General features: G+C 40.9%; 6 protein-coding genes and 1 pseudogene across 6 annotated transcripts; 5 read left to right on the top strand and 2 right to left on the bottom strand.

Annotated features, from left to right (window-relative positions):
• Positions 1 to 4,144: 4,144 nt before the first annotated feature.
• LOC107130823 (uncharacterized) lies at positions 4,145 to 35,664 on the bottom strand. The gene is made up of 4 exons (XM_074028485.1): positions 35,625 to 35,664; positions 19,304 to 19,949; positions 8,198 to 8,374; positions 4,145 to 6,862 (listed from the first exon to the last, which is right to left on the bottom strand). The coding sequence occupies exons 1-3, from the start codon at positions 35,662 to 35,664 to the stop codon at positions 8,350 to 8,352; spliced, it is 711 nt and encodes a 236-aa protein (XP_073884586.1). The 3' UTR covers positions 4,145 to 6,862; positions 8,198 to 8,349.
• Positions 35,665 to 38,878: 3,214 nt separating this feature from the next.
• On the bottom strand, positions 38,879 to 44,704 carry LOC102118011 (olfactory receptor 2Z1-like). The gene is given in 2 exon segments (XM_045390370.2): positions 38,879 to 39,845; positions 44,676 to 44,704. Coding segments are annotated over 2 exon segments (996 nt in total).
• Positions 44,705 to 58,453: 13,749 nt separating this feature from the next.
• Positions 58,454 to 59,430, top strand: LOC102125132 (olfactory receptor 2T1). Its single transcript, XM_005539537.5, has one exon. It carries the CDS (start codon positions 58,469 to 58,471, stop codon positions 59,423 to 59,425), a length of 957 nt encoding a protein of 318 aa, XP_005539594.3. The 5' UTR covers positions 58,454 to 58,468; the 3' UTR covers positions 59,426 to 59,430.
• An 11,076-nt stretch (positions 59,431 to 70,506) lies between these two features.
• Positions 70,507 to 75,352, top strand: LOC102122043 (olfactory receptor 2T27). The gene has a single exon (XM_074025803.1). It carries the CDS (start codon positions 73,002 to 73,004, stop codon positions 73,953 to 73,955), a length of 954 nt encoding a protein of 317 aa, XP_073881904.1. The 5' UTR covers positions 70,507 to 73,001; the 3' UTR covers positions 73,956 to 75,352.
• Positions 75,353 to 82,318: 6,966 nt separating this feature from the next.
• On the top strand, positions 82,319 to 85,147 carry LOC102121016 (olfactory receptor 2T2). The gene has a single exon (XM_045390447.3). The coding sequence runs from the start codon at positions 83,414 to 83,416 to the stop codon at positions 84,386 to 84,388; it is 975 nt and encodes a 324-aa protein (XP_045246382.2). The 5' UTR covers positions 82,319 to 83,413; the 3' UTR covers positions 84,389 to 85,147.
• Positions 85,148 to 93,630: 8,483 nt separating this feature from the next.
• Positions 93,631 to 95,292, top strand: LOC102122443 (olfactory receptor 2T11-like; annotated as a pseudogene).
• A 33,496-nt stretch (positions 95,293 to 128,788) lies between these two features.
• Positions 128,789 to 129,755, top strand: LOC135968453 (olfactory receptor 2T10-like). Its single transcript, XM_065535259.1, has one exon. The coding sequence runs from the start codon at positions 128,817 to 128,819 to the stop codon at positions 129,753 to 129,755; it is 939 nt and encodes a 312-aa protein (XP_065391331.1). The 5' UTR covers positions 128,789 to 128,816.
• The last annotated feature ends 796 nt before the right edge of the window (positions 129,756 to 130,551 follow it).

The raw sequence follows: 130,551 nt of genomic DNA on the forward strand, positions 1-130,551 counted from the left end.
AAAAGCATGGTGCTCTCCCAACCTCAGGCCTGCCCCCTTTCAAATTTGTGTAGATGACCCACCCAACACTCAGCCCCAAAGGTCCTTTGGTATCTGTGCCTCTTGCCTCCACTCTAGCAAATCCATGTCCAACATCCATGTCCAGCTTTGACATGGGAACTGTGAAAGGAAAATAAATCTCAGGACTCCAGGCTCTAAACAAAAGTGAAACGTCAAGCTGGGAACCACATCAGGCAGATCTGTTTCCCATTTTGTTCCTAAATACGACAGCCTCAAAGATCAAAAAAAAAAAAAAAAAAAAAAAAAAAAAACAAAAACAAAAAAGCTACATACCTCCTTCACAATTTGTACATTAGGAAATTCCTTCACCCTAAAATAGTTCTGCAGAATTTCACCCTGACCATGTAAATTGACAGCATATCTTCACAGGTATGGGACAAAGGGCAGAGTTCAAAGTCATTTCTCTGCTCACCTGAGACAAATGCCTATCAGATTTCTTCCTCTGTGTTGGGAAAAGCTGAGTGTTGGGAGACGCTGAGGCAGGGCTTGCATATCTGGCATAACATAAAAGAGCCTTGGAACATGTCCGGGATCCAGGATCTAAAACCCCTTGAGGTCTTTGGAACACCAAGCTCTGTGCTAAAGGGTGGAAGGCTGCCCTGATGCACCATAATCTAAGCCCAGGGCATAAAATCCCTCACGGCTTGGATAGAATCCAGGGCTCATGGCTCTGGAATGCATCTAGACTTGCTGGCTCCTTGCTCCTTACTCTCCCAGGATCGATTGTATCTTGAGTTAAAAGAACCTGCTCTCCATTATCTCAAGTAGCAGAGCACATGCTAAACCATCACAGCCGTGAATCATGTGCTTGATGCAACACGCCCTTTCGACCTCCACATTCTCACCACCTGTTTCTTTGTTGGATTACCAATAAACAGCGTGCGCTCCTGGAGCCTGGGGCCTTCACAGCCTCCACAATCTTTGTTGGATTACCAATAAACAGCGTGGGCTCCTGGAGCCCGGGGCCTTCACAGCCTCCACAATCTTTGTTGGATTACCAATAAACAGCGTGTGCTCCTGGAGCTCGGGCCTTCACAGCCCCCACAATCTTTGTTGGATTACCAATAAACAGCGTGGCCTCCTGGAGCTTGGGGCCTTCACAGCCTCCACAATCTTTGTTGGATTACCAATAAACAGCGTGCGCTCCTGGAGCTTGGGGCCTTCACAGCCTCCACAACCGCGATGGCCCCCTGGTCCCACTTTACTTCTCAAACTGTCTTTTTCTCAATCTGTTGACTCGACCAGAGTTTGTCACCCCCATGACCTGGTGTTGGGTCTGATCCCCCCAACATTCTGCCTTATGTTTATTTTATATTATATAAAAATGCAGATTGAGTCAGATGAATGCATAAGTGACTATTCCTCTACCTACTTCTCACATGTGAAGGGTTTATCAAAGACTCAGAAGCATGCCACTGCCTGCCTCCTATTGACCCACACTTTAAAAATTTTTTTCCACTTTCCCCAGTGTCTGTCTTTTCCCCTTTAAATATTGAAGCCGTCACAATCATCTTTGGAGAAAAGTACAGACCTGTCTCCTGGACGCATCCTTAACCTGGGCAAAATAAATTTAAGTGCTAACTTTTATTTTGTATTGCCAAATGCAGACTACATGGACAGAGAAAGAATATGATATAACCAAGTCTACAAGAAATGACGCAAAATAAAAAAGGGAAGAAAAGACACACACATGCCCCAGACAGATATGAACAGATAGAGGGAAACTGAGGTAAACTGAGGTAAACAAGACACACAAATACAGGCGGGAAGAGGCAGATAAACAACAAAACGGAGGGATAAGATTTTATTAATGAATGTCTCCATCTTGTGGTCATTCATTCATGATGTAGCTACTAATTAAGTCAAGTTTTTGTTTCCATTGTTTATTCATCCATCCACCTTTTCATGCATTCATCCATCAATGCAACCAATATTCTTGAGCTCATGCTATATGGCGGGTCCTATTCTAGTGCTGGGGATAAGACAGTGAGCAAAGCAGAAGAACATCCCTGTCTTTGCACAGCTTTCATTCCAGTTGGGCAGATGGGTGGTAAATTAGATAAGTATAATGTTAGGTTGTGTGATGCTAAGAAGAAAACATAAAGTAGGGAAGGAAATATGAAAGCCTGTTGGAAGATGGAGTTAATATTTTCAGTAGAGTGATCATGGAAGGTCTCACTGAAAGGGTGACTTTTTAGTGAATGCCTGAAGAAGGGGTAGGAGAGAGAAAAGGAAGAAATCTCATGGATATGTAGGGGAAGAGCGATTCAGGAAGAGGAACAAGTCGGTACAAAGCCTTTGAGTGGGAGTGTGGCTGCTCAAGGAATGACAAAAAGATCAACTGGGGCTAGAATGTAGTGAGCAAGGAGGACAGCTGGGAGGCGAGTAAGGAAAAGAGCAAAGAGAGTAAGCAAGGAGGAGAGCATGGAGGACAGCAAGAAGAAGAGGATGAAGGTGAGCAAGGAGGAGAGAAAGAAGAGTGAGCAAAAGAGTAAGGAGACAAGCAAGGAGGTGAGTAAGGAGGAGAACAAGGAGGTGAAAATGGAAGGTGAGCAAGGAAAAGAACAGTGAGTTAGGCAAGGAGGTGATCCAGAAGAACACGCAAGGAGGTAAGCAATAAGAGTGAGCAAGGAGGTGTGCAAGGAAAGTAAGGAGGTAAGCAAGGAGATAAGTAAGGAGAGTAAGGGAGTAAGCAAGGAGGTGAGCAAGGAGGAAAATAAGGTGAGAAAGGAGGGTAAGCAAGAACAGAAAGCATGCAGAACAGCAAGGAGGTGAGCAAGAAGAAGAACAAGAAGATGAGTAGGAGGATAACCAAGAAGGTGAGCAAGCAGCAGAACACTAGGAAACGAACAGCAGGCCCACATTGTTCTGGCTTTGGCATTTTCTCTGAGTGAGGTGGGTGACACTGGAGGATTTTGAGCAGAGGCAAGTACGTCATATGACATGACTCTGGTTGTATTTTGAGCAGAGGCAAGTACATTACATGACATGACCCTGGTTGCTGAGATGAGAGTAGGCTCTAGGGGACTAAGGCTGGAAGCTGGGAGAACAGAAGGGCTATGGCAATACTACAGTGAGAGATGAGGCTTGGATCGAGGTGGTGGCAGTGGGAAAGGCAAAAAAAAAAAAGTAGAATTCTAAAGATACTCTGAAAGTAGATACAACAGGATTTTTTAATGGGCTTGATGTGGAATGTGAGAAAAAAGGGACAATAAATAAAGATAGAATTTCTTCTTAATTACCAGTGAGAGAGCACTTGTGTAGACTGTAGTCCCTTTGTTTTGGCCAATTTCTCCCTTTTGGAGTGAGAGTTTTTAGCTAATGCCTGTACCCCATTGTATCTTGGAAGTAACTAATTGTTTTTGGATATTACAGGCTCATAGGTGGAAGGAAATTTCTTGTCTCAGATAAGACTTTGGATTGTGGACTTTTGAGTTAATCCTGAAATGAGTTAAGACTTGGGGGACTGTTGAGAAAGGATGATTGTATTTTTCAGTATGAGGAGGGGCCTGGTGTGAGGTGACTGGATTGTAGGGGTGGATTTCTCCCTTGTTGTTGTTCTCATGATAGTGGCTGAGTTCTCATGAGATCTGTTTGTTTAAAAATGTGTAGCACCTTCCCATTTGCTCTCCTCCTCCTGCTCCAGTCATGAAAGACATGCCTGCTTCCCCTTCACCTTCCACCATGATTGAAAGTTTCCTGAGGCCCCCCAGCCATGCTTCCTGTACAGCCTGTAGGACCATGAGCCGATTAAACTTCTTTTTTATAAATTAGTCTCAGGTAGTTCTTTATAGCAATGCAAGAACAGACTAACACAGGGTCTTTGAGACCTGTCAGTGCCATTTTGATTTGTGGATACCTATTTTTTGGGCGGTGCAGGGCAGCAAGGGGAATGAAGGCTGGTATGTCCTACTCTGTCATCTTGGTGATATCACTCTCCTGATTTCATGGAAAGTGAACTCTCACTTCATATCAATTTCAAAACTAAATTCATCCAAATTAAGTAACTTCATTAACTCTGTGTCCACTCAGTATTACGAACATAATAAAACAGTTATCACAAAAATTGAAAATCAACTCTAAATTTATAAACACCAACAGAATGTTTTATTGTTTTTATAGTTTTTACAGCCACTTTACATAACAATGTTGATGACAATCAAAATCTTCTGCCTATTAGAATGTTAAAAAACTAAAAGAGTGTGCGGTGGCTCACGCCTGTAATCCCAGCCCTCGGGGAGACTGAGGTGGGTGGATCACTTGAGGTCAGGAGTTCAAGACCAGCATGGCCAAAACGGTGAAACCCTGTCTCTACTAAAAAAATACAAAAATTAGCCGGATGTGGTGGCAGGCACCTATAATCCCAGCTACTTGGGAGGCTGAGGCAGGAGAATTGCTAGAACTCATGAGGCAGAGGTTGCAGTGAGCTGAGATGGTGCCACTGAACTCTAGCCTGGATGATAGAGAGAGACTCTGTCTCAAAAAAAAAAAAAAAAAGTTAAAAGTGTGTGAAATCATTATTGTTTGTCTTGTAAAAAGTTTCCATTTCAATATAATTGTCATATCTTTTTACCAAGTTTACAAATAAGCTTTTCCTTTGACTGGAGGCTAAATTTCAGCTCATGTGTGAAATGTAACATCAATGAAAAAACATAAATTACATCGCCTATTGTGGTCTTTGATTATTAAATGTTTGGCAAGTATTCCTTCTGTTTGAAGAAAATCGTGAATTGGAATTAATAGTATAGTAAATCTTTGTAAAACTTTTCCATGATTCATCCAACGAGCATTGGCAAAGAACACACGTTCATTAAATTCATTGTCTTCTAATTATTCCACAAACTGGTGGCGATTTAAGGCACTGACACATATAAACTCAAGGATTTTAAAAAACTCTATCCATGACACTTTTCATAGAGTCTGTTTGAGAAAACTGAGAGTAAAAATTTTCAGGAGAACAAAGCTATGAATAAAAGCATTTGCCTCTTGTTTTAAAATTCCAATAAATCCTGATATTTGACTTCATATATCTGGAGTACAAGTTGTCATGAGAGAAACAAATATAATCACATTTAGCTGAAATTTTTTCTTTGAGAGATATAAAAGATTAAAATGTACTTATGCCATGAGTTTGATTTTTGGGGTCATGATGACATTTCTCCATAAATTAGGAAGTCCTTTGAGAACAAAAGCCATTAATTTGGTTAGTGTTCTTGTATTACACAACTAATCTAAAGTTAAAGAAGAGTACTTGCAATTTTTCAAACTTTATATCAACTGACATTTGATATCATTTAAACAATCTTCTGTTTTACATGCTATAGTCGGTTGGCTTTAACTGGAGGTCTTTCACTTTGGGTAAAATAAATTATGGCCTTTTACTCATACTTCAGTTATTTAAAAAAATAGTAAAAAAAAAAAAAAAAAAAGTAGCTGAAAATTAAAATCACCCTGGTTAGGGGGCATTTAAAACAACACAAAGGACAAAAATGTGGGAGCAAGGCCAGGCTCACCCCAGATCAGCTGAATCTGAATTTCTGGCAGTGGGCCTGGGATGAGCACTCTCATTTAAAGCTCCTGGATGATTCTGTAATAAGTAGTCAGCCGTGGACCGGACGCGGCGGCTCACGCCTGTAATCCCAGCAATTTGGGAGGTCGAGGCGGGCGGATCACGAGGTCAGGAGATCAAGACCATCCTGGCTAACATGGTGAAACCCCATCTCTAATAAAAACACAAAAAATTAGCTGGGAGTGGTGGCATGTGCCTGTAGTTCCAGCTACTTGGGAGGCTGAAGCAGGAGAATCGCTTGACCTGGGAGGCAGAGCTTGCGGTGAGCCGAGATTGCGCCACTGCACTCCAGCCTGGGCGACGGAGTGAGACTCCGTCTTAAAACAAACAAACAAACAAACAAACAAACAAACAAACAGTAGTCAGCAGTGAGAACCAGGGACCTTGGCTTTTGATCATCTCTCTGGTGGATTGAAGGGAACTGTTTTCCATCACAGAGCCGGCTTGTCCTCAGCTCAGTGAGTCCACCCTGTTCACCTAGGGCAGCACTTTCCATCCCTCACAGAAAGATGCTTCCAGCCAGGCCCATATATTTACTGACATTTTCCTCTCCCCCACTCCTCCTACCATTAATTTCAGCTACTGCATCTTAGCCTCCGCCCACCTCTCCGTGTCCATGTCTCCGTATTTCTGCTGCCACATAGTTAAGGTCTCCTCAAAGTCCATCTAAAATCCTAATCTTTCCTTAAACCCACAGTCTTCTACTTTTACCCAATGACCAAACCAATCCCTCAGGCTCCTTAAGCAGAGCGCTTCTGCTCTTTTATGTACTTCTTAAATTGCTTTCTAAGCATTTGAACTGCACATGTCCTCATTCTCTAAATGCTTTGGGACCTTAAAGGCAAGACCCAGAGCTGATTTGCTTCGACCCTGACCCACTTTATGCAAGGCTGGATACACAACAAGTAAACTCACTGAATGAGTAAATAAACCAACAACTAAATGTAACTATGGAGAAATTAACACTCATGAAAGAATACATAAACAAAAAAATGCAGGTTTAATTCATAAATGGAAGTGGCTAGGCCCTTGCCAGAACTCAATGAAGTACCCTCCCCAGGAAGAGAACAAAGAAGATGGGAGATGGGGGTCTGATTCTGGCCCCGTTTCTGATGGCTGATTTGCAATTTCTACTCTTGTTAGCAATTGGAAAACCCATATAAGAAGTTATCGTCTCTTTGCATAGGTCTGCTTGTATGCATCTCTTCATTTCAACGGCTACATCACGAATACCTGCAAGAAACCGTAAGTGAGATGTCCACTCTCTCCTCCTTCCTTATACTCAGCATTTTACCCATACAGACTGGGCTGGAGTAGGATATAAGTCAAGTCACACTCTGGTGTGATCCACCTGACAGGGCTCTCTGTAGCAGAGGCAATGAGCTGGAAATGTGTCCTCCAAACACAGGACTTCCAAATTCTTAAATCTTTTAAAAATCTACGTCAATCACATATTGGCATATTTTCTAAACTTTATATGAACTTTTCTCCAACTTATATTACCACTTGGGATAGCATACGCTTTTATAGACACTTTACGCCAACAGTAGTAAGAAGTCCTAATGACTTTGTTAGGAGTATTCTGTATGCTACTGATACTCAGGGTAGTTGGCGTGTCTGTGTTTCAGTTACATAGACTCTTTGTAAATTTAGGAACATAAATCTAATCTCTTATTCTTGGTCAGAGTTATCGTTTAAGAACTAGCTAGACATAAAAAAGCTATGACTGTGATTGTGTTCCCTGCCTTTCAAAGCACCTTCAGACACATTCTTTCACATGGCACATATTCTATGCTCTTGATGATTTCATCTTATTTCTTCCGGGGTGTCAACAGCAATCGAGAGATTGCTATTTTAAAGCAAATACATCCCTCTTTTGTTATGCAAATTACAGAAAGTAGAAACATAAGAATCCAAGAGGCCAACCAATATGGTTAGCCTCTGTAGTTGCCTCACTTAGATGAACTTCAGGAAGGGGGAGCTCCCTAGAGTCAGCAGGAGGATATGAGCAGGTAAAGAGGAATTATGGAAACAACCCAACCCTCATGGAACTCAGCCCACTGCATTTCGTGCTATTCCACACTATCACTCCTAATTCAATTCTCAGTTAAATGTCTTCAATTAATTTAGAATTTTGTATTGTATTTTCTTAAAGCAAGCATAGTAAAATATAATTTGCAATCTCTTCAAGGAAAGTTTAAGCTTGGTCATTGCTTCTCTCCAAAGCCTTTATTTTGAAAATTTAAACAACAACAACAACAACAACAACAGAGAGGAAAAAAGCACACATTGCCCCTGGGTTTTTTCTTTTTTTTTTAAACCTAAACAAAATTTGCAGAAGATGGCGATTCCTCCTCCAAGCTAGCAGAGAGCCTGTCAATGAATGCACATATCAATTCAAAAATGAGTGAATATGAGAAAGCCAGTTGGACATACTTAAGAGTCAGACCACTGCTGTGTCCTCATTTCTAAGAGATCTGGACAAAAGCTGATTTCTCCTCTACCTTACCCTTGGAACACAGACCCCATCGGCTTGGGAGAGAATATCAGTACATCCGAGAAAAGTACCTGTGTTGATGATGCCAGAGAATTCAATACACTTTGTTTTATCTGCCGCACACCATTTGAGTTCTGGATCACATTTCCTTCCCTGCACTGCAAAGCATGTCAGGCACTTAAAGCCACTGGAGCTGAATTCATCCACATCCTTCTCCTCTAGGTCACTCATCATAATCTCCCAGGAAACTGTTAAAAAAAGATAGAAAACAGGCTAGTTATTTGCCATTGATAAGTAAATGTACTCATTCTTATAGAACAGCCACTAGAACTAGATCCACCCACCCCATTCACCCTTCCCTAATCCTCACCCCTGCCTTCCTCATGTGACACTTTCAAATGCATCCAACAACACTAGAGTTATTATAAAAATCCCTGCCATTATGGAGCTCATTTTCAGATGGAGGACGCAGAAAAAAACAAATGAAGAAGAAAAAAATGTGATATGTCAGATGACGATAAATACTACGGAGAGAGACAAAACAGGACAGGATGTGCAGGGTAGGGATGTAATTTACGGGGCGGCCAGGAAAGGCCTCACAGAAAAAGGGACATTTTTGAGAGGAGGCCTGGAAAAGGTCTACTTCCAAACACTTACACAGAATAATGTGGTCTTACAAGTAAAGGTCACGGGTGGCAGCACGCACAGGATACTCAAAGAAGGAGCCCAAACTGACAAGAAAGAGCCTTGGCTTCTCCTGCACACTCTGCCTCTGGGGCTCCATAACAATGTCCTAGTGAACATAGGTCAACTGATTCCCTGCTTCCATTCCAGTGTTCCTGCTGCCACCTGCTGTCATGGGCAAACAGAGGGCTTGGCTGTTCCAGTGAAAGATGTCCTGGCACAGAGCAGAGAATGGAGGGGACTATGAATAAAGAGGTGGAAATCTGTGGAAAATTAAGAGCAAGGGGAAAAAAGGAGTAAAAGCCATAGTATTTACCTGAAGAATTCTTCTTAGGCTATCAAAAGGTGGTTTTGATTTGTTCACCTCCCCAAAACCAGGGCCTCCTCTGCCTCTGTTAACCCCTAAGGGATGAGTAGTATGTGACACCAAGGGGACATGCCCACCTGGGTCCTGTATGCCCTTTCCCCACCTTGCCTGGCTACCAAGAATCCTGGGATTTCTTGTTCAAACAGACTGAGGTCTAACCAAGCAGTTGTCAGAGGTGGTGGGAGTGGGGAGTTTAAAATTCAGCATTGGCGTGTCCACACACATGATCACGATGGCCTTCACAGTGAAGGGGAATGTGGAATGGGGAAAAGAGATGGGCTGGAGACCAGGATCCAGATTTCTCAGTGCTGCAATTCTCTGGCATGAAACTCTTGCGAACATTCCAAATCTTTTAGATCATTCTGAAGACATATTTTTACAAGTAAAAGGATGGAAACTATTTTATTTTAATTTTTAGCTTACTGTATTTCTTTTAAATATTGTGACATATTACCATGGGCCCTGCAGATGTGAGGGCAGCCGGCCCTCCACCCTGGGTAGGAGAAGGGGTTGGGAAGGCAGTGCTGAGACCTGGGAGCTAGTGCTGCCATGGAGAGAAGGAGAAGCAGAGACCAGATATGCCCAGATGCCTCTCCACCCACTACAACCATTAGATATCCAGGGCTAACCAGGCTTGCTTTCTCTGGAGAGTCTTGTTTGAGGAAACACAATCCAAATGTAATTTTAAAAACGCATAGATTCGGCTCGGCACAGTGGCTCACACCTGTAATTCCAGCATTTCGGGAGGCCAAGGCAGGTGGATTACGAGGTCAGGAGATCGAGACCATTATGGCTAACATGGTGAAACCCTGTCTCCACTAAAAATACAAAAAATTAGCTGGGTGTGGTGGTGGGCGCCTGTAGTCCCAGCTACTCGGGAGGCTGAGGCAGGAGAATGGTGTGAACCTGGGAGGCGGAGCTTGCAGTGAGCCGAGATTATGTCACTGTACACCAGCCTGGGTGACAGAGCAAGACTCTGTCTCAAGAAAAAAAAAAAGCATAGATTCAAAACTAATTAGTAAAAACTTATCACTTTAAAAAGTAATTTTAAAAATTAAAAAACAAAATAACAAAAATTCCAATCGTTAATAAAGAGACCTTCCAATTCATAATTTCTCAGCAATACGTCTCATATCCCCTTTTGACACTTTCCAAACTCTTTCATACCTTACTCTGCTCTGAAGCTACTCTGTCCAATGTATCTATTTAAAATTAATTAAAATAAAATATAATTATTCAGTTTCTTAGTCACACCAGTCTCATTTCAAATGCTGGATAGCCACACACGGCTCGTGGCCACTGTACCGGACAGCACAGGCATAGACATTTTGATAGTGCAGAAGGTAATGATGTATGCAAATTAAAATTGCAGTGAGGGGGTTGGTGCCCAAGATAGCTGAATAGGAACAGCTCCAGCCTCCAGCTCCCAGCGTGAGCGACACCGAAGACGGGTAATTTCTGCATTTTCAACTGAGGTACTGGGTTCATCTCACTGGGGCGTGTTGGACAGTTGATGCTGGTCCGCGGGTGCAGCTCGACCAACAAGAGCTGAAGCAGGGCGAGGCATCGCCTCACCTGGGAAGCGCAAGGGGGAAGGGAATTCCTTTTCCTAGCCAAGGGAAATTGAGACACACAACATCTGGAAAATCAGGTAACTCCCACCCTAATACTGCACTTTACCAAGGGTCTTAGCAAATGGCAGACCAGGAGATTATATCGCACACCTGGCCTGGAGGGTCCCACGCCCATGGAGCCTCCTTCATTGCTAGCACAGCAGTCGGAGATCTAACTGCAAGGCGGCAGCGAGGCTGGGGGAGGGACGCCAGCCATTGCTGAGGCTTAAGTAGGTAAACAAAGTCGCCGGGAAGCTCGAATTGGGTGGAGCCCATTGCAGCTCAAGGAGGCCTGCCTGCCTCTGTAGACTCCACCTCTGGGGACAGGGCATAGCTAAACAAAAAGCAGCAGAAACCTCTGCAGATGTAAAAGTCCCATCTGACAGCTTTGAAGAGAGCAGTGGATGTCCCAGCATGGAGGTTGAGATCTGAGAACAGACAGACTGCCTGCTCAAGTGGGTCCCTGACCCCTGAGTAGCCTAACTGGGAGACATCCCCCACTAGGTGCAGACCGACACATCACACCTCACACGGCAGGGTACACCCTGAGACGAAGCCTCCAGAGCAAGAATCAGACAGCAACATTCGCTGTTCAGCAATATTCTATCTTCTGCAACCTCCGCTGCTGATACCCAGGCAAATAGGGTCTGGAGTGGACCTCATGCAAACTCCAACAGACCTGCAGCTGAGGGTCCTGACTGTCAGAAGGAAAACTAACACACAGAAAGGACACCCACACCAAAACCCCATCAGTACGTCACCATCATCAAAGACCAAAGGCAGATAAAACCACAAAGATGGGGAAAAAGCAGTGCAGAAAAGCTGGAAATTCAAAAAATCAGAGCGCATCTCCCCTTCCAAAGGAACGTAGCTCATCGCCAGCAATGGAACAAAGCTGGAAGGAGAATGACTTTGACAAGTTGAGAGAAGAAGGCTTCAGTCGATCAAACTTCTCAGAGCTAAAGGAGGAATTACGTAACCAGCGCAAAGAAACTAGAAACCTTGAAAAAAGAATGGATGAATGGATAACTAGAATAATCAGTGCAGAGAAGACCTTAAAAGAACTGACAGAGATGAAAACCATGACATGAGAACTACGTGACAAATGTACAAGCTTCAGTAACCGACTCAATCAACTGGAAGAAAGATTATCAGTGATTGAAGATCAAATGAATAAAATGAAACGAGAAGGGAAATGTAGAGAAAAAAGAGTAAAAAGAAAAGAACAAAGCCTCCAAGAAATATGGGATTATGTGAAAAGACCAAATCCACGTCTGATTGGTGTGCCTGAAAGTGATGGGGAAAATGGAATCAAGCTGGAAAACACTCTGCAGGATATCATCCAGGAGAACTTCCCCAACCTAGTAAGGCAGGCCAACATTCAAATTCAGGAAATATAGAGAACGTCACAAAGATACTCCTCGAGAAGAGCAACTCCAAGACACATAATTGTCAGATTCACCAAAGTTGAAATGAAGGAAAAAATGTTAAGGGCAGCCAGAGAGAAAGGTCGGGTTACCCACAAAGGGAAGCCCATCAGAGTAACAGCAGATCTCTCGGCAGAAACTCTCCAAGCCAGAAGAGATTGGGGGCCAATATTCAACATTCTTAAAGAAAAGAATTTTAAACCCAGAATTTCATATCCCGCCAAACTAAGTTTCATAAGTGAAAGAGAAATGAAATCCTTTACAGACAAGCAAATGCTTAGAGATTTTGTCACCATCAGGCCTGCCCTACAAGAGATCCTGAAGGAAGCACTAAACATGGAAAGGAACAACAGGTACCAGCCATTGCAAAAACATGCCAAAAGGTAAAATCCATCGATGCTAGGAAGAAACTGCATCAACTAATGAGCAAAATAGCCAGCTAATATCATAATGACAGGATCCAGTTCATACATAATAATATTAATCTTAAATGTAAATGAAGTAAATGGTCCAATTAAAAGACACAGACTGGCAAATTGGATAAAGAGTCAAGATCCATCAGTTTACTGTATTCAGGAGACCCATCTCACATGCAGAGACACACATAGGCTCTAAATAAAGGGATGGAGGAAGATCTACCAAGCAAACGGAAAACAAAAAAAAGCAGGGGTTGCAATCCTAGTCTCTGATAAAACAGACTTTAAACCATCAAAGATCAAAAGAGACAAAGAAGGCCATTACATAATGGTAAAAGGATCAATGCATCAGGAAGAGCTAACTATCCTAAATATATATGCACCCAATACAGGAGCACCCAGATTCATAAAGCAAGTCCTCAGAGATTTACAAAGAGACTTACAGTCCCATACAATAATAACAGGAGACTTTAACACCCCATTGTCAACATTAGACAGATCAACGAGACAGAAAGTTAACAAGGATATCCAGGAATTGAACTCAGCTCTGCACCAAGCAGACCTAATAGACATCTATAGAACTCTCCACCCCAAATCAACAGAATATACATTCTTCTCAGCACCACATCGCACTTATTCCAAAATTGACCATATAGATGGAAGTAAAGCACTCCTCAGCAAATGTAAAAGAACAGAAATGTTAACAAACTGTCTCTCAGACCACAGTACAATCAAACTAGAACTCAGGACTGAGAAACTCAATTAAAACTGCTCAACTACATGGAAACTGAACAACCTGCTCCTGAATGACTACTGTGTACATAATGAAATGATGGCAGAAGAAAAGATGCTCTTTGAAACCAATGAGAACAAAGATATAACACACCAGAATCTCTGGGACACATCTAAAGCAGTGTGTAGAGGGAAATTTATAGCACTAAATGCCCACAAGAGAAAGCAGGAAAGATCTAAAATTGACACCCTAACATTACAATTAAAAGAACTAGAGAAGCAAGAGCAAACACATTCAAAAGCTAGCAGACGGCAAGAAATAACTAAGATCAGAGCAGAACTGAAGGAGATAGAGACACAAAAAACCCTCCAAAAAAGTAATGAATCCAGGAGCTGGTTTTTTGAAAAGATCAACAAAATTGATAGACCACTAGCAAGACTAAGAAAGAAGAAAAGAGAGAAGAATCAAATAGATGCAATAAAAAATGATAAAGGGGATATCACCACTGACCCCACAGAAATACAAACTACCATCAGAGAATACTATAAACACCTCTACGCAAATAAACTAGAAAACCTAGAAGAAATGGATAATTTCCTGGACACTCACACTCTCCCAAGACTAAACCAGGAAGAAGTTGAATCCCTGAATAGACCAATAGCAGGCTCTGAAATTGAGGCAATAATTAATAGCCTACCAACCAAAAAAGGTCCAGGACCAGACGGATTCACAGCCGAGTTCTACCAGAGGTACAAGGAGGAGCTGGTACCATTCCTTCTGAAACTATTCCAATCAATAGAAAAAGAAAGAATCCTCCCTAACTCATTTTATGAGGACAACATCAACCTGATACCGAAGCCTGGCAGAGACACAACAAAAAAAAAGAGAATTTTAGACCAATATCCCTGATGAACATCGATGTAAAAATCCTCAATAAAATACTGGCAAAACGAATCCAGCAGCACATCAAAAAGCTTATCCACCATGATCAAGTGGGCTTCATCCCTGGGATGCAAGGCTGGTTCAACATAGGCAAACCAATAAACCTAAACCAGCATATAAACAGAAGCAAAGACAAAAACTACATGATTATCTCAATAGATGCAGAAAAGGCCTTTGACAAAATTCAACAGCCCTTCATGCTAACAACTCTCAATAAATTCAGTATTGATGGAATGTATCTCAAATTAATAAAAGCTATTTATGACAAACCCACCGCCAATATCATACTGAATGGGCAAAAACTGGAAGCATTCCCTTTGAAAACTGGCACAAGACAGGGATGCCCTCTCTCACCACTCCTATTCAACATAGTGTTGGAAGTTCTGGCTAGGGCAATCAGGCAAGAGAAAGAAAGAAAGGGTATTCGGTTAGGAAAAGAAGAAGTCAAATTGTCCCTGTTTGCAGATGACATGATTGTATATTTAGAAAACCCCATTGTCTCAGCCCAAAATCTCCTTAAGCTGATAAGCAACTTCAGCAAAGTCTCAGGATACAAAATTAATGTGCAAAAATCACAAGCATTCTTATACACCAGTAACAGACAAACAGAGAGCCAAATCAGGAATGAACTTCCATTCACAATTGCTTCAAAGAGAATAAAATACCTAGGAATCCAACTTACAAGGGATGTAAAGGACCTCTTCAAGGAGAACTACAAACCAGTGCTCAGTGAAATAAAAGAGGACACAAACAAATGGAAGAACATACCATGCTCATGGATAGGAAGAATCAATATTGTGAAAATGGCCATACTGCCCAAGGTAATTTATAGATTCAATGCCACCCCCATTAAGCTACTAATGACTTTCTTCAGAGAATTGGATAAAACTGCTTTAAAGTTCATATGGAACCAAAAAAGACCCCACATTGCCAAGACAATCTTAAGCCAAAAGAAGAACGCTGGAAGCATCACACTACCTGACTTCAAACTATACTACAAGGCTACAGTAACCAAAACAGCATGGTACTGGTACCAAAACAGAAATATAGACCAATGGAACAGAACACAGCCCTCAGAAATAATACCACACATCTACAGCCATCGGATCTTTGACAAACCTGACAAAAACAAGAAATGGGGAAAGGATTCCCTATTTAATAAATGGTGCTGGGAAAATTGGCTAGCCATAAGTAGAAAGCTGAAACTGGATCCTATCCTTACTCCTTATACGAAAATTAATTCAAGATGGATTAGAGACTTAAATGTTAGACCTAATACCATAAAAATCCTAGAGGAAAACCTAGGTAGTACCATTCAGGACATAGGCATGGGCAAAGACTTCATGTCTAAAACACCAAAAGCAATGGCAACAAAAGCTAAAATTGACAAATGGAATCTAATTAAACTAAAGAGCTTCTGCACAGCAAAAGAAACTACCATCAGAGTGAATAGGCAACCTACAGAATGGGAGAATATTTTTGCAATCTACTCATCCGACAAAGGGCTAATATCCAGAACCTACAAAGAACTCAAACAAATTTACAAGAAAAAAGCAAACAACCCCATCAAAAAGTGGGCAAGGGATATGAACAGACACTTCTCAAAAGAAGACATTCATACCCAACAGAAACATGAGAAAATGCTCGTCATCACTCACCATCAGAGAAATACAAATCAAAACCACAATGAGATACCATCTCACACCAGTTAGAATGGCAATCACTAAAAAATCAGGAAGCAACAGGTGCTGGAGAGGATGTGGAGAAATAGGAACACTTTTACACTGTTGGTGGGACTGTCAACTAGTTCAACCATTGTGGAAAACAGTGTGGTGATTCCTCAAGGATCTAGAACTAGAAATACCATATGACCCAGCCATCCCATTACTGGGGATATACCCAAAGGATTATAAATCATGCTGCTATAAAGACACATGCACACGTATGTTTACTGTGGCACTATTCACAATAGCAAAGACTTGGAATCAACCCAAATGTCTATGAGTGACAGAATGGATTAAGAAAATGTGGCACATATACACCATGGAATACTATGCAGCCATTAAAAAAGGATGAGTTCGTGTCCTTTGTAGGGACATGGATGCAGCTGGAGACCATCATTGTCAGCAAACTATCGCAAGAACAGAAAACCAAACACCGTATGTTCTCACTCATAGGTGGGAATTGAACAATGAGATCACTTGGACACAGGAAGGGGAACATCACACACCGGGACCTATGGTGGGGAGGGGGAGGGGGCAGGGATAGCATTAGGAGATATACCTAATGCAAACGACGAGTTAATGGGTGCAGCACACCAACATGGCACATGTATACATATGTAACAAACCTGTATGTTGTGCACATGTACCCTGGAACTTAAAGTATAATAATAAAAGAAAATTAAAAAACAAAACAATAAAAAAAACAAGAAATGTTTTTCAAGCAAAACAATGAAAAATAAATTTAAAAAATTGCAATGAGGGGCAACAGGTATTCTCATCTATTTCTGGTGGGTAAATTAGTAATCCTTTTTTTGAGAAAAATTTGCACAAGCTCTTTTATCCAGCAATGCCTAGGTATTTTCCCACATGCATTTGTACAAGGTCATTCATTGTAGCATCCTCTGTGATAAGATGTGATCAGAGGTGATTGAAATTCTCATGGTTAGATGGATTCTGTCATATCCATGAAACAGAGATGAATACTACCATAGACAGAATATGGCCATATTCGGATGAAATGAAAAGTTCTTCAAGATGTACTTTTAAGGGAAAAAAACAAGATGTAGAGCATTTGGTATAAAATGCTGCCAATGGAAAGAAAAGATGCATTTGGGTATATTTGTAAATAACAGACCACTTCTGGAAAGGTAAACAAGAAAGGAATAACGGTGGCTGCTTCATAGGAGTTGTGTTGGGGGCTGAAGAGGGTAGGATAATATATGGCATAGGCATGTATTACTTATTTTTACAGTTATACAATTAAAAACAAATATAAGTAAATTTAAAAATGGGACAATACATGAAAAAGTTTTAAAATTTGTTTTTCCTCCTGAAAAAAAATGGCTTGCTACAGAAAATATTATATTCAAACAAACTTCACTACAAACCACTACAAACCACTAAGCAATCTCTGATCAGCAGAGCAAAGGAGGGCACTTTTGAGGAAACAAGTGGTCACCTGGTTAAGTATGAGATTAAGTATCACTTTCTCCCACTCCCCTCAAAGTTGCCCTCATGCCTCCCTCTGCCCCTTGGGGCTGCCTGGCTGGGGTCCTAATTTCCCAAGGCAATGGCATGTGAACTTGAGGAAAATTATTAGAGTGTGTGCCATATGCAGACTGATAGGTCTTCCTGCCCTCTCAACCAAATGCACAAACACTCTTAAGCCCGATATTCCAGTAAATGGGTTTTTTTTTTTTTTTTTTTTTTAAGTTTTGGACTTTGATTTCTGTTAAAATGCAGAGCATCCCAGGCAAGTTAATAGCGCTGTTCTTAGCTATTCATAGTGAGAGGAACGATGATTTTACCATCCTTTTTTTGAAAAATGAGCTTTGATTGAGAAAAATCAGTGGAGCTGGCTTTGGGCTCTAGAGGAGGTAAGACAGGATAGAGTGGAGAAGACAGAGGATGGGGAAAGGAGAAGAGAACTTGAAGATTGGAAGCTCCAAGATAAACTTCCACATTTTACCTAAGGCCTGTTCTCAAAATAAATAAAACAAGACTTTCTGTAATGTTTTATTAGGTGTGGAAAGCAGAAGAGAAGAAAATACATCAAGAAAAAACTGTAATTTTACGTAAAATTATGCTGAACTTTTTTTATCTTATCAAAAGTCCTAAGTTGGCTCATAATGAATTCTTACTAAGTGATAGCTATTTTTACTGTGATGCTGGTCCACCAGTATGGGGCGGGGGAAAGGACAGGTGGGTGGTGGGTCTATTTTCAGTCTGCCCTCCTCTTTCTCATCAAAGGAAAGACGAGAACTTTGAGAGGCTGAGGCAACCAGGAAAGGTGCAAGGAGGTGGCCAGAACAGTCAGTGCTGCTGAACGCGAATTAGTCCACTACCCAGACGATGTGAAAAGCTGGCTTGGGAGGGGATGCAGGATGCCCTGGCAGCAATGGGAGAAATGTTAAAATGATTATGTGGCACTAACTGAATGACTCTTCCCAATAAGCAGACCCAGAACATCTTTCTTCTGTGAACAACCAGGGACAGTTAGAGGCTGTTCACACCCTATAACCTTCAGGGAAATCGGGGAAGTAGAACTACTTGGATGAGGGTTAATGATTCACGTTTCACTGGTGAATACTTTCTCTCCCCTCCATTCTCCCAACATGAAGTGGTCTCTGGAGAAAGACAGACATTAAAGCTCTCTTTAATGAGAGCTTATTAAATGCCAGGCATTGTGTCAGCCCTTTACTAGCTCACATATTCCTTACAACTCTAATAGGCAGGAACCAATATTCTTAGTGCTCTAATAAGGATAGCTAAGAACAGAGAAGCTCAGCTGCTTTCCTGAGGCCAGGCAGTCGGTAAGTGGCTGGTCAGGAGGCAACACTCAGGACTGTGTCCCCAGCACTGTTCTGTAGACTGTTAAGCACTGTGAGGGCAGGAACCGTGCCTGCTCTTTCCTTGTGCCGTGCTGAGTACACTGCCCAACCAAGAAAGGTGACTGGAGGTTTGCAGAATGCAAAGGGGAATGCGGCTGGGAATGCGAGAATGAAGGCAGAAATGCCGGAATAAAGGCCGGACTGGGGTAGAGAAAGCAGGCGGGGATTCAGAAACGCGGGTGGGAATTAGAGCAGGGATGTGGGAACGCGGAAACCCCGGTGGGAACGATGGGGAGAAAGTGGCGATGTTGGGGGATGCAGTTGGGAATGCAGGAATGAGGGTGGAAATGGGGGAATGCAGGCTGGAAAAGAGTGGAGAATACAGGAACGCAGAGAGGGATGCTGCGGGAATGCGGGAGGACCCCGAGCCACCCGCTCACCTGTGAAGAAGGGCAGGAAAGCGAGGCTGCAGGCCAAGAGGAGCCCGCCTGCGGCCGAGGGGCGCATGGCTGAGGCTGCGGCCGGCCCCGTCGCTCTCTCGGGAAGAGAGCAGCCAGTGAGCTCCGTTCCCCGCAGGGGGCACGCCCAGGCCGCGGGCCGCCTCCCGCCACGCCAGTGGCCTTTCCGCCGCCGCGTGCGAGCGCCCCTCACAGCGCCCCGGATGCTGGGTGGGCCGCGCTGGGAACTCGGCCTCTGGAGGCGCCTGGGACTCGGAAGCACGGCCTAGCCGAGACTTGTCGGCCCAGGGAGCCTCTGGCCTGTCCGCTCCTTTCCACAGGGGCTGGGGGCCGGCGGGAGGCGCTGCACCGGCAGCTGCGGCCTCGGGGCGGGGCGGCTTGGTGAACAGGTACCTGACGCCGGGCGGTCCGGATGGGCTAGGCCGGACGGCACTGCGCATGCGCCGGCCTCTGCAGTCGCTTTGGCCTGCTCCATTGGTCCTCACTTCCCGCTCTTCCCGCTCTTCCCGCCCTCTGGGAGCCTTGGCCAATGAGATCCCGGTGGCTCCCGGCTCACGTGACTGGAGAAAGCCTGGTGGGCTATTTCCACAGTTCCGACGATTGGGAGAACTTGGAGGAGCTGGAATGTCTGTTTTTCCAGTTCTTTGGTTCTCACCCCCCGAATTAAAGACATGCTATTGTGGCTGACCCTCTTCCCTACCTAGCCTAAGCGTTTTTGAGGAAAGGGTACCTATATATTTAATTCTCTGACCAGGAACATCCTACCCTACCAATACCCTCCAAGTCCTCAATGCATCTAGTGCAATTCTGGCACCTCTGAAGATTTTCTAACACACCCACACCTCCTTGAGACTGAACACTTTGAAAGGACAGGGACTGTGTATATATGCATGATCCGCATACTTCCAGTCCTTAGCACTGTGCCTGGGACATAAATGCATTGTTAGTGTGTGTTGAATGAACACACACATAGGTAGAAGATTCCCTTTTCCCTATAAGCAAAAGAGTGTTAGAATTCTTCCTGTTACCCAACTGCTGTTTTGATGGCTTGCTTTTCCGGCAGCTGCAGAAGCTCTAATTCTTTGTGGAAACAACCTAAATGTTCATCAATGGATGAATGGATAAAGAAAATGTGACATCTGCCTACGATGATGTGACACCTACCTTACTCAGCCTTAAAAAGGAGATCTTGTGACAAGCTACAACATGAAGGCATCTTGAGCACATTATGCTAAGTGAAATAAGCCAGTCACAAAAAGACAATTACTGCATGATTCCATTTACATAGGTATCTAAAGTAGTCAAACTCTTAAAAACAGAAAGTAGAATGGTGACTTCCAGGAGCTGGGGAAGGTGAAGGGCAGTTATTGTTCAGTGGGTGTAGAGGTTCAGTTTTGCAAGATGAAAAAGTTCTAGGGATCTGTAGCACAACAAGGTGCATGTAGTTGGTAGCACAGAACACTTAAAAATGATTAAGATGGTAAATGTTATGGAATGCGTTTTTTCCGCAATAAATAATAACAATAATTTAAAGGAAAAACCTACTCGTTTAACATTTACATCACAACCTTCATTCCTTGTGGCAGATTCACCAGCCACTAAGTTGCTTTGACCATTCATCCAGTGTTTTGACCCGTGATTGATAAACATCCCCTAAAGCACTTTGCAACAGAACTTGCTGCAATGATGAAAATGTTCTATATCTGTGCTAATACAGTAAGTACTGTGGTGGGTCGAATGGTGGCCCCACATATTTGTCCACATTCGAATCCCCAGAACTTGTGAATATTACTTTATATGGAAAAATGTGTGATTAAGTTAAGAATCTTGAGGGAGAACTTATCCTGGATTATATAGGTGGGACCCTAAATGCAATCACATTTATCTTTATAAGAGAAGCAGAGGAAGTGTTTTTGAGACAGAGGAGAAGACACAGAGAAGCAGAGGCCATGTGACCATGGAGACAGAGATTGGAGTGATGAGACCCACAAGCCAAGGAATACTGACAGACACTAGCAGTGGCAAGGAACGGAGTCTCCCCAAGTCTCTGGCAGAAGCGTGACCCTGCCAACAACTGATTTCGGAATTCTGGCTTCCATAACGTTGTGAAAATATATTTCTGTTTTTATCGGCCACTTAGTCTGTGGTAATTTGTTACATCGGCCCTAGAAAATTAATAGAAGTAACACATTTGGCTCTTGAGGTGACTGTACACTTGAAATGTGGCCAGTAAGGCTGAGAAATGGAATTTTAAATTCTATTTGATTTTAGTTAATTTAAACTATAAATCATCTTGAGTTGCTGTCTTCTGCCCTTTAGCCGCACTCCACTTCCACACAGTCACACAGTGAAATTTCTTTTCTTTTCTTTTTTTTTTTTTTATTATACTTTAAGTTCTAGGGTACATGTGCACAACGTGCAGGTTTGTTACTATTGTATACATGTGCCATGTTGGTGTGCTGCACCCATTAACTCATCATTTACATTAGGTATATCTCTTAATGCTATCCCTCCCCCCTCCCCCCTCCCCACAATAGGCCGCGGTGTGTGATGTTCCCCTTCCTGTGTCCAAGTGATCTCACTGTTCAATTCCCACCTGTGAGTGAGAACATGCGGTGTTTGATTTTCTGTTCTTGCGATAGTTTGCTGACAATGATGGTCTCCAGCTGCATCCATGTCCCTACAAAGGACACGAACTCATCCTTTTTTAATGGCTGCATAGTATTCCATGGTGTATATGTGCCACATTTTCTTAATCCAGTCTGTCACTGATGGACATTTGGGTTGATTCCAAGTCTTTACTATTGTGAATAGTGCTGCAATAAACATACGTGTGCATGTGTCTTTATAGCAGCATGACTTATAATCCTTTGGGTATATCCCCAGTAATGGGATGGCTGGGTCAAATGGTATTTCCAGTTCTAGATCCTTGAGGAATCGCCATACACACAGTGCAATTTCTAAATCTCTGAACACCTGTCCTGGAACTGAATATGACATTACTCAGGCTCTAACTCCCAATCCAGTTGTCTCCAACATTCCTAACCCCTACTCCCATGGCAGCCTATTATAGTCTATAGTGCCTCAACTGTTTTTCATCAATTCTCCCAGAGAAGTTTTTAAAATATATTCTTTTCCCAATTGACCTCTCCTCCATTAAATTGTAACACTGCTGATAAACTGTTTATTTGTTTGTACATTGTGATCTCTCAGAGGACCACAAACCATTGTAATACCTAAGATTTCTCCCTACCTCTCCCCCTTAAAAAACTCCAATTTTTGCCCTCTTAGGGATGATATTGTCCCCATTGAGAGTGCATGCCCTAACCCAGTGATTCTCAACAGGAAATGATATTGTACTCTGGGCTACATTTGGCAATATATTGAGGCATTTCTGGTTATCACACTGGAAGAGGAAGTGGTGTGCTACTGACGACTAGTGGGTAAAGGCCAGCAATGCCACTAAACATCTTATAATACAACCTTCCCCCAACCACAGCAAAGAATTATTTAGCATAAAATGTCAATAGTGCTGAGGCTGAGAAACCCTGTGTTAGCCTAGGCAACTAAAGGCCATCAAGGACAAATCTGTAGTTTGATATATCAAAATTTCTCATTTTGTGGAACTGTGGGGCATCACACCAAGGACTTATAGGATTTAGGGGAAGGGTAAATCATAGATTCTCCTACTCTTCTCAGGAGAAACTTAAATGAAACTCAAAGCAAAGCACAGATGTATGTAAATAAAACCATGTCGAGTCTGAACTGTCAGGTACAGTTTCCTAATGAAAAAGTTTAGACACAAATGTTCCTGGAAACTCCTTGTCTGTACCTCTGCTCCTGGGTTGGAAAGCAAGGCTGCTTTTCTGACAACATGTCTGATTCTCTAGGCAGGTTCACAGTGAGTAAGAAGGCAGTAGTCAAAGAAGGGGACCATTAAGACATTTTACAACTCAAGACTGCTCTTGGGAGAAACACTGTTTCTTGTTAACTCTGCAAGGAGAGTTATCTGGTGTCTGTTCTCCCAGCTTGACCAATGTCAGAAAAAATTAGAGCTCATATTTAAAGCCCCATCAATAACTCAACTTGTTTGAACCTTTTTATAACTTCCACTGAGTAGTCCTTTTTTTTTTTCTTTTTTTTTTTTTTGAGACGGAGTCTCTCTCTGTCGCCCAGGCTGGAGTGCAGTGGAACGATCTTGGCTCACTGCAAGCTCTGCCTCCCGGGTTCACACCATTCTCCTGCCTTAGCCTCCCGAGTAGCTGGGACTACAGGCGCCCACCACCATGCCAGGCTAATTTTTTTGTGGTTTTTTTTTTTTTGGTAGAAATGGGGTTTCACCGTGTTAGCCAGGATGGTCTCTATCTTGTGACCTCGTGATCCTCCCAAAGTGCTGGGATTACAGGCGTGAGCCACCGCACCTGGACTTTCACTGAGTAGTCCTTTTATTTTCTCCAATGATTGCTGATCTGGTCTAGACTCCAGTTACTATCCCGTGTACCCTTGCTGCTTTAGTGTTCTTCTCCTGTCAACTGACTTGAAAACATTTGACTCTGGAGCCATACAGACATTCAAACAGAATTGACAAAATAAAACAGACAAAAATCATGCAAGCAAGCAGGGAAAAAAATATCTCACCCGTGTAGCTACATGCTACAACAAATTTATGCTTGTTACCCGCATTTGAGCTCCAAGTTAGCTCAGCAATCTTTTTACTCCTCTTCCTCTATTCCCTTCTGAGAGACTTCTCTGCCCAAAAGGCACAGCCACCTGCTATGAGATGCACACACTCATTCACTTATTATATTCAGTCTCCAAGTATTTGTTAACGTCTTACTATGTGTCAAATCCTCTGGCAGTGTGCAGAAATGAAAAGCACACAGTTTCTGCCCTCGAACAGTCCAGTGCGAGAGAGAGATTTATTAGTAAACCAACAATTACTATATAGCAACACACATGTTTGTAAATGTCTGGGTGATCTAGGTGGCTCCTGGCTTCGATTACCAATGATAGAGTATGCATCAGGCAGGATGAGTCTGGGTTTGTTGTAGTAACAAACCTCATTCTCTCTGTCGCCAGAAGGTGACAGAAGCTCTGGTCCAATCAGAAACCAAGGCTGCTAGAAGCTGTAATCTCAACAAGAGCTTTCCTTGCCACCATATCAGGGAAGAGGATGTGGCAAATCATGTACTGGTGCTTCAGTGTTCCTCAGGTCACATTCCACTGAGTGGTTGAAACAGCTGTGCTGACTATGCCTAACTTCAAAGGGATGGGGCAGAGTGATCCTACCGTGTGCCTTGAAGGAGAAGAATATTTGTGTAGAGACCTAAAGACTAACACACACTAATATCTCGTAACATCAGTAATGATTTGAACACTGAGATCCCTTTGTTTCCTCCCTCTAGAAAGAAAGGAGAGCTTTAAACTTTGTTTAAAAAGAAAATAAAAATGAGGATAAATAAACTGATAAGCAAAAAAAAATAGTGTACCACTTTACAAGGAAGAAAATATAAAACATTTAAGGTAAATATCTTACTGGACTATCGATAATCTAGACCAGTGCTATTCAATAGAAATTCGATGTGAGCCAAATTTGTATTTTTTATTTCTTTGGCAGTCTCATTATGAAAAGTAAAAAGAAACAGGTGAAATTAACTTTCGTAATATATTTTATTTCACCCTATACACCCAAAGTATTACCATTTCAATATGTAATCAAATACAAAATATTAATGAAATAGTTTAGTTTTCTTGCTCTTTTTTTGTGCCAAGTCCTCAACATTGAGAATGTATTTTATTCTGCCTCAAAAACAACAAAAAAGAGAATATATTTTATACTTTTGGTACATCTTGATTTGGATATTAAGTTTTCATTGGAAATCCCAGATCTGTATTTTGATTTCACAAAATATATAGTTGAAAAAGGGGAATAACATGTCCAACTTGTTCCAAACATATTAAAAAGTCTTCCAATAACTGACTCAAGCATCGATTTTAAAAATTAAATTAATTAAAATAAAGTTAAATTAAAAGTCCAGCTCCTCAGTCGCACTAGCCACATGTGGCTAATAGTTGCCATATCGGGCAGCTCTGCTCTACGTTGGCAGTTTGTGGGTAGAAATTCCGTAGGTAATCAATAAAAAGTGGAAATACAAACATCACCTGGAGAGACTGGGATTAAATAATTTATGGAGACTAGAAGGCCACAGTTGGGGCAGTGGGGCCACAGTGTCACCCCAGCTTCCACATCCCTGCTGGATTCATCCCCATAGGAGGAGACCAGGGATCATGCCTTCATCCCAGCTTGAAGTCTGAGCATCACATTGACTCTGGTTGAAGAGTATGATGGTTGGCTCCATTTATCCCACTGGATGTGTCTTCTCTTGACCTGTGATTGTCCTTACTTCTTTCCAACTCCCCAGTAAATCTGAGATTAACCCTAAATAAGATTTTAGTGTCTATGTTCCCTATTCCTCACCATTTCATAGTCTCATAATCCTGGCTTTAACTGAGAAAACCCAGGTAATACACTGCACTCTGGGTACGGTTCTTCAAGACATAGGTGACGCTTGAACTCAAGCATCAGGATATTAGGGGGAAAATACGAATTGAAACGAAACCTACAGATTGTCAAAATGGACTGTGCTATGACTTGCAAAGCGGATACACTATACCAAAACATTACGTCCATCGGAGACTATCCAGGCCCAGTCTTTTAACATCACTTAGTTCAGACCCATATGTTTCAAGATAACATACCAGATAAACAGATTGAAGAGTCACTGTATTCAGATGTTCTAAACATATGACCATTTACTGTTTTAGCAATTCTCTGGTTTACAAGCTCTGACCAATCTCAGGCAGCACTATCCTATGACTAACTCCAGCCCTCAAACTATTAATACTCTGTCCTTAGTTCATCCTTTTCGAGACTTCCCATGGTTCCTTATGGCGGCTGTCTTCCTTGTTGCAGGAAGTAATAAATAAACGTATCTCTGTTGGCTCCCAATGTGTCCTGGTGATCTGTGGCCGACGGACATCAAATTAGCTTTCCAACTGCCATGTTCCTCCTGAAGTGCCCCACAGCCTCTGAGCACACTTCTGCTGGACCCTTTCTGATAATAACAAATGCCTTAAATATCGTAGTTCTATTCAAACCAAGAACAATCACATTGAATGATTCTCATTGTATTACAGGTAGCATGCACACTATTCCATCTGAGGATATTTAATTCGTTTAAAACAGGACCAAGAATGGTGAGTGAACATCTCTATTGGCAAGTCAGACAACTCATCAGGTGATCTATGGCCTTCTGAGAAGGGAGACTGTTCCCTGGTTTTCTTCATAGGTAGACAGGTAGTCCACTGTGAGTTCACCTCTCCAGCCCTCTTGCCCTTATTCTTTTTTGCTTTTTGTCCCATCTGAGATTCTCTTAGGCACTTAATTGAACAAGGTTAATCTTTTATTCAAAAAACATTGAGGACCTAAAAAATGTGCCCAACTTGGAAGCAACTTGCATCCCGTGGATCTTGGTAGTAGTAATTTCACTGGTCCAGTGCTGCCAATACTTAATTGTTGTGTGTTAAAAACTGCAAGCTAGTCGAAGAAGTAGAGGCTGTTAATGTAGGTAAACCGGTGCTTCTCAATCCGTTTATCTCGCTGAGAATGAAGTATGGATGAGAGGAGATACTGACCTTTCTCCTCACCTCAGTGCTGATTCTCAAACTTAAGTGTACATCAGAATCCCATGAAGGGCTTCTTAAACATGAATTATTGGGCCCTGCTCCCAGAGTTTTACTCAGTAGTTCTGGGTTGGGTCCACAGAGCCTGCATTTTTAACAAGTTTCCAGGTGACCCTGATGTTTCTGGTCCAGGGAACACACATTGAGAACCACTGCCATGGAGTGTGTGGAGCACCCAAACTAGTTGTCTGTATCTGTGAACAGCCCCAAACCTTATCTCAGTATATACCAAACAAATAAACTTTATACACGTTTCACGATGGGGAAGATGTTGACTCTATACTGCCGAAATTTAGGAATCTTGAAAAAAATGGGATTGAAGTAGTTTTGTGTTGAAGTGCAGAAAATGGTGTTATGTTTAAATATTTGTCTGAGAAAACCTATGAGAAGTATGGAAAGAAACATACCTTTTATTATAGCAGGAGTATGGGGTTAAGGGAGGAAAACCAAGAGACTGAAGTTGAAAGTTTAGTGAGAAAAAGTAAAAGAGATTCCTGTTTCTGTAGACTACATTCTGTAAAGCAGAAGGTATGTCTTCTGTTCTAGTTTTCTATTAATGTGTAAAAGTTGCCAAAAAATTATTGGCTTAAAGCAACACACGCTTATTATCTCATAATCTCCATGGGTTGGGATTTTAGCATGAGTTAACTGGGTCCTCTGCTCAGGGGCTCACCAGGGTAAAACACAGGTGTTGGCCAGGGCCTTAAACTCATCTGAGGCTCTAGGTTCTTTTCCAGGCTAATTCAGGTCGTTGTCAGAAATCAGTTTCTTGCTGGGTCTGAGGCCCATTTTCTTGCTGACTGATGGTTAGGGGTTGCTTTCGGCTCCTGGAGACCACGCTGATGTCCTACCTGTGTGGCCCTCTCAAAAATGGCAGCTACTTCTTCAGAGACAGCAGGAGAATCTCTTTTCTGCTATGATAAAGTCTTATAAAGTGTCACATAATCACCTTGCTCAAATAACAAAACCTAATCAAGGTATTGACTGCCACATCCAATTCAAAGGTGCCGTCTGCACTCAAGGGGAGGGTATTTGGCAGGGTGTATATACAGGGGTGTAGGAATCTCGGGACCATGTTTTACAGGGAGCTGGGAGATGGTGGAGTTGAAGGTTTAAGTAGGGTATCAATGAGTCAAAACAGCCCCCCTGTAGAATGGGAGAGAAAGCTAAGAAAATCCAGAAGCCCCATGAAGCAATGTTAGATTCCCATTTGAAGTTTCATGCTATGGCTATTTAATGCTCCAGTCCAGAAATCTGTGTGGCTTTTCTCCAGTGGAACCCAGCATTCAGGTGAAGTCAGTAGGAAGGTTAGCACGTTGTTTGATTCAGGGTTGCAGTTTTCCCGGATGTGTGTAACTTAAAGGCCACCAGTCAATGTTGTCTATGATATGACCTAGAGAACTAATGGAAGGATTGGCTTATGGGGTCTAAACTGAGTAGGTAAATACAAGAAGCAAGAACAGTGGGGAGGGAGAACGTTTCTGAAAACACCATGTCTTTGGACAGATAGGTGAGGTGTCTGAAGTAAAGATTTCATAAGGAAATAATTCTTGGTGATGACACAATTCTTAGCATGACCACAGAAGAGGACAGCTGAAATGAACTATAAAGATCATTTGGGATTAAATTGAGATGTTTGATGGGACATTTAAAAGGACCCTAAATCAGATTTCTAGAATCACTGTAGGACTTTGGGTGGAAAGGAAAAGCATAAGCAGGTGCTGTGGCTATCAGTAAATTAGGTCAATAACTGATATTGACAAGGGTTTGCAGAGGGTGGAAGAGTCAATCACTACAGTCTCAAAAAAAAAAAAATCACAATTTTACACAAGTGGAGGAAAGACGTTATGGTCTAGGAGTATCCCTGGGGAACATGTTGCAAGATGACCCACTCTCCTATCCAGGTGCTCAGAGCCTTCCCCAAAGCTAACCTCTTTTGATCTCTCCTCTCCACAGCAGGCTGGGTATAGGGGGGAGATATTATTCTCTTTTGTTCATTTTGACTACTTATCTTCAGTAAGTGCATCTATTTTCATAACTAGCCTCATGTGCAACATGCGGAAAAGTCACAGAAGTGCAAGTCACGTTCACTGAGTCTTGCCTTTTCTCCTCAACTAGACTGTGAACCTCTTAAGTTTCTTTGATATTCTCCCAAATTTAACCTACATGGCAGTATTTCTCAAATGCAAGGTCAAGACCCAGTAGATGGCTGAGAAATCTATTGAATGCATTGAGGTCAACATTTTTTTTCAGTAAAAGAGAAGAAGATAACAGAAGAGTATACATTTAAAGGGTAAAGATTGTTATGTAAAATTTTCATTTTTGCCATATATAAAATATACAAACACAAATATATGAAAACAAATATATAAGCACAAACATACACTATATATGTATACTATACAGACACGTATATATGTATATGTATATAAATGAAAGATACACTCATCTACATCGATGTGCTGGATTGCAAGGTAAAATATACTTACTGAGATTTGGTCAAAAAATTATGAAACACATTGCTCCTTGATATGGAACATATGCTAGGTGCTCACCACTGGCCAACTAGACATGTAAGATGAATGAACAATAGAATTGGACAATTTCAAGAACTTATGAACCAAAGATCGAAAGATACCCACATACACACACACAGAGTAAGAGAAAGAGAGTCTAGGTGGGTGACTCTGTGTTGGCCTCTGAATTTGAGACTGCGCTAAATCCTTTCATCGTGACTCTAAGAGAGCAACCCTGCGTGTCACAGGAAGCTTTGTTAAAACATTCTTTAACAGCACATCTCTTATAAGCAAGATTCAAAACATCCCTGCCTACAGAGAGGGAAGGAAATGAAAACATTTCTGAGAGTTTTCCTGTATAACAAGTCCCCTGCCCTGCAGCGAGGTCTTTATGAGAGTATAACTGGAGCTTCACAGGGGAAGAGTAGACCACATTTCCTTGGTAGAGAGAGGTCATGTGTGTAAAAGATTTGAGAATCCCTAAACCCTCTAGGTGGATCTAAAATCCTGCTGAAATCTATTTCTATTCTTTCTGGGCCTACTTGAGGGATCCTGAGTTTTAAGTTAAAAGCTACCTCTTTTAATAAGTAAGGAGAACTCCCAGGTTTAGCATCCTGGAATATGCTGAGTAACTCTGCAACCCTTATCACACATGCTCACATGCTTATGGGTCTGTGTTTTCTAGCTATCAGCGGCAGAAAAGGACCAGGCCTGAAAGATTTAGCCAGTAAAGAAACAGGCCTTTTAAAATTCAGTGTATGACCTACAGAGACAGCAAGAAGGTGAGCCAAAGGTGTTGGCTCCCTGTGGTCCTTCCAAGGGTGAAGAGGCAACAAGAAAAGCCAGAGAACCGCAACATGAATAACAGACACTCCTTTCTGCTGAGGAGTCAGCTCCATCCTGCAGACAAGCAGTTTTACAGCCTGCAGCCATGCTGTAAAGAGGGTAAGATAGAAAGCCTTAGGTCTCATCAGCACTCAGAAGGTGATAAGAAATTATCACCTTCCAGAAGAGACGAGGTGAGGTGAGGTGAGGTGAGGTGAGGTGAGGCCTCCAAGGAGAGACGAGGTGAGGCGAGGTGAGGTGAGGCCTCCAGGAGAGACGAGGTGAGGTGAGGTGAGGTGAGGTGAGGCCTCCAAGGAGAGATGAGGTGAGGTGAGGTGAGGTGAGGCGAAGTGAGGCCTCCAAGGAGAGACGAGGTGAGGCGAGGTGAGGCCTCCAGGAGAGACGAGGTGAGGTGAGGTGAGGTGAGGTGAGGTGAGGCCTCCAAGGAGAGACGAGGTGAGGTGAGGTGAGGCGAGGTGAGGTGAGGTGAGGTGAGGTGAGGCCTCCAAGAAGCTCCCTGTAGGTCTTTCATGCTTTCATGTCCCAGGACGATGAAAAGGAATTCAGTCGAAACTCAGCTCCAGGATGTTATGTGGCCTATGTGGATACAGGCAAGGTGGCCAGGACATCATGGCAGAGCCACACCCTACACACACGAGGTGTCATCTCAGTACTCCCCATGCTACTGCTCTCCCTGGTCTCCTTGAAATATAACCACCATCTGCCATGGCCCACGGTCCCTCTTCTTACCTCACTGGAAATACAAACCAAATTCAAACACCGCCTGCTATGGTTTGGGTAGGGTTTGCTTGACTCCTCCAAACCTCCTGTTGAAATATGATTCTCGGTGTTGGAGGGGTGGCCTCATGGGAGGTGTGTGGGTCACACGAGTGGATCCCTCATGAATGGCTTGGTGCCATCCTCATGGTAATGAGTTTTCACTCTATTAGTTCCCATGAGAGCTGATTGTTAAAAGGAGCCCAGCACCTCTCCGTTCTCTTTCTCTTGCTTCCTTCCTTGCCATGTGATCTCTGCACAGCTGGCTCTCCTTTGCCTTCCTCCATGAGTGGAAGCATCATGAAGCCCTCACCAGAAGCAGGTGCTGGCACCATGCTTTTTGTGCAGCCTACAGAACTGTGAGCTAAATAAACCTCTGTTCTCAATAAATTACCCAGCCTCAACTATTCCTTTACAGCAACACTGAACAGACTGAGACACCGCCCTAGCCCTCTTTACAATTCTCCTCTTAAATGTAACCTATGGATCGGAAACAGAAACCTTTATTTCTTTTTAAATTTGTAATAGCATTTATCCTATCCAAACTATTATTGTTAATTATATAAGTAAATATACACTTTTTTTTTAATGCTTCCACTAGACACAAGGCTCTAAACCATGAGGGAAAATGCTGGGTTTGTGTCCATCTTTCTCTGTCCCTGAAAACAGTTTGGTGCTGCTGGATGCACAAGCATGGTGCTGGCATCTGGCAAGGCCCCAGGGAGCTTTACTGATTGCAGAACGTGAAGCAGGAGCAGGCACATCACAGAGCCAGAGCAGGAGAAGAAAAGCTTTCTCAATAACAGAAGCTTCCTCCTAATAGAGGAAAACACCATATCTGAATGTTCTGGAAGTGAAGAATCCCTGTTAGAATGTACAGCATTCTCACATTCCCTACAGGTAAGAAACATCCTAGTGTGATGAAACACCTCAGGACTGAGCCTCAAGAGAAATACATTTTCACCCAAGTATTGCTGCCTACTTAATGGGTGGCACTAGAAGGCAATGACTGTTTTAAGCCTGTTTCCATAACTGTAAATGGAAGTACAAAGCTGTCTTTAACATGTGTGATACCCTATTATTATGAACTTTCCCTGACAACAATCATGAATAAGGCTGATTCCAAGAAGGGAGAATGAGACAAAGGGATACCTAGGGATGATTTCTGAAGCATTATTTCCTGCAGATAAAAACCTAAATTTCAGATTAAAATAATGCAATTGCTATCAAAATCCCTATGGTAACTTTTTTTTTTTGCAGAAATATAAAAACCTAATCTAAAATCCATATGGAATTTCAAATGACCCCGAGGAGTCAAAACAATCTTGAAAAAGGACTAAGTTGGAGATCTCTCATTTCCTGATGTCAAAACTTACTAAAAAACTGCAATAATCAGTGTGTGGCACTGCCATAATGACAGATATATAGACCAATGGAATAGAATAGAGAGCCTGGTACAATTGTGTACATGGTCAATTGATTTTTGACAAGAATATAAAGAGTATTCAATGGGAAAGGAATAGTCTTTACGACAAATGGCATGGAGAAAACTGGATATCCATCTCAAAGGAATGAAGTTGAACCTTTACTTTACCTCATGTACAAAAATTGACTCAACATGGATCAATGACCTAAACATAAGAGCTAAAATGATAAATCTTTTAGAAGAAAACATAGAGAGGCTGGGCGCGGTGGCTCACACCTGTAATCCCAGCACTTTGAGAGGCTGAGGTGGGTGGATCATGAGGTCAAGAGATCGAGACCATCCTGGCTAACACGGCGAAACCCCGTTTCTACTAAAAATACAAAAACTAGCCGGGCGAGGTGGCGGGCGCCTGTAGTCCCAGCTACTCGGGAGGCTGAGGCAGGAGAACTGCTTGAACCTGGGAGGTGGAGGTTGCAGTGAGCCGAGATCGTGCCACTGCACTCCAGCCTGGGCGACAGAGTGAGACTCCATCTCAAAATAAAACAAACAAACAAAAAAACCAACAAAACAAACAAACAAACAAACACATAGGGAGAAATGTTCATAACATTAGCTTTGGCAATGAGTTCTTGCACATGACACCAAATATACAGACAACAAAAGAAAAAATAGATAAATTGGACTTCATCAAAATTGAAAACATTTGTGCATCAGAAAACATTATTGTCAGAGTAAAAAGAAAACCCATGGAATAGGAGAAAGTATTTGCCTGTAATATATCAGGATTAATATCTATAATATGTAAATAAGTTCAACTCAGCAACCACAACAATAAAACAACCTAATTAAAAATGGGTGAAGGACCTGAATAGATATTTCTGCAAAGAAGATGTGTAAGAATAAATACACGAAGAGATGCTCATCATTAATCATCAGGGAAATGCAAATCAAAACCACAATGAGATACTACTCATTGGATGACTCTTCAAAAAAATAGAAAATAACAAATGTTGTCAAGGATGTGGAGAAATTGGAACCTTTGTGCATTGCTAGTGGAAAAGTGAAATGGTACACCTACTGTAGAAAACAGTTAGCCAGCTCCTCAAACAGTTAACATAGAATTACCATATCATGTAGCAATTCCACTTTTGGCTATATATCCCAAGGAACTGAAAGCAGGGATTCAAACACATATGTGTATGCTAATGTTCACAGTAGCATTACTCACAATAGCTAAAAGGTTGAAACAACCCAAATGTCCATCCATGGATGAAAGGATAAATGAAATGTGGTATATACATACAATGACATATTATTTTGCCTTAAGAGTGAAATGCTAGTATATGCCACAACATGAATGAACCTTGAAAACTTTATGCTAAGTGAACTAAACCAGACACAAAAGGACAAATATTATAGAATTCCATTTATATCAACAATCTAGAGTACTGACAAATTCACAGAGATAAAAAGTCGAACGGTGGTTGCCAGGGGCTAGGGAGTGAGGGAATCAGGAATTATTGTTTAAGGGGTGGAGATTCTATTTGAACGATGAAGTAGTTCTGGAAATGGATAGTGGTGATAGTTACAACATTTTTGAATATACTTAATGCCACTAAATTGTGCTTGCAATGGTTAAAAGGGTAAATCTTATATATATTTCACCACGATTTAAAAAAACCTTTTAAATATGTGACAGAGGAGTTTTGAGATAATGTGATAAAGACAGCTCTGTAATGTAGATATGCAAAAATCTATGAATATTAAAAAATTCTCACATAAAAGGCAAATGGTCTAAAAATTGGAGAGCAATGTAGATTTTCTACTTTGAAAAGTTCCCAACCCTTCTGAGAGAAGAGAGATCCACAGTTCCTGTTCCAACACTGGCCAAGAGCCTTCTGTGCATCTTAAGTGATCTAGAACTTAGCCCATATCAATTTGGCTCCCAACTGATGTTTGATTCACATCCACACAGAATGGAGAGGAGAAAGTCCTGAACCTATTCTCGTTGCGACTCACTGATTGAATAAGATAAAGGATCAGTTCTCTAAACTAAACTGAGAGGAATCTGGTATTCACTATTCGCAAAAAAAGAAATAAAAATAAGCTTCCAGGGTTGACTTGACCCATTGACTGGAGGACAGTAAACATCTAGACACCTCTTTCTTTAGAAAGTGTAAGGATATTTTTGCTCTTATCTGGTCACTGCCATCTCCACCCCAGAATGTTCATCTTCTGTTGTTCTCCTTGGAAAGCTCATCCAGTTGTAACTTTAGATTGTTCTATTCAATTGTACCTTTTAAGTAAAGTATAAAAAATACCCAATGTTATACTGCCAATGAAGAGTACATAGCACATATTATGTTTGGGTGGACAGTGGTTGAGTTTTTCTAGGCAGCTGTCTATTCCTAAGACTTTGCAGAAAAGGCATCATTTGCCATTGGACATTTCTTTGGGTACATCCACTTTGCCTTCAAATAAAGGGAAGGTAGATGATTGTGTTGTTATAATAAAATAAACAAGAATAAGATCCTGTGGTAAAACTGGTGCTTGGGTACGATCATGTGAGGAATTTGAGTCTATTCCTGTTGCTTTTGGGTTCTTGGTCATGTAGTCTTTGCTTAAGCCAATGGCTAGAAGGGTTTTTCCTATGTTATCATCTAGAATTTCATGGTTTCAGGTCTCAGATCAATTTAATCTCTATAAATTATACAAACGTATTAAATTGTCACATGTGCCCACCAAATATATATATCTATTATGTATTAATTTAAAAAATGTATACAGAAAACTTCTGATGAGGATAAAATTAAATAAAGAGCAAGTTTGTAATATGTTAGGGATAAGGTAATTTAATCTTGGGAAGTCTTCTGTAATTGTTCAAGAATTTGTCATTTTTTCCCAGTTTGTCACTATTCCTCCCTCATTTTCTCCTCAGGCAAAAGTATATTCCCTGAAGCTTGAGGTCTGTCCTTAAGTTTTTCCTGAAATTCAGCTTTGTGCTTCCACACTTTACCTTGAAATGTTCCACGTACAAGAGAGCTAGGCTTCGTCATGTCACCTGGCAAATATCACCTAATTACTTGGTTTTTACATCTTTCCATTTTCATGTTCTATTAAAAGACAAAAAGCAAATGGCCTACATTATAAATTGTACATAGTGGAAATACTATGACATATTCCTTAAGTGAAGGTCAGGTCTAATCAGGGCCGGCCACTTTTTCCATGTGGACATTAAATTCTCACAGCTACTGATTTTCTTACAGTCCCCACATTGCTTTCTGATGTGTGTTTTCTAGTGCGGTTCATCTACTTTTCAGCAAGGTTTTCCTGGCATTCTACCGCATGAATGATATAGTTATTCTTCCTGTGCCTTGAAAGGGGGTCTGCTCTCTATCCATCACTTCTTGGTGTGAAAGGATGTAGGTAAAATTAGGTTCACTGCAAATGCCCAGCAAGGCAAGTGGCTGTGATTTACTCCATGGTTTCAGAAGCTTCCTTTTATATTTGCTTCACATTCTCATTTCCTGGCTTCTGCCTCATGCTGCAAGATGTCTGCTGAAGCTCCAGCTGCCATGACTACACACCAGCCAGCAAGAAAGACGGGTGATGTCGAGAGGCATGTGATATTACCCTGGCTTCTGAGGAACTGCTGGAAAGCACAAACCTTTATACCTGTAGTCCACTTGCCAGAGCTTACCTAGCTGCGAGAGTAACTGGGACACCTGTTCTTGTTTTTCATTTTAACATTTAAATTTTACTTTATTTTAAAATGTATTTTTAATTGATATATAAAATTATATGTATTCATCATGTACAGCATGATGTTTTGAAGTATATTAAAATATACATACATTGTGGCATGATTAAATCAATCTGTTTAACAAATGCATTACCTCACATAGTTATCACTGTTATAATAAAAACACAATGTCTACTTTCTTAGCATTTTTCAAGAATACAATATATTGTCAGTAACGGAAATATATTCTTTACTCCAGGTAGTATCTGCTCAGATGAAATTGGAGTATAAAGAAGGTGAGGAATAGAAATTATTCTACCATACAGACACAAGCACGCATATGCTCATTGCAGCACTATTCACAATAGCAAAGACATGGAATCAACCTAAATGCCCATCAACGGTAGACTAAACAAAATACGATACACCATGGAATACTATGCAGCCATAAAAAAGAATAAGATCATATCCTTTGCAGCAACATGGATGGAGCTGGAGGCCATTATCCTAAGCAAACTAACACAGGAGCAGAAAACTAAATACTGCATGTTCTCACTTATAAGTAGAAGCTAACCTTTGAGTACATATGGACGCAAAGAAGGGAACACGAGTGTGGTGGCTGGGAGGAGCAAGCAGCATCTCAACTAGCAGAATAGCTCCAGAATGGGAAGCAGGAAGGTGCAGGAGTAGAGTATTAAGGAGGAGAGTGAAATGAGACAAAGAATGTTGGACTTTGCAGAACTTTGAAGGCAACGAAAAAGTTTGTTTTATCCAAAGAACTATTCAATAACAAATAGTTATTCAATATTTAATAAATGTCTACTATGTGCCAAGTGCAAGGACAAAAACATCTGCCCTCATGGAGCTTAATTTGTGGTAGGAGAAGACACATAGTAAGCAATGTAAGTTATTAAAATACATCACGTTAGATGGCTATATGTGTTAACAGCAATTAATGTGTGTAATGAGAACTGCTAAGGGGATTGCAGGGGACTTTCGGGAGTGGGGTTGCTATATGTAGTTAGATTTGTGTTTAGAGATCCCTTTGGCTACATCTTGGAACATAAGTTGTGAATGTATATGTGGGGGTGGGGCAAGAAAGGGGACAGGGAGGTCTGTTTGAAAATTCCTGCATCGTCCAGGTGAGAATAATTTAGGTATTTTTGGACCACAGTAGTGGTGGCAGTGGTGACCCACAGGCCATCTTGTGGAGAGGTGAGGCAGGAACTGGTGAGGGACTGGATATGGGTGGTGACAAAGACTCATTGTTCTCGTGTGACAACACTCAGTTACCAGCCCTGGAAGAAGCTCAGGCTTCAGGGTGAGATTATGACTTTGTTTCCTGACATGGTGAATTTGAGGTGCCTTTGAAACATCCAGTGGGAGTACTGAGGTGGCCTTGGGTATGTGGCGAGGAGCTTGGAAGAGACATCTGAGTGGCCTATAGTTATGTATCTCAGGCTTTGGTATCAAATGGTAACCGAAGCCAAGAATGGGAGTAACTAGGGAGTGTAGACTGAGAAGAGAAGTATCTAGCCGCACTGGGTTTTGAGGGCCTTCATCACTTAGTAGGAAAAAGTGCACCAGAAGCAGGAGGAAAACAAGGAACATGGTATTATTGCCCAGGGAAGGAAGATTTTCAAGAAGGAGGAACTAGAAAAGGGAACAACACTGTTGTGATTAGACAAGAAAATGTTCTTTGGATTTAATTGTTCATCCGAAAGTTATTTTTTGATTGACTCGATATGCCAGGAACTCTTCTTGGAGCTGAGAATACATTAAAGAGGAAATTCTGTGCTCTCCTGAACTACACATTCTAATACACAAATGGGATTAGAGCAAGATGGTGAGGGGGGGTGGGAATGCTATTTTGGAAAGGGTAATCAGTGCAGGTGTCTTTGATATGGTCACATGTGAATAATTCCTAAACGAAGGCAAGGAGAACTCCATGTAAAAATGTGAGGAAAGCCCCCAGGCATCGGGAACTCAGCATTGAAGGATGCTGAGGTGGGATTGTGCTTGGGAATTTTGAACAAGGGGGCCAGTGTGGCTGGAGCAGAGTGAAGAAAAAGAGGTATGTCAACACAGAAGATTGGAGAAATAGTCAGGTATCAAGGGCTTGGTGGGACCTTTGGCTTTTACTGGGTAAGAAGGGAAGCCCTAAGACATTCAGTGACACAGAGAGGGTGGTTTATCGCTGCACTGCCCAGGGGATGGCTGAAGAAAAAGCCTGACTAGAGTTTGTTGAGATGGACAGGGGGAATGATGAGTGGAATCAGATGTTCTGGAAACCTCTCTGAAAAAGTAGAAGTGTGGTGGCTTGAGGGGAATCATTTCACTTCCTTGCATGTGGATTTGGGACTCTTCCTCTCATCCCAGAAGGGAATCCTAGAACAGGATCCTGGAGCCATAAACACATCCCAGATATGGAAGGTCATATGCAATAGATGTCTGTCTATCTTCAGACTCAATGCCTATGAGTGAACTCAGATCTCATACGTGTGTCTCCTAGCCCTCTCTCCTGGGTCTCAAGCATTCCTACAGACACCACACTCTCCTATGACCTTCTTCATTGCCCCAGTCACTTCCTTGTTTCTGAGGCTGTAGATGACAGGGTTGAGCAAGGGTGTGAGAACAGTATAGAAGACAGATACGACATCATCCTGGCCAGGAGAGTGGTAGGATGCAGGTAACATGTAGGTGTAGACAAGGGGCCCATAGAAGAGGTTGACTACTGTCAAGTGGGAGGAACAGGTGGCCAGGGCCTTCTGACGCCCCTCCACAGAGCGCATCTGGAGCACAGCCACCAAAATGAAGGCGTAGGAGGTGGTGATGAAGGCAATGGGCACCAAGAGGACCACCACACCTGTCACAAAGAGCACCTGCTTATAGGCCTCTGTGTCTGCACAGGCCAGCATCAGCAGTGAAGGCACTTCGCAGAAGAAGTGGGTGACCTTTCATGAGCCACAGTAGGGGAACTGCAGGGTTAGCGAGGTCTGGATGGAGGCATTGAGGGACCCTCCCAGCCAGGAGCTCACAACCATGAGCAGGCAGACGCGACGGCTCATAAGCACTGGGTAACGCAGAGGGTTGCAGATGGCTACATAGCGGTCATAGGCCATGAGGGCCAGCAGGAGACACTCTGCAGCTCCCAGGAACATGAAGAAAAACATTTGTGCCCCACAGCCCCCAAAAGAGATGCTCGTCCAATCAAAGAGGAAGGCCACTATCATCTTGGGGACAGTGACTGAAGAAAAGAAGATGTCCAGGAAGGACAGCTGGCTGAGGAGGAAGTACATGGGCTTGTGGAGCTGGGCGTCGGCCCAGATCAGGAGGACCGTGGTGGCATTGCCAGCCATGGCGAGGATGTAGACCAGCACCACCATGCTGAAGAGGAACAGGTGCATCTGGCTGTCATTGAAAAGTCTAGTGAGGACAAAGCCAGTGGTGGAGGGGTGGTTCCAAGGCCCTCTGCCTGCCTCCTGCCGAGCCTCACTGTGGAGAGGAAAGCGAACCGGCTCACCAGGGGCTCAGATACATTCACTCAGAGACGGAAATGGGGCAAAGATGGCAAAAGGGCAACAACTAGGAAGGTCGGTGAAGAGGCAGCTGATGAGCTTTGCAGTGTCCTTATAAATTTTTTGTAGGGTCAACATTATTTCACAATGAAAAATTATTACAAAAAGCATGGTGTGCAGCCAAAGTAGTACTCAGAGGGAAACTCATAACTCAAAATACATGTGCTAGAAAAGAGAAAAGTGTAAAAACTAGTGATCTAATTTCTGTTTCAAAAAGGTAGGAAAAGAACAACAGCAGATTACAATGTCCCATGTTTTTGAAAAATGCATAGTTAACAATATTCTTAACACTTCAACAAACAAATATGTGCACAGGAAAACATTGAAAACAAAACCATTTATTCTTATGCCTAACTTGAGGACTAGACCTACCAATACGTGAATTACGTGGTTCAAAGTCCTTACTTGAGCATCCACGTGATATATTTCTTTGAGAAATAGGTTAGAGTCGCTGGGTACAGTGGCTCGCGCCTATAATCCCAGCACTTTGGGAGGCCGAGCCGGGTGGATCACCTGAGGTCGGCAGTTTGAGACTAGCCTGACCAACATGGAGAAACCCCATCTCTACTAAAAATACAAAATTAGCCGGGCGTGGTGGCACATGCCTGTAGTCCCAGCTACTCAGGAGGCTGAGGCAGGAGAATGGTGTGAACCCGGGAGGCGGAGCTTGCAGTGAGCCGAGATCGCCCCCCTGCACTACAGCCTGGGCAACAGAGTGAGACTTCGTCTCAAAAAAATCCAAAAAACAAAAACAAAAAAACCTAAAACAACAACAACAACAAAAGAAATAGGTCAGAGCCCGTGTCTGTTGCTGACGTGTTGCATTTTATTAACTAGTGGAGCTGTGCAGGCATCACAGTCTTTTGTTACCTTGGCCCTAAGGAATTCCAGACTTGGCACCTTTGCTCTTCTGGAATTTTGACACTGTGTTCTCATTCCCTTACTGTTGTTCTCTTATCTTGATTTCAATAGTTTCATGATAGCTGAGTCCCATTATGTTAATTAAGAAGATTTTTAAATAAACTTCTTGATAAAGATTGGGCCTCTTTTAAAATATAAATCTATGGAGTACGTGTTAGGAATACGTAAGCCAGGTCAGTAGTTTCCTTTGGGAGGGATCTGCACCCCTAAAGGGCTCCCTTCTGAAATTATATTTATTCAGGTAAAGTCAAATCTCAAGGAATTATGAGGTAAGCGATGATAGGAAATAAGTCACCCAAAGGCAGTTTTAGGAGCTGAGGATGAGGGACAAATTAGGATTAACGACGCTGCTCCAAGGATGAGGTTGTGCTAGACGTGGTGAAGACCCGTTACCTGGCAAGTTCCCTGAGCCAGGAAGCTCTGCGGAAACCCTGGTCCCAGACTCCTGAATCCTAGGGAATGCCTTCAATTTTAGCTTTTATTTCTGCGTATGTCTGATGGCAAATGGCTTAAATGGAGGGATTGAAGGGAAATAAAATGAACTTCCCAGTATGGTATTAAGGAGTCGAGAATATGAGAGAATAATGGAGCTGGGGGATACCACAGGGTCACCGGGACAGAGGGCGAGGGGCAGCAAGTGTCCCAGAGGGACAGCACATCAGAGAGGTGACAAGGCTGTACGATCTATGGATTTCTCCATGGGTGCCTGTGCTTTTCAAAGCTCGAGCTCCCACTGTTCTGAAGTGTGGTACAAGCTGACACTCACTGACTAGTCTACTGCCCACATCTCACCACTGTATGGTCAAAGGTCAAAGGATCTTAGAAACTGGAACTTGCCGAGAGAGCAGAGAGAGCTGTGCCAGGAAGTGGCTCTCTCGGTGCTTGTCCTGGTTCTTCTTGCTATGCCAAGGGGCCTCCCTCATCTATGGCCTTAAACTCCACCACTCTGAGGCTGCTCACAGCAGACACACAGATCCCTTCGATGTGAGTCAGACGTGTTCGCGGTGCGTAGCGGGGCCCACTCCAAAAGCCTGTCTCTGGAGCGGAGCACAGAAATTAACGAGGTTAAACTCAAACTTTTGAGACATGACTTTGAGTGGAGCTAAAATATACACTGCACCTATTTTCTGTATTGTATGATGCGTTGCCATCTTGAGGACTCGTGGACCTGGGGAGGGACTGCCCTTCCCAGGGTTAGCTAATTCCTAGAGATGGTGAATACCTTGCTTGTGAGCATGCCTTTGAGCAGCAAATCAACCAATTCCCGAGTCTACAGCCCCACCCGCCTCCTTTTATGAGGTTCCCACAGTCAGGGACACCTTCCTGTGCTCAGTTATGATTCACCAGGTCCAGCTCCGGGGCAGTTAGAGACCACCCATAGAGCCCAGAGCCCACCCAAATTATTCACACGTTCCAGTCCTGAGCCTGCTCAGCTGTTTACCCCGTTTCTTCCCAGGGAAGACACAGCGAAGGCTTGGTCTCTGCTTCCTGCTCACTCCCTCTGCCTTCCCCGTGTGGCCCTGCGTGGTGTGTGTGCTCCTCCCGGGGACGTGACGAGCCACCGTTTCAATGCCAATCACTTCCCGATCCACTGGCCTTGCCATACACGAATTAAAACGAAGCCTCGGGTACATTTAAAAGCTTTCCTCTAAAGATAGTTTTCTCACACGTCCCTGTTTCGGTGTCCTGTAAGCTCAGCTTGTCTTGTTTGGTGTCTCAAATGTCTCAGACCACCGTGTTTTACATCTGGAAGGAGCTTAGTCCAATATCTGTTATTGGTGAGAAGTGACAGCCTTGATCAAAAATCTCTTTTCTAAAGTTTACTTAATTATTTTGATGCTTATTTTTGGTTAACAAATACTTGATCTTCTAGGCCAGGTCCAAAATAACTCGTAACTGTTCTGAAGTGGTTTTTCTCAGCCTCGGCACGGTTGGTATTTTGGAACGGATACTTCCTTACTGTGGGGCACGGTTTTGTGCATTGCAGGACATTTAGCAGCATGCCTGTACCTGACCCTGCAGATGCCATGGCAACCCCCTTCAGTTGCAAAAACCAAACATATCTCCAGACATTGCCAGATGCAGGGACACAGTCACCCCCAACTGAGAACCCCTGCAGTAGAAACTTACCATCATTTACCGTTTTTCCCCTTCCCTCGCTCTCCACCAAGGCAAATGAAAAAGGACAAGAACCTACATGTTTAAAATCTGCGATAATTTGACTCTGACTTGGCTGAATGTTCTTGTCTGGTTTTATCCAGTATACGGCATGTGGTTGAGTACCTGGTCTCTGGAGCCAGGCTGCTTGGGTTCAAGCCCCAGCTCCACAGTTTCCCAGCTATGTAACTGCGACAGGCTACTCAGCCTCAGGTTCCTCATTTCAAAAATTATTGGGACTGTTTGGAGCATTAAGTGGTTTTAAATGTAGAGTGCTTAGAACAGAGTTGGCCCAAGGAATGTGACATTTTGAGTTCAGCTGCTACTAACATCAGCACTGTTACCACTTTTATAACCTCAGACCTCTGCTCCCCTCTGTAACTTAGGATTATCATGCCCACTTCCCAGGGTTATTGTGAGTGTGGAGTAAGGAAAATGGTGAGATCATGCCTTTTCCAGAGGAGGTATTCAGTGAATGTTAGCTGTCTTCTTCCTTCACTTAAGCAAATCAGTTTTGCAAAATCATCAGAGTTAACTCTGGTACTCACCGGCAGGAGCTCCTAGTCCCTCCCACTCAGAGGTTCCCCTTACATGTGCTTCGTATTGTGAAACCTTGCAGGCGGATGCATTTGTTGTAGTTAAGTGAACTCCTCTGTCACACTCCAGATCTCTCCACCTAGACTGAAAATTACCTGTGACCAGGGACTGTGCCCTTTCTGTTCTATTTCATGACGGATTGTGGTTCATGATGGCCCTTGGTCAATGCTGGTGGGCCAAAGGAACGTGTATAATGGATAGATGAAAGAAGCATATGCTTGCTCAAGAAAACACTGCTATCCCCACGCCACCTTCCATCACGGCCATCTGAAGTCGACATCCCTCCGGCTGGTGGGGCTGTGCATGAGTGCCTGCTCCCGGAATGCATCCTCGGTTGTCTGGGCACTGCTGATTTATCTTCTCAGGCAGTTTCTCAACATGGCAATGAATGCAGCACGTGCATGTGTGTATGTGTGTCTCAGAGTAATATTCAGGGAGATTTATTTCCTTTCGCCCTGTTTCCCAGGAGAAACAGATCTATTTTTCTATTCCGTCCACCATACCTAGATCATAAGTGGTACACAACAGGTCTTAAAGAACTACTAGAATGAATGAAAAACGAAATCCTGGATGCAACTGACACATTTTGTGTTGTGGGCTACATCTAGCCCAAGTTTTTGTTTTGTTGTGTTTTTATTCTCATTGGTTTTTTGGTACTGATGTGACTTTTTAACTTCCCCTACAGTTTTACAGATTTTTTTGTTTTTACACAGCCTTGGTTTTTGCCATCTAAGATAGGCAACTTATGGAGAAGGCCAGTGTTAATTCCAAAAGTATGAATGCTTATGTGCTTTGCTGGGGACTGTGTGTATGATAGTAAAACAATAAATTATATTATCTCATTTAAAATGAGAGTAAAAATAATAAATTATATTATCTCATTTTGTTTTAAAAAAGCAAAATTCTAGATCGTTGAAAATCTTAAATGTGGGAAAGTTTGACAGAGGAGAAGTTATGGAATTGTGTTTTTGTGACTTTTCATAATAAGCTTATTGTAATAAGCTAGCTGGGGCTGCATGGATGGGTGGAGGGTTTAAATTATTTCCTCTTATACTTCACATTGCATACTCACCTCGAATTGCCCTGATCCACAGTCTCCATGGGCGTCTCAGTCTCTTGTTGACTTTTTTCCTTCTTCCTTGTCCTTCCTGGGCTCCAGGCTGTGGCTCAGAGCCTGAAGCAGGTCCCTTTGGGTGTCTACATGAGGGGTCATGAAAGCTGAGGTGTAAAATTTGTCTCTTTTCACACAGGGCACTCCTAAAGGCTCCCCATTTTCCCATAGGGCCCCTTTTTCTAAAGTATACTTTATCCACCTTTACCGCAATGAGAGTGAATTGCTGCCTATTCTTGGTGCTCTTCCAACTTCAGAATGCTGCGATTGCAAAGCTTCTGTCATTGAATTTTGCCCCATATTCCTACCCGCAGAGACTCAGATTGCACAGTCCTGTGTAGCACTTAGGAATTAGTTGTGCTGTTGAGACTTATAGGACACGTATGCTGGGAGGACATAAATTGCTCAGCCCCAAGCCTTCAAATTACAGATGAGATAATGGCATTTAGAGCAAGGTCTCCAGATTTGCCTGCATACTGGAATGATCTGATGAGTTTCAAAAAAGACTAATGCCCGTGCCTCACCCCCGAAGTAGTGATTGAATTGATCTGGGATATAGCCTGGTCTTTGGAAGGTTTAAAAGATTCTCAAGTGATTCTACTCTGCAGAAAAATCTGGGAACCGACGACTTAGGGATTTCACAGACAGAGGAAAGACAGATATGCCAACTGCTCACACCCCCAGGGCTCCTTAGGCCAAAGGGTCGTCTCTGGATCGGCAACGCCAGCTACTTGTTCAATGTGCAAATTCTCAGGCTCCACTTTGGACCCATCAAATCAGAAACTCTTTGGAGGGCTCAGAAGTCTCTTCTGACAAACCCTCCGGGTGACCCGCTGTTCTCAGCCAACAGTGATTTTGCTTCCAAGGGGACATTTGTCAATGTCTGAAGATATTTTTGGTTGTCACAATGAGGAGGTGAAGGTAATAATGGTACCAAGTGGGAAGAGGCCAGGGATGCTGTTTAACATCCTACAGTGCACAGAACAGGCCCCCACAAAATAATTAACCAGAACAAAATATCCACAGTGCCAAGATCGGGAAAGCCTACTCTCAACATGCTTGTTTCCTGTGGTAAATCCGATTCTCCCAGACACGGCAGAGTGGTGGGTTCAAACTCATTCTCAGGCAAAGCTCATACTTATTTTGACAACATTTCAACTGTTCTCCAAAATCTCACATCTCCAAAATTAATGAATAATTAGTCACTAAGTCTAGTTAAAATAATTAAACACATTACAGTTAGTATACCTACTTCCATGCCACATAATTTATATGTGCTGCTCACATAAAACCTACATAGAAACCTCTAAAGAAACAGCATACATACTGACAAGCGAAAAACAGGTGTCTCTCTAGCCCCGCAGACCAAACCCTTGGACAAAGGTCCGTGGTTAACGAATGTAAAGTGAGACGGGTTTACTGGGACAAGAACATCCTGGCAGAGGCAGAGGGTGTTGTCTGTCTCTAAAAAACTGATTGAGGAAGAGCGTGGCTCTTTAGGATTCTTTACAGTTGGGAATGGGGTGGTCTATACTTGTGCAGACACCTGAGGCTCTGTACTTGTACACGATACATTTTCCAAAACTAAAAGTCAGTGATTCTCTACCTGCCAGCTCCTAAGTATTTTCCAGGTTTTCTGTGCAGGCAGTCAAGTGACTTCAGAAAGAAGACACAATCTAGATTTTAATGAATTCTATATAAGAGCAAGTGTCAAGGTCTGCGATAAAGCTTCTTGTTTCTGGAAAGCGGGGACTGCTCCAAAAATCACCTACATGCTTCCTCAGCTGTAATGCAGTGTATTCAGGGGCTCCAGGGCCCCCAGACTATTGTTCCAAACCATTATATACACAAGGTACTTAATTGTGGGGCAGGCTTGGGCATAGACAAATCAACACAGCGTCATCTTGGTGTCTGGGGAAACTTGGCAATTAGAGACATGGAGGTCCTTTCTTTCCTCCCTCCCTCTCTTCTTTCGTAACATCTATTAAAGTTGGTTTCACTTCTAGCTTTTTGTTTCGGTCCTATTGTTCTAATGAGCTTTTATTCCTTAATTTGAATGGAATCAGAATGAGAAGCAAATGAATATTTCTTATCTCCCATTTTATGTTAGACATGTATGATATTATCTCATCTTATCATGATAATATATAATTGATTATGATTTTACACATGAAGAAACAGAAGTTCAGAAGGTTAACCAGCTTAGTGCTCAAGGTCACCTGCCAAGCAGATGGCAGATCTGAGATGTGAGCCACGTCTGGGTCACTACAAAGCCTATGGGCTCCCTGGTCTACCATGTAGCCAGTGTGTACGACACCAGCCCTAGATTCATGCTTGGGAATTTAGGTCATGCCAACATGCACAGGTGCCCACAACGTGACTATTTGGTGGTTATATATACACAGGTCTAATAAACTGTTAGTTTGGATTGAGTCAAACAGTTAATTCAGTGAAAACTATGACCTATTTCTTAACAAGATATGCCTAATTGTTTTATAAATAATAAGTCACATCTTACATTTGAATGGTATAAAAAATTACAAAATGTGGCCTACTTTCAATATCTCATTACTTGATCAGTTCACTCATTCTTTAGGCAACTGTACATAAGACAGGCAAATTTTTATTGCTACTGGGTGAATACACCCAGATCACCAGGATAAGACTGTTGTGCTCTCAGAATTTATAATCTCAATTAACACTCACAGCAATGGTGTGAGGTGAATATTGTTATCTTATTTTGCAGAGGTGGAAATTGAGATTCCAAGAGGAAATAATTTTGTCCAGGAACACTAAATTTGGAACCACTAATGATTCCCACATCAGCCAAGTATATTCATTTTTTGAACAAATTTTAACATGTTTGGTTGCTGTAGAATTTTTATTCATTCATTCGTATTTGTACTCACTTGATGTTTATTTATTTTTGATACGTAATATTTTACATATTTACTGAGCATCTGTGATATTTTGTTGCTTGCATAGGTTTTATAGTGACCAAGTCAGGGTATGTGGGGTATCCATCATCCTGAGTATCATTTGTATGTGTTGGGAATATTTCAGATTCTCTTTTCCAGCTACTTTGAAATGTATAATACATTGTTGCTGACTATAGTCACCCTACTCTGCTATCAAACATTTGAACTTATATTTAGCTCCCACATATGAGTGAGACATGTGAAATTTGTTTCTGTGTCTGGCTTATTTCCTTTAACATAATGACCTTCAGTTTCATTCGTGTTGTGGCAAATGACATTATTTCATTCTTTTTTAGGGCTGAATAGTATTTCAATGTCAATACATATTTATTGACCACTGTCCTTATGCTGTGTGATGTTGAACTTCTGACTCTTAGAGCAGGAAGCTGCTTATGGAACTCTCTCCTTTTGATTCCATGCAATCTGTTAATAACCATCTTGTTTCTCTTCTCACATTCGTTTACAGAGATCCCTGTCTTGATTCCATGCAATCTGTTAATAACCATCTTGTTTCTCTTCTCACATTCGTTTACAGAGATCCCTGTCTTGATTCCATGCAATCTGTTAATAACCATCTTGTTTCTCTTCTCACATTCGTTTACAGAGATCCCTGTCTTGATTCCATGCAATCTGTTAATAACCATCTTGTTTCTCTTCTCACATTCGTTTACAGAGATCCCTGTCTTCTCCAAGGTTCCAGGTGCCCAAACAATCCTGGAAAATGTGTAAGCCGAAGGCCAGGGAGAAAGAACCTCTCCTCCTCACCGAGCATGGACTTGACCAGGGCTGCCTTCTGTAGTTCACTGACCACCATGGTACTGTTCTGTCGGAAAGAGTAAAACCAACTTGTGTTGCATCTGTGCACACCGATGTCATGAATTCAGAGTGATAAATGAAAGGAGTTTCTTTTTAAAATGTGTATTATGGCCTTCTGTTCAATCTATTTGTCAAAATTTCCTTTATATTTAAAATGCTATATATTTAAAGGTAAGACCAGTAAGTCTGATTTTTTAATTTCTTTTTTCTTTTCTATTTCCTCAATTTTCTTCTGATCCTCACTAGTTCTATATTCAGCTCTCAGCTATCTTCAGTCTCTGTCATCATTACCTAGTTTCAGATCCCAGGAACTGAGGTGACCAGCAGGGCTGCACAGACGCCCTGTGTTCAGGAGTGTGGCGTGTGCACCACAGTCAACCCCACTGAGTCGTCCACCTGCACTCGACTTATGTGTAGGGTGGCCTGCTGTGAAAGCGAGGGAGATCTCTAGTTGCTGCTTTGTACTTGATTGTCTGTGTTTCTTTGTTAATTATGTATGATCTCACTCTTTGTCCAGCCAACAATACATGCCATAAATATGAGACTGGAGAATGTCTTAGGGATTTATCAATGGGTTTACATTTACTAAACAAAATAGAAAAACATTCACACACCACCACCACCACCACCACCACCACCACCACCACCACCACCACCACCAGTGAAATAAATTTATTCAAACCACCAGGGAGGAACCTGGAGTTCTCAAGAACGATTCTTCTTGTATTTCGACTGCAGCTGGCTAGGTTAAGAACTAGCGTGGTCAGATCCAGCAAAGCCACTTGTGCCAGAGAGCTGAATGTGTTGGAAGTCCTGATTTTTCAAATAAGCCCACAGATAGCTTCCTTTTTAAGTACTGGTTTATTTTATTTTTTAAGAACATGAAACTACAAATTGTGCATACACAAATTTTGTGTCCACATTCAAACTTGTAGCTATATAAATTTAGACAACATTTAGAAAACATTTTGACCCTGGAGCTTAATTTTTGGAAATTTACGCTAAAGCAAGTGTTAACAAGGATAGTAAAGATGTACACACAAATATCTTCCATGCAGCTTGGAGGCTACATTAATACAAAGAGGGGAAAGAAACCAAATGTCTAGCTGTAGGGAAATAGGTTAAATTTTACTAGGTCCACCTGAAAGAGAATCGTTAATCCTTTGAAAATGATGCAAAATTAAAATATGTAGCAACATGGAGGAATGCATATGAAAATAATAAAACCATAAAGCAGAATATAAGACTATACCATGATTACAATAATAAAAAGTGTACATTTTATACATATGGAGAGTAAATGGAAGAATATTTGAAGCTTGAGATGGTGGATAAGGGGTGATTCTTTTACTTTTTATTTGTATTCTTAATTACCATAGTAATTCTTGAATAATATATATGATAATATTAAATTGATTATCTACAGTCAATAAACTGTTGACAAAATTCAAAATGTCAGACTGTTTAGTTGGACTTAACTAATGTTGTAATCTACCTAAAAACGTGTTTTGCTCTAACTCATTCTTAAGAAAATGAAGAAAACTTAAAGCTTGTTTCCATATTCCCACATTGGTGAGAGCAGAGGCAATTATTTTTGTTTATTTGTATGAAATCATTCTCCGCACTTTGAATTAATAGTAGGGAGGACCAAGTCCCAGAAGGGTGATGCAACTTTCCACAGATGGTTCAGACTATTTCTAGAGAGAACTGAGAACCCATCACTTTCGTCTGGTCTCTGCTGAACTGAGTGAAGGAAGATAAACCAAACTACGGACCACATAGACCTGTGGACATGTCCCACTTTTCTCAACCATGTGCTCTTGGGGGAAGTCGTGAGGTGACTTCAGGACTGTCTGCCCCGGACACTCCCTGCCAGAGCCACATTTGGTGGGCAGCCCTGAGCAACGGGAATGGTCCCGAGGCGCACAGCACCGCTTGGAGGTAGTCACCTCCAGTTGATAATCGTGCTGTTGGTGGGGTTGTTAGGGTGAGCCCTTGGGATCTGCCACCATCAGAGACTGTGGGGATCCCAATGCAGAACTCCAGGGCCCCCTGGGGTATCTGCGCAATTACAGAACTCGCTCCATGTCAGCACTTGCATATAGATAATTAAGTGATCTTTCTTAAAAAATAGTCCCTTAGATGGAACTAGAGGTCATTATATTAAGTGAAATAAACCAGGCACAGAAAGACAAATACTGCGTGTTCTCACTCATATGCGGCAACCAAAACATTGATCTCATAGAGGTAGAGAGTAGAATAATAGACACCAGAGGCCAAGAAGGGTGCGTAGGGGTTGGGAGGTGGGAGTGAAGTGATTTTGGTTAATGAGTACAAACATACAGTTAGACAGAAGGAGTAAGTTCTAGTTTGATAGCAGGGTAGGATGCTATAGTTCACAACATATTGTATATTTAACTAGAAAAGAAGACTTGAATGTTCCCAGTACGCAGGAATAATAAATAGTCAACGTGATGGGTATCTTAAATACCATGGCTTGATCACTGCACACTCAATCCATGTAACAAAACATCACTTGTGCCCCATAAATATGTACAGATATTATGTATCAATTAAAAACTGTTTAAAAACAAAAACAACAACAAAAAACCCAAACCAAAACAAACGTTCCTTAACTTGATTCTCACAGAGACACCCATTTTGCCTTTGGAGGTTTTCATTTTCAGGCTATCTCTGCCTTGGATGGAGTGGTGTAACTCATGGCTGGCCAGAGCATACCCAGGGATCTCAAAGCAGGACACCCAGAATAATTCCGCATTCTTTACTGGTCTGCTGCTTTCTTCCTGCATGTTTAGTTTTTCAGACCTGTTATCCCGCTTTACTTGCTAAATATTTCCCTGTAAAGACAAGAAACAGACAGTATTACATGTTTCTAGAAGACTAGAGAATTTATGCAATTTATCCTGGCAACGCAAATTGTTTCAAGGATTTCTAGGGTGGCATTTATTTGTTTGGCTTAATAACACTTCCTTCTGCAGAGTTTAATAAACTTGTTGCATGTCTCACTTTGTCCTAACTCCATCATGAGTTGCTAAGGATACCTTTAGCCATGCCAAGTTCATACATCGAGATTAGAAATCTACGCATACTGGATCTTCAGGGGTAACACGCTGACAGCACTTTGGCATCCCGATGGCCTCGGTGTTGAAGGTTTTCCTGTTGTGGATACCAATGCCTGTGAATTGCTTTGTGTGTTTTCTTCTTGGTATAAGCTAGATGAGAATTTAAGTCTACTAAATCTGATCATTTTTCCTTCTAGCAAAATATCACCTTCAACCTTCTAAAAAGTCTTAGTTCTTCATCGATTGTTTAGTTACATAAAGTTCTTGTAGTTTACCAGTAAGTTTTTGATTTACTAAATTATGTATAACCTTCTCTATCTACTACTCTGAATGGCTTTCCTGAGAGATTCAGCTCTCTGTGAGTGACAGATAATCATCTTTTGTTGGAATACAGTTTGGGATAAAATTAGATATTTGGATAATTTTTATGAAAATTACGTATATTATCTTCCTTGATTCCTACTCAGTGATGTGTGTGACGTGCTGTTCTGAGTGGGTGGCATTCAGATTGCGTGGATGAGAGGAGATATGAGAAATGTGAGATCATATAGAACACATGAATACATTACTTTATAAAGCATTTTGCAAATTAAATAATGGGATTTAATGCTTTAAGTTTTTGTCTAAATGATGCAAAATCCTTGAGTAAAATTAGGCAATTAATATGGATCATCTAGAAGCTACTGCTCTACTTAGACTCACTCTTTGTTTGTTCCACTCTTCCTATTCCCTTTAATGAAAATCCAGGTTTTTTGGAATTATGCAGGAATTTCACAGGTGACAAACCAAATGCTGATGAGCACCTAGACTGACTCCTCCTTATAGTAGCACCTTAAATACTTGGTACATATGCAAATGATTGGGTTTCCAGAACATTTCACTGTGGTCTGACTGAATTTACGTTCTTTATATGACATAAACAAGATTTACGTAAACTGAATCTAAGAAAGTTGAGGCAGAGTTGTCTGCAACTCCTGGGCTGGAAATCTCAGGTACACGTATAAAGAGGAATGACCGTCCCATTCCCTCCATGCCAAATGCAAGTGCATTGAGAAGAAGATTGCCTGTTTGATTTTCTGTGGGAATTACACGGAGTGAGTATTGTAAATCTCAGGTGTAAGGATGCTATTGAGTGTAACAGTCCAAAGAATCTTTTCTTAAATGGTTGCTGCTTGTTTTTTAAAAGATAATTTAAGCAAACCTTAGTCTTATGAATTAGATAGGATAAGGACAATACTGTTTGAAAGGCGCGAAGCCCTAAAGGAAAAACCTGTACTTACTCTTAGTTTCTAAAGTATAGATTACGAACCAGGATTCCTGGATCTCTGAGTGGTGCATTGTCTTTGTCATGCCTTCCTTTTACAGATGAGAACACTGATGACTGGAGAGTTGAAGGTGCTTGCATGAAAGACACAGAGCTGACGTAAGGCAGACTCCTACAGGCATTCAAATTTCAAGCATAGACTCGTTGCCTGATTGTCAAACGTGCAAGCATTTTAAAAATCCTTTCTTCCACAATGATTTCAAAGAATGTGCAGACACCTGGATTTCTCAGGTCCACTTTGCCAGTGATTCACAAGCAATATTTTAGTGTCCACCACACCAAGGCATAAAATAAACTCTCATCAGGGATAACAGGTCTCTCTAGTTGAGGGGTTTCTAGTGTGTAGTCTCTCTCCAGGTCTTGTCAGGAGGTGTGTGTGAGTTGAGGAATGTGGTTCTTACTCTAAAATTGTCAGAGTACATTAGTGCTTTATTGTCTAATAATTGTATGATTATTCTTTCAATATGAGTTCATTCTTAATGATTCCAACTTTTTGAGATACTAAACAGAATTTAGGAACACAGAGAAAAATTAGGAACATATATTTTTGTATTTAGTCTCAAAATTGCACAACGCTGTATTGACCTGTCTTGAGAACTTCTCATGTGAAAAGATAACTGTAAGTTTGAATGTGTATATAATGAGTCAAAGTGTCTGAGATAATAACAGAAAAGTAATGTTGCCAGTGTATTCTGTACAGGAAAAACTGCACCTAGAGTAATCTGTTAAAATTGAGGTATTATATTCTAAAATAGACCTTGCAAAGCTATCCCAGGTAAATACCTGGAAGTGGAGCACTTTGGAAAATTCATACATGAATGCATAAAATAACTGGAGAAGTGTGACTGGTACAGAGAAGGAGGAAAGACAAGCTTGCAGTCATATCCACATTATGAAACGTTGAATGTTGCCAAGAGAGAAAACTGGTTCCAAGCAGGTTCAGAGGGCAAGGAAGGAAGCCGCATGAAGCAGCTTTAATCGAAGCTGTGGCAGAGCTTCCTGACAACAGGCTGCTGCGTTGAAGGAGCCTGGAGCAAGCTCTTTTCTTTGGCAAAATCTTCACCAGTGGTCACATGGAAGCAGGCAAAGGCTGCAGCTTACAACTTAGGGATTACCTCGTCCCTCGATTTAAAGGATGGGCTGGGTGATCATCACAGTCCTGGGCAAGCGTTGTGTCCTATGTTCCAATTGTACTGATGTGGGAGGAAAATATTTGCAGCCATCCCTACTCAACCAACATGTACCCCTTATAAAATAGTAGAGAATATTTACAAATGTCAGGATAATATAAATGTGTTGATTTATCTCTTGGTGTATTGTATTGTATTATGCAATAAAAAATATTTTAAGTAAGCCTAGAAAATTTTATTCACTAAAATTATGTCTATTTTATCGATTAACTTTTTTTTCTAATTTTCTCAAAATTTGCAGGCCAAGCATACTCCTGCTCTTCAAAGGTGTTTAGATTTTCTGCAAGCTTAATTGCGATGCACACCTTTTTCTGAGAATTTCTACTAAGTAACGTTTCTTTCAAGTCAAAGGACATCTGGGGGAAAAGACAGACTTTAACTGCTGATGTAACTTCACTGGGAGCGCCTGGGTTTACAGACCTTTTCTGAAGATCAGGAGGTATTTGCAATTTAAATTCATAGATTTTAGTTGAATATGTATATTGCTTAAATGAGAGATTGAGAATTCGTACCAATAGTTTACCAATAGTTTTGAAATAATTTGCGGTATCTTACGTTTTGCTTTGTATTATATAAAATATTTTTACTTGTAACTATACATTTCTTATTTGATTCTTAAAGTAACCCTGAATGTTTCATTATCTCAATTAATACAAGCAGATACTGAGGCTCAGGGTGTTTAGGAAGAGAATCCAAGGTCACAGAATTAATTAATGTCCTGACCAGAGGAAAAACTCAATTCATTTAATTCTAAATTTTGTTTTACAGTATGTTGCCTTCATCATTTCAGAAACAAATGCCTATATAAAGTCACAGAATCATTCCAGACATTTTCTGATTATTTTTACGTGTACTAAACCATAGCAAAGCTGTGTGATCTATGCCCAGGAGAAATTCAACAAGTATAGTTACTGTGCTCACTCTAGTGAGAGAGCAGATAATAAATTTAACAAAACGTTTACTTAAAATCATAATGTACTTTGAGGAGGGCTTGTTCTCTGATAAATTAGAACTTTTGTTGTCAGATTGGAAAAGTAAGGCCAGTTGGTTGCAAAATGGAGTTGACTTAGAATTTCCCTTTGTATTGCTAGGTCTACAGGGCTAGCTGGCCATAGAAAAAGCTAGAACCACCGAAGAATTACATACATACATATTTAAATCTATAGGAGGAGATTATGAATATATATACTTATATATATATATAAAATGGATAAAAGATCATCCTTTATGTTCTTGAAGTTTGTTGTGGATTTTATTGTAACCTGAAATTGTGTAAAACAGTCACTCAGTTTTTCTTAATTACCAGAACTATGGAAAAATTCCAATTTCCAAAAATAATCGGTGAGTTATAGCTCAATATGTATGTCCCTGTGCTATTGCATATATGTGAGTGTGTGTATAAAATGGGAGTAAGCATGAACAGAGAGCAGAGACCACTATTACATATACGTGTGTGTGTAAAATGGGAGTGAGCGTGAACAGAGAGCAGAGACTGCTATTACATATACGTGTGTGTGTGTAACATGGGAGTGAGCGTGAACAGAGCAGAGGCTGCTATTACATATACGTGTGTGTGTAACATGGGAGTGAGCGTGAACAGAGAGCAGAGACCACTATTACATATACGTGTGTGTGTGTAACATGGGAGTGAGCGTGAACAGAGAGCAGAGACCACTATTACATATACGTGTGTGTGTGTAACATGGGAGTGAGCGTGAACAGAGAGCAGAGACCACTATTACCTATACGTTGTGTGTGTAAAATGGGAGTGAGCGTGAACAGAGAGCAGAGACTGCTATTACATATACGTGTGTGTGTGTAACATGGGAATGAGCGTGAACAGAGAGCAGAGGCTGCTATTACATATACGTGTGTGTGTGTAACATGGGAGTGAGCGTGAACAGAGAGCAGAGACCACTATTACATATACGTGTGTGTGTGTAACATGGGAGTGAGCGTGAACAGAGAGCAGAGACCACTATTACATATACATGTGTGTGTAACATGGGAGTGAGAGTGAACAGAGAGCAGAGACCACTATTACATATACATGTGTGTGTAACATGGGAGTGAGCGTGAACAGAGAGCAGAGACCACTATTACATATACATGTGTGTGTAACATGGGAGTGAGAGTGAACAGAGAGCAGAGACCACTATTACATATATGTGTGTGTGTGTAACATGGGAGTGAGCGTGAACAGAGAGCAGAGACCACTATTACATATACGTGTGTGTGTGTAACATGGGAGTGAGCGTGAACAGAGAGCAGAGACCACTATTACATATATGTGTGTGTGTGTAACATGGGAGTGAGCGTGAACAGAGAGCAGAGACCACTATTACATATACGTGTGTGTGTGTAACATGGGAGTGAGCGTGAACAGAGAGCAGAGACCACTATTACATATATGTGTGTGTGTGTAACATGGGAGTGAGCGTGAACAGAAAGCAGAGACCACTATTTGACTTTGCGAAGCAGCACGATTTTCCCTGTTTCTGTTGTCTTATCACATAATAAAAGTCAAACCCAAAATGCAAGAAGTGTGGAAGTAGCTGAAATACTGCTAATATTTAAGCTACAACATAAACTGGAGATCAGTTTCCCTTTAGAAATATATTTTAATAGGCTCCATTAATGAAACCTAAGAAAAGTAAAAGTAAAATGAGGGAGGTTGTAAATAATGCTGACATTGTACATAGTATCAGAAAAATGTATAAAACCTGACACCAAAGATTCTGAATTGGCAAAATATACCTATACATAATATATAATATGCATATGATGTATATATGTGTACATTTTTATATATGTGTGTATATCTGTGTACATAGTTTACACCCATAAAACAGCAATCCTGATTCTAATGATTTATGGATCTACTCTCAAGTATGACTGATTTTCAGTAGTCACATTAATCATCACACAGTGTTAATAATTTAGCAGGTTCCCATGGTTGGTACATTTTATTTGCTAATTACAGGAACTGTCCAGCTGCTGTTCCCATATAAAGCCTCCCATATACACAATGGATGTGTATGAACATATAATGAATCGAGAGTCTCTAGTCCAGACACTCGTCGCACGAACAGACCCCGTGACCACAACACATCACCCTCGATGCTGTCGCTGGTGAACGGGCTTTTACAGCTCCTCACTTCTTAGTTCTATCGTGAATATCAGGGAGTCAATAGAAACAAAGCACTTCTTAGCCTGACACTTGGCAAAAGTAAACTCCATGATGTCATCATCATTATTCTCAATAGTAACTTCGTTTTATGGGCAATGGACTAAAACGCTAATGTTTTTAGAATATTTAGAGGAGCATTAGACTAGTTTGACAAATTTTACTCCCAAATATGTTGGTAAAATGTCTGTCTTGGAACACGTTTAGCCTTAAAACACGTGAAACATCATCCTTTACTTTCCTGAAGTTTGTTGTGGACATTTGTTTTTTATTGTAACCTGAAATTGTATAACACGCACTCGGTTTTTCTTAATTATCAAGAACTATGAAAAATTCTAATTCCCAAAAATAATCAGTGAGTTATAGCTCAAGGTTTATGTCCCTGTGGTATTTCCTCTGAAAATGAATTGCTAATACTAGTTTCTAATCGTCATGCTAATCATAATCCTAATTCCTCATCATGTTAAAATTGAAAATAAATAAAATTCAGTAACACTGAATGCTTCTTGTATTGAGAATAATTTTTTGTGTCTAAATTTGCAAGAGTAGTTTCCATTGAGTTTCTGTTGCCCTTTTTATTTCATCCCTTATAATTTATCTGGGACATGGATAAATTAACACCAAGTATACTCTCATGACGTAGACAGTGACTTGTGATCCAAATGGTGGATAACCCATACTTGTAGCTAAATGGAAGACATGAGCTACTCACAGCCAGCACCAAAGATGTTTTGAAAGTGGTGGTGATGCCAACCACTGAAAGACGCATTAAATAATAATACAAATTTAAATGCATCTAAGGTAATACACACACACGCGCACACACACACACACTAGACCATGGTATGTTTAACTGCTGTGTAGCATGGTATGCACCCTTAGGCATTATTACGTATGTCATTGTAATACAGTATCATCTGCTGACATCATCTTCTCCAATGTATTTAAGCAATTATTGATTAATAATGACCAATTTTATTTAAAAACCCTTTGGAATAGATTAAATGCTAGATATCAGTCCCAGTGTGCCAAGAATACTATTTTTAAAATGTTTTCTTCCCAGTTTTAAAAGTTTGCTACCTAATAATTAATTCGAGTGTTGTTATTTTACTGCCCTGGGAATGCTGTCATCTTATTCAGAATATATTACCTCATATCAGCACGATTGTAGGATCAATGGAAGAGCACAACACATCCTCTACGGACTTCACTTTCATGGGGCTGTTCGACAGAAAGGAAACCTCAGGTCTTCTTTTTGCCATCATCGCTATCATCTTCGTCACCGCACTGATGGCCAATGGGGTTATGATCTTCCTGATCCAAACAGATTTGCGCCTTCACACACCCATGTACTTCCTCCTCAGCCACCTTTCCTTAATGGACATGATGCACATTTCCACCATTGTGCCTAAGATGCTGGTTGATTACCTGCTGGATCAAAGGACCATTTCCTTTGTGGGGTGCACAGCTCAACACTTCCTCTACCTTACCCTTGTGGGAGCTGAATTCTTCCTGTTGGGCCTCATGGCCTATGACTGCTATGTGGCCATCTGCAGCCCTCTGAGATACCCTGTCCTCATGAGCCGCCGGGTCTGTTGGATGATTATAGCAGGTTCCTGGTTTGGGGGCTCTTTGGATGGCTTCCTCCTAACCCCCATCACCATGAGCTTTCCCTTCTGCAATTCCCGGGAGATCAACCACTTCTTCTGTGAGGCTCCGGCAGTCCTGAAGTTGGCATGTGCAGACAAAGCCCTCTACGAGACAGTGATGTACGTGTGCTGTGTTTTGATGCTGCTGACTCCTTTCTCTGTAGTCCTTGCTTCCTATGCCCGAATCCTGACCACAGTTCACCGCATGAGCTCAGTGGAGGGCAGGAAGAAGGCCTTTGCCACTTGTTCATCCCACGTGACTGTGATGTCCTTGTTCTATGGGGCTGCCATGTACACCTACATGCTGCCACACTCCTACCACACGCCAGCCCAGGACAAAGTCCTCTCTGTGTTTTACACCATTCTCACACCCATGCTGAACCCCCTCATCTACAGCCTTAGAAACAAGGATGTGACTGGAGCTCTGAAGAGGGCCTTGGGGAGGTTCAAGGCTCCTCAAAGGGTGTCAAGAGGTGTCTTTTGATAGTCGATTCCTTCCCAGGCATATGGTAAAGGGGAGACTCTGTGGTCACTGTGGCTGTGCTTTCACCGGAAGATGAAGCAAAAGGGGAGGGAGTGATATGATTTCCATATTGATTTTTTGTCAAGGTTTCTGGTTCATAACTCCCTAGTTATGTTCCAATGTTGTGGTTCTTGAGGCCTCAGAAAACGGAATCTCTCTCTGTGATCTTTGCCTTCCCTCTTTTCACCTGCTTCTTTTTCTCCCCAAAGAAAACCTTAGAAACTAAAAATATAATCCAATCTTTGCCCACTTTTGGTCACAAAGAAATTATCTGACTACCTTGTCTGATTGCAGGTCACAAGACCTCTGTTTCAAAAGAGGCCCTCTCTCCTACCCTGGAGGAGGGAACGCTACACAGAGGGGCCAAGAAGAATCTGATCAGACAGGCCTTGATGGGTGTCCCCACTCACTCTATCAACACTAGGTCATACTCTGTGTCCAGTCATATTTCTGTGCAATTGCCCATGCTTCAATCATGACTATTCAATAAGGTCTCCACATAAAGGCCGAAAGGAGAGGACAGAAAGCTTCTGAACAGCTAAACTCATGCAGCTGAACAGGAGGGCGATAAGAACCCACCCACCTGCCTGGAGGGCGGCCATGCCCCAGCTCCACAGAGACAGAAGCTCTTCTGCTCTCCTAGACCTCACCCTGGTGTCTTTTCATCTGGTTGTTTCTATGTATCCTGTGTAATATCATTTGTAATAAATGGTAAACATAGGAAAGCATTTTCTTGAATTCTGTGAGCCTCTATAGCAAACTAACTGAACCCAAGGAAGGGCCGTGGGATCCTCAATTAACAATCACTTGGTCAAAAAGCACAGGACAACTTGGGGCTTGTGATTGGCACTGGAAATGGAAGGCAATATTAACAGACTGAGCCCTCACCCTGTGGGATCTGATACTATCTCCAGATAGATCGTGGCAGATGGTCGTGGGAGTTTAGCTTGGGCTAGAGCATTTGACTGTGGATAGTGGCAGAATGGAATTGATTTGGAGGACCCCCAAATGGTGTCCCTTACCTTAACTCGAGCGTTTTTTTCTACTGACTTCACGTCTTTAGCTTAACTCTTTCAACCAATTGCCAATCAGAAAAATCTTTGCATCCACCTGTGACTCATAAGCCTTCCACTTCATGTCCTGCTTTTTCAGGCTGAAACAATGTGTATTTTACATGTTTCGATTTATGACTCTGCATGTAAGTTCTTTCCCTAAGTTTTAGGGAGACAGAGGTTACCTTGGGCACACTTTCTCAGGATCTTCTGAGGCTTTTCCCCAGGCCATCATCACTCACATTGGCTCAGAATAAACCTCTTTAAATATTTTACAGTGTTCAGCTTTTTCATCAGATGCAAACTTGACCTACTAAATACGCTGAAGAAAATTGAGAAAATGGAAGAGGTAGAAAGGTAACTTTCTGATTTTTTCTGCCCTTCTCCCTTGAGAGCTGTCCACAAAAGAATTCTGAGACCTCTTCTGAAAGAAGGTAACAAACCCCTTATTCCAGAGGGGCCCTGACCAATGCCCAGAGGGGAAAAAAATGTCACATGGGGAGGCCACTAGAATCTGAACACACAAACCTTGCTAAGTTGTCCTCCTCAGTTTATTTCCATTACATCATATTTTTAAACGATCTAATCATACTTTTAAGGTTTGCATGCCTCATGAAACTTCTATTAAGTAAATTTCCTATACTTTTCTGTTACTAATCTGTCTTTTGTTGGAAGTTACCAGCCATGAACCTTTTGATGAGCAAGGAAAAGAAAGTCTTACTTTCTTCCCCTGCCCCCCCCCACCCCATACCACTAATTGTAAACTTTGCGAAGTTTTGATACTGTCTATCATCTTACCGTGTGACCCATCTTATTCACAGGGAAGTCACAACAAACCACATGTGGTCTATGCAGTCCATTTCTAGGGGGTTTTGCTTAAAGTTTCTATACTCCTAGATTCTTAGGCTTAGCATCATTACAGAGGGATAAAATGTGTGTCTGAACTGTATCAGTTCATTATATCAGGGATAGAAAGTGTCTGTGAACTGTATCAGTACATTATATCAGGGAGATAAGGTGTGCCTGAACCGTATCCATACATTATATCAGGGATAGAATGTGTGTGTGAAGTATATCAGTTCATTATATCAGGGATGTAAGGTGTGTCTGAACTGTATCCCTACATTATGTCAGGGATAGAATGTGTGTCTGAACTGTATCCCTACATTATATCAGGGATCAGCCATCTATTGAACTATTAAGACCCTTGGGATATATTTGTTTGCAAAATAGGTGCCTGTCCTCATGAAGGTGCCCATGTAGCCCAGAGGCAGTGAATAATAATAAACAGAATAAGTAAGTTAACTCTGTAGTCTGTGAATGTCAAATGGTAGAGAAAGAGAAAAGTAGAGTAGATTGAGGGAGAGAAAGAATTGCTGAAACTGTGGTCATATTGGTTGCTTTTTACAATGTCATCGATAGTCTAGACCTCTTTGGAAGGATAACATTGGAGCAGTCTTGAGGAGATAAAGAATTTAGCCCTGAGGATAGTGTTGGGGTGGGAGGGATCCCACGTGGAGAAAAAAAACCCAAAAAACCTGGTAGGACAGCCCCGAAGTGAGAGTGTACATGGCTTATTCAAAGAGTGACAAGAAGCCAGGATGACTGGAGCAGTGAGGGAAACAGTGGTACGAGCAGACATCTATGTCTGGTAATGGGGAGAGGAGCATGGAAAGGGCCCCTTATACCTTACTGTAAGAATTTTAGATTTTACTCCCAATAAACGGTGAGCTACAATGGGGTTTTAATCACCAAAGTGGCATGATCTGATGTTTCTTCAACTGCTGCTTTAGAAATAAGCCTTAGAGGATTTAGGTGAAGCAGGAACATATCGTAGAAATGGTTGGAACCTAGGTGTATTCTGAAGGTAGAGCCAACAGGATTCCTTTACTAGTTGGATATTGGTTTCAAGGGAAAGAGAAGCACCAGGGGCAACTCTAAGGGCTTAGGTTGAGCGACTGAAATTGGGGACCTCCTACCAGGGGGACTAAGGAAAGACACAACTGCAGGAAGTTTAGGGTGGGAAGGAAGAGGCACAGATCAGTTCAGTTTGGTGAATGCCAAGTTTGTTTTGAACTGAAGTCATTAATATATAGATATTATATAGATAAATGGTTATAGCTAAGAACCCCAATGAGCTTAACAGAGAAAAGGTACAGAAAAAAGAAAAAAAAAAAAGAAGAAGAGGACCAGTAACTGAGCTAGGATCCCTCCAGTACTAAGTGAACCTGGGGAAATGACACAAGGAGAAAAGAAATTAAAAGGAAAAACAAAACAGTGGGTTAGGAAACTCAATCACAGTTTGGTGGACTTGAAGACAGATGAAAATGCAACAAAACAAAACACACATCTTCAGTTGAGGGAACAGACAGTTATATCAAAACAAGGAAAAAACCAGACAAACAAAACTGTGTTGATGGCCCTAGTACAACAAGGCCAAAAGGTTTGATTTATCCACATAAAGATCATTGAAATGAGAGGTAAATATCCTGAATAGAGAGGACAGTGGAGGAACTGGGGAGACTAAGAACAGGCAAAGTTTTTGGAGAATGTGACTATAAAGGAGACAGAGATGTCACTGCAGATCTGGGAAAAAATAAATTCATCAAGTTGTACTGGGAAAACTGTTTGTTCATATGGAAAATGGACCATTTGCCTAAGGTCACATACTGTACCACAAATATGTTTTAGGTGAGTTAAAAACTAAAAGGTGAAGAAAGGAAAAATAAACTATGAGCTTTTACAAGATAAGATAGGATAATATTTTCTTGACTTTAAGTTATGAACACATTGCTTAAGACACAAAAAGAACTAATATGAAGTAAAATATTGGTAATTCAATTTACAAATAAACAATTTAAACACTTGGATAGGTCACAAACTAGCAGATGTGTAACAAAACTGAAAACAAAATATCCAGCACATGTATAAAAAAATTCTTATGTGTCTATAACAAAAGACCAAAATTTAATAGCAAATGGGAAAAATCCTTGAATAAATACAAATGTATCTGTCTCAACTTATTGAAGATACCATTCAACAGAATTTCAAAATTATTTTTGAATTTCACAATTATTTTTGAAATTCAAAAGAATTAAAATCATGAACTCAGAAAATTGTGCAACAGTGTTCACAGCTCCATTATTTACAATAGCCAAAAGGTTGTGTCCATCAACAGACAAGTACATAAGCAAAATGTGATACATACACACAATGTGATCCTATTCCACCTTCAAAAGGAATGAAACTCTGATATTTTCTGCCACATGAACGAACCTTGAAAACGTTATGTGAAGTGAAATAAGCATAAAGGCAAACATTGTATGATTCCATTCATATGAGATACCCTGCTGGAGGCCGAAAGAGTGAGGGCCATCATCGACTCAGGATACCACGGGACGCTAAGTCAGTCACAAAACTGCTTCTCATAAATGCAGAATGTTGGCAAACGGACAAACTGCGTTTGCTGTGCAGAGGTTATGCTGAGGGCAGCCACGCCCCAGGCACGAGTGTTTGTCATTAGGTACGTCTGAACGTCTGATGGCAATAATGTGAACCTGTGATCAATCACGTGGCTGACCAATCGTGACGGCCTCCTCCCTGCTCTTTCTACTCAATAAATACGGAGGGTTGTACACGCTCAGGTGGCTGCCCTTGCTCACTCGAAGCTGGGATCTCTCTCCTTCCCTCAAGCTAGCCTTTCCTTCAGACAGTTTTCTTTTGTCTTTTGTTACCATTTCCTACGTTCATTGCTCCTTTCAGTCCTGTAATGACGGTCTCAAGCGGTAACAGTAACTGCTGTAGTGACGGTCTCAAGTAGTAATAGTACGAGTCTGTCACAAGTGGTGCCTGAGCAGGGACCTGAAGGGACCCGAAGAGGCCTGGGGGACAAATAGAGATAAGTAGGGATAAAGACAGAGTACGGGTAGGGAAAGACAGGAACTAGCAGGGACCATGGGGGACAGATAAGGATAACGACTTGCAGGGACAGACAGGGTCCTATAGGGACTTGAACGAGGAAGGTCGGCTGGAACTTTTTTGTTCCTAAAACCAGCCAGATGAACGAGAAACCCCGTTACAAGTCCGCCAGCAGTAACATACGGCCAGTGCTCTAGAAAAGTACTGGTCAGTGCCCCAGAGGTATGAAGAACGGGAAGTTCTTAAATTAGGGTAACATGGGGAAGAATTTGGTTATTTTTTTCCTTTTGTTTGGAGTTCGGTGCATGCCATCTTATTTCAGGGCCTGAGAATTTATTCCCCACTTACAGCACCTATCAAAAGTGGTAGACAAGAGAGGGAGAATGAAAATTGGCTTGTGCCATGTTCTGTGGCTACAGAAAGGCTCACTTTGACTACGGCTCATGAGAAGACGAATGTGGGTTGTGAACGTGCAGTGGCACCTGTGAGGTGTGCAGGAAGTTTAGGAGGTTTTCTTAGAACTTGCCAAGATGTGGGAACTCAGCCTCATTGCTTTACAATGTTGACTCAGGCAATGGCTAATTCTGGTAGTTGACGGATCTGAAAGGAGCCCAGGGTTGAGCCCAGGAGTGGGAAAATGTAAGTGTAGAAAAATAGGACGTTTCAGAAGAGAATGGCATCAGACCTCTGGGCGGAAGGGATCTCAACAGTTCTCGCTACAGAAAAAGCGCCAGGACGTTGCCCTTGTTGCCATTAGGGAAATCACTGGGCTAATCAGTCCCACTGAAGATTTCATCAAAACGGCACCTCCTGTTGGGAAACAAGAGGGCCTGGACCTGGGCACCTGGAAGAAGGGGGCGTCCCCAGGCCAGGCCACGACTCCGTTTTCTGGGGGGGGGGGGGGGTCTCCGGAGGTGCCTTGACCCCCCCTCAAACACCTGGAAGCACAGGATTAGATCCCCCAAAGAACGGGTTATGTTTAGAGGAAACAAACTGGATTGACACCGGCATTTGGGGACCTTTGCCACCAGGAAGATGGGATTAATTTTAGGCGAAAGTCATCTGAACTTGCGGGGGCATTCCTGAAGTCCCAGGAGCTCTTGCTCCGGGTTATGGAAAAATTCAGGTAGTGGTAGGCCAGGGATTTAAAAGCACGACTAGGAGAAAGATTTTATCACAACCCATAGCGTCTAATAGACCCGCCTGTGTAAGCGCGAATTGAAGGTTCAGGACGGCTTTTTTGCTGTACTGTTGCGTGAGAAGAATTAAGTCTCAATTTGTTGTTTTCTCTGCCTTCTGTTCATCAGAAAAAGCTGCTTTCATTATCAGTAGAAAGTTTTACCCGCAGCAATTCTTCAGAGGCAGAAGCTGAGTTGCAGCTCATGGAGCGGATGCTTCATTCAGGGCGTTGCCTCCCGGCTGTGGCCACAGAAACCTTTGCTTCTGTAGATTTGCTACTAGCGTGGGGACAAGGGCTGCCTGTGTCTTTACAGGAGATGAACAAACCGTGTGGGTGTCCTCGGGCCCGAGGACTGACCGGAGTCACGCTGACATCAACCCCCATAATACAGGGACAGATCTTACCCAATTCAAAAAACAGGAAAGGTTGGAGGCCGAAAGAGGGTTGTGATCAACTCAGTTATACCCCTGGAGGCTGAGTAAGCAGAAAAACTGCTTCTCACAAATGCAGAATGTTGGCAAACGGACAAACTGCGTTTGCTGCGCAGAGGTTATGCTGAGGGCAGTCACGCCCCAGGCACCAGTGTTTGTTATTAGGTACGTCTGAAAGTCTGATGGCAATAATGTGAACCTGCCATCAATCACAGCTGACCAGTCGTGACGGCCTCCTCCCTGCTCTTAACAAATGCAGAGGCCTGAGAAGCTCGGGCGGCTGCCCTTGCTCACTCGAAGCTGGGAGCTCTCCTCTTCCCCAAGCTGGCCTTGCCTTAGAAGTTCTATTTTTTCTCACCATTTCTGTGTTCATCCCCTGTTCAGTCCTGTTGTAATGACGGTCTGGAGCAGTAACAGTAACCGCTGTGGTGATGGTCTCAAGTAGTAGTTGGACAAGTTTGCTACAGTACCTAGAATAGAAAAATTCATAGAAACAAAATAGAATTAGATGTTACCAGAGACTAAGAAAAGGAGAAAGTTAATGTTAATGGGTACAGAGAATTTGTTTGGGATGAGAAAGTTCTGGAGATGGATGGTGGTGATGGTTGTCAACCTAAAGGAAAAAAACTGAGGCGAAATCATAAGTAGGGTTTATTTGGGCCAAGACTGAGAAATACAGTCTGAGATTCTAGTAGCCCTAAATAAACGCTCCAACTAACAGCAGTTATGGGGCGTTTAAGGGAGGAAAGAAAGTTCTAAAGCCGACATGAGCTATTGATCAGCTATACCTTGTGTTTATATCTCATTCCCGGAACATGAAGATAATTGGTAAAGGTCACATTGTACAACTTGTAACATTTTAGGTAATTTATCAGCTAGTCTGGAAACCACGGTGGGTTAAAAGTATAAAATTCCTTTAAACAACCCCCCAGGCATGTGCATTTTGAGCCGGGCTGGGTAGGGAAGTTATTCTCATGCTCGCGTCTCAGCCTAAAACATTTTGCAAAGCTCATTCTTCAACTGCTCAATCATTTTTCTTAGTTTCAAATATTTTCTAAAGTCAACTCTTGGTGGGAGGAAAACTAAGGCAGGTCATACAAACGTAATTTAACAGTGGTTTTCTCAGATTGGACCTCAATCCTAAACAAAGTGGAAGACAATTTTATAAAGTACCAAATTTTAAAAATTTTCAACCAACCATACTAGGATTGAACCATCTCTTGCTATAGAAAATATCTTGGAGTACATAGTATGTAGCCATTTGGGGGAAAGAATGGGAAGTGGTGTAGGTCAACCAGTTAAGATAGTGTTATGTATTTGTGGTACTCATCAGCTTTTTTAAAGGTGTAATTTGTTTTTTCACTGAGTATTATACCCGTGTGCAATCATGATTTGTAGCCTTTTAAGCCCCAGATTGCATAAGCTTCAGTCTCAGAAAAGCTGAATTCCAACCCTCACTAATTCTTAAACACCAGTGAGGTAAATAATGAATTACATGAAAGCCAAGATCATGCAGGCACAGATTGCAGCACAGCAAGACTGCAGGGTCTGGGATTCCCCCTCCCCTCCCCCCCAGGAATTGGTGTGGGCCCTTGTGAGAATACTGGAATGAGAAAAGGTCTTGATATTTTGAAGTAACTCAGATCAGCTTCTCTTATTTTACTAACCTGTATATATTTTTAAATGCTTGCAATGCTGAAAGGTTTCTTATGTATTACAAGTTACAAGAAAGACAGGATGACATATTACTTGAGAGAGATGGGGAATGGCCCAAAATGCAAGACTACTAATACTTAGAAACACTGGATTTCTATTTCAAGAGAAATGCCTAAAAGTTGGAAGTGTGGGGGGGGAAAAAAAACTTTCAAAACGATGTCATGAACGAAGTAAAAACAATTTAATTGCAGGGCCTGCAACCTAACTTTATCTGGGTGTTTAATTTGTAAATTGAGGTTACATTTTTAAGGTGAAGGAGTTTTGTCACATTTGCATGAATGGTGTAAATTGCAGGCTTAGGGACAAGGACCCCAGAGACACTGACGTCAATTACCTCCTGAGTGGGAGCACTAGCCATCGCCATGATGCAAGCTCTCCTGTGTAAGTCGCTGGATCTTTCTTAGCAGCCTGCATATAATGTAGCTGCTGTCAACTTTGCATTAGTTATTAGGCATTTACAGATTCAGGCTGGTCTGTTGCTAGATCTTCAAAGTATTCACCTATCACTGTATCCTAAAATCTTACAATAGTTAGGGACTGACCCTTATCTTTCTGCCAACAACAAGACGTAATTCCATGCCTAATCCACTGTACCTTGTTTAAATTCAGACACTCCCTGCCTGCACTCTTCTGTTTCAGCTCAGAAAACAAGTTTGAAATACAGAATATAGAATAATGGATGCCTCTTGGTTCTCCACACTTACTACATAAAAGGAAATGCTGAACAACTGTTTACTACCTTAGTTCTGTAAGGGTTTTTCTCTAAATATTCAGATCATCGTGTTTGGGGAAGATACTGTGTAAGGTAAGTTTGCAGTCTTGATGCTGATCAATCGCAGGATGCTTTAGATTCTGGACTTACTAGAAAGTTGGTTCAAATCAAATACTGGAGAATGCTGAGGCTGATAGGTCTGACTTTGAACTGGAGATACTTGTGGATAGTGGGCTACTCTTAAATAATTTGATCCTGTTTCTTCTCCGTTACGGACTCGGTTATCTTTTGTGTACATTAGAATGTAGCAGATTACTTGGGAATTCTATATAGATCTGTAATGATTCCAACAAAGTGTTTATTGCAACATATATTCACCTATACAATTTTAACATCTTTATAAAGAGAAGAGCTTATCTAATTTGTAGTATGCCACCTTCTTAGGTACCTCATAAGTATCTAAAAATGGTTTAGGAAGACCCTCCCTATCCTCCAAGAAACCGTTGCCCCATACTTAGAAATTCCCAGAGGCTGATAGAACAGAATGTGAGTGGCTTGCCAGACATTCAGAAGCTTATCAATGAAGATAGGATTACAAACCCGGCTTTCTGATTAAAAATTGTTTAATGTTCACAATGCTACATAGCAAATGCCAAGAATAAAGTTTCAAGGGTAGGAATAGACAGGGGAAGAACTCAGTTCAACTTCTCTAGAGACTGAAGGTGATCATGCCCTTGGTCCACTTCAAGACAATCTCTTGGCCTTAAAACTTCTTGACAGTTCTAAAGATTCCCCAAATTGACCTTAATTTAGAAAATATTTTTTCCACAATTAGAAGTGACACTTCATGTGAAGATACTTCTGGGGAGGAAACATAATGAATCTCATTATACAGAGAATTTAATGTCTTACAGTCTGGGTCACCATTGCCCTGTTCTGATCTCAAGATATTCTTTTTTATGCCTGTTGTCCTCATCTCCTGTCTAGCCTTTTAGCACTCAAACATATTCTGAGTTAGATGGTCACCAAGAATTGTTGCCAATCTCTGATGCCGAGCAAGAGTCTGACAGAATGACATCAAAAATGAAAGTAGAAGAAAATTGGCTACCTGCTGTTGGATCTGCTATTTGAGAGAAACATATGGACAGCAGAGGGTGAGATCCCCAAAGTTAATTGTTGCTATTACTATCTTAAGGCTAACCTGGCGCTCACTTATTGAGTACCCACTTACACCAGAATTTACGCACGTGACGAGGGTGTTCCCACATCCACAAGGAGAACTGTTGGAACTTAAGTCATTCCTGCTCATCACACTTGGACTCGTGCTTATTTGAACTACAGTTACATAAACTCACTGGCATGATCTTAAGGAACAAATTCATGATGATTGGATTGACCTCATAAACCAATAGTTGCACAATTTTTAATGTCTAGACCAAAGATTTTAAATGCATAAAAATATGCATTTTAAAAATTCAAGTAAAACTGTACAAATCACATACCTGGATGGAAAATATTTTTCAAAAATTCAGCATACAGAATGATAAATGTCTTTAAATATTTCAAAACATTTGGCCTAAACATCAAAGTTACAATTGTAAGTAACCTCGGGGGCAAAATAGCTGCACTAAATAGTACATCAGAATATTACTAAATATTAAACAACGTTCTTGTTCTATAGAAGACACTAATTTTAACAAATCACCTATATAGAAACGGTCATGGAAAATCAATAGACAAAAATATATGTTCAATTTTATTAGTAATCAAAGAAATCCCTATTAACGTGAGTTGAGATACTAGTGCTAAACACGGGCAAGCACGATGCGGCCGTAAGTGTGCTCTGTTACTGTTAAACATCTAACGATCTGGTTGATGGGCTTCTAAAGCATCGTACACCACTCTCCATGAGCTACACCGGAGAATCAACCTCACAATATTGTATATTATAAGCAAACTTGGTTTACATTCATGTTTCTAAGTTGAGTGTCATTCAGTTACAGCAATAGTCTGTATAAAGACTACGTGGGAAAGGTGCTAAATATTAAGTATATATAAAGTTAGTTTACTAAAGCTTGAAACTATGCATAGACATAAAAAGTTATTACATGGGGGCACGGAGTAACCCACTTGATTCCTTTTTTCTTTCCCAAGTATTAAATGTTATACTGGGTAACTTTTAAAACACAGGGAATGAATCAACACTGACAAGAGTGGAAGATGGTTTTTAAAATCTGAGTGGTTACGGAGCCACTCACATCTCCCCTTTCCCTTTGTGAAGAAAGCTGAGGAGATCCTCGGGGTTTCATTAACAAGTTTCAGGGCCAGGAGTATTCGTGGTCAGGGTTTTGGGACACAGCTGCCCTGATAAGCATATTTTTGGACCCATTTTTTCCTCTTGAGCTGTAATATTCCCAGTGGACCAATAGCAGTCACTGGCTGGTCTCCAGTAGGTTCCACCATTCTCTGAATTTACTGTGAAATAACGAGCATAGCCCTCCAAGGATCTTGTTTTTAGTAAATTGTGGACAACCAGGTCTAGGTGAGCATTTACCTCTCCATCATACGAATTGCTGCTATGTGTTTGCCTTTAATTTCCCCAATGGTTTAACACGGTTTAAAAAAATAATAAAACAGCTTGTGGAAAGGTCTGGCATAAAGCTTGGTAACATTTCAAGAATGAGAACTGAAAAATGCATAAGGATATAATGTGGGTTTCATCAGTAAAAATCTGGCTGAGAACTTAATTTTCATCATTTTCCATCTGTCCATTGTGGCCTGGTTGTGGTGGAATGTACCGAGGCGCCCTGGTGAATTTCCTGTCTACCAGCCAGTGGGCTGCAGCTTCCATCATTTTTATTGTCCTTCGTTCACATACCAAATAAGTCAAAACTGCAGCGGTCTTTAAACCATTCTGAAAGTGCACCTGTGGTCACACATACTGCATACGTTCATGTGCCTTGATTCTAGGCTTCCTGAAGACAGATGATGTCTTACATTCTTTCAGGTCCTTTTGGAATATCAAACTTGGGCTTACCCAGTGTGCCTCTTGGGAAATGTTTGTGGGAGGAATGAATTGATGTCTTTGTCCTGTAGGAGAACAGCATAGAACAATTACACTGTCACTGTTTGAAGAGAACCATGTTCCTCTGGGGAAGTTTCCTTAAGCCTCGTTTTCAACTGTAGAATGGTCTAGTATCTTACAAAGTTGTTCAGAATTGTAAAATTTATGAATCGGTTATTACTATTGGCAGGTGAATGCTTATACAAGTAGACATTTTTCTAGTTTGGTGTCGCACCTAAATTTCTTGGCTCAATTCTAATTTGGGTTGTTTAATTCTGGAGGACTTGTTTGGATGAAGGTACTTGGAGCCGTCGTATTCTCAGAAAGGGATGATACCTCTAGACCAGTGCTGTCTAGTAGAAATCCTAGGGGAGCCACAGAGATAATTCTAAATTTTCTAGTAACCACATCAAAAATGTAAAACAAGTGAAAATTTTAATCTAGATCCAAATGTATCTAAAATATTTACCACATAATCAATATAAAGTTTTAAGGAGCTGTGCTGCATATATTAACAAGATTTGGAATTCTTAATGTAACTTGTACTGATGGCACATCTTGACTTGGAGCATCATGTCTCGGGCTCCACGGCTTTCTGTGACTCATGGCTCCACACTGGACAGTGCAGCTCCGTACGATGCAGAGAAGCTATCCACATACCGCATTTAGGGACACATGAGTTAAGATTAACCGATATGGATATACATGCATAATCTAACTTCGAGTTTGAGATCCCTTTTGGGATACACTATCTCTAACATTCATAAAATGTTATACTACCATTTAACTTAATTGTTAACAAGTCGTATGTTACCCAGTAGTTTTCTGCTGCAAGAAAAAGCAAACACGGGTTGACCCTAAACATTTTCTCCTGTGATTTCTTCCTATGAATTCTCGAATGACTTCTCATAACTCAGCTCTTTTTATTCAACGCAGGCTCGTTTTCAAATATGCTGCCTGATAGAAGTTGAGCACTCGCATTTGACAATGTACAAACGTGTCCAGAATGGTAGAAATTAGGTCAGCTCAATGCAGTTATTCAATAGGCAACACATATACTCTTGGTGATATTCAAACTGTGAGAACTTGAGTCTAGTATAAGGAGAGCAGTCTAGGACAGGGGCAATCCTCCTTTCCTCCCACCACCCTCTCCTATTCAATCAGGCTGGTTCCTCAAGTGCATCCCCCCGATGTAAGGTGGTACTTGAAAGATAGAAGTGAATGTGGTCATGAACAGAAAGATTGTTTCATCATGAACTCTAAATAGTAGTCACCAAATCAAGAAAATCATCCTGAACTATATGAGATGTAGCACAATCCTGCTCAGGCAGCTCTCAGGAAATTATGAGCTTCAGGAAGATGACTTGACCTTGGTTTGTTCATGACTGCTTCATAATGTTTTAGGTAAATCAGATACCTTTCCCAACCTAACCGATATGTCTCTCTTGTGTACCCTACAGAGCTATGGAGCAGGGCAATTATTCCGTGTATGCCGACTTCATCCTCTTGGGTTTGTTCAGCAATGCCCGTTTCCCCTGGCTTCTCTTTGCCCTCGTTCTCCTGGTGTTTGTGACCTCTGTAGCCAGCAACATGGCCATGATCATTCTCATCCACACAGACTCCCGCCTCCACACCCCCATGTACTTCCTGCTCAGCCACCTCTCCCTCATGGACATCCTGTACATTTCCACCATTGTGCCCAAAATGCTGGTGGACCAGGTGATGAGCCAGAGAGCCATTTCCTTTGCAGGATGCACTGCCCAACACTTCCTCTACCTGACCTTAGCAGGGGCTGAGTTCTTCCTCCTAGGACTCATGTCCTGTGATCGCTACATAGCTGTCTGCAACCCTCTCCGCTACCCTGTCCTCATGAGCCGTAGGGTCTGCTGGTTGGTTGTGGCGGCAGCCTGGCTGGGAGGGTCTGTGGATGGTTTCTTGCTCACCCCCGTCACCATGCAGTTCCCCTTCTGTGCCTCTCGGGAGATCAACCACTTCTTCTGTGAGGTCCCTGCCCTTCTGAAGCTCTCCTGCACGGACACGTCGGCCTACGAGACAGCCATGTATGTCTGCTGCATTATGATGCTCCTCATCCCTTTCTCTGTCATCTCAGCCTCGTACACAAGAATTCTCATGACTGTTTATAGGATGAGTGAGGCAGAGGGGAGGCGAAAGGCTGTGGCCACCTGCTCCTCACACATGGTGGTTGTGGGCCTCTTCTATGGGGCTGCCATGTACACATACGTGCTGCCTCACTCTTACCACACCCCTGAGCAGGACAAAGCTGTGTCTGCCTTCTACACCATCCTCACTCCCATGCTCAACCCACTCATTTATAGCCTTAGGAACAAGGATGTCACAGGGGCCCTACAGACGGTGGTGGGGAGGTGTGTGTCCTCAGGAAAGGTAACCACTTTCTAAAGAAACTGCATATGCTGCTAGAGATTTGAAATGAAGGATACAAGACTGTTGTTGCCCTTGAACTTAAATATTCTCTGTCTGGAAACAAGTCGCCCCCATGCCAGCAACTGTGGGGCATTTATGAGGTTTGGAAAGCTGCCTGGGATTTTAAGGATTTCATTTTTGAAAGGAATGAAGGTTCTGAACAATGAACAGTCTGGGATGGTGTAGGCATAAAGTTGGGGTTTAGTAGTTACCCATCAGCTTTTAACAAGGTTGTGCCTTCCACTAAAAATCAGAGTAGCCTGTTTCTGGCTCCGCTCAGTCACGACAAAAACGGTCGTCTTCAGCTGCTTCCCTGACTTCTCCCGACTTCTTCCCTTTAGACACTGTCCACTGACCATTATAAAGAATCAACTCATCAAACACCATATTTCAAACATAGCAGTCACCATCTTATCCTCAGAGGCTGTGTTCTAAGACTCCCGGGGGAAGGCCGAAACCGTAGTATAGAACCTGATGTCGGTCAAAACACATACTTGCTCATCTACCATAAATGTAATGCGTTTTTTTCTTACCCTAAACACATCACACACCGTGGCTATAAGTTTTGCAGTTTAAGGTGTGACAGCAAAATTACCACAAATGTTTTTTCCTTCTACACAATTTCAAAGATTAGAAGATGATTCTTACTGTAGATCTCAGCAACCTCAGCATATAACTATTTCTTGACAGAGCCTCCAGTTAACTTATTGGAATGTGTCTGATAAGGGTTGGCTGTGTCCCCACCCAAATATCATCTTGAATTCTAGCTCCTATAATCCCCATATAGTGCGAGGGGCCTCGTGGGAGGTAATTGAATCCTGGGGTTGGGGGGAGGGGGTTTTCCCATGCTGTTCTCATGATGAATAAGTCTCGTAAGATCTGATGGTTTTATTAAGGGCTGTTCCCCTGCACATGCCTCTTGCCTGCCGCCATGTAAGACATGCCTTTGCTTCTCCTTCACTTTCCAGCATGGTTGTGAGGCCTCCACAGCCATGTAGAACTGAGCCCATTTAACCTTTTTCTTTATAAATTACCCAGTCTTGGGTATTTTATAGCAGTGTGAAAATGGATTGTCTGTTTTTCAGACATGAGCAGAGGGCCAATATCTTTAGAAATTTAGAAAGAACACTTAAAAATTCTTATAGTAACTAGCAGGGTTTTTCCAAATAGATTCACCCTAAATGTCAAGCGGCACTTTCAGAATGGAGTGAGAGTGAGCAGGCAGAATTATTTGCAAATAAAACACTGAGAATCTAAACTCCAACCTTTGGGAGTTGCTCTCGGCTTGTAGCAACAAAGTCTATACCTACTGATATAAAAAGATTACTTCTTGAAAAGTTGAAGGAAGAGAAGCGAAAAATGAAAAAAACAAAGGAAGATTGAGATGCCACAAAATACCTTTTATAGAAATAACGTAGACTATTTTCACAAGATAACTAAATTCAACACTAGACAAAACATTGTGACATGTGAGTTAGAAACTAATACCAATCAATACCTTGTTCACAGGTCTTATTTTTCCTTAGGTTGGGCTTGTATTAACTTTCCTAATTGATACAGCAGCACTTCTCAAACACTTTCATGACAACTGTAAAAAGTTTTATGGCACATTGAGGAAAACTGGCTGACAGCAAAATCAACTCCCCTGTGGCTATGGCCAAATTGGGCACTGAGACCAATCCAGGGTTGCAGAAGATCAATATTGATCATAACCCATTTGTGGCTCTGTAGAAAGACACATCACACCAGAGGGAAGAGTCTATCCAATCCAATAGCTACTTGGAGAACTTTATGGATGACATACAAATTTTTAGGAAGAATTATTGAATCACATTCTAAAGGCTGAAGAGGTATAGGGTTTTCTGTTTATCTGTAACATTAGGAGGACATAAGGTATGTGTCTAATGGATTTGTGATGACTAGAAATGATCATGTGCCCATTAGCTGACTTAAATCATGAAAAGTATTCCATGTTATTACTGTTATGGAAGTTGTTCTGCTCCCCAAACAAGACCACTTTTCCCCATTAGAGAAACAAATGTTAGGAAGTTCAATTTTCCTAATCTTTAAATATCTTGATATACTCTTGTGAAAAATTTTAGAAAACGTATAACTTGTTTTACCCTCACTTCTCTACCCATTGCATCCTTTTCCTCATTCTTCTAGTTTCTCATGTCTCCTTTATTCCTACTGAATTCAATGTTCTTCTGTACTATGCATAAGACAAATTAATTCTGAAGAACACTTAACCTGTGTGACAAATGCCACTTTTGTGAAAATAGAAGGTAGGAGAAAGTAGAAGGAAAATAACTCTTGGGACCCAAACTCAGCCAAAGGAAAAAGTCAAGCTTGGGAACTGTCATGCAAAAAACTATTTCATATTGTTCCTGACTGGATAGCTACAGACTCCATACTGTTCCCGAATGGATAGCTACACAGGTAGAAGGCTACATCCCTCCCCAAGGAACCTCCCTCACAATTTGCTCCCAAGGAAATTCCTTGCCGGCCCAAAGATCTTTACCCTTAAAACCATTCTGTTGAATGTTGTGCTGACAATGTAAATGAACGGCTTATCTTCAGAGGCAGTGGACAGACAGGCCTGGGGGTCATCCCTCCACTTCCCTGAAAGAAATGCGTATTTGACTCTTTCCTCTGTGTGCCTTTATATACAAATCCAGATTGAGCAGGAGATGAATGCCCAGCTTGACTGTTCCTCTAAACCCTCTCCTTTCACATCTAAAGTGCGAATTCAGTGAACACTGATCAACGCCTTGAAAGAAGGCAACCGCTTACTCCATTTACCCACACTTCCCCCTCTTTTTTTCTCAAATGTCCACTGTTTCACTTTTTAAATATTGGAGTCTCCCAACCCTCTTTGGAAGAAGCACAAATCTCAGCTACTCCTGTCATTTTGTTCCTTTTTCCCAGGTGCATCCTCAACCTTGGCACCAGAAACCTCTACACTGAGACTTGGCTCCAAGGCTCTTTGGTTCACACTTATATTTACAACTTTAAATATTTCTCCCCAAACAAAATAGGCCAGTGACGGAGAGTTTTGTCATAGCTTGTATTTCTAAAGATTTAAAATCTAATTTTCAATTTAGAGCAAGGCTCTTATCCCCATATCACTTCTCCATCTCTGGAGAGATGCCAAGATTCAGTAAGACATTTTCATGATGAAATAGCAAGAAACAATTCCAGTCCTTCACTTGGGAAAACAATGCACCCTCTGCAAGAAAGGATGGGGCTGCTTCTAAAATTCATGGTAAGCCCAGTCAACCTGGATTAATTGCTAACCCAGGAATTCTTCCTGGGGGATGTGGGAATCTATTGGTGAAAAGACTTTCTGACCTAGCCTCACCCCCACACACATGTATTTAAGTCTGACTTTCCACTGCTGCTTTAGAAAGACGTGGACCCAGATTCTGAGGTAGGATCTTAGATTTCATGAAAACCAGAACATTACCCAGATATTGGGATGTTTTCTTTAGGTATTACTCTGTAACTGTTAGAAGGCCACCTTACTGTGAGCTTATCTGCTGATAACTGAGGGCAGTGGTCCTTCTCAGGATTAAGAAGCATAAATGCATATATTCACTAATCGGCAAGCAGATGACTGAAAAGGAGCATTTAGCATGAAACGTGGGAAGCTAAGGGAAATCTAATAGTTTAGAATAATATGAAGAGATTTACTGGAGGAAAATGGCGTGTGAGAGCTGACAGCTGGAAGAAAGTTTCAGACTTTAACTGGTAGCAAGGGTGCATATTACTGGATAAGCATAGATTGCCCTCTGAATATTTTGTTAAAATTTTAATTTACATTTTAAGTTAAATGACAATTGCTGCCTTTCATATGTATTTAGGTGTGACTGAAGACTTTCTGCATGCTTGGAGAAAAATTTGATTTTTTCCTTTTTTTTTTTCCCTAACCTCCTTCCTCTTTTATTTACCCTATAAGGCATCCACATGTGCCTTAAGATAAAATCCTTAAAAATATGCAGGTAGAGTGGGATATCTAAGGCAGTATGTAATTAGAACTGGAGATATAAGGTAAAGGAAAAGAGAAATTCACATCCTTGGATACTAGGTTGCTGTGGAGAGACTAAAACTGCTAGATCTTTTGTACGTACCTATTTCAGCATATGTAACTTACTGAAACAATTCCCATTTACACCTTATTTCTCAACACTGAGCCTCTGGTCTCTCCACCTTCACTTTCCAGCTGCGCTCCACCCCACACACCTCAGCTCTCCATGGGCTCTTCAGCTGTGGTTAGACTGGACTCTCGCCTTTCTTTCACCCCAGGTGCCTAATTCCTGCTTTCGAGCCTTTTCTGACATGATTTACACTGTCTTTGACCATGTCCTCTTGCAGTCTCGAGTTTTGGAATCAGACCGGTTTCCCTCTCCAGTGTTGCACTGTTTAACTGGACTGACTCCTGTCTTCTGGTTCTTGCAGTACACTGTCTTCAAAGCAGTGATCACTTAGATTCTCTTTAAAAGTTTTGTGCTTTAAGATCATTTCAGTCCCTCTAGCCCTTGGGTGAACCTTTTGAGATAAGAGGAAAACTCGGGATTCTTTTAACACTTTCATTTCCAGTTTTAGTTACCTGCAATCTGCCAGGTTCCTGCTATCTACCATGTTTAAAAAAATATTAAATGAAAAATCTCAAATTTTAAATTGCACATCATCTTGAGTATGATGAACTCTTGTCCTGCAGAGGACACGGATCGTCCTTTGGTCTGGCTTCTTCACGCTGTCTGTGCTACCCCGAGTCATTCGGTAGCTGTCTGGGTCATCGACTGTGGCGGCCTCACAGTGCTTGGATTCAAGTAACTCAGTAATTTTTCTTAATGGCCCCGAAGAGATGGAGCCGTGAAGCAACTTAGATGTGCCAAAGAGAGGCTAATAAGGTGCTTTAAGTAAAAAGGTGAAAGTTCTTGACTTAAACCTCATAAGCTGAGTTTGCCAAGATCTAGGTTAAGAAAAACTTTCTTTGAAATCATGAAGAAAACTGCAAGTTTTGCTGTGACACATCAAACTAAGTTATAGCCACAGTATATTGTCTTAGCTGTTCTATTTTATTATCAATCCCTTCCTTACTGTGCCTAATCTATAAATTCAACTTGATCATAGGTATGTATGCATGGATAGAATATGGTGTATGTATAGGGCTCAGTGCTGTCTGCAGTTCCAGACATCCACAGTGGGGGGGTCTTAAACTGTCTCCCACAGATAAGGGGAATCTGTACCTCTGTCCACTACTCAAGCTGATGTGTAGCATCTTGTTTGCTGTGACTTCATGTATGTTGTAAAACTAAACTACCCGGCACATGTAAAGCCCTGTTCTTTATGGTTTGGGGAATATCGCAACTTCCTGTTTCTCTTTCTCTATCTTCTTAGTGCCTTTCACACCATGATCTTCTCTTTACAAGCTTTAATCAAAGCAGAAAGACCCCAATGTACTTGGCCCCCTTTTTCTCATTCAGTGACAAATGATGACTTAGAGCTATGTGGCACTTTGACGTGTCACCAACATGTTACTAATCCATTCTTTTACTGAAAGAACACTGAGGTCTGGAGAAGTAACTATGCATGTCATCCCCAAAGCGATTTTGACAGCTGAGTAAAGCACAACGGCATTAGCTGTTATTTGTGGTTAAACACCTTTTAAAATAGTCCCCAACATATTTTCATTTTTAGAAATCCCCACTTTAGACCTAAAAATGATTTGCTTTTATGAGGCTTTTTGATATGATACATTAATCGAACTTAGCTATATACCCCTTAAGAATATTGTCAGTTGCTGTTAATCTTAGCTCACACAGTACTAGGTGAGGGTCCTGAACACGGAATGTGTTTGCACTTGAGGCGTTCTGTCTCCAAGGATGGAATGGAAAACCCCTCCCTTTAAAGCTCTTCAGGTAAATTGTGTCAAGTGGAGAAGGTCAGTTCTGGTTAGCAGCTTGATTGCCACAGAAGGGACACTGGCTGATTCTTCTCATAGCTCTATTCATGCTGAATTCCCGGAAAGGGGTGTCAATGAATTGCACGAAGCTCTTCCTGGTAGAATAACATCTGACCTCCCTTGGAGATCTCTTCATACAATTTTCAGTGAGTCACCAATTGTGCTTGATTTCTGTGGCTTCTCCCAGAACAACCCCAGCACTGTTGTCCTGAAACATCCAGCTTTGATCACCTGGCGCCCTGCAGGGAGATTCTCCTCATTCTCTTTCCCGCTTCTCACCATGTGGCAGACCGCAGGTAGAATAAATGCCTCTTGGTGAGCTCACTCATCCCTTACCCATCAGCCCCAAGTGTGCAGATAACAGATGCAGAGCTCCCGTGCACGGTGTCCTCCACCTCTGGGCTCGATCTTCCCGCCCTCCCGTTCCTGCCAGATAATTATGCTGCAACACTGGGTGACGTTATAACTGGTCCTGGGGGTCAGGGTTTCTGGGTTATGTTCTAACCTGCACTGGGGACAAAGCGTTCCCCGCCTTGAACAGCAGAGAGGCCTGAAGCTTCGATCATGGAAATAAAAGCTTTCTTTTTTGTCTTCCTCCTTTCAAAAGCCTTTTTTTGGAAAGACTAGTTGATGAGGGAAATAGGAAAAAACCTAAGGGTCTTAGAGTGGAGAATAATCATAGTGGAGGAAAGACGACCTGATGGGGAATGGAATCTAGGATCTTGTGTGTGTGAATAAGCCAAACCACACATCATGTTAAATAGCATCAACTGAAATGTTAACATTTAGATGCCCGGAACTGACTTAAACAGAAGTAACTGATAACAAATTTTTTCATAATGCAGATACTTTCTCTGCCTACTTGCAATGCCCAGTATCCTATGGAACAATATCAGGCTCGCATTTGAACATGTCACATTTGGTTCTCAATATTGGCTTCATTGAAATGGGTGAATTGCTCGTTTGCGCCCAGCCAGTGTAGTGTTATGCTCTTCAGCGGGGCTGCTCCCTACACACATCCCTACCCATGCCATGCGCACTCACATATGAACACTCTACACACATATACACACAACACAAGCAATCTCTAATCTTTTTTAAACAGTCTTGGTTGTATAAAAATAAGGGAGGTTGGCTAAAATCATATTTTTCTCCTATTTCAGCTTTTTTACTCTCATCTTCTGGGATCTACAATGAGATAAGATCTGGGAGTTGAAAATGGTTTACTCTATCAGACATTTGAGGAAATAGTGTTTTGCCTCCCCTTTGAATACCTTGTGGAGTCTGATTATTTACATGAAATGAAATGCTCTGGCTCATGTTCTGATCCAAAAGTAATTATTTTAAGTCACTTTCATTTGCCTCATTCTTGCCTGTTTCAGTTTCTCAAAGTGTATTTTTAAAGGATGATTGTAAGCTAACACTATAGTAACTAATGTATAATAGCCATAATGCATTTAAGTGAAACAATAGATATGGGTCAAGATAAACTTATTGTCTGCCAGATTAATACTTTTCCAACAAGCTGTTGCAAAAAGCCACTGTAAATGGAATTTTATATTTAAATAGTCTCTTGACCCATGACTCAAAGCTGTGGCTATCACAAGAAAATCTTCCACCTATTAGAGAAGGCAAAAGTAGCTGACTCTTATCAAGCTTGACAGGAGTTAATATTTGATGCTCATATTTTTTTTTCTCCTCAACCAAGGTGTGATTAATTGAAGTTTCAGCACAGACCAACACAAAAATTGCTTTTCTTTTTCTCTTTGAAAGTTTACTCATCTTTTAGGTCTATTACGCACATCTCCATCTTTGAGCACTAAGAAGGAAAACTGTCTACTGTTCCTATTGTTTTTGCTTCAACTTAAGGGGAGTTTATTCTTGATGCTTCAGAGACTATAAATTTGACTATTCTGGAACCAAAAGATTCAGATATATTGGTAGTATTGGTAGTCAAAACGTTTTACAGAAACATTTCTTCAGTAATCCTGTCACTAAAATGAGAAGAGGTACACCATAATCTAAAAGGAACAATTCATCCCTCAATATCCCTGAACATATCAAAAGAACACGCATTCACGTTACTCAAAAAAGCATGAGAACTCATTCCATTTAGTTCAAGGAATGCTTGATAGTGCTGTCTGTCTTCTTAGTTCAGAAATGTCTTCACCATCTATAGATTGTTATGTTTTGTTTTTTGAGACGAAGTCTCGCTCTTGTCTGCAGGCTGGAGTGCAATGGCATGATCTCGGCTCACTGCAACCCCCGCCTCCCCCGCCCAACCGATTCTCCTTCCTCAGCCTCCTGAGTAGCTGGGATTTTACAGCCACCTGCCCCCAAGCCCGACTAACTTTTGTATTTTTAGTAGAGATGAGGTTTCACCATGTTGGCCAGGCTGGTCTCGAAGTCCTGACCTCAGGTGATCTGCCTGCCTCGGCCACCCAAAGTGCTGGGACTACAGGTGTGAGCCACTGCAACTGACTAGTTATTTTTAGAGACATGAAGGATCAGCAAAATGGTAGAGAAACTTGAGGAAAAAACCCAACTAGCAGTGGATTCCTGGGAAGATATTACACTAGGACAGGTTCAGAATGCCACTCTGTCAGAAACGCTAACGTTTTGGTTAAACAAGAGAAGATTAAGTCCATCGAGTGATATGATGCAGTATCTAGTCATAAAATTTTAGCAGAATTCATTGTCAACCAGAACACCATGATAAGGAAACTAAAGTCCTGCTCTGAAGCAGTTTGTGGTGGTCCTTCCAGATTTATGATCCCCATATTAGTCTGTGAGAAAAACACAAGGTCTCATAGCAATCCATGACTAAAACATGAACTCCCTTTGCAGGGCAAAAGTCTAACCACAAGACAGCGGCTCCTGACCTCAAATGAGGTCATCTGTACTGCTTTGAGGTTGCAGACTTGTTGTAAAGCTGTTTAGGAACAGCAGCCAAAAAAGTCAGTTATCTAGATATTTTCTACCAATTTCGTAAGTCACAAGTTAGATATCTGTGTATGATCTTAATACAATCATCTTAATGGAGATGCAGAGAACAATTTAAACCCAAACCATGTATTGCAAGGCGAAATGGGAAATAAGGCACGGTAACCACCCTCAGAAAACTTTCAATCTAAAGTGGTAAGATTATAAAATGTATTCAGAAGATCAAAATAAGCCGATTCTAAACCAGGTACTGTATGAATTATTACATTTACATCTCACATCCAGCCTGTATAGAACTAGGATGAGCTTTCACAGTTGATGAAATTTAGTTGAGAGATTTTCTGTCCAATATCATACAGATCATTAACACTGAAACTGGGATTTCAAATGATCCTGAAGTAGGTGATCTTTGCTTTATCACACGCTGCTGACATCCTATTCCTGGTGGGCTCTTCCTACATGGCAGGTCGTTAAATAAGCTGCCGGATTTCTGCCTCGACAGCCCACGGAGCTCTCATGGACCATGGGCATGGAGGGCCTTCTCCAGAACTCCACTAACTTCGTCCTCACAGGCCTCATCACCCATCCTGCCTTCCCCGGGCTTCTCTTTGCAATAGTCTTCTCCATCTTTGTGGTGGCCATAACAGCCAACGTGCTCATGATTCTGCTCATCCATGTGGACTCCCGCCTCCACACTCCCATGTACTTCTTGCTCAGCCAGCTCTCCATCATGGACACCATCTACATCTGTATCACGGTCCCCAAGATGCTCCAGGACCTCCTGTCCAAGGACAAGACCATTTCCTTCCTGGGCTGCGCACTTCAGATCTTCCTCTACCTGACCCTGATTGGAGGGGAATTCTTCCTGCTGGGTCTCATGGCCTATGACCGGTACGTGGCTGTGTGCGACCCTCTCCGGTACCCTCTCCTCATGAACCGCAGGCTCTGCTTATTCATGGTGCTCGGCTCCTGGGCGGGCGGCTCCTTGGATGGGTTCATGCTGACTCCTGTCACTATGAGTTTCCCCTTCTGTAGCTCCCGAGAGATCAATCACTTTTTCTGTGAGATCCCAGCCGTGCTGAGGTTGTCGTGCACAGACACGTCGCTCTACGAGACCCTGATGTATGCCTGCTGCGTGCTGATGCTGCTCCCTCCTCTGTCCGTCATCTCCGTGTCCTACACGCGCATCCTCCTGACTGTCCACCGGATGAACTCTGCTGAGGGCCGGCGCAAAGCCTTTGCTACGTGTTCCTCCCACGTCACGGTGGTGAGCATGTTCTACGGGGCGGCCTTCTACACCAACGTGCTGCCCCACTCCTACCACACCCCGGAGAAGGACAAAGTGGTGTCCGCCTTCTACACCATCCTCACCCCCATGCTCAACCCACTCATCTACAGCTTGAGGAATCAAGAGGTGGCCGCAGCTCTGAGGAAAGTGCTGGGGAGATGTGGCTCCTCCCAGAGCATCAGGGTGGGGACTGTGATCAGGAAGGACTAGCGGGGACTCTGCAAACATCTGCGGTGCTGCGGCCAATGATGCAGCTATTCCAGAAAATACGGTATTGGTTCTGAAGCTCAGGGTGGTGACAGTGACCAGGAAGGACTATTGGGGACTCCCAGGGCATCAGGGTGGCGACTGTGACCAGGAAGGACTAGCGGGGACTCCCAGGGCATCAGGGTGGGGACTGTGATCAGGGAGGACTAGTGGGGACTCTGCTAACATCCTTGGTGCTGCAACAAATAACGTAGCTATTCCAGAAAATACGGTATTGCTTCTGAAGCATGTTCAGTGTCAATTTTAGCTAATTCAAAATTAACAGGCAAAATCATCCTGTTGCGATGATTACTTGGCAACAATAGCAAAGCTGGGGAGCATCTCTGCATTAGCCAACTTGTTCAACTGGATTCACCAAGAAACCTTTCCAGAGGGGATTCTCAGGCAGGCAGCCCTAGAAACCTTTCCTGGCAAGCCCAGCCGCCCTCTGGAGTGCCCGTGTTAACCTGTGATCATGATCCTTCTGTCTGCATTGCTGACCAAACTCTGAATGGAAATCGGAGCATTTGCCACCTCCTTGATTTACTTTCAAACATTCAATACAAGTAAAATATTTTCCAGTGCTAAACGTGTAGCAGTTTTATTTAGAAAACTTTTAGGAAGGTGATACTATTGTATTTTGGTTCTGTATTCTTACATTTTATGAATGCTCTTATTTCAGAGGTAAGTGATAAAACAAATACTTGCCCTGCATTTATTCCCATGGAGTCCAATATATTCCTGGAAATTTTGATTCATTGATTGAAAATTGACTCTGCCATTAAGATTGTTACACGGCCAAAAACCTACAAAACGGCCATTTACACTTAAATGGTAATAGATAAAATGTCTTGGTTTATTCATTCTACACTTAGTTCCCTTGGAATAAGTTGTTCAATTTTCTTATTCTCAACATCTTCACTGATATGCTAAAGACAAGTATTTCTGTAATGAGTTGGAGTTAAGTGTGGTGCTTTGATAGACGTGTGACTTTGGTGGAATACTAAGCCAAGACTGCACTCACCCCACCATTTAACTTTAGCTGCTTCTGTGTGTAAGGTCCTGAAATAGGAGAAATAAAAAATATTGAGGGACCTGGTGTTTTTTTTTGATACAAGGTTTAGAAAACACTGGACAAAGTGGTTACACAGTTGACGAAGACTAAGCAAAGGTTCCTCAGTCTTATGTTCTAGTGTCAACACAGATAGAAGGAACAATGTTTCCTCCATCGTTGATAAAGAATATTCCCTTCAATATGCTAATCCCTAGGTTTTTTATTCAGAAGGTTCCTAATAATTTAATCTTTACCCTGAAATCAAACACGTGGAAAAGAGATGGAAGAATGTCCTGGAGGGATTAAGTGAAGAAACAGACCAGGATTCATCTATGAAATATCCTCGGTGTTATTTCAATTCAGCTCCATTCACATGTAATTCCTTTGTATCTGCACTAATAACCTCCCCCTTCTCCATTCTCCTGCCTTAGCTAGCACCCCTTGAGCTTTCTTCCCTCTACAACACTCCTCCAATTCACACTCCCTCTGCTCTATCCTGGGACATGTGTGTTTTCGTTCCCATTTCCTCAGTTGCTATATATTAAAAAATAGGACTTATATTTCCAAGATTAATTCTCTGCACATTTAACTAGAATATTTAACACTGACAGACATTTCAAAAGTATTCCTGAAGCAATAAGTGAGGTGCATTTTGACAAGTTTCTAGGGATATCATGGACTTGAGTGATCAGGGCATGGAAGGAGTGACTTATTCAATGTTTGAGTCTATTCAAGCAATTCCGTGGTGGTTACATCAACATGTTCTTATCCTGGTGATTTATCAATCTTTCCACTGTTGACGTGTGCACTTTTCTGTTGTAGGCTCTAATACAACTTAAAAAAAATTTTCTCATTTTACACATGGTGGGTACCCACTCTCCTCACACATAAAACTAGTCCCACTGTAAAAGGGAGTGACCAAGGATTTTTCCCGTCATCTCACCAAATTATAAGTTAATTTGTGGTCACCAGATTTGCTTATTAAAATATAAATTATTTTAATTAGTAATATACATAATTTAGTAACTTAATATTATCAGCTGTATACCTGAAACATGGCATGCACTAATCCAAGTAATGAAAACATAGACTGTCCCCAGGACTGTCCCTAGTTTTGAAAACATTTAACTACATTAGTCTCATTTTTGATTCTGATGTTCACAAAATATTAATTGGCCCCATGGGAGATAAAGAAGCTGATGTTCACAGCAAATTATTGCCCCATTCAAGCAAGAAGGCAGGTGCGGCTTCAGAACCACGTCTTCTAACCTCTGGTCTGGTGTCTTGTGCCAAGCCACGATACTGATAATTGACAAAGGGGAGAAGCGGCCGGGCACGGTGGCTCATGCCTGTAATCCCAGCTTTTTAGGTGGCTGAGGCAGGTGGATCACTTGAGGCCAGGAGTTTGAGACCAGCCTGGCCAACATGGTGAAACGCTGTCTCTACTAAAAATACAAAAAATTGGCGTGGTTGGCACATGTCTGTAATCCCACCTACTTGGTCGGCTGAGGCAGGAGAAATGCTTGAACTCAGAGTGGAGATTACAACGGGCCGAGATCGTGCCACTGCACTCCGGCCTTGGCAACAGCAAGACTGTCTCAAAAACACAAAGGGGAGAAGCACATGGCACGATGTGCAGCTGCCAGCTTAACCCTCATAATGACCTGGGGACAAAGGTCCCTTCAGAGCAGCATGCTGATGAAAGCCATGTTCATTTGCTGTTGGAGGCCAGTTAGGCTGGTCTAGCGAGGACCTGATGACCCACGTCAAGGGGTAATCGGATTCCCTGTGGGGTCTTTCTGCAGGTGAGGGATATGGATATAAAGTTAACTGAACGCTTGCTTCTACAGACTTGTTTTATTTATACAGCAAGCATCTATTTATACAATATAAAATTGTAATAGAAGAAAGCATACAGTCTACTTATTAAATACCTTATTTAACTGCCTTATTCAATACTCAGGAAGATATCCGGCAAAAAGGAATGATCAGAGAAACTGAAGATAATTAGATAACTAATATGCTAAATAATTTAGCATAAAGAAAAGAATGCAGACCTCTGTATCCACAAAAATTAAAAACTGAAAACTGAAAAAAAAGTGACAGAATATCCCTGTCAAGCTAAACAACTGACTTTAAATGAAGTCTGAGAATTCTGACAATTAGGTGAAAGCAAAATGACCAAAACGTCAGGTCCTGACTCTACAAAGTTCCATACATGAAACAATTGTATTAATAGATAATCGTATGGCATTGATAGGTTATTTAGTTAAAACAATAGGCTGATTCTTACACAAATGATAAAAGCCAGATGCATTTTTAAGCTTTTTTCCAGTTGGATTGTATCGAGGGTAGATTTCTTAAACCTGGGTGACTCCCGTGACCGTGCACACTTTCCAGCATTTCACTGTGTGCTTCCTTCTAAATCCCAGGTCGTCAAAGGCCAAGAAAACATTTAGCTTGTTTTGACTACATTCCTTTGGTTTATACAACTAGTTAAGAATATAAAATGGTAAATATCTGTAGCTTCCACTCTGGTTATTTCACATTGTATTTTTATGAGTACTTTAAGCTTCTTTGGTTTTATTAAATCATCACAAACCTAAAAACAAGGATCTTTATCTTGTGATGCATCCCAAGGACCTAAAAACTTTCTTGATAATCTGCCCTTAATAAATATGAGTGTAAGAAACGAATGAAAACTATTTCACGAATTTGCCTTTAATAAATACGAGTGTAAGAAATGAATGAAAAGTATTTCACTTTAGAAGGCGTAGTTACCCCAATTGTACAAACTCTAGTTTCTAAAAATCCTTAAAAAAAAAAAAAAAAAAACCAAAAAAACTTTCTTTGGCATCTCAGGTTTGGAGAGATGTCGTAGAAACTGGAGATTAACAAAGTTAGGTGACTTGTACAGGCTCACATAGAACTGCATGTTGGGGTGATGCTAGAAGCAAAAAAACCCCCCAAAACTGTACTTATTTCTGGCTTCACTAAGTGATTTCTAACTATTTTGAAAATGCAGCTTATGTTAAGTCATTGGCTTTTGCTAGATTCTTCATATATTCTTTCTTCGAAGCAAACAGGAGGTAAGTTCCATTAGGGGCATTTGCTCAAGGGTGGAAGCAGAAAACTCGTGACTGAATTTAATTGTAAGGTTTAGAATTACATGTGTCAGCTGATGTCATCAAAATTCTTTCCCTGAAATTCTAAATTGCTTAATTGAAATGATCAGTGATGTTAAATATTCCATAAACTTGGAAAAATTTAAAATCAGAAACATGTTTGGAACATAGTTTTAAAACCATATCTTTGGGCCTCAGCTTCTGAATATGAAGGTTTAATGAAAACTGCTTTGCTGTCTCCCTGGATCAACTGTGGAAACGACTTCAAAGGGAGAAAGGATATAATTTTGGCCCAAGGCAGGGATGCTCGCAAGTAACGGCTTTGTGTAATTTGAAAGACTAAAAATCTTCCTTTGGATTATTTCTAAGGACAAGATTATTAATACATACTGTGTATGTATTAAGGGATTTCAGTTCAAAGGTAGTAGAGTTGTAAGGAGATTACATACATATATAGACACACACACACACATGCATATGTATATTATAGAGGTGGAAAATATGCCACCTTTTCACTTCAGAATACAATGAACCTGCTATATGATGAATGTAGATCACCTTACATTCCAGTGGTCACTTAGAACTCTATGTACTAAAACCTAAATTATCTAGTATGTGTCCAGTTGGCAGATGCTTAGGTTACTTCCACTTTCTTATTGCAAAATAACACCAGAATGGGTTTTCTTAAATAAGTTGCCCGCTCATCTGATTATTTCCATACTACACTTTCCTAGAAAGGAAGCTTGTACATATTTTTTAAATTCCTGGCATTTAGTGCTCTCTAACCAGAAAACAAGACAGAAAATCCATTCTAATTCCCACCAGCAGTTTGAGGTTCCCCCCTTTATCAATGTTGATACAACCCAGCTCTCACGTAGAAGTTCAAGTTGAATAAGATTGACAAACTATTTCTGCACTGTGGCCCTTCTACATTGCTATTTGAGGAAGCTTCATGGCTTTCACTAAAAAAAAATTTGAGATTTTTTTTCATGGACCCCAATATAAAGCCAGACACCTGCAGGCAGGCGTGTAAGGACTGAGAATTGCCCAGGAGTTAGGGAGAATTTTGAGTTTCTGGAAAATTAACTTCATTTTGTCACTTGATTACGTTGACAACTTGTAATCAGAAATTCAAATTTCCCTTGAGTGTGTTTATGGCCTTGTACCCTGTATTCGTTTAACTTCTCTTAAGTGATGCTCAAAGGGATATTGTCTTTGGGGAAGTAGCTAAGGCAGAGAGCATGAAAAACAAAAGCTGAGTCCTTGAGCCTGGGTCCAGCTCTCCCACCTGACTTCCGAGCCTCAGTTTTACCAGCTGTGAGATGGGGATAAGTCCAGTGATGGACCCGTGGAGGTGCTGTGAGGAGCAGATAGAAACATTGGCACCTGTGTCGTGGTGCCTGGGACCCAGCAAGCACTACACAAGTGCTGGCCCGTTTATTGTTGCAACACGTCTCAATTTTGTCTAAAAACTAAGAAAATCATTTATTGGCGTAGAAGTTCCCTATGGCTGTGGTACCAAATGACCAAGTTTTATAATATCACAGCCTGGAGGTCAGAAGTTGGAAGCTGGTCTCGCTGCATTGAAATCACGAGGTTGGGAAGGACTACCTTTTCCACGAGGTTGTAAGAGAGTCTTATTTCCTAGCCCTCTCCAGTTTCTAGAGACCGCCTACATTCCTTGGCTTGGGGTCCCCTCTATCGTCAAACCCGGAGACCGACTGAGTCCCCCCGACCCGCCCTGTTTTCATGTCACGTCTGACTCTCCTGCCTCGTGTCTCCCGTGTAAGGCCTTGGCGTTTACATTGAGTCCAACAGCAGAATTCAGAAAATCTCATCTCAGAATTCTTCATCACACCTGCAAAGTCTTCGCCACTTAAGAGGGCATATTCATTGGTTCCAGACGTTAGCACACGAGGACCTTTGCTGAAGGCGGAAGATTATTCTGCCCATATGGTTACATTTAACATTAAACTAAGGATTACAGCATCATTCAATTTAAGCAGCAAATTAAGCCCTATGGCATTATTTAAGACAACTATTCTAATCATAAAAGGCAGATGGAATTCTGCAACAAATCATACACAATGATTTTTTTTGTCTGTTTAACGTAAGGTGAATTCTAACTATTAACATCTACAGTACAATCTCTGGATGTGTAATAACACTTGAAGCCAAAGTTATTTCAACCTATTGGTACCTACATGAGTGAAGACCTGTCATAGCAAGGACAGATTCAGAAGGCAGAGGAAGTGGGGAGTCCCTCCTTTTTTGTGAATTATGCTGACATCTTAGTTATTCTAGGTATATTTTAAACCACAGCATAATTCTCAAATTTGTACTGTATATAAACTAATGATTTAGAAGTAAAGGTTATATTGCTGTCTGATCTTAGAAACTTGTGATTTCTTTTTGTTTCCTAGAATGAAGTTTCTTATCAAATGTGGGTGTCCCATTTTTCTGTCAATTTTGTTTTGCATTGAAGATAATTTTAATGCCAGGCACTTGTGTTTATTTCTTTAACACATTTTATAAAATCGGGAGGTGTTTTGAAGGAATTCTAGAGAGATCTTAAAAAGCATAAAAATAATTTGCATTTTTTGCTGGCTACATGTGTTTAAAAACGATTTATTCAACCAAAATTTACAATGTGCCAGTTGTTTAGATGATGAGAGTTCTCAGTTAACAAAATCGGCAACACCCCTTATTCACATGAAGTTTACTTTCCAGCTTGAGATAAACACAAAACACAGCATAGTGTGTCAGACGGTGTGAAGAAAAGTGAAGAAAAAGTCATAGGACCAGAATAGGCCCCTCTGAGCAGGTGGCTTTTGAGCAAAGCCCCGAAGGACAGGAGGGGGGATGGCCTTGTACGGATGGAGGAGGAGCCCAGGCAGGGGAGCAGCAGACGCAAAGGCCTGGGCTCGGGGCTCTTGCAAAGTGGGGATAGAGGACAAGGAAGCGACTGTCGCTGCAGCCCAGGGACAAACAGACTGGAGTCGGCAGGAGATGATTTCAGAGGATGAAACGCTCAGAACGTGACGGGCCTTAACGCATGATGTGAAGCACAACGGCAGGTTTCAAGCGGAAAGTGGCGTGGAGTGATGCGGGTCCCACTGTGACTGGTGGCGTGATGCGGGTCCCACTGTGACTGGTGGCGTGATGCGGGTCCCACTGTGACTGGTGGCGTGATGCGGGCCCCACTGTGACTCTGGTGGCGTGATGCGGGGCCCCACTGTGACTCTGGTGGCGTGATGCGGGCCCCACTGTGACTGGTGGCGTGATGCGGGCCCCACTGTGACTCTGGTGGCGTGATGCGGGGCCCCACTGTGACTCTGGTGGCGTGATGCGGGCCCCACTGTGACTCTGGTGGCGTGATGCGGGTCCCACTGTGACTCTGGTGGCGTGATGCGGGGTCCCACTGTGACTCTGGTGGTTGTGCTGAGATTAGACGGGGGGATTCACGAGACAGCAGGGAGATCGTGGGAAAGTTCGTGGAACAACCAGATTAAAATGTCACGATGGATTAAGCCAGGCTCCTACGAGCTATGGACACGAGAAATGCTCTAGATGTTTAATTGTTATAAATGTTTTACTTATTTTTAGAGACAGGGTCTTCTCTGTCACCCAGGCTGGAGTGCAGTGGCACAATCCTAGCTCTCTCTAACCTCAAACTCCGAGCCTCAAGCAGTTCTCCCAGCTCAGCCTCCTGAGTTGCTGGGAGACAGACGTGCCACCACCACGCCTGGCTAGTTCATGTTTTCATAAAGACGAGCTCTGCTGTGTTGCCCAGGCCAGGCTCATCTCAAACTCCTGGCTTCAAGTGATCCTTGGCCTCCTTAAGTGCTGGGGTCACAGGCATGAACCACCGCACCGGCCTGTTTTTAGTGTTTTATACATTTTGGATAAAATGTTTGTATTTGTTTAATATGACAGATGTGCTCTCTTCTTAGTGTGGGTTAATTCTAGGAAGTTTTTGGAGTTATGTTTTATATTTTTGGACTTTGAATTAGCAGAATATATTTTTAGACAATATTTGTGTTCAGTTATCCTTGGGAAATGGAATAGAATTTAAAAGATCAGGAAGCTAAGACTCACTGACAAAGAGTTTTGACCAGAGTATTTCTGGGAGGCCTGACAGGCCAGTCCTTAGCCCCTTTCACAGTAATCTGAATGTATTGATCACAGGGAAATTGGGAGTAAGCCAGTTTAATTTTGATGTTAGTATGTAACTTTTTTAGACTCTATTAATTTGTACAGATTCTACTGGTCACTTTTCAAGGTCATTACAATTCTGGTACCTTTGTGAAACCAGGTATGAATTCAGCATGGTAAAGGACAACCAGATAAATCTGAATTTCAGATAAATGGTGAACCCTTTTTTTGATTGTAAGTACATTATGAACTTAAACAGATTTTTTGATTATCTGAGAGTCAAACATAGCTGAGCATCCTGTATCTTTATTTGCTAAATCTGGCAACACTCGATAGCAGAGCCAAGGTGTCCAGCAACATGTGAAAGGGGGGAAAAGCCTTGCAGCGCGCACCTAGGCTCCCCCTTTAATAAATGTTTGACTCAAGCCACTGAGGCCTGACGTGCGGGGAGGGGGGCTAGTGGGCAGAGGGTGGTAATTTTTACTACACTTGTGGTTCTTTTTGTCTAACATTTGAATCTTTCACCTGATATAAGTTAAAGATAAAATCCCTCCTTAAACTGGCCTGTTGCTGTCACATTCCCATACATCTCCATAGCTAAGCCTGAGTTTAGCTCTGACCTCAGTTCCGGTAAACGCTGGCAGACATGTAGCTTGGTGAACCCTGCTCCTGTGTCTCCTGGTGACAAAGCTTCAACCTGCCAACACTTTCCTTGTAATTTCCCTGCCCATTTCCCAAACCTACAGGAGCAATGGAGAGCAAAGCAAGGAGTGAGCTTAGTGTCATAAACCGCTTTTTAAAAATTTAATTCTGGAGTTTTTGCAAATAGTTTTCTTCACCCTCTAACTTATCTGAAGAAAGATCTGCAAAAAGGTTAGCAAAACAGCACAAAGAACACGGAGGAGTCCCAACTTTAGACATACGGTGGCATAATAGGCATCGAAGACTTGGAAGAGTAGGGGGTGAAAGGGGACCGAAGGGTGAGGAATGAATATGAGCACAACCTACGCTATTTGAATTACAGTTACACTGAAGGACAAGACTCCACTATGCAACATATCCATGTCATGACACTGCACTCGTCCTTAAACTTACACAAATAATAAAACATAGGGAACATTTTATTCACGAAGCCCCAAAAGTTATCCTAACCCTTCGTTTCCTCAGTGATTTACTTCACTCCACTTTATTCATTTGCCAATCAATGAATCAAGCATCCTGCTTTTCCAACTAGTATTTACTTAACCCTACTAAGGGCTAGATAACGTCCTGGATACGAGAAATGCAGCATGGACAGAACAGACATGGTTAAAACCCCGTTCTTGGTGTAGGACACAGCAATTGTATCATGCGGTTACCACAACCTCCAGCAGCATGAACAGACACAACAGAGAAGCAGCAGTTCTGACGGGGAAATGCAGCCACGGGTTCCGCTTTATGATGAGCATGTCGGTCTGCTGGTTCTTTTCCAGCCTTTACCCTGGGAGCTTCATCCTGACGGTACCCTCAGAAGTGTCACCTCCACTGCAGACCTTTCCCATCTTGAACGTGTTCTTGCCTCCTCCCTGGGCCTTGTCTTCCCGCTGCCCTGGGACGCTCGTGGGGCCACATCAATGACGAACACGTCATCCTGACTTCACCCTCCAGGGGCTTCTGGTGAAGGGTGAGGCTACGGGGATCGTATTCACACTGATCTTGGCTGTTTTCACAGCGGCTGTAACTGCAAATTTGGTCATGATATTCTTGGTTCGGGTGGACTGTCGCCTCCACACCCCATGTGCTTTCTGCTCAGCCAGCTGCCCCTCATGGACACCCTTTTCATCAGCACCACTGCCCCAGAGCTCCTGGTGGACGTGGTTCCTAGAGAACCATTTCCTTTGTGGCCTGTGGCATCCAGATCTTCCGCTACGTGACCATGATTGGTCTGAGTTCTTCCTACCGGGCCTCATGGCCTGTAACCCTCTGAGATACCCAGTCCTGATGGACCACAAGATGCGTCTCTTGCTGGCTGCTCATGCCCTGTTTGGTGGCTCCCTCGCTGGCTTTCTGCTCACACCCATCACCATGACTGTCCCTGACTGTGGCTCTTGCAGAATCGACCATTTTTTCTGTGAGATCCCGGCGGTTCTCAAACTGGCCTGTGTGGACACGTCCTTGTATGAAACTCGGATGTGCAGCTGCTGTATCCTCATGTTGCTCATCCCCATCTCGATCATCTCCACCTCCTACTTCCACGTCTTGTTAACTGTCCACTGCATGAGCTCTGCTGAAGGTCGCAGAAAGGCCTTCACACCTGTTCCTCCCACTTACTTGACTGTGGTTAGCATCTTCTATGGAGCTGCCTTCTACACATACGTGCTGCCCCGGTCGTTCCACGCCCCCGAGCAGGACAAGGTATTGTCAGCCTCTGTTCCACTGTCACACCCGTGCTCAACCCTCTCACCTACAGCCTCAAACAAGGACGTCACAGGGGCATTAAAAAGGTGCTTGCACGTTCCTCATCTGCTCAGAAAGTCACCACAAGTGATGCTTAGTCACTGCCAAGAGGGTAAGGCTCCGAAGACCTTCCTCCGTGTGCCCTGTTTCCCTGGAGATTTGGTCAGCTGTCAACGTCTCCTTACTACTGGCAGTTAGGATAATTCACCCTGTCTGGATTGTTGCTCCTCAGGGGAGCAAGGGAAAGATGTTCTGTTATGCAGAGACCTTTCAGTGTGAAGTATCAAGAATGGTTTATTCAGTTAAATAATTGTTTATTTTCTCTAGGGAAGAAAAACCCCAGATATTAGAGTTCACAGCAAACTTTCACTCTGAACTAGATCTGTTTCACAATAGTTGTTCATGTTTAAACAACACAAAATGAAAGAATCTACAAAAGCTATCAAATGTTTACAGTCAAATTCTGTGATTAGTTTTGTAGCAATAGAGTAAAAGAATGTCAATACACAAGTGGCCAAGAAGATAAAGCACACACTTTAGTCGTGTTTCTTATAGTATTGACCCCAAGTAACCGTAAGCTCTAATATTATCTTTGGATCTCTGACTCTCGAGTACAGACAGCAGCTGTCAAATACTAGGCCACAAAAATTGCTGGTGAATTGCACAGACTGAGTATGAATGGGTGGAGGCTCAACCTGACACAGCTACGCACAGGGAATAGACTCTAGTACTTCGCATCAAAGAACACGGCTGCCACTTTCCTTGAGAGTATTAACAGGACACCAGGTTTATTAATATCCGTGGCCAGAAACTTCACTTTCCAAGTTGTGTGTGATTCAACAAGAACCCTTAAGGCACTTTGAATTTGGCTGAGTGGGGAGGGAAGTCCTTGGAGTTTTTCATGTGGATGTTACGTGATAAGACACATGTCTAAAAGCATCACTGTGCCTGTGGTGCAGAAAAATACAACAAAGGGAAACAGGAAGACAATTCAGGAGGTTTCAAAGATGAGAAACAAGGATGGCTTGGGTAGGGTGGACACCAAAAAGATTTAGCTCATGGATTTGGTGTATGTCAGCAACAGATGTAGGGTGAAGGATAACTTACTGGTTTGGGCCCAAGTGAATAAAAAATGCAATTTTTGAGATTTGGGAAAACTACAGTGGCCTGTAGCAGAAGTCAAGAATTCACTTGTCAAGATACTTTGGAAATATCTATGAGGTATTTAAGCTAGGCTGGCCGCACTGACACACCTGTAATCCCAGCACTGTAGGCGGCCAAGGAGGGTGAACTGCTTGAGCTCAGGAGTTTCGAGACCAGCCTGCCAACATTAGCAAAAACCCATCTTTACCAAAAATACAAGTATTAGTTGGGTGTGGTGGCACCCACCTGTAGTCCCAGCTACTTGGGAGGCTGAGGTGGGAGGATCACTGGAGGCTGAGAAGTTGAGGCTACAGTGAACAGTGATGGCACCACTGTGCTCCAGCCTGAGTGGCAGAGTGAGACCTTGTCTCAAAATAAATACATAAAGATATGGAAGCTATATGTAAAGTCAATTGCAGTTCATATCAGAGTTCTGAACATAGGTATACATTTAATAATCCTCAGAGTACAAACTGTTTAAAAACATAGGTTTTTTTGAGAATTTTCTTAAAGCTTGAGACAGATCTGACGCAGCTGGTGTCACATTGAAAAATTAGAAAAGAGGGTTTTATGAGGTAAGAAATAAAATCTAAGACAAAGTGTTTAAAAGACAGTATCAGTAACTGCAACAAGTACAGTTTATGGTTGAAATGAGATTTCGTAATGGTATTTAGCAACACGAAGGTTATTTGTAACTTGGACAATTTGGAGATATGCTTAGAGATGATTCAGGGTAAAATAAAGGGAGAGGAAGTAGATAAGGTGAGTATAAAGTTTTAGATTTTTTTGTAAAGGAAGTGGATTTATAACGAGAAGAACATGTGATACCAATGTGTTAATGTTGCTGTCATTGTGATACTGAGTATAAAGTTCAAAGGAATAATTCAGTACAAAAAGAAAATTGATATGAGAAATGGAGGAAACTTCCAGAAAGATGGCCTTCGAGAGTGGCCGAAAGCATAGAAATGGAGAGACTGACCTTTTGTAGAGCCATGGCCAAGTCACTGACAACAGGAGGTCAGGCAGAGCACATGTGTTACAACTTGGCTCCCTTCACATGGTTTATATCTTCTCAGTGCAGTTAGAATCAATGAGAGCTGAGTAAAGATCAGGGTGGTCCTGTCAAAAGTGAGAGGAGAAGAGAATCATCTTGGAGGACAGGTAAGTAGTTATAACGAGCTAGTAGAGCTATCTGGATTGTAGGACAACCTTTAGGACTCCCTCCTTTGCACTGAATTTATGAATTTTAGCACAAATTGTTAGATAATTCATGTGTGTCCAGCATGGTGCCCAGAAAATAGTAGACTCAATATGTTAACTAGAATTATGTGAAAAACAAGGACAAAATAACATCAACTGCTGTCGTTACTACTACAAACTTACTCCTTTGTGAACAAAGTGTCATATTTATGCTTTTCCAATGCATATAATTTGCAGCATGTAATAGATGTTCAGTAGCTGTTGATTTCAATAAAAGTTGTAGTGAGAATTCCTCATGGTGTGGAGTTCCTTGTATAATGTGGCATGATTTTGTGTTACAAGGTGACATTCTGTTACTTCATTTCAAAGTGCAAATTATTTATGTTTAGAAGTTAAAGTCCACCATACTCCCAAAACATTCTCTCTATAATCTTGGCTTTATGGTGGCTTCTCTGGTGATGGCTTCCCGTTTAGTGTGGAAAAATGTCCCTGCTCTGAGTGTAATAGTTGTAGTTTGTGCATCATCTCTTGGTGCTCACAGATTTCACTAAAATACTGTGTGATACGGGCATATATGTCCAGTTACAGATTGTTCAGGTGTTGAATAGCTTTTTATAAGGTTTTTTCCCCATGAATATTTGTTTTTTAATTATTTCCACCCATTCTCCCAATTTCAAAGGCAATTTGAGGGTGATAAGGCCATATGCTTGGAGCTGAACCCACTGGAGTCTGAATATTGGCCTGTTTATCTCCGGGCTGTGTGCCCTGAGCATGTTACCTAACGTCTCTGTGCCGTAGTTGACTATCTTGCTTAGAGTCGATCATAGTTGAAGAATGAGAGGCTTCTTAGAGCGGACGTTTTCTAAGCCTGTAACTGTTGCTCCTTCAGGCGATGGCGGCTGTGCCTTAGTGATCCAGCCAGGCCGTCTTCTGTGGGTTCTCTGGGCAAAGCTCTCATCAGGAGTTTCTCTGGATCCGTTGAATAGATTCTACCTCAGGCGCTACACTCAGACATTTGCGATTGCATCTAAGATAGATATCGCCCCTTTCCCTTGGCTGATTTCTCCCTACAGGAAGGAGAAATCTAGACATGAAGACACAGTCCCAAGTGATTATCTGTAGAGTCTATTAGGCATCCTGCAGGTGCGACTATGGGACAGCGTGGCCTCATCCTCCTGCCACCTGGTGGCCGGTTAGTAACATGACATCCTCCTGAAACCCCATGCGTTCTGGATTCTTTAAAACTGCCTGTGTCATTAGGAGAATACAAAATACAAAACAAAAATGAATAATGTATCATAGGCACCTCGGATGGACTGATGGTGACATTTTTCTATTTGCTGTTAGACATTTTCTGCATTTTAGCAGCTATTTCGTGTCTTGGTGCTTTACATGCTGTGCCTCATTTTTACTCTGTAATGTCCAGAATAAATTGGAAAAAATGAATTGTATAAAAACCTTGAATCTAGGATCATTTATTGCCAAATAATTTGCCAAAGTGTTTTCTCCATGTATATTTCTGTAATTATAGATATAATAGAAGTTAATAGCTTTAAATATTGTAGTTAACATCCCTCATTTGATTTGGTAAAACAAAGGGAAAAGTTATTGAAAGGCCTACAACGTAAGGGAAAGAAGTCTTTGCTTGGGGATATTTAATTTCAGCTACTTTGTAATTTTAGGGAGTAAATTGAATCGGCACTTGACACAGGCAACAGCAGGGCTTCTAAGAAAATCACATTATAAATCAGTGTTGATCTCTTATGAAATACATAACCCTAGAAATGCCAATGTAAAACTCATTCTTAGTCATTTCCAAAGAGTTGTGAAACCATTCATGAAATAATCCCCGCACCCCATCAGGAAACAGAACATAACCAGCATCCGGAGCCCTCTTGTGCTTTGATCACCACACATGCCCCAGGGCAAAGACAGGCATTATTCTAAATGTCTTTCATTTGAACTACTTTAGACAAGCAAAGATGTGGCAAAATTAACATGAGTTTCCAGTGTAGCCCTCACTCAACTTCTCTTAATGCTGACATTTCTTTTGAGACAGTTTTGCCCCTGCTGCCCAGGCTGGAGTGCAATGGCACGATCTCAGCTCACTGCAACCTCCGTCTCTCAGGTTCAAGTGATTCTCCTGCCACAGCCTCCCAAGTAGCTGGGATTACAGGCACACACCACACCTGGCTATTTTTTTTTGTATTTTTAGAGACGGGGTTTCACCATATTGGCCAGGCTGGCCTTGAACTCCTAACCTCAGGTGATGATCCACCCACCTCGGCCTCCCTAAGTGCTGGGACTGCAGGTGTGAGCCATCATGCCTGGCCTAATCTTGACATTTCAATAGCCATAAAACAATGATCAGAATGAGCAAATTTACATTTCACCAGTTTTTCTACTCATGACAATTCCTTTTTCCAAGATCTCATTCAGGATCCCACACTGAATTTAGTTTTTATTTTTGCTTAGTCTCCTGCAATTTGTAAAGGAAATTTCAGACTCTCAAGACCCCTAAACTTTTATGCAGAAGTAAAGGTTAAGCTTGGAGGCTGTCACTCAAACACCTTCTCCCAATACAGAGCTGTGACTATTAAATAGCATTATCCATCAGCCAGATCCCGGGGAAAGGTAAGAGTCTCGGGCATCTGTGAGGGACTGCGTCTAACTCCTAAAATTAAAGTCTGCTCCATTCCACACTGATAATGTTGATGACAAGCTGCTTTCCAGGAGCAGAACAAAGACCAGATGAGACAAATCATTCCTCCACCTACCCAGGGACTTCTACAGAGTTGACTCTTCCTTGGCTCCTTCTTTCTCTTCAAACATTCACCTTATCTTGTGTCAAATGTACATTGACTGGGCACTAACTGAAGGCTCACAGAAATGCAACCACTGACCTTACCACCAACCTGCCTGTCTTCCTATATGCCTTCCCCCGCCCTGAGAAAATGGATACATGCTGAATGTTCTAGAAACCTCTTTGGAAAAACGGGCACAGGTGTTCGTGTGGCTCCTTATCTTTCTAGGCATACTCTAATGTTGGCTTAATAAACCTTGACTGAGAAATTCTCAGTCACAACATTTCAGTTAAGTTTCTAACTTTTTTGTTGGGCCTTGACAGCAAAGAATATTGATCAGTTATTTTGCCAAATGAATTCCATAGTAATTATTCCCTGGACTTTTTCTTGCATTACTGGATAAATATTCCTAAATACTACAGTTTAATTTTTACTATTCATTGAAAATTATGTAAGTAGAATTGTATACCTTAACCTGTGAAAAGAGTCAAACCCTGTAAAATATTTTAAGAGATTTATTCTGAGCCAAATATGAGTGACCCAATGGCCCATGGAACTGCCCTCAGGAGATGCTGAGAACATGGGCCCGAGGTGGCCAGGCCACAACTTGGTGTAACATATTTTAGGGAGACATAAGACATCAGTCAGTACGTAGAAGGTGTACCGTGGTTTGACCTGGAAACACAGAATAACTGGAAGTGGGTGTTTCTAAGTCAGAGGCAGAGTCAAAGATTTTCTGATTGGCAATTAGCTGAAAGAGTTATCAGTAGAAAGAAATGTCTGGTTATGGTAAGTTTGTTGTGGAGACCAAGGCTTTATCTTGCAGATGAGGTCTCCAGCAAGCAGGCTTCAGAGAGAATAGATTGAAATGTTTATTAGACTTAAAGAATCTGTTCTATCAGTAATTCCAAAAGGGAGGGAGGGTATCGTGAGGCACGTCAAGCTCTTCCTTCCCATCATGGCCTGAACTAGTTTTTCAGGTTAACTTTGGAATGCCCTTGCTGAGAGGAGGGCCCTATTCAGATGGTTAAGGGAGCCTTAGACTTTTGTTTTTGATTTAAAACCCTTTAGTATCTAGCTGGAATTTTAGGAAGGGGACCCTGATTTTTTGTAGTGAGAAGAACCCATATTAGTGCGCCTGGACATAAACATGCACGAACAAATACACAAGCATTTCAAGATCAGATAAAAAGATAAATGACATTGAAAGATGCTTCTGAACCCTGTGTCCGAGGCCACCAAACAATCCAAGCAAAATCATTCTTGTGACCTGGTTACAAAGATGTGTATTTCAAACACGGGTATATCCCAGATTACTCAAGAGAAAAGACACTAAAATGGGAAGATTAAAAGAATTTTTAAAAAACAGAAAACGGATTCCTTATCAGCCTTTCCATCAGAATGAGCTTATTTCCAGAGTCCCAGCCGTTAACGAAGAGCATAGAGGGTTATGAACAAAACTTCACCTCACAAAACCTGACTTGGTGAACAAGGTCCCCAAACTAGCTGCCATCAGTGACGTGCAGAAGAGCAAGTGCAGAGGAAGGCAAGCTGGGGCACAAGAGGACTGAGGGGCACAAGCAGGCTGTGTGGTGCAGTCTGCTCTGAGCATGCTCTGAGAGGCAGATAGGTCTAAAGAGCATAGATGGAAGACCGACACTCAGAATACCATGTCAGTCAGAGTTAGGATCACTTTGGAGTGGGGACAGGACAGGAGTTTTGAGGGTTGGTCATCTTTGACAAGCTGGGTCAAGAAAGAGATTGAGCTCCTGGTCTCAAGCAATCCTCCCACCTCAGCCTCCCCAGTAGCTAGGAGATACATATATCTGTGTGTGTGTATATGTGTGTGTGTGTATATGTGTGTGTGTGTATATGTGTGTGTGTGTATATGTGTGTGTGTGTATATGTGTGTGTGTATATATGTGTGTGTGTATATATATATGTATATGTTATATATGAAAGAAAACTGACTAATCTCTCTCTCTCTCTCTCTATATATATATATATATAAAATTCTGATAAATATCCTGTTAAAATTCTGACTGCTTCAAGAATTCTCATCTTCACAGGCCCTGCCTTCTACCGCCCCTGCTCTGCTCCCCAGGGCTGCACGAGGTCCTCCTGGGATGCTGCCTCTTCACCAGGACCCTCTGGATTCTTGACTGTCTGTACCACGTCTTCTACTTTAGAACTTCCCCATTGTGGAGCATATCTTTCAACAGGTTTATAACAAAATAGGTGGGAGGAATTTTTTTTGAGGCCTTGTATGTTTGAAAATTTTCTTTTATCCTCCCACTTGACAGTAGACTTGACGAGGTGTCAATGTGTGGGTTGAGAAAAGCTTTACCCCATGAATATGAGGATGTCCTTCCATTGTCTTCTAATGTTTGGTATTTCTACTGGGAGTTCCGTGCTCTTAATTTTAGATGTGTTGTGTGTGAACTAATTTTTCACTCCCTTGGAGGCTTTAGGCTCTGGCAGTTGTGTTAAATGTTCATAGTATGTCTTCTAAAGGGCTCTTTTTAACAATTGTGTTGGACAATTGATGAACATTTTAGTCTTGATGTCTTTCAGTTCCAGAATTTTTGTTTTGAAACATGACTGGAATATGTGTGTTCCTTCCATTTAAAACATTCTTTTCCTCTGGAATTTCTATTACTTGATTTGCCTCCTGACTCTCAAACTGGATCCCTCTTTCTACCTTCTTTTGCATCTCTGTCTTATCCTACTTTATGGTCTACACTGTCATAATCTTAAACATTCAAGAACTCCCAAAACACCCTGTTCTAGTTTAATGTCTGTTATGTTCTTATCTCTCAGCAGATTAGTCAGTTATCTTTTATAGAAAGAGTTTCTCTACTTGCTGCATACTGTATTTTCACTGATTCTCACTGATTCGTATGATTTCTGCCTTTTATTTTAGAAGTTTTCCTCAAGTGGCGTAATCCCTGTCTCTCTCCTAATGTTAAAGTCTCTGGATAAGGACAAGTCTTGATAACAAGTGGGATTCACTAAACTATGATGAAAATGATTTATTTTGGAAACCTCAAATGTTGGTATTGCTAGGTGTTTTCTTGGGTGAGGTCTGCTTCCTCTGCAAATCCTTCTGGGGGCTGCCAGCACTCTGAGACCCACGCTGGGGAACGAGCTGGTGTGCTTCACGATGCGGGGCGCAGTCTTGCCACTTAACCCACACGACGTCTGTTTTCCAATCCCAGAGCCCCTCGGGCACAACACCTCCCCAGCTAGCGTTGTCAGGTCAGGGAGGAAGGGTCGTCTAACTGAAGTGGGTGTGTAGCGGTTTGTGTACAAACTTTCAGCCAAGCCTCCCGTCTCAGCGTTACCTGTAGTATTTAGCCCTGATGAGTTCTTCCAATAGGAACCAACTTGCTTCTGAACTTCTTCAGTCACCAGCTCAGTGTTCTACTTTGAGATTTTTATGTCAGAAACGGTTTCCTTTGGCCTTTCCGGCTTCTAAATCTTCATTGCTGGTTTTTCTCCCAACATCTCGATTCTTCTGTGTTTATGCTTTAAACATAATAGTCCATTCACTGAGTGGTAAACACTCGTGTTTCAAAACAGGCTGGAAAATATCTTTTGTTAATTTGATCTTTTAAATTTCTTACCATTTTGTTTCAAATTTTTAAACTTATATTTTAATTGACAAACATTGCATATATGTATGGTGTACAACACATTGTTTTTATATATATACATATGTGTACATTTTGAAAAGACAAGCTAATCAACATATCAATTACCTCACATCCTATAATTTTTGAGTGGTGGCAATATTTAAAACCTATACCCGAGCCATTTGAAAATACATAATACATAGATATAAACTGCAATCATCATGTTGTATAATAGATCTAAACCTATTTCTCCTGTCTGAGTACCCTTTTGAATGATAGTATAGCTGAGTTTACAATTCAGGATTGGTAGTTTTATTCTAACAGCATTTGCCCTTGAGACATTCTTTTTTTAAGAGTTTTTTTTTTTTTTAAACTTTTATTTCAGGTTGAGGGGTCCGTGTGCAGGTTTGTTATACAGGTAAATTGCATGTCACTGATTATTTCACCACCCAAGTAATAAGCATAGTTCCTGATAGGTACTTTTTCAGTCCTCACTCTACTCCCTACCTTCACTCTCAGCTAGGCCTGGGGGGTCTGCTATTCTTTGTGTCCATAGGTACTCTGTTTAGCTCCCACTCATAAGTGAAAATATGTGGTTTTTGGTTTTCCATTTCTGTTAGTTTACTTAGGATAATGGCCTCTAACCCCATCAACATTGCCACAAAGAACACGATATTGTTTTTTCTGGCTGCATAGTATTCCATGACGTATATGTACAGGATTTTCTTTATCCAGTCTACCATTAATGGGCATTTAGGTTGATTCCATGTCTTTGCTATTGTGAACAGTGCTGTGATGAACGTGTGTGTGTGTGTGTGTGTGTGTGTGACTTTATGGTAGAATGATTTATATTCCTTTGGGTCAAAAGGTAACTATTTTAAGTTCTTTCAGAAATTGCCAAACTTTCACAATGGCTGAAATAATTTACATTCCCAACAGGAGTATATAAGCATTCCCTACTCTCTGCAACCTAACCAACATCTGTTATTTTTTGACTTTTTAGTAGCCGCACTGACAGGTGTGAGATGGTATCTCATTGCGGTTTTTATTTGGACTTCTCTGATTAGTGATATTGAGCATTTTTCATATCCTTGTTGGCTGCATGTAAGTCTTTTGGAAAAGTGTTTGTTAATATGCTTTGCCCACTGTGCAAAAGCGCTTTAGTTTAATTAGATCTCATTTGTCAGTTTTTGCTTTTGTTGACCTTGTTTCACCTTGCTATTGGCATCTTCACCATAAAATCTTTTCCGGGTCGTATGTCTAGAATGATATTTCTTAGGTTACCTTCCAGATGTTTTATGGTTTTAGATTTTACACATAAGTGTTTTATACCATATACAAAAATCAACAAGATTGATAAGAGTTCCAGTTTCAATCTTTTGCATTATGGCTACACAGTTATTTTAGCAACATTTACTCAACAGGGAGTTCTTTACCTATTGCTTGTTTTTGTTCACCTTGTTGAATGTCAGATGGTTTTAGATGTGTCATTATTTCTGGGCTCTCTACTTTGTCCCATTGGTCTTTGTACCAGTACCATGCTGTTTTGGTAGCTGTAGCCCTAGTTGTATGATTTAAAGTTGGGTAGTGTGATGCTTCCAGCTTTGTTCTTTTTGCTTAGTATCACTTTGGCTATTTGGGCTCTGTTTTGGTTCCATGTGAATTTTAAAACACCTTTTTCTAATTCTGTGAAGAATTTCATAGGTAGTGTCAAATGAATAGCATTGCATCTATAAATTGCCTTGGGCATGATGACTATTTTCATGATATTGATTCTTCCTATTCATGAGCATGTAATGTTTTTCCATTTGATATTTCATCTCATTTCTTTGAGCAGTATTTTGTAATTTTCATTGTAGAGATCTTTCACTTCTCTGGTTAGCTGTATTCCTAGATATCTTATTTTTGTGGCTATTATCAAGGAGACTACATTTTTTTTATTTGGCTCTCAGCATGAATGCTATTGGTGCATAGGAAGGCTACTGAGTTTTGTACCTTGATTTTTCTATACTGAAACTTTGCTGAAGTTATCAGATCAAGGAGCTTTGGGACAGAGACCATGCGGTTTGCTAGCTATAGTATCATGTCTGCAAACAGGGATAGTTTGGGTTTTTCTTCCTATTTGGATGCCTTTTATTTCCTTCTCTTGCCTGATTGCTTGAGTAGGAGTGGTGAGAGAGGGCATCCTTGTCTTGTGCTGGTTTTTAAGGAAATGGTTCCAGCTTTTGCCCATTCCAGTATGATGTTCACTGGAGTTTTCATAGAAGGCTCTTGTTATTTTGAGGTATATTTCTTCAATATCTAGTTTAATTGAGAGTTTTTAACACAAATGGGAGTTGAAATTTATCAAAAGCCTTTTCTGAATGCATTGAGATAATCATGTGGTTTTTGTTTTTACCCCTGTCAATGTGATGTGATGTTGAACCAACCTTGCATCCCAGGGATGAAGCCTACTTTGATCATGGTGTATAAGCTTTTTGATGTGCTGTTAGATTGTTTGTATTTTGAAGATTTTTGCATCTATGTTAATCAAGGATATTGGCCTGAAGTTTTCCTTTGTGTGTGTGTGTGTCTGCCAGGCTTTGGTATCGGGATGCTGCTGGCCTTATAGAATAAGTTAGGGAGGGGGGGTCTCCTCCTCAATTCTTTGGAATACTTTCATTAGGAATGACATGAGCTCTTTCTCTCCATCTTGTAGGATTTAGCTATGAATCTGTGTGGTCCTGGGCTATTTGTTGTTGGTAGGTTTTCTATTACTAATTTAATTTCAGAACTTTTTATTTGTTCAAGGACTCAGCTTCATCCTGATTCAATCTTGGGAGGTTGTATGTTTCCAGAAATTGACTTCTAGATTTTCTAGTTTGTGTGCATAAAGCTGTTGATAGTGGTCTCTGAGGGTTTTCTTTGTTTTTCTGTGGGGTTGGTGGTAACGAACCCTTTGTCAATCCTGATTGTACTTATTTGTAGCTTCTCTTTTTTCTTAGTCTATCTAGTGGTCTATTTTTAGTCTTTATTTTTTTCAAATACTACTGGATTTTTCTTTTTCGTATGGTTTTTCACATCTCAGTTTGCTCCCATGAAGCTCTGATTTTGATTACTTTGCTAGTTTTGGTGTTGGTTTTACTCTTGTTTCTCTACTTCTAAGTGTGATGTTAAGTTGTTAATTTTAGGTCTTTGACTTTTTCATGTGGATAGTTAGTGCTGCAAACTCCTTAACACTGCTTTAGCTACATCCTAGAGATTCTGCTTATATTTTATCTTTGTTCTCATTAGTTTCAAATAATTTATTGATCTCTGCCTTAATTTTGTCTACAAAGGTCACCATTAGCATATCGTTTAATTTTCATATAACTTTGTTTTGAGTGATTTTCTTAGTATTGATCTCTTTTTATTGCACTGTGATCCAAGAGTATGGTTGCTATAATTCAGTTGCTGAGGGTGGTATTGTGTGAGATTGTGTGGTCAGTTTTGGAGTATACGCCACGTACAGGTGACAAGAATGTCTGTTTTGGGGTTCAGAGTTGTGAAGATATCTGTTAGGTCCATTTGGCCAAGTGTTGAGGTTAGGTCTCAAGTATCTTTGTTATTTTGCCTCAACTGTCAGTGGGATGCTGAAATCTCTCATTCTTATTGTGTTGGAGTCTAAGTATCTTTGTGTAGGTCTCTGCATAACTAGCTTCATGAACCTGGGTGCTTCTGTGTTGTATGCATAGATATCTAGGATAGTTAGATCTTGTGGAATGGAAACCTGTACCATTATATTATGGTCATCTTTGTCTTTTGTGACCTTAGTTGTTTTGAAGTCTGTTTTGTCCGAAATTAGAATTGAAACCCCTGCTTTTTTGTTTCCATTTGCTTGGTAGATTTTTTTTCCATCCCTTTACTTTGAGCCTATTGGGTGTCATTGCACATTAAATGGGTCTTTTGATGACAGCATATCTTTGAATCTTCTTTATCCAGCTTCCCACTCTGTGCCCTTTAAATGAGCCATTTAGGTTGTTTACATTCAAGATTAACATTGATACGTGTAGATTTGATCCTGTCATCCCGTTCCTAGGTGGTTTTTCCGCAGGCTTGTTTGTGTGGTTGCTTTATAGTGTCAATGGTCTATGTATTTAAGTGTCTTTTGGTAGTGCCTGGTAATGGTCTTTTCTTTTCACATTTAGCACTCCTTTCAGGACCTCTTGTAAGGCAGGTCTGGTTGTAATGAACTCCCTTAGCATTTGCTTGTCTGAAAAGAAACTTATCTTTCCTTTGCTTATGAAGCTTAGTTTGGCTGGATATAAAATACTTGGTTGAAAATTCTTTAGGAATGCTGAACATAGGCCCCCAACCTCTTCTGGTTTGTAGGGTTTCTGCTGAAGGATCTGCTGTTAGCCTGATGGGGCTTTCTTGGTAGGTGACCTGCCCCTTTTCTCTAGCTGCCTTTAACATTTTTCTTGTTTTCCATCTTTGAGAATCTGATGACTATGTATCTTAGTGATGGACGACTTGTGTTGTGTCTTGCAAAAAAGAAGTACTGAAATATGCTGAAATGACACCACAGTTAAAGGGATATGAGCCCACACAGATGAGAACAAACCAGTGCAAGAACTCAGCCAACTCAAAAAGCCAGAGTATCTTCTTTCCTCCAACCAACCACACTTTACCCCACATGAATATGGAGAAATGCAGAGCTGCTACCAATAGGTGTGACTGACCCAGAGTGTTCCAGCTATGTCATGGGCCTACACCAGGGGCCCTTCCTGGTGATGAGCAGGGGACCAAAGGGCTCACAGGGGAGACCAAATGTGTTCTCACTCAGTGCTCTCAATTTGAATATTGGCCTCTCTAACAATGGGGGAAATCTTCATGGGCAATTTCCTGAAATATGTCTCCTAAATTGCTTGTCTTCTCCCCCTCTTCCAGAGATACCATATAAATCATAGATCTGGTCTCTTTACATAATTCCATATTTCTCAGATATTTTCTCCACTCTTTAATTTTTATTTTTTCTGAGTTTGGAAGTACATCTTCAAGTCTGAGCTTCTTTCTTCAGCTTAGTCTAATCTGTTAATATTTGTGACTGTATTAAGAAATTCTTGTGTTTCTCAGCTCTCACAGATCAGTTTGTTTCTTTCCTATAATAACCATTTCATCTATCATTCCTCTATTGTAATTCTTAGATTCTTTGGATTGGGTCTCAACTCTCCTGAATATTGATGATCTTCATTCCTATTTATATTCTGAATCCTATTTGTCATTTCAACCATTTTAGACTACTTAAGAGCTCTAGTTGGGGACTAGGGCAGTTGTTTGGAGAAAAGATGTTCTGGCTTTTTGAGTTGCCAGAGTTCTTGCACTGGTTCCTTCTCATCTGTGTGGGCTCATGTCCCCTTCACCGTGGTGTAAATTGAGTACAGTCAGTTGACTTCCAGATGTTTTCAGAGGGCCGAGGCTTTGTGCAGGGTCTTTATTCATAGCTGAGTTCTTGGCCTTGGTTTCACAGGGAGGGTATATTAGAGTATTTTTGATGTTGAAGTTTGGGCTGTGATCTAGTAGATGGTGCTTAAGCATAATGGCCAGTAGATAGGCCCTTGTTCAGCCCCATGGCTCCTCTGTATTTCCTCACCATTGCAGCCATGCTCCCTCTCAGTGCTCTGAAAGTGTGGGCTCCTTTTCCTGGGCTACAGGCCACACCTCTGGGGGTGACTCAGGCTTTGTTCCCTCAACCTGGAGGCAGCGTGGAGGGGAGGGACCTAGCAGGGTTGTAGATGAGGGGCTTTCACTTGTTTCTTGGACCCCAGCCCAGAGAGATGCAGAGCTGCTACCAATAAGTGTGGTCAGCCCAGAGAGGGGCAGCTGTGTTTGGGCCCAATCCAGGGGGCCCTCCATGGTGACCAAAAAAAAAAAGAAACACTCATGTCAATAATATTTCTTGTGATTAAAATTATATTAAATTACCTTTTTCCATTCATTATATTGGTTTAATTCTGCAGCATAAACGTATCAAAACACCACATTGTACTCCAGAAATATGTATAATTATTGTTAATCAATTGAAAATAAAGATTATCAGACAAGAAAAAATAAACGTCATTTTTGAAGTATAACATTCAGAAAAATATCTCTGAATTTTTACAAATTTAATGCATCTAAATCAAGACTCAATACATCTATCTCTGAAACCTCTCTTGGAAACCAATATCAATAGCATTGATTAGTTTACTTGCTTTTTTTCCTTTATATACCTGGAATCATACAGTACGAAGACATTTTTGTGTGTGATTTTTTTATCTTAAGTTCTAGGGTACATGTGCACAACATGCAGGTTTGTTACATATGTACACATGTGCCATGTTAGTGTGCTGCACCCATTAACTCATCATTTGCATTAGGTATATCTCCTAATGCTATCCCTCCCACCACCCTCTCCCCACCCTCTCCCCACCCTCTCCCCACCCTCTCCCCACCCTCTCCCCACCCTCTCCCCACCCTCTCCCCACCCTCTCCCCACCTCCCTCCCCACCTCCCTCCCCACCTCCCTCCCCACCTCCCTCCCCACCTCCCTCCCCACCTCCCTCCCCACCCTCTCCCCACCTCCCTCCCCACCCTCTCCCCACCTCCCTCCCCACAATAGGACCCGGTGTGTGATGTTCCCCTTCCTGTGTCCAAGTGATTTCATTGTTCAATTCCCACCTATGAGTGAGAACATGCAGTGTTTGGTTTTCTGTCCTTGCAATAGTTTGCTGAGAATGATGGTTTCCAGTTGCATCCATGTCCCTAAAAAGGACACAAACTCATCCTTTTTTATGGTTGCATAGTATTCCATGATATAGATGTGCCACATTTTCTTAATCCAGTCTGTCACTGATGGACATTTGGGTTGATTTCACGTCTTTGCTATTGTGAATAGTGCCACAATAAACATACGTGTGCATGTGTCTTTATAGCAGCATGATTTATAATCCTTTGGGTATATACCCAGTAATGGGATGGCTGGGTCAAATAGTATTTTGAGTTCTAGATCCTTGAGGAATCACCACACTGTCTTCCACAATGGTTGAACTAGTTTACAGTCCTACCAACAGTGTAAAAGTGTTCCTATTTCTCCACATCCTCTCCAGCACCTGTTGTTTCCTGACTTCCTAATGATTGCCATTCTAACTGGTGTGAGATGGTATCTCATTGTGGTTTTGATTTACATTTCTCTGATGGCCAGTGATGATGAACATTTTTTCATGTGTCTGTTGGCTGCATAAATGTCATCTTTTGAGAAGTGTCTGTTCATATCCTTTGCCCACTTTTTGATGGGGTTGGTTTTTTCTTGTAAATTGGTTTGAGTTCTTTGTAGGTTCTGGATATTAGTGCTTTGTCAGATGAGTACATTGCAAAAATATTCTCCCATTTTGTAGGTTGCCTGTTCATTCTGATGGTAGTTTCTTTTGCTGTGCAGAAGCTCTTTAGTTTAATTAGATCTCATTTATCAATTTTGTCTTTTGTTGCCGTTGCTCTTGATGTTTTAGACATGAAGTGCTTGCCCATGCCTATGTCCTGAATGATATTACCTAGGTTTTCTTCTAGTGTTTTTATAGTTTTAGGTCTAATATTTAAGTCTCTAATCCATCTCAAATTAATTTTCAGATAAAGGAGTAAGGAAAGGATCCAGTTTCAGCTTTCTACTTATGGCTAGCCAATTTTCCCAGCACCATTTATTAAATAGGGAATCCTTTCCCCATTTCTTGTTTTTTGTCAGGTTTGTCAAAGATCAGATGGCTGTAGATGTGTGGTATTATTTCTGAGGGCTCTGTTCTGTTCCATTGGTCTATATCTCTGTTTTGGTACCAGTACCATGCTGTTTTGGTTACTGTAGTCTTGTAGTATAGTTTGAAGTCAGGTAGTTTGAAACCTACAGCTTTATTCTTTTGACTTAGGATTGTCTTGACAATGTGGGCTCTTTTTTGGTTCCATATGAACTTTAAAGCTGTTTTTTTTTTTTTTTCCCAATTCTGTGAAGAAGAAAGTCATTGGTAGCTTAATGGGGAAGGCATTGAATCTATAAATTACCTTGGACAGTATGGCCATTTTCACGATATTGATTCTTCCTATCTATGAGCATGGTATGTTCTTCGATTTGTTTGTGTCCTCTTTTATTTCACTGGGCAGTGGTTTGTAGTTCTCCCTGAAGAGGCCCTTCACATCCCTTGTAAGTTTGATTCCTAGGTATTTTATTTTCTTTGAAGCAATTGTGAATTGGGAGTTCATTCATGATTTGGCTCTCTGTCTGTTATTGGTATATAAGAATGCTTGTGATTTTTGCACATTGATTTTGTATCCTGAGACTCTGCTTGAAGTTGCTTATCAGCTTAAGGAGATTTTGGGCTGAGATGATGGGGTCTTCTAAATATACAATCATGTCATCTGCAAAGAGGGACAATTTGACTTCTTCTTTTCCTAACTGAGTACCCTTGATTTCTTTCTCTTGCCTGATTGCCCTAGCCAGAACTTCCAACACTATGGTGAACAGGAGTGGCGAGAGAGGGCTTCCCTGTCTTGTGCCTGTTTTCAAAAAGAATGCTTCCAGTTTTTGCCCATTCAGTATGATACTGGCTGTGAGTTTGTCATAAATAGCTGTTATTTTGAGATACGTTCCATCAATTCTAAATTTATTGAGAGTTGTTTTAGCATGAAGGCTGTTGAATTTTTTCAAAGCCCTTTTCTGCATCTGTTGATAATCATGTGGCTTTTGTCTTTGGTTCTGTTTATATGCTGGATTAGGTTTATTGATTTGCATGTGTTGAACCAGCCTTGCATCCCAGGGATGAAGCCCACTTGATCATGGTGGATAAGCTTTTTGATGTGCTGCTGGATTTGGTTTGCCAGTATTTTATTGAGGATTTTTGCATTGATGTTCATCAGGGATATTGGTCTAAAATTACCCTTTTTTTGTTGTCTCTGCCAGGCTTTGGTATCAGGATGATGTTGGCCTCATAAAATGAGCTAGGGAGGATTCCCTCTTTTTCTATTGATTGGAATAGTTTCAGAAGGAAAGGTACCAGCTCCTCTTTGTACCTCTCATAGAATTTGGCTGTGAATCCTTCTGTTTCTGGACTTTTTTTGGTTGGTAGGCTATTAATTATTGTCTCCATTTCAGAGCCTGCTATTGGTCTATTCAGGGATTCAACTTCTTCCTGGTTTAGTCTTGGGAGAGTGTATGTGTCCAGGAAATTACCCATTTCTTCTAGGTTTTCTAGTTTATTTGTGTAGAGGTGTTTATAGTATTCTCTGATGGTAGTTTGTATTTCTGTGGGGTCGGTGGCCATATCCCCTTTATTATTTTTTATTGCATCTATTGGATTCTTCTCTCTTCTTTAGTAGTCTTGCTAGCAGTTTATCCATTTTGTTAATCTTTTCTAAAAACCAGCTCCTGGATTCATAGGTTTTTTTTTTTTTTGAAGGGTTGTGTGTCTATTTCCCTCAGTTCTGCTCTGATCTTAGTTATTTCTTGCCTTCTGCTAGCATTTTTGAATGTGTTCACTCTTTTCTAGTTCTTTTAATTGTGATGTTAGGGTGTCAATTTTAGATCTTTTCTGCTTTCTCTTGTGGGCATTTAGTGCTATAAATTTCCCTCTACACACTGCTTTAGATGTGTCCCAGAGATTCTGGTATGTTGTATCTTTATTTCTGCCTTAATTTTGTTATGTACCCAGTAGTCATTCAGGAGCAGGTTGTTCAGTTTCCATGTAGTTGAGTGGTTTTGAGTGAGTTTCTTAGTCCTGAGTTCTAGTTTGACTGCACTGTGGTCTGAGAGACAGTTTAACATTTCTGTTCTTTTACATTTGCTGAGGAGTGCTTTACTTCCAACTATGTGGTCAATTTTGGAATAAGTGTGATGTGGTGCTGAGAAGAATGTATATTCTGTTGATTTGAGGGTGGAGAGTTCTATTAGTTCCACTTGGTGCAAGAGTTGAGTTCACTTCCTGGATATTCTGTTAACTTTGTCTCAATCTGTCTAATGTTGACAGTGGGGTGTTAGTCTCCCATTATTATTGTATGGGAGTCTAAGTCTCTTTGTAAGTCTCTAAGGACTTGCTTTATGAATCTCGGTGCTCCTGTATTGGGTGCATATATATTTAGGATAGTTAGCTGCTCTTGTTGAATTGATCCCTTTACTGTTATGTAATGGCCTTCTTTGTCTCTTTTGATCTTTGTTGGTTTAAAGTTTTTTTTTTTTTTTTTTTTTTTTTTTTAATCAGGGACTAGGATGGCAACCCCTGCCTTTTTGTTTTCCATTTGTTTGGTAGATCTTCTGCCATCCCTTATTTTGAGCCTATTTGTGTCTCTGCAAGTGACATGGGTCTCCTGAATACAGCAAACTGATGGGTCTTGACTCTTTATCCAATTTGCCAGTCTGTGTCTTTTAATTGGACCATTTAGCCCATTTATATTTAAGGTTAATATGTGTGAACTTGATCCTGTCATGATATATTAGCTGGTTATTTTGCTTGTTAGTTGATGTAGTTTCTTCCTAGCATCAATGATCTTTACATTTTGGCATGTGTTTTGCAATGGCTGGTACTAGTTGTTCCTTTCCATGTTTAATGCTTCCTTCAGGAGCTCTTGTAGGGCAGGCCTGGTGGTGACAAAATCTTTAAGCATTTGCTTGTCTGTAAAGGATTTTATTTCTCCTTCACTTATGAAACTTAGTTTGGCTGGATATGAAATTCTGGGTTTAAATTCTTTTCTTTAAGAATGTTGAATATTGGCCCCCACTCTGTTCTGGCTTGTAGAGTTTCTGCCGAGAGATCTGCTGTTAATCTAATGGGCTTCCCTTTGTGGGTAACCTGACCTTTCTCTGGCTGCCCTTAATATTTTTTCCTTCATTTCAACTTTGGTGAATCTGACAATTATGTGTCTTGGAGTTGCTCTTCTCGAGGAGTATCTTTGTGGCGTTCTCTGTATTTCCTGAATCTGAATGTTGTCCTACCTTGCTAGGTTGGGGAAGTTCTGGATAATATCCTGCAGAGTGTTTTCCAACTTGGTTCCATTCTCCTAGTCACTTTCAGGTGCACCAATCAGACATAGATTTGGTCTTTTCACATAATCCCATATTTCTTGGAGGCTTTGTTCATTTCTTTTTACTCTTTTTTCTCTACATTTCTCTTCTTGCTTCATTTCATTCATTTGATTTTCAATCACTGATAATTTCTTCCAGTTGATTGAGTCAGTTACTGAAGCTTGTGCATTTGTCACATAGTTCTCGTGTCATGGTTTTCATCTTTTAAAACATCTTTTTCACTCTATACATTTGTGAGTGATATAGATAATTTAAGACATAGATGTAACTGAAAGAAATAAAGGTATCTCTAATCCCACCACATTTTATTTACTGTAAAGTTTTGTTTTCTTTGTAAAATTTAAGTTTTTGTTTTTAATCAACTCATAACAATTGTATATTTTTACAGGGTATGGGGTGATGTTTTGATACATACATACATTGTATAATCAGAATAATTAAAATATTCAAAATGGCTAAAAGACAGGATTTAGAATATTGTCTTTAACTGACAAATGTATATATTTGGGGGTTACAGTGAGATGTTTCATTACATGTACACATTGTGGAATGACCATGTCATAATAATTTACATATCCATCATCTCACATACTCATCTTTTGTGGGAGAACATATTTTTAATATATAGATGGATACATAGATACAAAAATACTAGTCATGTTGTATATAACTCTACATCTGCATAAATATTGGGCTTGTTATCCATATTTTCAGTGTTTAAATACTTTTTAGAAATATTGTTTTGAATATAACTTCATAATATTTTACCTTAACAGAATCTGAGTTTTCTTATTTCCAATGTAGATTCTTCCGATTTTTTTATTAATCTAAAACAATACTATAATGAATCTAAGAAATTCCTTTATGAGTTGTTACATTTTTATTAAACAGTGTCCCTCTCATATGCATATATTTGCATTGTACCCATCAGGGAATGACCCTGACATACCACAAAAGGTGGCACTTGGTGTTTCCACTGTACTCACAGCAACACTGATAATCATACATTTTTGCCTCTGTTATTCAACAAATTTAAAAATGGACATTTTTGTGCTTTTAATCATTAATGTCTTATTTTGTATGTACAAGTCTTCCACAAATTCTTTACTAGCATGTTTTTTAAAAATTGACATGTCTCTCTTCTAATTAATATGCAAGAGAATCTTACACATTACCGATCCTTAGCCTTTCATTTGTCATATGAACCATAAGTTTCCTAATTAGAAAAAAATTGTTTTATTCAGATTTTCATTTTCCAAAAGCTAATTTTACTTTCCATGTTTTCTTCATTGCCTTTGCTCATAGTTCAGCTAGATCTTTACCCATTCATGTGTCTTGTTTTATATTTGCATTTTCCATATCTAAACATTTAATTGATTTGATATTTTAAATAACGTGATAACAGGATCTAGGTTCACCTAACTTTTTACTAAATTTTCATAATAATTTACTGAGTAATGCTTCTTTAGTTCACTGAATCGCAGTGGAAATTTTGAGACTTGTATTTTTCCAGAATTGTGTTGCAATCGTGCCAAGGAACAACACATTTCATTGGTTAATTTTTTTTTTTTTACCATAACCATTGACAATCTATTGAGGAGAAACATCTCTCCTGTGTTCATCAGATTATGGCACTAGAAACCTTCAGTAACTTCGTTGAGGAACATTTAATAGCTGAATATGCAGGTTTCTGTTCTAAGTAGACCAAAGCTTCATTAAGGCTGACCCTGATTAGTATATATGAGATGTTCAAACTTGTAAAATACACTTTTGAATGTCTTTTAAAATGATACTTTAGTAAACAATTCACTACCTAACTCTTCATGCCTTTGAATGTTGAGATATTTTAAAAATTCACAGCTGAAATATAAAAAATAAAAATGTATAGTAACATTTCTGCAACAAAAGTCACAAATACAGTAATGTGGTGGCTTGAGTGTGGGTGTGTTTTAACATGCAAATTCTACAATAAATTTATAGCACAAGATCCTTGTGGCTGAATAGAGCAGCACAATGATAACTTAAGCATCTTAAAATACTCAAGTTCTGTAGAACTTGGTATAGTTCCCTTCAACTCCAGGGAAATGTCGTGCCTCCTAAATTTACACAAGTCTATTTCTTTTTCTTAATTTTCTTTTTTTGTAATTAATTAATTTATTATTATACTTTAAGTTGTAGGGTACATGTGCATAACGTGCAGGTTTGTTACATATGTATACTTGTGCCATGTTGGTGTGCTGCACCCATCAACTCATCATTTACACCAGGTATAACTCCCAATGCAATCCCTCCCCCCTCCCCCCTCCCCATGATAGGCCCCTGTGTGTGATGTTCCCCTTCCTGAGTCCAAGTGATCTCATTGTTCAGTTCCCACCTATGAGTGAGAACATGCAGTGTTTGGTTTTCTGTTCTTGTGATAGTTTGCTAAGAATGATGGTTTCCAGCTGCATCCATGTCCCTACAAAGGACGCAAACTCATCCTTTTTGATGGCTGCATAGTATTCCATGGTGTATATGTGCCACATTTTCTTAATCCAATCTGTCACTGATGGACCTTTGGGTTGATTCCAAGTCTTTGCTATTGTGAATAGTGCTGCAATAAACATACGTGTGCATGTGTCTTTATAGCAGCATAATTTATAATCCTTTGGGTATATACCCAGTAATGGGATGGCTGGGTCATATGGTACATCTAGCTCTAGATCCTTGAGGAATCGCCATACTGTTTTCCATAATGGTTGAACTAGTTTACAATCCCACCAACAGTGTAAAAGTGTTCCTATTTCTCCACATCCTCTCCAGCACCTGTTGTTTCCTGACTTTTGAATGATCGCCATTCTAACTGGTGTGAGATGGTATCTCATTGTGGTTTTGATTTGCATTTCTCTGATGGCCAGTGATGATGAGCATTTTTTCATGTGTCTGTTGGCTGTATGAATGTCTTCTTTTGAGAAATGTCTGTTCATATCCTTTGCCCACTTTTTGATGGGGTGGTTTGTTTTTTTCTTGTAAATTTGTTTGAGTTCTTTGTAGGTTCTGGATATTAGCCCTTTGTCAGATGAGTAGATTGCAAAAATTTTCTCCCATTCTGTAGGTTGCCTGTTCACTCTGATGGTAGTTTCTTTTGCTGTGCAGAAGCTCTTTAATTTAATGAGATCCCATTTGTCAATTTTGGCTTTTGCTGCAGTTGCTTTTGGTGTTTTAGTCATGAAGTCTTTGCCCATGCCTATGTCCTGAATGGTACTACCTAGGTTTTCCTCTAGGATTTTTATGGTATTAGGTCTAACATTTAAGTCTGTAATCCATCTTGAATTAATTTTCATATAAGGAGTAAGGAAAGGATCCAGTTTCAGCTTTCTACTTATGGCTAGCCAATTTTCCCAGCACCATTTATTAAATAGGGAATCCTTTCCCCATTTCTTGTTTCTCTCAGGTTTGTCAAAGATCAGATGGCTGTAGATGTGTGGTATTATTTCTGAGGACTCTGTTCTGTTCCATTGGTCTATATCTCTGTTTTGGTACCAGTACCATGCTGTTTTGGTTACTGTAGCCTTGTAGTATAGTTTGAAGTCAGGTAGCGTGATGCCTCCAGCTTTGTTCTTTTGACTTAGGATTGTCTTGGAGATGCGGGCTCTTTTTTGGTTCCATATGAACTTTAAAGCAGTTTTTTCCAATTCTGTGAAGAAACTCATTGGTAGCTTGATGGGGATGGCATTGAATCTGTAAATTACCTTGGGCGGTATGGCCATTTTCACGATATTGATTCTTCCTATCCATGAGCATGGTATGTTCTTCCATTTGTTTGTGTCCTCTTTTATGTCACTGAGCAGTGGTTTTTAGTTCTCCTTGAAGAGGTCCTTTACATCCCTTGTAAGTTGGATTCCTAGGTATTTTATTCTCTTTGAAGCAATTGTGAATGGAAGTTCATTCCTGATTTGGCTCTCTGTTTGTCTGTTACTGGTGTGTATAAGAATGCTTGTGATTTTTGCACATTAATTTTGTATCCTGAGACTTTGCTGAAGTTGCTTATCAGCTTAAGGAGATTTTGGGCTGAGACAATGGGGTTTTCTAAATATACAATCATGTCATCTGCAAACAGGGACAGTTTGACTTCTTCTTTTCCTAACTGAATACCCTTGATTTCTTTCTCTTGCCTGATTGCCCTAGCCAGAACTTCCAACACTATGTTGAATAGGAGTGGTGAGAGAGGGCATCCCTGTCTTGTGCCAGTTTTCAAAGGGAATTTTTCCAGTTTTTGCCCATTCAGTATGATATTGGCTGTGGGTTTGTCATAAATAGCTCTTATTATTTTGAGGTACGTTCCATCAATACCGAATTTATTGAGCGTTTTTAGCATGAAGGGCTGTTGAATTTTGTCAAAAGCCTTTTCTGCATCTATTGAGATAATCATGTGGTTCTTGTCTTTGGTTCTGTTTATATGCTGGATTATGTTTATTGATTTGTGAATGTTGAACCAGCCTTGCATCCCCGGGATGAAGCCCACTTGATCATGGTGGATAAGCTTTTTGATGTGTTGCTGAATCCGGTTTGCCAGTATTTTATTGAGGATTTTTGCATCGATGTTCATCAGGGATATTGGTCTAAAATTCTCTTTTTTTGTTGTGTCTCTGCCAGGCTTTGGTATCAGGATGATGTTGGCCTCATAATTTTCTAACAGTTTCACCTTGGAAGTTGTAAGTAGCTTACCTGGATGGGAAAGCAGGTCAGTGGCAGGGCTGGCCAGGTCGTGGGCCGGCCTGCCCTGAAATCCCCTGCACACCTTGTCTCGATCTCTTATCTCAGGCTCTCCTACTCTGAGTAAGTCTCCAGCCAAATGCAAGGCATTATGTAGGATTAGGAAATGGAAAGAAAGGTGCAATCACTTTTTTTTTTTTTTTCCCACAACGGGAAAAAGCATAAGGAACACGCAGGAATTTGGGCTTCCTTGCAGGTAATTAAGGGCTAGTCCTGAAAGGTCATGAAGACCAAGATAATTTGTTTTAAATGCTTCGTTTTCAGTAAATGAACTGAGCTATCATTTTAACTATTTTCAGGTGATTGTTTTAATCCTGTCAATATAATGAAGTAGTCGATTTGCCCATTATAAATTCTAAATGTTGCCAGGCATTGGTTTATTCACTCCAGTCAAGTGCCTGCTTTGTGCCCCTTCCTATGCTTGTCATTGGGGGCACAGGAAGGACAAAAGAGGCAAAAAGATTAAAGACAAGATCCTTTATCAGTCTGAATTAAATTGCATGTGTTATTAGATAACTAAACATAGGGGACACTGAAGAATTCAAAGCAAGGTTTGCAGAAAAATTATGGAGATGAGGATGAGGTTCTGATGTTTAAGTATAAGAGAAATGATAAAAACAGCCATATTTGGTCTCAGACATGTAATGATGTATAGGACAGAATATACAAGGCTTTAAAACATTTCATCACTCACTGTCCTGTGAAAGCTACATAGGATACATAAAGGATCCAAAAGACTTTAAACACATTTCAAAACTCATATGCCTAAAACACATAGGTAGCTAGTAATGGAAACACATGTAAATAAAGTGTTTCATTTTAGGCAACATAAAAAGAAAGCAAAATAGAAAATGTACAAATCTAAAATTATGAAAAGTTGGTTCCCTTGAAATAAAGTTGCAATGAAATCTGATATTTCTTTGTAATAGAATTCAAATGCTACACATTAGGGTCAAAGGAATCAGTATCAAGCAAAAATAGAAATTAATATTGAGGTGACAGATGTTAGGTAATAAATAGAAGATAAAAGCAAAATAAAAAATGTTAAGAACAAATGAAGAGAAACAGCTTAAAATAATGAAAGACCAGAAAGAGGCTTAAAAGTCTCTTTTAAGCTGGGGGTGAGTCGATGGGGTTTTCCAAATACACAATCATGTCCTCAGCAAACAGACAATTTGACTTTCTCTCTTCCTATTTGAATACTCTTTATTTCTCTTGCCTGATTGTCCTGACCAGAACATCCAATACTATGTAGAACAGGAGTGGTAAGAGGCTAGACCAAGTGGACTGAACAGACACCTAGAGAACTCTCCACCCCCAATGAACAGAATATACATTCTCAGTGCCACATTAGCACGTATGCTAAAATTGGCCACATAACTGGATGTAAAACACTCCTCAGCAATTCCAAAAGAATGGAAACCATAACAGTCTCTCAAATCACAGTACAATCAAATTAGAACTCAGGATTAAGAAATGCACTCAAAACCACACACCTACGTGGAAACGAACAACCTGCTCTTGAATGACTGAGTAACGAAATTAAGGCAGAAATAACTTATTTGAAACCAGTGAGGACAAAACACAACATACCGGAATCTCCAGGACACAGCTCAAGCACTGCTAAGAGGGAAATTTATAGCACTAAAGGCCCACAACAGAAAGCTGGAAAGATCTAAAATTAACACCCTAACATCACAATTAATAGAACTAGAGGAGCAAGAGCAAACACACTCAAAAGCTAGCAGAAGACAAATAACTAAGATAAGACTGAATGAAATAGAAACACGAAAATCCCTTCAAAAACCAATGAATCCAGGAGCTACTTTTTAAAAAAGATTAACAAAATAGATGGACCACTAGCTAGACTAATAAAGAGGAATCAAATAGACACAATGGAAAATGATAAAGGGGATATCACCACTGATCCCACAAAAATACAAACTACCATTAACATTTAGAAACCAATATCTAGGCACTCCATGTGCTCATTCATTGCTGCTGGGATGTCACTGCTTTCAGAACATTCATTCCTTTATGTGAACAATTGAATATGACTGGTGGTCCAATAACTCTACACTCAGCCTTGCACAGGTCATTAAAAGCGAAACCCTAAAGTTCATGACTATGAATACATTTTCAAATTCTGGAGAATCCAAATCTTCAAATTCATCTGCTGACTCCTTCACAAAGCACACTTTAATTTCCATATTAATAACACTTTGTATGATTTTTTCATGTGAATTTCCAGGACAACTTTGTTTTATCTTCCTACCAAAGACTTCCATTATATTAAGTCTTTAAACCTCTTATGTATTATTCTTGTTTTCCAGGTTCTTGAATCAATATCACTCACTTCCATCTGAGGCATTTATTCTTCAAAATATGAAGTAAGAGTTTTCCTTGGAGGTTTCAGTAAATTTTAGAATTGGAAATGGAAGAGTCAGCCAAGTTAGTGTCCCCAGTGGTGGATATTAACACATTTCCAGCCATTGTTTGTACTCTTCTAAATTAGCACTCTCAAACACAGCCCTGGGAGTTCCTCCTCTTCAAATGCCAGCTCCCCTCACAGATACCACCATTCCTTGCTGGTGGCCACCACAGCCAATTCCTGTTTGCTTGATGTTAAAACTATACCGATTTATATGGGATGGTGTCTGTGCAAATGGTCAAATGAACAGATGGAACAGAAAAAGCCTAGAAATGGATCAGCACCTATACGTACATCAGGTTTATGACAAGGGCAGCCATTCAGAGTGGGAAATGAAGTATGCTTTTTAATAAATAGTTCTGACTCCACTGCACATCCACATGGAAAAAATGAATGTTGATCCCCATATTACAGGATAAGAAAATATAATTCAGATGGGCTGTAGATTGAAATATAAAAGGTAAAATAATATTAGAAGAAAATGTAGAACACATTATAATCATGAGGTAAACAAGTATTTCTTAAACAGAAAAGTGCTAACCCTAAAGGAAAACAGAGCAAATTGGACTTCATTAAATTAGAATTTATTTTTAAAAATATTCATTGTAAAAAAGTAACCCATAGAAAATAAGGAAATATTTACAATAGATATATCTATGAAGGATTCATATAGAACATAGAGGAGAAACTCCTACAAATCAATACGGAAGCAGAAAATCCACTTCCAAATGACAAAAGAGTAGAATGGGCATTTATCAATATGATAGCCATGATTCCAATAAATTCCCATAAATGCACGAAAAGGTGCTCAACTTGGCTAGTTGTCAAAAAATGACACTTTAAAACCACAACGAAATAGCACATCTGTCAGTGTGGTTATGATGATTAAAATAACTGCTAATGAGACTATACATTGATAAAACCTCTGGAAAACAGTTTGATAGTATCTGATAGAGCTGAACATGTGCCCATCTATGACCCAGATATCCCACTCCTGGTTATATATGCAACAGAAATGCAAATATGTGTTTACCAAAATACATGTTTTAAAATGTGGGTGAAATATTTTACTGAATGAATTTGTTGTGGTGGTTAATATATATTTTTAAAAACATACAGTTTTATAAAATTTAAATGATTGCAATAAATTTCTCCAATTAATAAAAATCAAAATGGTCAATTTAGCTGCTGTATTTTTGTTATCCTTTTAGCTTGTACTATGCAATTTGTGTTTTATTAATGGATGTAAAGGTGTGCTGACTATTTCATTAGGTTATGAGTTTCAACTTAAAAATGATCATAGGGTATTATTTATAATAACCATAAATAGAAAACAAGCTGCCGTGAACAACAAAACAAATTGGTCTTTATAGTAGCATACATAAAATACAGAGTAAGAATGAACAAACCACCGCTCTAACTACATGTAAATGTGGTTGAATCTTACATAATGTTTAGTAAAATCTAGGCATGAAAGAGTGCATGTTTTGTGACTTTAAACTTCAAATCCAGACAAAACTAATTTAAGGAAGGCAGAGTCAGTTTTCTTGGGGAGGGTATTGGGATGCAGGCTGGGGTCTACTTGGGGGCTAACCCACTTCTGATTGTGTATCTTTGGGCAGGCCGTGGTGAGTTCAGTTCGCAAGAACTACTTGAGCTGTACACTAGTGACTTTTGCATTTTGGGTCTGTTTATTTCCTAAAAAGTTTACTAAATACAGACTACAGTATAATCAGAATATCCTTCAGCTGTTACCAGGAATTGCAATTAGGAGTTAGTGCAGCATCGTGGTTCTAGGGGCATGTTCTTGAGTCCAGCTGCCCCATTACTCATCTGTCTTGAGTCCAGCTGTCCTGTCACTCATCTGTCTGACTTGGGGAAATTCCCTGATGCCCCTGGCGTCTCCATGTCTGCATCCTCACTCGGGGTAGGGTTGATTAGCATCTACTCTGCATGACTCCTGATTGGATCAATCAGTGAACACATTCCGTGTGCTTGGAATGTATCTGCATGTGACATGCACATAGTTTTTGGAGGTGGATTTATGTTAACACTGACACGGTAAAGTATGCTTGATAAACTTTTCAGTAAAAAACACTACAACACTCAATGGCACATTAAATTTCTGTAGATTATTCCTTTCTTGAAGTTTGTATCTGTAAATTTTTTATAACGAATGTGTTGTTTTGGGACCGTAAATAACTATAAAACTTTTAATAGTGGTTACATTTTGGAAAGTCATTTAGTGGAGTGTTCTAAGAGGTATAGATCCTCTGACCATCACACCTGGAATTTCAAATTTGTAACTCCACCAAAATAAACACATTGAACAGAGAACTGTTTATTGAAATATCACTCAGGTTACAAAATCTGAAACACTCTGAAGACTTAAGACACAGGGAGGTCATATAATTTGTTTACTCAGCCAATGTTCTATATGAATTATTTCAAAGTCATATGCTACAGTGTAAAGACCATTCTAGAATCTGCTTGAAATGCAAAAACCAAATTTTTGGATATATCGGTTGTCTCCAAAGACATCCTGGAGGGAAATGCTACATTATTCCTAAATTTGTGCCTCTAAGGGTTAAAAGTAAAAAATGTTATTTTGTATTATCTACATAATTCTATGCTTTTCAAATTCTCAGAAATAACCCTTTCATGAAAAATTTCAGTTAAAAGGGTTTATACATTTAACAAAGCAATTTCAATTACAAATATCCATTTTCATAATTTAAAGTTTCTTATGTGCAATTGTTTGGGTTAAATAAGAAATAAGAAATAACACAAATCTCTAATAGTTTTACATTTTATGGACACTCAAATACACACTTTGGTTTAAAATGTCATTTTCAAAGACAAATGGATACAAAATTCTATAAAGAAAATCATATGAAAATGCCTAAAAGCAAGGAAAATTCAAACTAGTTATCTTTGGCTTTCTAGAGTATATATTATTTCTCCTTTTTTATAATAGTTTTTAAATTTTCTACAATTATTACTATGAAAACCAATAAACATGGAATAATATACTCTATTAAATGTGTTAATTGTCTAATTCGGGTTTGTGTCACTCTTTTCGCTCATGGCAACATGATGCAATGATTTGAGCTGTGAGAGGAATGGTCTTCAAGGAAACATTCTGGTGAAGTCTGTGTGCCATTAGTAGATGCTTATTTTCCTTTGGAGGGTTACAGGAGTTAGGCAATTAGAAAAGTCTAGAGAATCAGGCCCGACAACTTAAAGGCCGAGGAGTCTCCTCCAGAGCTGCTCCCATGGAGGCCACCACAGCCCTGGGAGGGTCCCTGAGGAGAGCATCGTTCTTTGAGTTTGTCGATCCCAGGACTGCACATGTGAGAATCGGCAGCATCAGCTGCTCTTCAGGGAGAGTCATCGAGTTTGTAAGTGTTTCCTTCGCAGAAAAGCAGGCTGGTGTTTCACTGACAAAGTGGACAGATCACAGTGAAAATGACAAGGCTGTAACTCAAGACGACTGTACTTGGAGGTACCTTCTTGGAAATAGAATTCCTCAGGGTATCACATTTCTTCCTTTGCTCCAGTAAGAAAAATAATTTATTAAATAAAAGGTTATTTTAACTTTTAATCCATAAATATATGCATTATAGAATTATCAGTTGATATTAATCAGCAATATAACATATTACAGCAAATATAATTGGTAAAATATATTGTGTTATATTGTTACAGATCACATAAAATAACTCGTATTTATTATAAGCATATTTAACTTAATACTACACACAACGCTAGAACTTAGAAAGTACTTGCTGTGCATATTATCTCTGAAACTCTCTGCAATCCTTTTAGGCTGTAGAAATAAGTAGTGAGTATCCCTACAGGTATAAATGGAAAAAAAAGATATTCAAAAGTTTTAGGTGACTTGCAACGTACCTCAGAAAAGAAAGAAACTCAAACATAACTGATTTCAGATCTTGAGGCTTTTCCTCCTGGTGATATATTTTTCCAGGCAAATCTGACTTAAATTAACATTTTTTTTCTCTGAAAATTGGAGCAATGTTGAATATTAGTTTTCCTCTTCCTTCCTTTTTTCCCTTTTTCCCTTTTCCCCTTTATTTAAAAAAAAAAAAAATTGATCTCGAAGACCCTGAAAGAGGAACACATGGATGAGTGAGAGATGTCTGATAGAGGTTTAAGCTTCATGGTGAGCAACATAATTCTCCTTCCTGGGTGAAGCATGACCATCACTTTGGAGTATGAATGCCCACTCAAGAAGGAGGGGTGCTCTCCTTCCTACAGTGCAGATGTTACTACTGGGAAGCCTGTCACAAGTGGTCTGCTTTGTTTATGAAGGTTTACTTTTGGCAAGAGCAATTCTTCTTTAAAATATTTTATTGCTTTGAAGGAACCTAATTGCTGTTCTTTGCCTTGCATGGCTGTCTGTGCTGGTGTCATTTGTTTCCTACAAGTGGACAAATTAATTGATTTGGTTAAGGAGAGTTTTTGCTCTGCAGCTTTATGGACTGAGTTGCCCGTGTTTCAGTGTCTGTGGAAGAACAGTAGATTGAACTACATGGCCAAGAAATGCAATATCCACTCTCACTTTTGTTCTCCTGAATAAACCTGAGACATGCTTACCCTGACTAGCTCATGTCCATCTCTCTACTGATTTGCATAACTCTACTCATTGTAAACCACCTGTTCAATTTGGGAAAGGGCCTCCTTACGTAGACCTAGAGTTAATTAGCTCTGACAGGCACCAATCTTATCATGGACACTGTCCCTATAAGAACTCCATTTTTGGGAGTGGACATTAAATATACTTGTTGCCTGGCTTCTCAGTGAAATAAGTGAAAATACTTATCTCCTATGTTGTGGAAATTCCGTTGAGTCTTTTCCCTGTACCTTTTCCGTCTACTTCCTGATTTTTCTTTGAGATATGATGTGATACAGATGGATGATTATCATTCAATTTTTCAAGTTTATTGGGAATTTTTTATTTTGCCTTTATACTTAGAAAATTACTTTCTGCTCCAGGAAAAAATAGTTTATTAGTCTAATAATTGATTGACTAAAATCTACCATTTGTTATGGCCAATGATACAATGTTTATTTACTGAAAATACCTTCAGTCACTTTGGTTTTAAATCTCTTAATATAAGCAATTTGTTAAAAACTGGCATTACTTTACTCTTATGCTTTCTGTGTCCTCTGTGCTAAGTATCTCCAAAACAAAATGAAAACCCACAAGATTAGCCTTGGCCAGGGCAAGATATTTGAAATAAAAAAGGAAATAATGGTACCAATTGCAATAATTCTTATTCATAAATTTTAATGATAAAGAATAAAGTGTAAGTTGCAATGTAAAGGTTACATAAGAGAAGTTGCAATATAAAAAGGATGAATATGTGTTTGTTTTAAATAAACATTTGACACGTTAATATACTGAACATTAGTATCTAAAACTTCATTTTATAAAGGATAGATAGGCATTTTCTTTGGAGAATAATAGCATCCACATGTAAATCACAGAATTCTGAACAAGAGAAAGAGTGCTTATCAATGGAAAAGGGCTGACCAGCACCACTGATCCCCAAAAATAACCAGGTAGAAGAATTCTACAGTCTATTACAAGGTGATTAACTGACTAGATGCTCTGAGAAGAAACTGGAATTTGGATGATTTGAAGATAGTGAGTTATCTTGATTGTTCACAGCCAGTTACAGGTAGAATTCCTTGTTCTATGTTTTCCTCCCTCTCACTAGTATGCTTGAGTAGTCTTTAAAATATTGCAACTTCAGGGACCCCTGAGGATATAGCCATAACATCTTGATGGAAATCATGAAAATACGAATAAATAAATCACAAGATTAATGTCTTTGTAAGAGGATAAGTGGAAGTAAAAAAATGTATTTTATAAATCACATGTGTGTAAAAGCATTTAAATCATTTAGAAAAACTGACAAGTTGTACTAGTGTCTTTAATACATTTAAAGAAATTTGACTAAATTTGTACCTGTTTATATAAAGGTTTGGAATTTTATGTTTAAAATGTCTACAATTACTGGTTGCTTAATATATTGCTTTTAAATATTGAAAAATTGTATGTTCATAGATTTGTAACAAGATATTTAATAAGAAACAAGTATTACTAATCCTTTTTTGCAGAAATGACTCTTGAGGGTCAAATTAGAAATATTTATATTGATTATTAGCTCTAAAATCCCACGGAATGGAATTCGGGCAATACAGGCACATGCAACTGCAAGATACTAACACACAAAAAATAACCAATGTGAACATATAGTCACTAATATTTGTTATTTTTACTTTCTATATCATTTCCTGTAGGAAATATTTTAATGTCAGCTGTATGGACCTCTTCACTGAGAATATAAATATTTCATTCCCATTCTAGATGGGAATCAGATTCACAATCTAACGTGCTGTCTCTCTTTTTAGTGCAAATTCACAGCTGATGTCAGAAATAAACTGATTTTTACATGGAATTTTAAAAGTTGAAGTGAAGCAAACATAGTTTGTGGCGCACACAGGATTATAAATAACATAAAGTTTACTTTTGTCCTCCAGGTAAAGCCACTTCAAGCGATCATACCACATGTGGCTGGCCAACCAGACCCTGGGTGGTGACTTTTTCCTGTTGGGAATCTTTAGCCGGATCTCACACCCTGGCCTCCTCTGCTTGCTTATCTTCAGTATATTTTTGATGGCAGTGACTTGGAATATTACATTGATACTTCTGATCCACATTGACTCCTCTCTGCATACTCCCATGTACTTCTTTATAAACCAGCTCTCCCTCATAGACTTGACATATATTTCTGTCACTGTCCCCAAAATGCTGGTGAACCAGCTGGCCAAAGAGAAGACCATCTCGGTCCTTGGGTGTGGGACCCAGATGTACTTCTACCTGCATTTGGGAGGTGCAGAGTACTGCTTTCTAGCTGCCATGGCCTATGACCACTACGTGGCCATCTGTCATCCTCTCCGTTACTCTGTGCTCATGAGCCAGAGGGTATGTCTCCTCCTGGCATTAGGTTGCTGGTTCGTGGGCTCAGTGGATGGCTTCATGTTCACTCCCATCACCATGACCTTCCCCTTCTGCAGATCTCATGAGATTCACCACTTCTTCTGTGAGGTCCCTGCTGTTTTGAAGCTCTCTTGCTCAGACACCTCACTTTACAAGATTTTCATGTACTTGTGCTGTGTCATCATGCTCTTGATCCCTGTGACAGTCATTACAGTGTCTTACTACTTTATCATCCTCACCATCCATAAGATGAACTCAGCTGAGGGTCGGAAGAAGGCCTTCACCACCTGCTCCTCCCACATGACAGTGGTCAGCCTCTTCTATGGAGCTGCTATTTACAACTACATGCTCCCCAGCTCCCACCACACCGCGGAGAAAGATATGATGGTGTCCTTTTTCTACACTATCCTTACACCTGTGTTGAACCCTATCATTTACAGTTTCAGGAATAAAGATGTCACAGGGGCTTTGAAAAAAATGCTAAGAATGCAGAAAGCTCCATATTAAAGTGTGAAAGAACTTAAGTTGGTCCTCTCTTCTTAGGGTCTCTCTCTTCACTTTAGGTGTCCTTCCTATAAAACAATCAGCATATTGTGGTGGTGTCTGACTCCCTGAGTTGCCATTCAGGGGGTTTCTGTCCACTCTTCTCTCCTATAATCACACTTGAGATGTTCACTTATCTCCCTCCACCCCTCTTCCCTCATAGCATTGATCTGTAGTCCAGTCCTTCGGGGCCAACAGTCCTTTTTTAGATTGGAGTTGAGAAATATGAAAATAAATGTGTTTACGACCCTTGAGCACCTTCTACCAGAGAGAAAATTTGTTTTGATATCATGGGCTCACTGAATATGAAATAACCCCATATTCAGATTCTTCCTCCGCATCCACTCTGTGCTAAAGACTTCATTTACCACCTCATTAGACCCTCACCCTCTGTGGTTGAAGCTAAGGTCATCCACATTTCACAAGTGACAAAACAGCCTTTGAGGCTTCCCCTGACTTGCCCCAAGAAGGAGATCCTCAGGGGAAGGAGGTTCATTCATCCATAGGCATTTGGGGCTAAACACATTCAAGACCTCAGAGATGCTAAATGTACAGTTGAGATTTTTCTTCCATCAGAATTTCTAGAATGTTCTCAAGTTATTTTCTGTGAGCATATGAGAAGTCCAACCTCAAATTAGACCAGACACATGGGCTATACAGAACACATCTGTTTGGAGTAGAATTGGTTCGTTTAGACTTTCTTAACCAGAGAAATATGGAAGTTTCTCACACTTCTACCCTGTTCAAGCCAATGGTGACA

Source organism: Macaca fascicularis, chromosome 1 (assembly GCF_037993035.2).
Source record: "Macaca fascicularis isolate 582-1 chromosome 1, T2T-MFA8v1.1".
Lineage (NCBI taxonomy): Eukaryota > Metazoa > Chordata > Mammalia > Primates > Cercopithecidae > Macaca > Macaca fascicularis.

Bases quoted from the DNA above. Each gene is read 5' to 3' on its own strand.
- LOC107130823 (XM_074028485.1), bottom strand. From the start codon at position 35,664: ATGACGAAGCCTAGCTCTCTTGTACGTGGAACATTTCAAG. The intron at 19,950-35,624 runs GTAAAGTGTGGA...CTGGAAAAACAG, and splicing joins TGTACGTGGAACATTTCAAG to ACATTCCAGCTCCTCCAAGT. The intron at 8,375-19,303 runs GTGAGCGGGTGG...TTTTTTTAACAG, and splicing joins TTTCCTGCCCTTCTTCACAG to TTTCCTGGGAGATTATGATG.
- LOC102125132 (XM_005539537.5), top strand. From the start codon at position 58,469: ATGGAAGAGCACAACACATCCTCTACGGACTTCACTTTCATGGGGCTG.
- LOC102122043 (XM_074025803.1), top strand. From the start codon at position 73,002: ATGGAGCAGGGCAATTATTCCGTGTATGCCGACTTCATCCTCTTGGGT.
- LOC102121016 (XM_045390447.3), top strand. From the start codon at position 83,414: ATGGGCATGGAGGGCCTTCTCCAGAACTCCACTAACTTCGTCCTCACA.
- LOC135968453 (XM_065535259.1), top strand. From the start codon at position 128,817: ATGTGGCTGGCCAACCAGACCCTGGGTGGTGACTTTTTCCTGTTGGGA.